The sequence below is a fragment of the Rissa tridactyla genome, chromosome 2 (genome assembly GCF_028500815.1).
Source record: "Rissa tridactyla isolate bRisTri1 chromosome 2, bRisTri1.patW.cur.20221130, whole genome shotgun sequence".
Classification (NCBI taxonomy): Eukaryota; Metazoa; Chordata; class Aves; order Charadriiformes; family Laridae; genus Rissa; species Rissa tridactyla.
In genome coordinates this window covers 154734536-154878714 of record NC_071467.1, presented here as the reverse complement: position 1 = coordinate 154878714, position 144179 = coordinate 154734536, and the positions used below count along the sequence as shown (strand labels likewise).

Genomic DNA, 144179 nt, shown 5'->3' with positions numbered 1-144179 from the left:
TGGTAGTCTCAGGAGACGTCCAAGATCACCACCAGCACTCACCAACAGAATAGAAGTGTACTGATGACCAGTGAGAGAAGATGAAAAAGACAAATGATACTTGCCTATGTAGGCCCTTTATGTTTGTAACCTACACTGTAAAGCAAAATAATTTTTCTTTCCCAACAATTTTCCCTTGTATCCAATCACAGAATCATAGAATAATTGAGGTTGAAGGGGAACTCTGGACGTCACCTGGTCCAAACTCCTGCTCAAGCAGCACCACCTAGAGCCAGATGCCCAGGACCATGTCCAGGTGGCTTTTGAATATCTCCAAAGATGGAGACTCCACAATCTCCCTGGGCAACCTCTGCCAGCACTCAGTCACTGTCACAGTAAAAAAGTGTTTCCTGATGTTCAGAGGGAACCTCCTGTGTTCCAGTTTGTGCCCATTGCCTCTGGTCCTGTCACTGGGCACCACTGAAAAGAGCCCAGCTCCATCCTCTTTGCACCCTCCCTTCAGGTATTTATAGAAATTAGTAAGATCCCCCCCTGAACCACTGCCTTCTCTAAGCTAAACAGTCATAGCTCTCTCAGCCTTTCCTCATAACAGAGATGCTCCAGTCCCTCAATCATCCTAGTGCTCCTTTATTGGACTCTCCCCAGTATGTTCATGTCTCTCACGTACTGGGGAGCCCAGTACTGGACACAGTACTCCCGATGTGGCCTCACCGGTGCTGAGTAGATGGGAAGGTTCACCTCCCTTGACTTGCTGGCAGTACTGCTCCTAATGCAGCCTAGGATACTGTTAGCCTTCTTTGCCACAAGGGCACATGCCTGGCTCATGTTCAATTTGGTGTTCACTAGGACCACCAGGTCCTTTTCTGCAAAGCTGCTTTCCAGATGAGTAGCCTCCAGCATATACTAGTCCACAGGGTTGTTCCTCCCTGGGTGCAGGACTTTGCACTTCCCCTTGCCAAACTTCATGAGATTCGTGTTGGCCCATTTCTGCAGCCTGTTGACGTCCCTTTGGATAGCAGCACAATCCTCTGGCATATCAGTGCTCCTCCCAGGTTAGTGTCATCTGCAAACTTGATGAGGGTACACTCTATCCCATCATCCAGATCATTAATGAAGAAGTTGAACAGGACTGGAGCCAGTCTGGAGTACTCTGCTACTTACTCGCCTACAACTAGATTTTGTGCCACTGATCACCACCTTCTGGGCCTGGCCATTCAGCCAGCTTTCAGTCCTCCTCACTGTCTGCTCATCCAGCCCACACATCCAAAGCTTCTCTATGAGGATATTATGGGAGACAGTATTGAAAGCCTTACGGAAGTTTAGGTAGACAAGATCCCCTGTCCCCCCTGCATATACCAAGGCTTCACAATCCCTCACGTGGATTTTAAAAACTGATTTTTTTCAACTTATATTAACCTTTTATTATTATTATTCTTCAATGAAAAGCATTAGAATTTGCTGTGTGTGTGGGAATCTAAGCTGCACGTGCAAGCAACACCTGTCCTCCAACTGCAGGAATAACAACACAGCTCAGGAAGTAGCAGACACTACCCATCTCAAGGAAGACTGCACATATTTCCTTTTCAGCTTAGTCTCTCAGTGTACCTAGTGTTTCAGATCTGTTTTAAAGCATCTGACTTCTCCAGGTACCATTTCTGGAACCTTTGCACCCAGCTTCGGAGTCCAGACTTCACATTAGGAATCGTGTAAAGATAAAGAACATGACAAGACTTAAGAAGTTTGCAGAAATTTGAAAATTGGTAGAGTTTTTTTATTAATATATTTGCTCCTAGTTTTTCTCCTGTTTCTGTGTTTTATTGGCCTTTCTGCTCTTTTACTAATTCTTCCCCAAAGTAGGAATTTCATCTGCCAAACACAAATCATGAGGTTTTTTGATAAGAATTTACTGGATTTCCACCATTTTTATACTCCCGTAAGGCAGTATAGGTTTTTTATGTATCCTGCCATAAATGTCAGTTATTTATGTTTTCAACACTGAAGTACATAGCTAAATCCATCCATGTTTTAATTGCATTTACCTTTAAGTAAGTGAGAAATTCTATGGATTTTGATGGGAATTAAACAGTTAATTAAATAGGATCTTAATTTTAAATTTTGAATGACAAACCCCAAATGATGACACTCTACTGAACAGCTGAACTGTATAGCTAATCAATAGATTTTCCAAAAACATTTCTGTATTATCTTCTGACAGAAATGAGTTAATTAACAAAAACTAAGTGCTAGCAGGCTTACTTCCATAGACATTTGCATACAAGCAGGGTGAGTTCAAAGTAAGTTTTAAGAAAAGGTGCACGGCTAGACATGGCCATAATTTTCAAAATATTTGATAATTTTTGATATTTTAATTATTAAAAGCATGATTTTCAGAGCCTGGCTAATCAGCCCTTCCAGGAAGCCAAGCATTTTGATAGTGCCTCAGTATGGATGCCAAAATAATGACAACTAAAAGGCTTCCTGTTACAATATTGGTAAAGAGATTATATAAACCACAAACTTCTGCCAAACATGAACTCAGGAATACCTGGCACATAGAGCTGTGCTGTTGCATGAAAAATTGTACACAGAAAGAAAGGAGTGTGAATTCTAAAACAGATGCATAAACTTCAGGAATAGAAAGCAGTGAGTATTAAAAACTATGGAAGGAAGGAAATGATACCAAAAGTGGTAGGGATTAAAAATTCTCAAACGAGATTCATGCCCAACCAGAATGTTTAAGTAATCCAATACTTAGTACAATTATTTTAATTAGGGAGTGACGTGGTTGTGAGGCATCTTTTACTTTACTGCCATTTTCTGGCTTTCAGATCACAATTCAATCTGGCTGAGTTAAAAAATTCTGAAGGATGTTTACTCTAGACCACACCTTACAAAAAAAAAAAATATGAAGAAACTTCTAAAATTGCTGAATCCAGCCTCCAGCTCTGGTACACACTGGATTACATTATACTTTTCATCAACTTATAAGGCTTGTATGTTAATATAAAATATACTTTATCATTATGCCAATTAGAAAATTATTCCAGAATCCAAGAGCTCCAGAGTTTGGAAACTTTCAGAATGACAATCAAGTATCGGCATGTTTATAATGGTCCCTCTGTAGTGGAGTATCTCTCAAAACAGCTGTGCTAAGTGCACCGGAAGACTTGGTGTCATGTTAAAAGGGTGTTAGTTTTGTTTCTGTTTCAGGGCCCTGTCAAGGGCCTTCACTGAAACAGTTCTTTTTCAGAGCCAAGAGTTGTAAGACAGCTCAGTGTCTGCCCATCTCAGATCCTGCTGGAAGCTTTCACTGAGACACCATCGCAAAGCTGTAAAGATAAATGATTTCCTGTTTCAGAGCCCTGCTAAGGGCCTTCACTGAAACAGTTCAACGTTTGCCTGTTTCAGCGCCCTGCAAAGCACTTTCAGTGATACAGATCTGCAAAGTTGAAAAGATAAAATGATTTATTGAAGTGACAGATCTAACATGTTCAGAATTGCCACTGATAAATGTGCTAGCTGCAATAGTACTAATATAATACCATAATGCTAGAAAAATAGATGAATAAATGAATAAATGGTATCCCAGGTGTTCTTCACCAAAAGGTAAAGGCACAATGCTTACCAAGAAGACAACCCTGTCTTGGTAGAGGAAGAGGAGCACAGTCCATTGACTGTCTCTTCTAGGTCTCAAGTTTCTCCTCCCTCGGAGAGATGTGTCTCCTGATACTCTCCTCAATATCCCTTATATCCTAACCTTATGAGACCTCCTCCCTGGCATGACATTGTAGCATGATTTGGGTGAAGATTCGGGTGCTATAGTCATATATCTTTAGCATGTTCTTCTTTTAGCTTATTATCATACTTAGGGGTGTCAATTTTAATATTAATTTCATGGATAATTAAGCAAAAGGTCTCACTCCAGGCACTGTGGCTTTCAAGATTCTGCGCTGAAGCCATTTATCTGCCTATTCCTGCAATTTCAAGCCAAAACAGGACTGTCCTGCTGCCACAAGACTCCCTCCTTCAGCTGTTTTTCACACCTCTTGTCTCTCCCCCCACAGGAGATAAGGGGACACCAACATTTTTAACCTCTTATGTATCAAATTCCTACACCTGGCCCTAGTGAAATCAGGAAGCCATGAGACTTCTGCTCTATTTCTGTAAATACAGGGAGGTTCCTTCAGCTTCCTACAAATATGAAGGCACCTGACTTGAGATCTAAGGAGTGAGGTCATAGAATCATAGAAAAAAAAAAAAGGATTCTTTTCATAGAATCATAGGATCATTTAGGTTGGAAAAGACCCTTGGGATCATCGAGTCCAACCACCAATCCCACTCTACAAAGTTCTCCCCTACACCATATCCCCCAACACCACATTTAAATGACTCTTTAAGACGAGTCTTAAACACATTCAGGGATGGTGACTCCACCACCTCCCTGGGCAGCCTATTCCAGTGTCTAACCACTCCTTCTGTGAAGAATTTTTTCCCAATGTTCAGCCTAAACCTACCCTGTTGCAGCTTGAACCCATTCCCTCTTGTTCTATCGCTAATTACCTGTGAGAAGAGACCAGCACCAACCTCTCTACAATGTCCTTTCAAGTAGTTGTAGAGAGTGATGAGGTCTCCCCTCAGCCTCCTCTTCCTCAAAATAAACAGTTCCAGCTCCTTCAATCGCTCCTCATAGGATTTATTCTGCAGGCCCTTCACCAGCTTCGTTGCCCTCCTCTGCACTCGCTCCAGCACCTCGATATCTCTCTCGTATTGAGGTGCCCAGAACTGGACACAATACTCAAGGTGTGGCCTCACCAGTGCTGAGTACAGGGGGACAATCACCTCCCTACTTCTGCTGGTCACGCTATTTCTAATACAAGCCAGGATGCCATTGGCTTTCTTGGCCACCTGGGCACACTGCTGGCTCATATTCAGCCGCTTGTCAATTAGAACCCCCAGGTCCTTTTCTGCCGGGCAGCTCTCCAGCCACACTTCCCCATGCCTGTAGTGATGCATGGGATTGTTGTGGCCCAAGTGCAGGACCTGGCACTTGGCCTTGTTGAAGCTCATACCTTTAGCGTTGGCCCATCGATCCAATCTATCCAAGTCTCTCTGTAGAGCCTCCCTATCCTCGTGGAGATCAACACTCCCGCTTAACGTGGTGTCATCTGCAAACTTACTGATGATACACTCTATGTCCTTATCAAGATCATCAATAAAGATGTTAAACAGAAATGGTCCCAACACTGAGCCCTAAGGAACACCACTTGCGACCGGCCACCAGTTGGATTTAACTCCATTGACCACCACTCTTTGGGACCGTCCATCCAGCCAGTGCTTCCAGGTCTTCAGGCCATGTCCATAACCATCACTCTCCATAACCGACCCCTGCCACCTGGTGATTCCACACACTCAGAGCTTGAGTATTCAAACAATACCGTGTTTTCAACACAAATAAAACATTGGCATGCAATCCAAATTAAATCACATTTGCCTTTTCTTCTATACTAAAATGTAGCATGCTGAATCAAGACAATACTTATGGCCAAATAAAATAGAATTAAAACCCCATCATCTTAATGGCAGGTTATTAAACCACCATAGGTCTTCTCAATTCAGCCTCTGTATTCTTATATATCTAATGTCCTAACAGTCACAAAAATATTACAACCTGTTACAAAATTTCATTTAAGTTAAAGTGAGACAATTTATTTAAAAGATATTTTAAGCAATCTGAATTCTTTTCCCATGAAGCAACAGGTACTTATAGCTGTCACAAAATACTAGTATTCTCTGCCCTTCCTGGTAAATATTTTACTTTTAGTGTTTGTCATTCTGAGCTATGACAAATTTGCAGGACATCTACCTTGTGAATACCAAAAAGAAAAACGCATACCATATGAACATGTGCATAGTTTACATCATGCTGCAGCTGTCTTCACTAAGAATGGTACAAGTGGTTAAATTATGATAGGAAAGAGCCTATCCATGTTCACATTGCTGAGTCTCCAGAGAGCTTGCTGTTCCTGGCTATGCTATTATTACAAGCTCTCGCCTAGGTTTTCCTGCTCTACTCTGCAACCACATTCAGGTACCTTTCTGCAGACAGCTAAGCCTTCTGTTAAACTCCTCCAAATAAACAGAATCCTAACTTTCCCTATGGACACTCTTCTAGAGATAAAGTACTAAAGAAAACAGTGATTGCACAAAAGTCACCAAGATAAAAAGTCTGGATATCCAGATCTTCCAAGTTCCATTTTGGTACCTTAAAGATGATTTATAACTTACATTTATACCACACCTAACAAGGGTTAATCATTTCCTCACTATCCGTCTTGAACTAGTGAAAGTACGTTTTTTTGAGAGCTTCGATTCCATTTACAGGACTCTAGTTTGAAATTCTAAGCGGTGAGGTTAGATGTTTAACTTGCAAACTTTTTGGATTACTTTTCCTGATCAACAGGAAATTACTTTATTTCAGGTGTGGCTTTCACTTTCTGCAAATACGCTTCAAGCAGGAAAGTGTGCCTTTCCAAAAAATCTAGTTCACACCCACACGAAAAAAAAGAAAAAAAGGGAGCAGGGTGGAGTGGAAACACCTCTCCCATACACATCGGTCCCAAACAGAACGGGATCTTGGAGCACAAGGATTTCTTGTAGTTATATAGCGATACTGACGGTATTCAATTACCTCACTTCAAGAAAGCTAGCTGCTGTTTCCTCTGGCAAACCAGCAGAAAGGGGCCAAACCACAACAAAAACTTTGGTTCTTACATTCAATAAATATTCTGTGTAATATTTTTCTTAGTTAATTCTTTTACAGGTCTTTGTTTTTTTGTCTGTTTGCAAATGTTTTAATTAGAAACACAGCAGAGAAAGTTTTACAACATCACTGCTGAGCATCTTGTAAAAGAAAGACCACAATAGAAGGAGAAAACATTAAAGGAAAAAAGCTAAAGCATTTCAGATGCCTAGCCCCGGTAAGTCATGGAGTTCCAGTGCACAAAAGGAAGTGACAGCATTATGCTGAAGTGTGAAGCCTAATTTTGAAAGCTAAACAGGGTGGAAAAAATCAAGTGGCAAATTTAAACACAGACATCTGTCAGTCATCTTTCAGATCAAGAAAAGTCTATCCCTCTAACAACAAACAAGTAATATCTATGCTTTTCTCACTAAGACAGTCTAATTTTACAGAGAAATACATTTTAAAGAATCTGGTACTGAAAGATTTGAAGGTTCAAATAAGATTTTTTTTTCAAAATAACCTATTTGAATTCCTATGTCAGACAAATGATTACAAACATCAACAGAGGTAAACTTCAGGCTCACAATCCAGTTATTTCATCAGTCTTCTGAGAAAGAACCCCAACTGGCAATAAAGATAAAGAAGCATCTTTTGAAAACTGTTTTGTTTTAGCTGCAGCCCCACTGCACCTCTTCCTTGAATATTCCCTCCAAAGTGGTCCAGTCAAATTTTATTGCAGGTACAATAAAATTATAGAAAGAATAGATATGATCTAATCATGAGATACTACACAGCGATCATTATGCATCTTCTATTCCACAGTCTTGATCTCTCAAGAAGCCACAATGGGAAAAGGAAGAAATGAGAAGACAAAGATAAGGAGCACAGGCAATTTTCATGCAACTCTTCTACTCCCCCAAAACACTTCTCTAATTTTTTCCTATGGAAAGACCACTGAAGATGTAATATAGAACCTATATTTTCCAATGATGTTCAATCAAAAGCAAACCTAAGACTAAATATTACATGAAAAATTTAGTGTTTAAATTGTCTTGGTCTGAAAGATGACTGACAGGTGTCTGTGTGTGAAAATTTGACACTTCATTTTTTCCACCCTGCTTAGCTTTCAACTGTTTAAAGACATTTACATTAACATACATAACGTGTGCTAGAATCTGAAACTTAACCAGCATGGTTCCCTACGCATGGAGTAATATATATTTAGCACCATCCAGTCTATTTAAAACATTTTATAAATGTGCTCAGTTCAAAGGGAAACTAATATTTTCAATCTTGCAAACCATTTTAGAATTTCAGAACTGTTCCTTTATACGGTTGTTCATGGAAACTGAGCATCCAACTAATAAGCAATTTTCTGTGCTGAATGCTAAGAAACGCACACTGAGGTTAGCACACAACTTCAGTGGTCTAAAATTTCATTGTTGAAATTTAAATTAGTAATCAGTAAATTATCACTTTTCTTATTTTTTCTTAGGCATTGAAAAGTCAACACATCTGAATAGAAATTAATCCCTAAAATTTAGGTCCACATCTGTAGCATCAAGTTAGATAGCCAGGCAGCTCTCACTGAAAGCTGTGATCACACTGAAATGGGCAATCAAGTCCAAAAATGTTCCAACTTCCAGCACCATGCTGTTCCCAATGTCCTCTTTGTCCTGTTACCACTGTTCTCTATTCAATCCTGACATGGCATTATGCTTAGACAGCTGTACCCTGAATTTCACCCTTCCCTAGTGTCTGCATGGATCTTATGGTAAATATTAAAGTCCTGTATCCAGAATCTACTGCTGAAAAGATGTTCATGAAACATCTCCAAGACAAGATAAAATGAGGCCTGTCTTATTACACACACCTAGCTACTTACTCTCAGAAAAATGGCAAAAATTCCCCTTAATTCTAGGTGTTAGGTTTCTTCCTACAGTTCCTGAAGAGTTATGAATGCCACATAGAGAATAGACATCCACTAGCATTAGTAAAGTAAAATTATTCAAGATGAGGAGGTAAATGGACAAACTGACAAAATGCTACAGATGAAAGCTACAAATATGATTTTAATGAGCTTTCCAGAAGTTGTATGTTAGATATCTAAAGACTTCTAAAACTACAAGCCAATCTATCTGAAAAAACCTTTAAAAATCTAGTGCAAAATCCTTTCTGTCCGCAAGTAATGTAGTGCTTAACATTTGGGCACAGAGAAACTTTAGGCAGTAAGATGAAGGGGCTCAGACAGGTATGAAATATCAAGAACAGTACATTTGGTTGTTAGAGCTGCTTTGAGTTTTAATGGAATTTAAAAGCCCCAGGGAGAAAATTTAATGAAAATATAATATTATTAAGGCATTTTCTAATTTGGTAGGGATTAGCTCTCTTGGAAGTTAATTCTCTCCAGTACCTCCAACCTACAGTCAATGAAAAACTTAGGCTGATTATTTCATAGTACTTGGGAAGTAACGTGTAGATGTGTATGTGTATGTGTGTGACATGTATGCATATGTGTGTGCATACGAGTTTGTATTTTACATTTGAAAGTAAATATAATACTTAGAACTAGATGTTCATATAGAATCAGTACAGTTAAGCTTTTTTACTGTTATGTTCAATATTACTTATACAAGTATAAATCACATAATGTTATATGAAATTTTACATTCATAATGCAAAGACAGAAGACAATATTTGTTCATACCAAAAAACAGTTCTATATTTTATCACCTGTATGCGAATATTTACCATCTGTTAACTAAAAAGTGATTTTAAATAAAGTAAAATAAACATCAACATTTTGTTCTACAGACTTCAGCCATCTAGTTTTTATCTCTTTAAATAAAACCTTTAAAATATGGCCTCTGTGCCACCCACATATATCCTCTCTATTACCTGGAAATCAACATACCTGAAGAGATGGAATACTGAAAGAAAGAAGTTTCACTTTGCATCATCTGCTGAAAGGAGGTGGTCAGGGATTTGTAGAAGTGGGAGAAGAGCATTTAAAAGGGACTGAGATAGCTGACAGAATGGTACCCCCAGAAGCCCTCAGAAGCGCACAGTCAGGAGCTGAATATTATCCACAAGGTAGGCTTTCTTTGATTTTAATGCTGATTTTGCTAGATGAGATTAATTTACGCATTTCTTTTTTCCTTTTTACTTTAGTACTGTAATGCCAAATGAGATTTATGAAAAAAAAAATGCCTAAAATATAACCTTAAGTTTAGAAACAATTGCTTTAAATCATGTTATGAGTTACAGGTAACAAGGTTACAGGTATTACTACACAGCAAACTGCTGAAGAAAAAAAATCCATTTTTTAATTCATTATTTAGCAGGCAATCGCTTACATTTAGTTAAATCTACTAAAGCAAATAATGTCATTTTTTTAGATGCTGTATGTGTTTATCCATAAAGAAACAGTGGGAAAATAAGTATTTCAGAAAATCAGAACAGGCTTTTCAAAAAACTTATACAACATTTACATATTATATGAATAGTATAAAAAAAGGTTTTCTTATATGATTTTTTTTCTCTTTATACATTGGAAAAATATATTTAACTTTCAAATGTTCCACCATAAAATCTAAATTCACTAGGCCTATCACAACACATCAGTAAAAACAGAGTAAAAGTGAATAAGCAGGAGCAAACAATCAACTGTGCTTGTGTGACTTTACAAAACTGTAAAACTCTCCTGATTCTATTAAGCCTTCTGTCTTTTCCTTATTGTTCCAGAACTAGACAATGTCTTGCTCCAGGAGTTGCTTCTTCCTCTTAGCCGTCTGCCTTATTGCTACATCCTTTGGTAATCACCAAAGCAACAACCATCAGTGCTTTGAACGCGTGCAGTGGAGTGAGCTTTTAAAGGACATTGAGAAACTGGTAAGTCAATGTGTAAAATATTGTCACAATCTACAGATGTAATTTTCAATCTTTCTTCAGTTTAGGTGTAAGGAATTCTCAAATGCGTAATAATTGTCTGACTACATTTTCTTTTACATTGTTAAAGAATTATGAGCCAGATGTTCCTTCCCTACAAAGCCAAATATCTTAAATTTAGATCTGTTTAAATTCAAACTCATCCTGTTAAATATATGACATTTGCTTGTCTTCCCAAGAGGAGTGCCATGTCCTCCACACAGAAGTCACATATTTTAGAGTACAGAGTCATCTGCGATTCCTGCTAATTGGCATCAACTGAAACCACAACACCACAAATTACTTTATCATGACATAATCCCACTCAAAGAGAAGGGCAACCACAGTCACAAAGTTTTTGGTACAAATACTCTCTGAAGGTGTTTTTGGAAATCAGCTATATGGAAAGCATGCTTCCTTTCACAATGTGGCTTCTTTTGTGGCCTGCCCTCTTTCCTCAACACCATACAGACTGAGCTCCCTGGAACATTTGAGAAAAGGTGAAATAGGTAACAAGCAGCTATTTCTTCCTTTTTAAATAGGCTTGGGAATATATAATCAAATGAATCTTCTTCACACAACCTCATGAGATATATAGTGTCCTCTATTGCCGTAGTCATTCATGGACTTCATTGTTATGAGACCAACTGATTAGTGAACTCTTCTATGAATTGTTTCCATAATAAACCTGGTTTTGCACATGCTTAAAATTTCTACGCTTATATTTTCTTTAAGAATGAAAGAGGCTTTTCTTTGGAGTGTGAAGAAGTGAGCAGCGATGATCTGTGTTTCCCTAAGCAGATGCTAAAAGCAGTAAGTAGAAAAAGATATGTACTTGACATTATCTCATTGTAACAGCTCTACCTCACACAATCTATGCACCTTGTCATGAGACTTTTACATTAGAATTATGGTATACTAAATTACAGGTTTTTAATCTGACTGTTGACTTTTCAGTCCAAATTTTTCTCCCTAAGAGGTTACTTATGGAAATTGCCATTTTTTTTGCTTTTCTATTATTTAAGTTACAAGAAACAGGTTAGATGCTTTTCTGTTAGTCCTGCTGTTTAAAGTGGAAAATTAATTGGAATCAGTCTGGTAGCCTGGAAACTACCAGAACCACATGCCAACTTCAGTTTCAGTCAGAAGCAGACCCCATGAAAGCAGTGCAGGGGTAATTTTATGTACTACTCAGCACATCCATGCACTTCATGCACATAGTTCGCTTTCAGTCCAGGTCTGCAATGCCACAAAACAGGAAGGTACCAGTCTGAGAGTGTGCTACCACACCAAAGCAATTAATTCAGCCCACTTTCAGCTCATCTTTTCGATGGAGCTTCCAAATTGCAACCAGGGAACAAAAGTGACAGACAGCATTATCAGCCTTTCTTGCATTTCCATCTTCTCTGAGACAGAGGGAGCTCCCCTTCATCAGTTATGTACTGTGCTTGTAAGGAAAGAGCTGCACATTCTTAGGCTATTGTCTTGGGTCTGAATTCAAAAGATCTGCTTTTGACTCCTGTCCTCTTATTGATTCTTACGTTGTAATACATCCAAGAGTATCAAAGCAGGCCAAAAAAGCAAGATATATTTACATTACAAAATAGGAGTCCACCTTATGAAAGCAAAAATTTCAACTGGAAATTGCACATACAATTCCCGATTTTAAAATAAAACTTTGCAATGTATGTTACTTTCTATATTTTTTGTACTAGAAATTTAGAAGAGTACAAGAAAGCGGTGAAAATTTTTTAAGAACTTATGATAACTGGACACAGGCAGTTGAAAAATGTACCATTAACTGAAACTTAAGTTCAGACACCAAATTTGTCTGTATTTGGTTTTTGCCATCACAGGTTAATTATGATAATGCAGCCATTGTCCACATAGTGCATGAAATTGCTGAGTTTTTCAAGAGAGGAGACACTCCTTTTCAAAATAAGAACATGTTTCTAAGAAGAATGTATGAAGCTCATGCTCAGCTCATGACTTGCGTAAGTACAATTTTTTTTTCTACACTGCATGATATTCAAGTCAGATATTCATGGCGAATAAAACTGGTAATATGTATGCTGAAAATGTGATAGAAAAATTTTAAGAGTACGTTTTCAAATAATGGCACCTAAAACATCTGTATGCAAGTAATGACTGGCATCTTTCAGCACTTTTACTGACTCGTATGATACAGGCAGTTTTAAACTCCCACATGTATATCTGTGAGCTTATTTTGAGGCGTGATGCCTAAAAATGTGGCTAAAGCGAGTATTTAACTTGCTTCTCCTTAAAGACTGCACTAGTTCTATGAAGAAGTACTTAACTATTCTCCCTAAATATCAATTTCATGTGCTTTTCTTAAACTACTTATGAGATCTGTCAAGACAAGCTAACGTAAAGAATTAAATGCAAATTGTATGCAAAACACTTCAGGAAAATATTTAGATCTGCATTCAGCCTATTTCAGCTGAGTAAACTACTTAAATATATGCACAAACAGTTCATTCAGTTGGGGTAAGTTTAAGAACTATTCACAGAGGATGAAGCCTCTTTGATATATTCATTTCCTGATCTCTTTGTAGACATAGCAAGCGTGTGCTACACTACCTCTAACATTAACACATTCAGCAGGCTTGCATATGACAGAAGCATTACAATGCTCTCAGTCATGACCAGGCCTGGCAGAGAGTACTGTTTTACTGAGTCATGTTGAACTTCTATTTACTTCTCACTGTTCAAACTAAGTTTCTTTCCCATTAAAATAACAGCTGAAGCCCAGACTTAACATTATCCATGAATCTACAGTGAGAGACTGCTTCAAGAAAATGGATACATTTGTGGCCAGGGTAAGTAGACTGTTGCTTTACTTCCAGCTCACTTTAATGAACTTTAGAGATACAGAAGAGCTTCTTATACAAGGAGTCCCACTGCTGATCAAAGCTGTACAAATCTGTGGGACTGTGCCACATAACCAAGAACTAAGGATTTTCACTCACACAAAATCTTTCGGCCCACGACCATTTCAAGGGCAATGTCTCATCACAGGCTTTTAAAAAAACTTAATTTTAATTCAGCACCAAAACCCAGAGCAGTCTGTGCCTTTTTAGAAACACTTTACGTCACATGGGTCAGGATTAGCCATGCACCTGATGATATCTATTTCATCTGGAAAAGCAATGCTTTTATCTTAACTATTGAATCTTAACTAGATTTCCTAAAATTATTCTTTATTTTTTTCCTAAACTTCTTTTGAATAAATTATTATATGCTTGTTCTCAATTCACATTTTGCTAACACTTCTTAATAAACTTTTCTTCACAGTCCAATGATCGCTGCACTTGGCAAGAGATCCATGCACAATCCAGAGAGATACTACAAAGAATCGAAAACTACTCCTTCAAGAGAAGAGCAACACATTAGCAAAGTCCGTTTCCATCAAATACTTTGAGGATCTACTAACATGACAAGATAAATTATCCTATTTTTCTAAAAATTAAAGGATGTAGTATGCATATAGTTCCTATTTAAAACTATAAATTGCTTAACTTATTTTTGTCAAGATATTTTTTCTAAACTACTATAATAACTGTAGCCTTAATAAAAAGGATGCAAAAGAGCACGTAAATATATTTGTGTTTATTTGTTTTACAAAAAAAAGGGGACATTTTTCATAAAATAAGTATCATAGGTACGGCCCTCCAAATCTTGCGTTCAGGCTAAAAAGTGAGCATATCAATTACGCTACTTGATTTCACAGCACATTCATGAAGTTATGGGAATATGAACTTATGACAGCCTAATGCTTTTCCAATGCACATCTCAGAGCACACATTTTCACTGCTGCCCTTTTACCACCGCAGTTAGAACGCTACCTAGCCATTCATGTGTGAAAAGATATGCCTGTTTCCACAATGCCATGCTGCCAGGCTTCCAGAATCATTCATGAAGAATTCTGAAATTTTGGTTTGATCATCCAGATGTAAATTTTATATATATATATATATAGATATATATACAGATATATATATAGATATAGATATAGATATGAGAAAAGCAACAACAAACCAACCAAGCAAAATCCTTTACATTCCATGATATAGACAAGACCCTAAATAGCAAAACACCTTTAAATGCTCACATAGTATCTAATAGGCACTGGCAGAGCTGCATACTGCACATTTTTCCAAACAGCTCACTGATAATTTGAAAGCCTGTAAAAGAAGATAACATCTATGAAACTGACAGTTTTGAAAAAGAGAAAGAAAGGGCTACTGTGAATGAACAGTGTTTCATAACATCTTTTGGCAGTAAGATAAGCTTTATTCCTGTGGTTCCAGATTTCTAGGCACTGGTTTTCAACCTGCCTCTTCAGAGAAACACAGATGTTAAATCAGTAGACTTTGCTAAAGATTCTAATATTCATACTTACTTTAGATTGCACAAGGATGAATACAGTAAAAATATTTGTAATACCATATCTGTCTCATTTCCTTACCATTCTTGAACCTTTTTTGTCTTTTTAAAGCTGGTTCAAGTTTTCACCAGCAGCCTAGCACCTAACTTCAGTATGAGTTTCCCAAATCCCCAAGATCCCATCAGCTCTCCTTTCAAAAATGGCTTGGGAGAAAGACCTTACTTTTTACAAAATCACATGAGAGTAACCAGGTAATCAATACTAACCCTTTTAGATCTACCACTTTGTCACCAAGTTTAAGAACAAACACAGTTTTGATGTTTTGATCGCCTTTCATGGCATATTCATTACACTGCCCGTTCATGCATCACCTGAATTGGAAGCTGTTCACTCAGCTGAAACCTGTGTCACAGATCATTGTGCAAAGAGAATGCCGTGTTCCAGCAGAAAAAATAACCCCTTGAAGTCACGCACTAATCAATACAAGAATCAAATTTCTTCAATGAATAAATTAAACTAAGACAAATAATAAATGAAAATAATGAACAAAATGCCCACATCTTTGAACTGAGGAGGTGCTTTTGCATCTACTGCATTCTATAGCAGATGCTGATGTATGTCACAGAAGTTTGGATGTGGATCCCACCTTTCCATCATAAAAGGTATATTGCTTACAGCATGTTATGTATACTGATGGCATTAAATATCTAAAAACAAGTACACAAATTTTAAACATTGTCTTACCTTTACCTTTCCAATGTGCTCCCTTGAATATAGTTTAAAAAAAAATAAAAAATATATATAATTTTATTCTTTAACATGTAGACATTTGTAAACTGAGTTAGGGTAGGATTATTATGCTAATACATCTGTCTGAGTATTTATTTTAACAACAGTCATAACCTATTTTAATCAGATTATAAAGGACAACAATTATTTAAAATATTCAATGCAGAAAATATAAGCACACAAAAACAACTTTGCAAAAATAACAGAGCAAAGAGATGCACTGGGCTTTAAAGTCTCAGCCAATGAATCATTTCATGAAGGCACTATTTTTACAATATCTATCCCTATATCCTACCCTAGAGGAAGATACATTAGGATTAGGAAATCTTTAAGCATCTAGCAGTAATACTGTGCATTTCAAGTAGGAGTCAAAGACAGACGCTTTAATTCCTGCTGGAAAAGTTGGCAACTTCTAACCTTCTTACATGTCCACTGAATAAAACAACCTGTGTTCTCTTCATAGGAACATATTTTTCTGTGTATTCACAGATATGTGGGCAAGTTAAAGCAATATATGAAACTAAGAAGCCTCTATCTTCTATCTGGGGGAAAACAATCACACGCCATGGCCACAATACACTGTGTATGCCACATAGAGACAAGAAGTTTGGACTACAACGTATAGGGTCCCCATTAAGGACCATTCTGAGGACATCTCTCTACAGCACAGGGTAGTAAAAAAAACATCTGAGCTAGCTTGAAAACATTTGGCCATAGCATGATAAAAACTCAGGCTAGAGATAACAGCATCAGTTCTTTACTTTGTCAGTGAAGAGCAGATTGACAGCAATCCTGATTTTATACAGTAAAAACGCAACATGAATCAAAAAAATGCCAATGCATAAGTCACTATCATGAGTGGTTTATTTTATTTTTTTTCCTGAAAAACAGCATTAGAATTGCTAAAGGATTTTATGCTTTGGAAGAAAACAAAAGTTATTCAGCACCTTCTAAAACACTGATCGTGTACTGAGAAAAAGAGGGGGAGGTAGGAGAAGAAAGATTTTTAGAAGGGAAAGAAATAAAAATATGAAAGAATGATCATATTAAACAGTCTATACTTTGTCTCAGAAAGCTGTAGATACAGGATTATATATACATTGTCTTATTTAGCATATCTTTACAAAGTATTTCAACATGAAAGTATTTCAGAATATAAATAAAACAAGCAGACTGTATACACTATGAAACAGCACTTTTGGAATAGACTAGATTTATTTTTTCCTCCATTTGAAGTCACTAGTATGCACAAGCTTAGAAGTACTGTTTTCTATCACAGCCAGCAAACGTGATTTTATCTGCCAAGAGGAATTCATAATAGCAAAATTTAAGAATAGTTTCTTGCACCAGTTGAGTATTCACACTCAAAATTTCACCTTAAAAGCATCTATGTAAAATCTCATTCTTATGAAGTAGCCATGATAAATATAAGAAGCGTGTACATTCTCAGATGTAGTAAACACAATCTTTTAGACAAAGAACATATTTCAAGGGACAATATTGAGTCACAAGTTATATTAAATAACATTTTTACTGAGACTAAATTTATTAATGAGTCTTCAATTCCAACCTGTGGAAGAGACAAGAGAGCTGTCACTCCAATATGCATGTAGGTCCACAATGACTTTGAAGATATGTATGCCTGCGTTCTTATTATTGTTCCCCATTCTAAATCAGATAACCAACACAACATTAAAAGTCTAGTGATACCCTCCTTATAGCCTGAACTAATTAATTTAATGAAGCACATTACATCATTGGGTTTGTCACTCAGATTCAGTGTGTATATTTTAGTGGATCCAATATACTAAGAGCTCGTAGCTGTCCTTGACCTAGCTATTACTCAGGCGAAAAGGACCTGGTGGCATACAGGAATAGCAACAATAGCAGGCACAAGTGAAAATGGAGACATTTATGTTATTATTATGACAAACAAAAGATACACTAGTTATTTGAAGTTTTCAAACATTCCATTTGCACAGTGGCATTCCAAGAGAGATGTGGAAGAACAGTATGAGACAAAGTCATGAATGGGAGACTTTTTCCTACTGGTGATTTTACCCAGCTACAGCAACTGAGCTGTTTAGGCAATATTAGGAAAACAGTAGTATATCAGCTTTTTAACATGAACATACATCTGAAAACAAGGAGAAATGAGCACTGTACACCAGTTTCTATAACATAATGAGAATGCATGGCTTTCACTTTAAAGACCTATGTGGTGCTATGAGCATCCTGAGCTAATCACAGCATCAGAAGAAAGAAGCCCTGCACTGCCATTTTATGTGATCTTTACTCTGAGACATACACACAAGAGGAAAAAAACCTGGTATAGCAAGGACTCTCACAAACTAGGGAAGCTATTTGTAGCTAACAAGAAAAAAATAGCTGCTCTGAATTATACTTCAGGGAACCCTCCTTCTCTGCTGATCATAATAGAGAGCTTGACATTTAGCTTAAGGAGCTTAAGCTTGTATGAGTCAGAATCCCTGTTGTGTATCAAAACTCTATGGTGCTTTGATGAACGGATAATTTCGTATTGTTTTATTGGACTTTGTTAACCATACACTTTTCATGTGACAACCTTATTGCCATAATCATCCTAAAACAAGGTGTTTAATTTACTTTAGATAATTCTAAAACATATAGAGACAATTCTGAAACATGTTGCTCCTTCCAATTTACTTTTACTACTTCACTCACTGTGATACTACAACAATATTAAATTTCTACTTCTTGAAACACCGCTCAAGTTCAGTACAAGTTAATAGCCCCATTGTCTGTAGCTAGTTTGGAATATCAGTTTCTTTATAATGAAAACTGTTCATAGACAACACCATTTCTGACAAACTGATCAGTAGTTCTGCACTAAAGAGGCTGTACTTTATCGTAAAAGCTCTTTCCTGTCTGGTTGTATTTTTATGTTCTCACTCCATCTTTCTTCCTGCTTCACATGTATTTTCCCTGCATATACTACAACTGTATATCAGAAAAACCTAGAAAAGTCTGGCTTAGATACCAAATCCTTTTCCAAGTAAGACTTCTCTTGTAGCACGGAGTCTTGAAAAAAATTCTATCATCTGAGTTCATAAGACAGTTTGACCAGAAATACTGAGTTTACCTGGAACTCCAGCCTTCCCCTCTGGAATGGTGGGGTCTAACACAGAAGACCACTTTAGCTTTTGTCCAGCACAGCAGATTCCAGAAACTTTCTAGACTAAGCCTTGAAACTCTCATGGTAATAGCACACCTGGCTCTCAATGTCTATACTGCTAAAATCACAAAGATATGACTTTCTTTTGTCATAGAGCTGTTAATGTGGCTGGCTAGAATGAAAGCATTACCTCAGATACTCCTCACAATGTTTAACCACTGTCCATGTTTTTGTTTTGTGGGTCACTGCTGCCTCTTAAGAAACAATATAGATAATCCAGGTAAAATTGCCAGTGAATATTATACATTAAAGATAAATAATGGAAATACTAATTATTTACACTCTTAATATAAGCAACAGCCTGCTCTAAATTTCTAGTAGGTTAACATTCAAATATAGACCTGTAAATGTGAAGAGAAGGAAAAGTTTAATTGTGTTCAATGCCTCCATTATTTGAATAAGCAAACTTAGCTCCAAAATGTGAATTATTCATAAAAACAAAACACTGTACAACTTTTTTTTTTTTTCACTGCACTGTCATATGATACCTTCTCACATCTGAATTCTTGATTACTGGTCAAAGAAATTTTCTTCCTAAACTCTCAAGTCCTTGAAAGAGAAAATCAAGTGCAGTTTTTATTTTTAAGTATAGTGTCTACATGGCAAAATTATTTACATTTAATTTGGAAACTATTTCATGCCCATCTGTTAAAGCTGTGGCATACAGAAATTTTAGAACATGTATGTGCATGTCATGGATTATTACTGGAAAGGGCAGTCACAATCAGAACACAGAAGGCAAAGCAAATAAAACTTGTCAATGTGATACTATTATCCTATTTCCATGTTTACATTTATATCTTACAAAGGAAGTAGTGTACTTTTTGTCACACTTCCTATACAATCAACACTACAAATGAACAAGATGACTTGAAAATGAACCCATCGGAGTGATTACACAGGGTCAAGAACATGGACGGTGGTCCATGTCACTGACACAAAAATTATAGAACAGTGGTGGACAAGTGTACTAAAAATAGTGCTTAAAATGCTTAAGGAGCTTCCAGTGAGAGAGTAATGAAGACTGAAGACAGATGAATCTTTTAGATGAATATAAATGATTTTATAGCTTTAGATCCAAGAAGAAGTAAGCATCAGTAACACAGAACCTAAACTTACATATTCAAGTCACTGAGAAAAACAGCCTTTCTTTAAAAATAATAATTTTTAAAAAGGCCCAGCTACCGCTACTTAGCACTGGTTAACAGCACTGTTACTATTCACGCACATCTCAAAGTAACAGTAACTGTGGGGATGCAAGATTACTATCAGTCAGTTTTAACAGTTATGTTTGCTAATGAAATACTAAGTTACTAGAAAGTAAAGCATGGAAAATAATTTTGTAGCATGGTATCAGATAGGTTGCTTAGCCAACTGTTTCTACCTCAAACTTCTATGATCTTATTTAAACTGCACTTCCATTAGGAGTGGCGTAGGGAAAAAGGAAATGAGAAATATTTCGTAACTTCCAAATAACTGTTATCTCAGGCAAATGAAGTTAAACTTGAAGACCTAACCCACACCAGAGCGGAGCCTGTGCTGCAAACATGACCATGCCAACTCATTACAAGGCTGGAATGGCTGTAAAACTGAATTAGCTCCGTTATAAAGGAACAGAGTACAAATTTCCCCACCACCACCACCACCACACGTCCCCTTAGTGCGATCTTTGTGCTGGACAGGTGCTCAGCTGTCACTCCCAACACCCATACTACGTCTTTCCCGTTAAGGGCAGTTCTTACACTTTGCCCAAGTCTTGCCAACTGACAGCTGCTCATGTAAGGCACTGCTGCTCCAGACTTGGCTGCCTACTGTCAGACCGACTCAAAAGTTATCTTCACTTTCATTTTCACTACTGCCCTGACTCCATAGCAACATCGCATAACCTGATCACATCATCTACAGCAGCACAGACTGTGGCATCTTGCCAGTGTGCACAGCTTTCAGGGAAATTTTGGCCCTAACAATTACAAAGAAAATGCCTGCAATTTCATTTATTTTGGCCTCTCAATGCTTCTAACAATTCTTTACCCTAGACATCTAGGTACCCCACTGGGTTTTACGCTCTTCAAACTATAAAGTTCTCCCTCACTAATCACAATCTTACACTGACTCACGCTACTCACCCTGTTGGGTGCACAGTAGGAGTTCCCCCTCAAGATACCAAGTTTCTAAAACTACAGTGGTTCTTTCTTAAAACAAAAATATTTTCAGAGCAGCTGCAACTTGGCTGTCAATCTAATCATGTGTGTAACCTCCTTCAGGTGTTTTTAGCCTGTAATTGACACTCTTCCCTTCATGCAAGACAGTATACCATACCCCAAAGTACTGCCACATCCTACACTGGGACACAGGGGAAGATGTCAGTCACATGGACTTTCCAATTCCCTGGGGGGGGGGAAAAAAAAAAAAAAAAAAGTTGAAGGTGGATACACCATAACACTTGTGAAAGCAATCTTGTGAGAGTTGTGCCAACCTTCCCTCATCAGAAAAAAATTTAAAAGAAATCAGAGCTTCACTACCCCAAATCTCTGACACTGGTAGGGGAGCAACCTCCTTCTGTGTTGTCCTAGAGGAGGTTTCTCTGTGCTACAGGGTTGTGGCACAGAACCTGATCCATGGCACTGGACATTACTGTTAAGGAAGTACTAGAACCATGTTTTCAACTTTTACAGACAGAAAGCAGTACTTAATCATCCTGCGTATAGGACCAGGGACTTTATTTATTTGCTTCTGACAATAAATTTCCATTTATTTTTTTCCTGTGAAAGCACTGAGTCCAGTGACAGTTACAGACTGAAGCCCAGTGAAACAATAATAAAACTATTTTCTGAGGGAAAGTACAAATGACAAGAAGCATAAAGAATACAACTATGAGCAGTAGTTGTCTGGTTGTTTTGGAAAAAATTTTCTGCACCACTGTTTTTTACAGCTACTTCTTCATACTAGCACTTAGATATAATGAACTTCGGAAACAAGAAGAAAACAATAGCTTCTTCAAAAGTCTTGAAAAATTCTGAACACTTTTATTAATCAAAGCTTTTATCTTTCTAATTATTTGTAAATGCTCGCGAAGGTACATGAATACTTGCCTTCTAATCCATACAACTAAAAAGCTATTACACACATTCATCCTCTTAGTAATTTACAAGTAAAATTTGGGTTTTTATGAGTAAAATTTAGAATTACAGAATCATCAAATAATTTATGTTGAAAAGGACCTCACAAGACCTAAATTCAACCTCCTGCTCAAAGCAGGGTCAATGCTGAATTCTGGGCTTTGTCTAGTCAAGTCTTGAAAAATTCCAAGGTAGAAGTTGTAAGAAAAGTGAATATTCCTCATAGCTGTTCACATTATTTTGTAATTCTTGATAAATTATTTTTATTGGTGGTAATATGAAGGTTAAGAAGGCATTAAAATGTTTTCCCTATCAGACATTATCTCTCCTGTCTTTGTTCCTGTCATACTTACCCTTATGTGATTAATTTTGTCCTCTGTTCTGTTTATTTAACTTTCAGTAATCCACCCTAGTCTGGCCCTACATACTGGAAAGTACCAGGGTTACCTAAGACAGCCACTTGCTTTATTTATATGGTACATCCTCAAGGACTTGTGGATCCCAAGATAAGGACAATGGCATTGCAGCAGAATTGTTTCAGGAATAGGATGGGAATTCCTATCCCTCTCAGCAACCTAGCAAAACGGAAGCGCTTTCCCACAGGCATCTGGTTTGGGCTTGGTAAGCATCACCTTGTGCCACTAAAATGGAATGAAGCTTCACAGGAGCCGATCTTGACCTCATGGAGAAATTAGACTGGCTATGGACAAGTGTATCAGAGAGAAAGACTTGAAGATCTAGACCAAGACCATAGCTTCCCAGAAGTAGCTAAAATACTACTAACTCTTTGTGTGGCTCATCCTGCCCTGGAATTCAGTTGATCCCCTTCTAGTCCACCACACATTATTTCCCAAACTCCCACTGACCTCTCCTTCTCCTGTCTACTCCTTTAGAATCCATTACAGCATGCCACAAAACTGAGCGAGCTAGCTGCTACTGCAACCTAACTTGCCTTTTTGGTTTTGATAGTAAAATTTAATTTGATCAAGTTCTGAACTCACAAAAGCAATAATGAAGAGTAAATATCATGACAGATAACCTATCATGTTAATTAATGAGGCAATTTTTCATCTATGTAGAATATTAATTTTTCTTTGCAGTAAGGGTTTTCTTTTTAATGCCTCCAGTGAGCTGTTGTTATTGTGCCTGTTCTTTCAGCAGTTGTTTACTTTTATTTTTTTTTAAAAAAAGCAATTCTTTAATATACATCATTCACATTTTAAGGACAAGACATTGTGTGAGACATGCAGTCTCAGCAGCAGATAGAGACACTGCTTTCCTGGAAGGGAAGGGAAGGGAAATTATGAGCCTAAGATAACTGACGGTAAACATTAAACATACTCCACCTATATCTGATGACAACAGTCATCATTCAATTTACTCATAATATACTAATTATTTCCACATAATGATCCTAATGGTATTATTCAAACATATCATAAAAGGACTTTGGTCACTTGCATAAACAATCAAAGAAATCAATTTTTTCTTTATTAGAATTCTAAGGAATTCCAAGGAATCGTAAGATAAGTAAAAAAAAAAAAAAAAAAAAAAAGAAGCCATACTCTTAAATGCTACACTCCATGCTCCATGTAAGTTTACAACATTATTAACTTTGTCAATAAAAGGAAAAACAATCTCGTTTTTTTCTCAGCTCTGTTCCACAGATTAAACATACTACTGAACTTCTCAGCTATGCCTGTAAAAGTATTTCTTAACTGTAGGTTCTGGTATATGCAATGTGTTTTTTGTTTGAGTTTGGTTGGGAGGGAGGGGGTTGTGCTACAGAATGTGAGATGAGACTTTTTCTGGTGTCACTCTGAGTAAAAGATGCATACAAATGCATTTTTAGAAGAAATTAATATAAAATACATCTCTGCTATTTAAATTTCACAGACAAGGAGCAATGAGAAGATGTTATTAATTCCCTTCACAGGAAGAAAACTGACCAGGTTGCATAAGGCATCCAGACTGGCATCCTGCAAATGAAAATGACTCTGCTAGTCATTAAAGGCTATTTTTTTTTATTCCACAAATGGAAACATTACATACTTTTCATCATCACTTATGATCCCAAATCAGTGTCATAAAAAATATTTAGAAGCAAGAATATGAAATTTTCACCAGTCAACTACTATACTAAAACTATCAACAGGAGTGAAAAAACTCCTGATATTCTTCCTATCTTCAGTGTTAAGAAGAAAGGAAGAAAGAGATAGAAAAAAAGTTGCAAGCAGTGAAAGCAAGGAGGAACAAAGGAAAATAGATGGTAGAAAAATAAATGAAAGGAAGAAAAGGAAGGCTGGAGCGGGGAGCAGAAAGAGTGACAGAGGACGCACATGCTAGGAAATAAGAGGTATTGGCTGACCAGGAAACAGCATACGTAAAAATAAATATGTCCTCTTGAAGAAACAATCCTTGCTGTTATATATTATTCACAACACCATAACAGAATAAAACAACAACAAAAAAATCAAAGGTAAAGATTGCTTCTTGAAGTGTAAATTATTCAGACCAAATACCTAACTTTATTGCTTTCTCTAAATACTTGTAATCTCTCTCAGAAACTGCTGGCTGCTAACACACAAGCTCTAATGATGGCCCCACTATCTGCTTTACTACTGAAATTGCTTTTCTAGTCTCTTCAGTCCTGCAGAAAGACAACTTTGTGGCACTGTACACCCCCCAGATAGCTTGTGGAGGAGACAATGATGGCCTGTACACGCTGGAATACATTCCATTTTGACCAGTTATGCTCTCCCCCATCTCACAATCTCCCAAATTAATGTTTCCATTAGGTTCAGGCATTTTGAATACTGAACCCACTTTCAATCCAATAGTAACACACGACACAATAACAAGAGCCTTTGAAGGACGAGGGTCACAGCAGCTACAATAAAAGGTGCAGTCATATATCTTTCTATCTGAGCACTCTCGCTAATGGCTGCCTGAAGTCTCCACAACCACCTAGATTATTTTAAACCTTGCTGGAGCTTTCACTGTCAGGCAAGCCACAAAACTGCAAAGAAAAAATGCATAACCTCTATTGTAAAGGGTGAAATCTATCTTCAAAGGGAAAAGAATTCCATGAGAAGTATATATCAAATCCATTGTTGATCAGTACTAATAAAATTAATATAAATACCATATATTATGCAAAAAAATACAGTAACTAGGAAGTTGAGTATTTACAATGTAACAGAGAACAAGTTCACTTGTTTATTTTTCATGTATTATAAAACATAAATATGGCAAATCATAAACCACAGTTTCAACCAGTTTAATTTTAGATAAACTAAAATCCTCCAGTATCGTGTGAACTTCTGCATATTTGGGGGAACTGCTGCACATACAAATATTGGGGGGACTGCATTTCATCTTATCAGTAACTGTGTAATTTCATTTATGTTACTTTACTTATACAGTCATGTTAATTTTGGATTACAAAATTCAAGTCTTTGTGGAAGGGAACAACCACTATGATGTTTGTAGAACATCAGAGCTTACATTAAGAAATGAAGTTACACTTTACCAAACCAATTGAATTATATTAGAATAGATCATTAGTAACGGTACCATTTCTTGAAGTATAATTAAGGGTACGCAATTTTAAGTAGAAAAACATTTCTGTGTTTTTTTGGTTGTTTTTCTTTTTGACATAGAAATGATCCCCAAGGTCATAAAATAGAGGAAGAGGTTACTCTTTCCTTAAGCAACCTAAGTTACACAAATCTTATGAATTTTTCTTTATCTTTCCTTGTTCTTTCAGATTTTTTCCCTTGCAGTTATTTCCATCAGTTCTGCTGAGGGAAGAAATCAGAGAGAGCTTCAGGCCAAATTGTTCATTTGGCCCCAATCCATAGAAGCACTTAGTTGATGTGTCCTGTATTTGTGCCTTTTTGGAAACAAAAGACTAACCATTATTCCAACCAGACTGTGCTGAGGAATATGATATAACAAATCTTCAGAGAACTCCTTAATATCATCCACTCTGTAACAGAAGTGATCTGCACATAAAACTCCCCAGTGCTCACCTTTTATATAACATAGCCTAATAATTACAGCATATAACCAGAAAGTGACGCTCCTGAGATCAGTTTTGCCTCCCTCCCATTGAAGCCTCCCTCCACAACTTGCTCTATCAGTCAGGAGGACATTTTTCTGGATGAGGACACTCCAACTCTCCTGCTGAAGCTGTTACAAGGATTCACCAATCCAGAAGTAGTGTACAAAGGATAATACCATCTAATAGCCAAGTAGTTAGGGCACTCAACTACAAGAAAGAAGTTCTGCATTCTAGACAATGTTCTAAGGTTAGTGTTCATGCTTTTATGTTGAGCATTAAACAAACATGTAATTCACATCCCATAAATAGTAAGAATTCTCCTCAAAACCTTGAGATCATTTCCACTACTTAAGAGAAAGCTGCAGAAGTACCACATTCTGAGAATATCATGATTAGTCTATATCCTTTAACAAGGACTATGAACATGTATACTTGGCTCTACCCATTTCCCAAACAGACATAAACCTTTTGTGGATCATAGTAGGGCAAGCTTACAAATTATCCTGTGGCGCCAAATGATGGCTCACTCTGGAAGTTTTCTAGGTGAGAATGAAAGGCTTACATATTCTTTTCCCTCAAACCAGGAGAAATAACTTAGTCAATTGTATGATTCATTAACCATTTAATTAGCACAGTGTTTCCTTTTAATTAAGTGTCTTAGGCAGTTTTTTTCTGTTTCTGAGCTTTTTAAACCTCTGAGCAATTACGATACACGTATGACTAGAATGGCTCAATTATTCCAAACCTAGTGTATCTGACACAACATATCTTTCACAATAACACAAATCCTCTTTGATCTGCAATATTTTTGGGTGGTGCTCAGTCATGAATTTTTCTACCCAATAAAACAAGAAAAATATACTTTTAAATTAAGAAGTTTTTTCAAGAATCAAAGTTTGAAAGTTAGACAATCCAGAAATGGATAGCATCTTAATAATATTTGTTTGATGGTAGAACGGAACAGTGAATTTAGCAGCTGACAGCAGGAGGAAGAAAAAACAATGCCACATAATAAACCTGCTGAGCACAAATTAGAAATTTTAGTACACGTCATTTAAGAAAAAATACATGAGTTTACCATGGAATGTGTGGCATTTTGTGACACATTTTCCATATGACTATTTATAGAACATTTTTCATAAAAAAAATGGAGGCTTCAAAGCTAGTAAGAGCTGAACAATACTTCTTGGTTTTGAAGTTACATAACATTCCCGGTCAAAATAACTTTGATAGGAATTAAAGTGCTACTGCTTTATCATGATTTACATTTAGATTCTGAGATAAACAAAAACATCGTGGAGGAAATAACTTCTAGAAAAATACTGCTCAATCATTGTCTTTTTTTTTTAACAAACACCTACAGTTAAGTACACTTAAGAGATTAGATTTGTGCTCTTCTTTTGCAGATGGCCTGATTCAAGTACCATTAAAAAGTCTTGCCATTTGATTTCAGTGGGAATTTCATTGATGCCTTAGACGAGTACCTAAACTCTCAATTGAAGAGTCAGGTACAGCAAATTCAAAGCCACAGACATTTGACATCCAAGAAAAAGTTGTAGCTGACGTTCAGTAAGTGATTTTCTTTCATGATGAACACGGTGCCATTTTACACTATCATCCCTCACAGAATATAATAAAACATCCTTTATAGTTGACATATTTCCCTTTTCCCATGTCTCGCGCTGACTTGGGCGGTTTAAATAGCTTATACTTGCTATAGTACATTACTAAGTATTTTTGTCCCTGTGTAAAATGGGCATATTCATAGACTAGTGATACAACTCCCTCTCTTTTAAATGCCTATATTACAGTGACTCAGGATATTATCTATCTTTACAGTGAAAATTATTTCGATGCATTTGATACAACTACTGGGAAGCAACAGATTAATATTCTGATTACCTTTTCCATAATGTCTGTATTGGTCAGAGTTTTAAATAAATTCCTGTTGAAGGCTGTGTTAATTGCTGCTCTGTCCTTAACAAAATCAGTACCAACTAGAGATAAGAACAAGAAAAATATATTAGAAAATCTTGTTTGAATATTTATTAAAAGACTTACCCATTCTGGATACAATCATGTTCCCGTCTCAAATCTGTATTAGCTTTCCATTGCCCTCATCTCCCTTCCTTCCTCATCCAACCCTAATAGTAAGTCCCTTCTTCAAATCTCTTGGATATTTTCCTATATCTCTTGTTTCATACTAGTTCTATGTTTCCTCTCATTTACACCCTATATTTCTAGCATAAAGAAAGCCTTGTGTACGTTAGTGTCACGAGGACTGTCATTATGAAAGAGAGAAATGAAAAAAGAAAACACAACCTAGAATCCAGCCCCTGTACTACAGAGTTTATACTGTTAGAATGACAGAATTGAAGGGTAAAAACAAATAGGAAAGAGACTAAGTAGTTCAAGAGTTTATATGCAACATGTAGGGTCAGGGAATATTGTAGTATTAATGGAAGAATGCAGTCAGTTCTCTTAAAGAAATCACTGTCACCGTCTGCCCAGAAATGATACCTCGATGACATCCTCTTTCCTTCTTTTTGTGCTAATCTTTGCATTCCATGACCAGCTTGCTTCATTTTAAAATGCTGGAATTTCTGTAAATCCTTCAATCTCATTATCTGTTCTCAGCCTGTTTTTTAATTATATTAAAAATTTCAATATGCAAAAGTTAATTGTCTTTATGATTCATAAGTCTCATGAAAAAAACGACAGCTGGGCAGAAGAGACAGCTCCTATAAGCGCCTCAGACAAACTTGAAATGTGGGCTCATTTACCACTAGATGCCAGAGAATCCATATAGGAAAGAAAGGTCTAGCTGTAGAAAATTATTTCAGTTGGCTGGAAGTCCATTCATTCAGCTGTGTTACTCATGCAGTAGTCTGTTTCTTTTTGGACTTGACTTCTCTTTCCTAATTCAACTTAATTTCAATGGAAGATGTTGCACCAAATGAAGTACTGGATGCACCTATGATATGAACTGTTTTACAAAGGCAGCATGTGTAATGATACTGGCACAGTAAGCTGAGGTGGGTAGCACTCCAATGTACTTTTAAAGGGTCAATTTCTTAGGTATTGGTAAGATTTAAAGATGGGCAGATAGGCTTGATCTAGATGGCACAAGGAACAAAGAGGCAATGGGAAAAGGATGCAGCAGAGCATATGCAACGGTCAGCATCAGGGAAGAATCAAAAGCCACCTGTCCTCTCCCTATCCCATACAAATTGATTCTATTTAGTATTACAGTAAGAGGACAATTAGAGCACCTAATGTTGTGTGCAAATTACCTGCTGAGGTTTTATTCAGACATGCAGTTTCATTATTATCAGTTTGCATATCTCAAAAGAGCCTATTCTCTTAACGTCATTATGATTTATACATGTGTACCTAGCTGCACTGCAACTATATCCCACAAGGTTAAATAAGACCTAAATAAGGTTGTTTCCCCCAACAATCTTCAATACTTAAGCCAAGAATTCACTCCTTTTAAGATTATAGGCAACTGTAGTGCTGGAAGATATTTAAGTGTATCAAGACAGCCTCAGGAACAAATAGTTCCACATCCTTTCCTCTCCTCCCACCTCAACTTTAATGACTTGACACAGACAAAATGCAATTCTTTCCCGAGAGCTTTGCTGAAGAACAATGAGTAGCTCTAATGATGAAAACAGTGAAATCATAAGCAGCTTCCCAGTTACACAAGGGAGGGAAAAATACATCACTTGTAAGTTCAGTATGTACCATAAGGCAATTGGAGAAAACACACTTTCAGAAAATCATAGCTCCTTAGCATCAAGGCTGTATTTGGAATCAAGAGGGACAAGTCTACTTTCAGAAAAAAACATGAATGCTTTAGCTATAGTGAATAAAACAAAGTAAGCCAGTTCTAAAGAATGTCTGACTATCTGCACCAAACCGAACTAATGCAAAGCTTCCTCAATGCGTTGTTCGCATGACAAACTATCACTGCTTCATGATCTTCAAGTAGTCATAATAGTTTACATAAGCCAAAGACCTTCCTACTGATTTTACAGGCTTTGGATCAAGCCCTGACTCACTCAAAGACCTCAATTTAACTTTTTGCAGAGCTACTCTCCAAGAAAGTAATGTGATTTCGACTCAAAGCAGAACCCTTTGAACAGAGTGGGACTTTATGGGGGTTTATATATTTCTATAACAGAAGTTCACCTTTATTATAATCAATGACTCAGAGCTCTCTTCAGATTCAGGAAAGAATATAGTAAATTCCCTGTAGAATCACAGTTGTTCATGGTATGCAAACTGTTTGGCAATGTGTCTTTTCCGTTGTCAAATCACATATTCATTTTAGCCTCTGAGTAAATTCGCAAACATGAGCTGCCCACATACTAGGTATAGGAATCTATTTGCAGGTATGGTTTCTTCAAACATTTATCTATGAGTAACTTTGACTGAACTACTCAAATGACTGTACTTCTGCATATGTCTGTGTGAAAGTTGACAGGATGAGCACATGTATTATTACAATGTGAGTTAAGTCTAAGATGTGATGAAGATGTTGAATAAAAACAGTAATTATTACAGCAATTAAAATATAAAACTTGAGTCAGCATTTTGATGCTGTTCCTGACTCTCCCTGACTTGCTTTATTATTTTGGGCAAATAACTTAGCCCCTGATTCTGCAAATACTTTTACTTAGCTATGTACCACAAAGACCTGTATATGGGATAACACAGCTTTATTTGCTTAAATTAACAAAATTGGGGTCTTAAGCTGTTACTGTGACTACACACATTGCTATGATCAACAGAATTGTTCTGTTGTACTCCAATGCGGCGTGTTACAATACAGTGAGTTTAGTACTCTACCAGTACTAAGCACTCAGTGCACAACAGAAGGGAAGGCAGAAAGACTGTGATTCCTACCTACAGTAATTTCTCCCAACTGCTTTACCTTTGTTGCTCCCTTAAACTCAACCTTTGTAACTTCCTTTTCCTACCTGCCCCTGAACATCTGGCATGGTTTTCGGATGCCACAGCAGCAAGATATATCCAGGAAGGGATGAGAGAAGCAAGAAGAGAATGAACTGAGCTCTAGGCCTTTGGGGTTCCCTGTCTGAGAAGGCAGACGTGGACCAGACCCTGTGACACAAACGTGCGAGACGATGGCAGAAGTAACTCTATTCGCTTATTCTGCATTCACAGACGGTGCTGCGTTTCTCACCCACTTCAGCCTTTTGAGCAACAGCTGAGCGTGACAGGGCAGGCCAAGCCGCCTTCCGAGAACCGGGCGGTGAGACACCGGCACCCTGGAGCCAGATTCCCCACTGCAGCCTCTGTCAGAGACGGGTGGGCGCTCCCACCCGCGCATGCCCAGCCCCTCTCCGGGCATGCGGCGGGGCTCACACGCGCCTGCCGGGCCGGGCGCCCCCTACCAGCGCAAGGTACACCCCGGCTCACCCCGCAGAGACCAGCCCCGCAACGCGGGACCCTGCCGGTAGCCCCAGCAAAGCTCCGGCCGCCGGAGATCTCCCGCGGAAAGGGCTGACCGGGGCAACCGCAGCTCCACATGCGGTGTTACTCCGCCGCTACGGCGGATGAGTTAACTCTTCCCGGCAGAACTCCCTCCCCCCTCCGCTGCCGCCCAGCCGAGACGCCCGCCATGTTCCCCGCATCGCCCCCGCCTCAGGCGCCGCCGGGGGCAGGGCGCCGAGGGGCCGCCCGCCCACTCAGCCTCGCGCCGCCTCGCACCACCTCCCCCCGCCCCACCTGCCAACCGCCTCCGAACACAACCGCCCTGCCCGCCGCAACGGCCGCCGCTCGCCTCCTCATTGGCCCTTCGGCCTGCCCGTCAGCCGCCGCTCGTGCAGGGGCGTTGGAGGGCGGTGCCGGGCGGTGCCGCGCAGCCCTGTCAGCGGGAGCGGGGAGAGGAAGCGGCGGCGGGGAGAGCGGCGCGGCGGGCGGTGATGTGAACACTGCATTTCTCCTCCGCTCTCTCCTCACCGTTGAATTTTTTTTTCCCGGGCTTTTTCACGCGGCCGCCCACTGCCCTCATTTTTTCTTTTCTTTCCTATAGAAATATACCCGTCTGTAAATACACGCCTACACCGGTTTGGGGTTTTTTTTCGAGTTCTTTTTTTTTCCGCAGAGGCCAAATAGTCGATCCGGCGGAGCGCGTACCTCGAGTAGCCGGGCAGAGCCCCGCGGCCAGGGGCTCCCGCAGCCACCTCGCTCCGTCTCGCCCGCCGGTGCCGCCCCCACAACAGCATGGATCACCAACCCAAGTTCTTCGAGAACCTGTCGGGCACCGGGAAGGCCATCGGGGTGCTGACCAGCGGCGGCGATGCCCAAGGTATCCGCTCACGCCGTTCCCTCCGGGAGCGTGTGGGGAGGAGGAGGAGGGGAAGAAGAGGCAGAAGATGAGGGAGTGTGTGGGGGGGAGGAAACTGCGGGCGCGGTGGGGAATGGGGACAGCGGAGAGGGAGGGTGAGGAGCCCCTCGGGGGATGGTATGAGGGAGGCAGGAGCTCGAAGGGCCTCCCAGGCGGGCAGGGCGCCCATGCTGGGGAAGGAGCCGGTGGGTGTAGCAGCGCCTGCCAGAAGGGAGCAGGAAGCATGGGCCGCCCCGGGGCGGCTGCGGGAAGCCGTGCCGGCACGGGGCACATGGTAGTGGAGAGAGGAGGGGTGTCTGGGAGTGGGGCACAGCACATCGCCGTGGTTCTCGGGATCCTCTTTCCGTGCTGGCCTTCGAGCTGCCTCTCTTACTATGATAATTTAAAAGAGAAATGATTTTTGCGCGGCCTGGGCGCCTGAGCTGCGAACATACCCTCATCCTCCTTCCCTGTCTCATCACACTTCCTCTCAGCCTGCCTTGGCAGGGAAGAGGGTAGAAACGCTCCAATAACTTTTTACCACCAAAATGTCTTCGCTCCTCGGGAGATGGTGGGGAGAGGCGAGTGAGGAGGGAGGGCGGATGGCAGCTGTGAGCGGGGGAGGAGGTCGTGCTGCCTTGCACGGCGGGTGGGAGGCTGGCTGCACTGCTGGGGCTCTGCTAGCCCTCGCCTCGTCTGCTTTTCACTTCGTTTTGGCACCAGGAACGCTTTTGTGTTCCTACCCATGATTTAGAAAGCTCACATGGTAGTTTACTCCCTAGCTCCGTAGGAGTATGCTGGAAACGTGTTTCACCTCCTTAAGTCTCCTCAGCGTAGAGAGAGTCCTGGCTACCGGACAGAGTGAACAAAAGACCTATAGACATTAAGATTAGGAGGAAATAAAAGAGTTTTGATCGCAGTAGACTTAGTCGTGCAGTCATGTTTTCCTACACTTTTGTTTCCCCTTTTATACCAGAAAATCTCATATATATTAATAGCTGGAAGTTTCAGTTAATTAAGATTTCAAATATGCAATGCTCCATGCTATTTGAGCGGACTTTTGCTCTGCTTTTGCCAGGAGAGTTGTGTAGTGATGATTGATTTTAGCTCCTTCCCTTAAATTACGATTTATTTTTATTTTTTTTTTTTTTTTTGCCGTGAGTCTCTCTAAAGTACTATCACTTAAAGAAGAAACGGCACTCATTCGCTTTTGTGACGAGAATGCGGAGGGAAGCCCCTCTTCCGTGGTTGTACGGGCTCGGTAGTTTCATGACCATTTTCACCAGCTTTTTACGTGGGCCCCCACGGGTGGGGCGTTCCGCCCGGGGTGCGAGGGGGTGCCTGCGGCCGCCTCTCCCTCCTCCCCTGACTCTCCGTGGGGTGGCGGCGTGCGTGGACCGGTGTCTCCGCGCTCCCTCCCGCCGCCGCTGTGTACGTGATCCGCTGCGAGTCGCTGCAGATTCCGCCTCTTTGCGTCATCCGGGCCGGGAGAAGCATCCTCCCTCCCTCCCTCCGCCCGCTGGAATAACGGGGAGCCCCGGGGTTTACCTGGGATTATCTGAAACTCTTTCTAGTCAGGGGCGGGAGGGATTTGATACCAATCGGAGAGGAAAACGTTGCAGTTTCGGAGAAAATGCAAGTTGATGCCCGTAAATGGCTTATCTTTTTGCTTCTGGGTAGGGTTACGCTTGTTCAAGTTTTATCTACAGTTTGCCCTCAGTGTCACCAGTTCCACTCTTCAGTGATCCTGGGAGGGACCATGAATCAAGGCATCTCTGTTTTAATGGTCTCGGCGCCAAATAGCCATTTTAATTTTAAAGTGTGACAGGGCACTGCCTCAAGCGTGTTCAGCAAGAGGCTGAGCCCTGCTGCCCGCTTCCGCGTGGCTGGACATTATATAATGCCGCAGCAGATGTATCTCTTTTCATAAAGTATTAATCTGCTCTTGCCACTATGTGAATGAAAGCATTTAAAGGACTTGCAGTATCCACGGGCAACATCTAGACTTCATTATCTGTCAGACCGCAACTGCAGCATGTTTGCATGGAGGGATAAAAAGTAACAGCCTGTGAAGGTTGCTGTCTGAGGAGTGAGGTTGTCACAAAGACCAAACAAAGTAAACTGGATGCCTTCCAAGTCGTTTTGTAGGCAGCATTGTCCTAACTCAGAAGAACAAGGAAAAAAAAGAAAAACACATTTTAGAACTTGATCGTTTCACCTGCGTTACACAACACATTTGAGGTTCATAACCCTTACTATCTCGGTAACAGTATAGATGTGTAAAACATGCAACCTCAGGTCTGTTTGCATGTTAGCTTAGGAGTTAAACAAGGGACAGAATGAGTCATGCTCTGTCAAGGTCATTTGCCCTCTGTAGGGCAAATATGCGAGAGAAGTGAAGTTGTGAAGTATAAGCAGAAGGAAATATGCTATTACTGCAGAGCTGTTTGAAAATGTTCAAGCAAACTGTAAGTGAGGCAAAACTACTAACTCTGAAGTAGGCAAAAAAAAAAGTTAATAGTCTCCTGTTTTGGTTTGGGGTTTTGTTTGTTTGGTATTGGGTTTGGTTGTTGTTTTTTTTCTATTTGATTAGTTAGATACTAAAAAACTTCAGAATATCTGTAATGCAAACTAAACTTAAAGGAAATTGAGTGGAAAGAACACCTATTAGTGCTCCAGTAAACATGGAATCTTTGTATCAATAGGTGCCTTGATTTAGATTGGGCTGTAAATCTTAGCCTACAACAAAATATGCTTGAAATTACTTTAAAACAGTGCCTTTGCTCTTATTGTACTTTTTAACAATTTAGAAGTAGCATTATGTAAATTCTACAAGCCTTTCTATTTGTAGGACATACTAAGTTTTAAATTGCTTCCTCACAATTGTGGTATTTCCTTGCAAGGTTGGTTGGTTGTTTTTGTTATGTTTGTAGTTTTTCTTTTTTTTTCCTTTTTACTACCTGTGCAATATTAAAGACTATAGAATGTGTGTATGTCAATACTGGAACTATTATGGTTTTAGTCACCATATTTTTAAGCACAGGTATATTCTTTTGTTTAGTGGAGTTAAAGAATTTATCAGTGATTTATTTCACAGGAGAAAATATTTATATTTTGTGCACTTAATGTATGTAGGTATTAAACTTGGCAGTCCATCCCTTTAGCTAGCCAGCTCTTAAATCGTTAAGTAAAACAAGCACTTTCCACCATAATCACAAGTACCTTGAGAAGCAAAAGAAGTTTTGACAATTGATTCTCAAGACTTACGGGTTAGCTCAGTTTCTGGACTATTTGTAAATTGTAGTGGTTGCAGCTCAGAAAGGTGGACTAAACAAATGGGTTTTAAGTCATGCTTCTGTCTGCACTTTGTGGGAGACTCTGGCCATGGTCTGCTTCAGGTAGTGAAATACGCTGATTATATTTTATGCTGGTTGCCAGTGGCTGCCACAGACAATTTTGGTTGCCGTAGGTCACTTATCTTCATACAGCCTCCAATCAGACTGCTTATTCTAGGACCATGATAGGTATGGCTCAACAGCAGGAACAATGTCATCTGAAAGCTTCTGACAGAAGACGATTGTGTACTGTTAGGGAACGATGTGTTTGTGGCTACTTCAAGCTGTTGCCCAATTTACTGGCTGAAGATTATTGTCTTTGAATGTGACAACATTATTTTTGAGATAAACTCAAAGATTTAGTGTTGTGGAAGACAGCATAAGTAAGGGACTTAGGAATTACATGGTAATAGTCTGGAATATCATAGTCCATGACTGATGAAGTAAAGATCTACATATCTCTATGTTTGAAACATTGCAGGCTTCCCAGCATTTCAAGGCATGTACTGCTCTTGTCCTGGTATCTTACACTGGAAGAAGAAATCTTGCTAACTGAACAAAAAAACCCCAACTTTGACAACTTGCAAATCAAGCAAATATTGATCTTGGAAATAGCTAAAAAGAACCGTATAGCCTTTTGGATTCAATAGTTTTGGAATACTACAGACCATGACTCTGTAAGCAAAGATCTACACACTTGTGATGTTCCTTGGAAGCATTACAGGCTTCTGAGGAACATCACAAGACATATGTAATATGGTAGCACAGATGTACTGATCTTTTCCTGGTAGGGTATTATGAAAAAAGAAATTTTGCCACTGAACGAACAAAATAAAATAAATAAATACCCCCCAAAAGACAGCCACCCACCCACCCCTCCAAAAAAAACCAACTAGCCCAAACCAAAGCAACCCACACTCCTTTTATGTCATCCAAATTACAGTTTGTTAACTTTTATGTAATTTGCAGATCATCACAAGGAATTTTTGAGTTCTAGCCCTCCAAAAAGGCACCTTTTCTAGCCAATAATAGTGTTTATGTGTATAATCATGTATATAAAATACATATATAGGTGTCCATATATATATTATAATATAATTTGTATGTAAAATTAAGGAATGTAATTATTAATGAATGAGTGTAACTGTTTCAATGTATTTAATATTTTGGAGGAACCGCTTCTATAATTAGTGTATTCTATGATTGAAACTAGTCCCTTAAGATATTTTTTTAAATTTTGAAGAAGGAGATATATACTTAGTCTAGGTAGTGTAATATATTGTATACATTTGTGCAGTAGAATGTTCTGATCTAATAGTGTTACTGTTTAGAAAAATTGTATAGTATTTTCTTCAGTTATCTAGAATCATTATTGTGATTATATGCAATAAAATCTGTTATGTAACTAAAACTAAATGGAACAAACCCAAAATGTTTTCTTAATGATTTGGTCAGTTCTTGTATTTGACTGCTTCTCATCTTTCCTTTTGAAGATTGTATGCTCTTACATCATTACTGATATATCCATTTACATACTTGAATAAAGTCTTTCTGTTTGGTAATATTTAGACATTTTCCTTAGTTTGTGTGTCTTGTTATATAGTCTTTTAAGTCTGAATCTTTGTTCAGGGTAGCGCTTAAACATATCTGCTAAGTCATTAAGCATGCATTAAAGCCAATGTTTATCTTTAAAATTGGTGGTACTTAAGTATTTCTTGATGCTTGTCCAACATGCATAGTTTTGATTTTTTCTTTTATATGGTTAGCATTACAGTTATTTATTTAAAGGCCTGTCTAGCTGACTAATATGAGTAAAACTTGGCTTAAACACAAAGTAGAGTTTTAATTTTATTCAAACTCATCTGTTGTAGTGGTGCATAGTGGAACAGGATGTAGGCATGGGAGAGGAATACTATTTTGGGGAAGGGAGTGCCTTTAAAATAATTTAAAGATTTCTGCAGTACTGTTTGTAACCCTGATATGAAAATTATTGCTTTCAAAGACAATTGAATAGACAATATGAAGAAGGACAGTAAATTACCAACTCTTAAATTAATTTCAGACATTATGTAAAGCCATGTAAATAGTTGCAAATTACTTAATCTTTGCTGAGTCTAAAAGCACAAAATATATCTTTTCCTCTGTCAAAGGCAAAAGGAAGTGGTAACTCAGAAAGATTTTAAATAATTCTTACATTATTAAAAAATACTGGTTTTACTCGTGGCTTACTTTTGAAGCTGCTATTCTAATCCTATACGTTTATCAGGCTATATTTATTATTCAGGACTAAATCCACAGTTAACCTGGTAAATCTCTTTTTCAGTAATAAGCATATAATTACATTTCATAGTTATTATGGTAATTCACAAATACCATTGTAAGACTCCACAAAAAATCAAATACAACATTTTGTTAGACAAGTTCCACAGAGACTTCATGAAATTCTCTGTATTTACATACTTTAATCACTGCAAGCAGTGTAATGAGATTTAGATAGCCAACATGTATAAATCTAAAGCTTTAGTGTTTTAACTGTATTTTGTAGATATCAAATTATAACACCTTTCAGTCTTCAGCTCTTCTGAAAAGTAAGCCACTTCTTTGGGAGTTTGCCAATAAACACCCGAGTCCCTTTTCTATATTAAGAGATAAAATATACATCACCAAATAATAACAAAATGTATGTTGCATAAACTTATAAAGTTACAATAGTGGTATGGAGAAGGTGCTTTCTGTCTAATTTGTGGGGTTTTTCCTGGGCTTTTGCCCTTTCTTACAGGTAACTTATAAACTTTACCAATTTTTCATGTAAGACACATGGAAACTGGAAAGTATTCAATAAGAAAGTATGTGGCTGTAATATGAATATATTCACATGTAAAGAATTAATGGATTTGTCATTTTGATAAATAAATGCTGATATTTTACACTGGTTTAGAAGAAGTATGAACATTAAGCCAAATCAGCATTTGTAGGCTAATATATACATAACAAAGGTATGGCAGATCTGGAGAATTTGTAATGAGAGCAGAGTAACTACCCTCCTTTAAAATACATGGATGCATGATCAATAAAGCAGAAATCTGAGCAAGAAGCAGATAAGACAAGTATGTGTCTTTGGTGGACATACGAGTGTTTATTTGTAATGTTTTCCTATTTTATTATATATTTATTTTTGCTAACAAAGTATTCTGCTTTAGCCTGTTCGGATCACAGATACTTCTTCTTTATTCTAATTAGATATTTGGAATACAGAGACCTAGTGCTGAATGAGACACCGGAGTCTTTATAACCGAACATATATTAGATCCCTGAAACAGTCTTTAGTGTTTTTTTCCTCAGGTGCCAAATGGGAGAGGTGACAAAGCTGAACTTCAAAAACAGAAGGTTCTTAAAAGGACAGTTCTGAGTAGTCCTCACCTGGTGAGGATGAACTTTTTCCCTTCAGAAAATGAACCTTTTAGCTGTTCTTCTAGAAATCCACAGCCAAATGGATAATATAAAAAATTGTTTTTATCTCTTTATTTTAGAGATAAAAACACAAACAAACTCTACAAACAATGACAACATCCCCCCCAAAAAACAAACCAAAACCCAAATTACCAAAAAACCTCTCTACCCTCCAACCAACAACGAAAAACCAAACCCCCCCCACGTGTTGAGCATTAATAGAAGCAAGCTGTGGACTTTGATGAAAGGAGTAGCTTGTGCTTGTGTCTTCCCCGTTTAAGGAAAATGGCAGTGCTGTGAAGAGCTGTCAGTTTTATAAAGTCAAAGGTCTTTGTCTCAGCTTTCCAGGGGATGATGTGTGGGAGGCTGGTGGGCGGGGGTGTTCTTTTTGTTATGAAAATCACTGTTTCGCTGAGGAGATAACTGTGTAGTAGATGTGTTTTAATCTGAGATTTAGCATGTTAACTTTCTTTTCAGTACAGCCTGTCAGATGAGAGCAGAGAAATCTCTCTTTGGCATCACCCCGTTCCAAAGCTGTGCTTTTAGCTGTCTTGGCATTTGAGAACTTTTTCCAGCTCTGCCACAAGGCAAGGCTGACTCTGGCTGAGAGAATTCTTGCTTTTATTTCCTAATACAGAACTGATGTGAAAACACTGTTACTCATAATTTAAACCTTAAGGCTAAGGGACATCTATACAAAAAACAAAGCAACTTTTGATTTTGTCAGACTTTAATTTTTTGTTTCGTGTTGGGCAATTTCAGGGACTTTCTGGTATGTTCCTAGTTAATAAATCTTTGAGAAGATTTGTTTAGTCTCATTCTTTATTCAGACAGGTAAGCTGTTATAGCTTAGTATTTTTTCCAGTAGTGGTGGATAGTGTAGAAATAGATCCTTATGGCTCACTGTGTTGCGGGTCTACTCACAAGTTACTGACTTTTTACATCTCCGGACAGGTAAACACTTAACTAGAATTATGTCAAGCAGCAGAGCTGACACAGTACTTTGCTAATTTGATATTAAGTGCAACAGATTTAAAGATTTGGTGCCCAATATTTTGTATCGTCATGTTTCTGGCATCCTTTTTCAACTGATGTGCCGAGGCTATTTCTTTCAGCGTAGCCTAATAACTTTTTCTGTCCTCATGCTTTGCATAATCTCTTGTGACTGTTTAAGTGGTATGGAAGCAATTAGTTTATTACTTTTGGGAACTCCCCGAGTAATGAGTAAGGTAACACAGTATCTGAAGGAATGGGTTATAACAGAAATTCATTTGATCCATATAGAGGTGCCATTTGCTCAGGAGGTTAAGTGGTTGACCATTGGACTTAATTGTAAGATTTTACACTAGTATGAATTGTCAGATGTCTGTGAGCAGAGAATTCCAATGCGAGATTGCAATTCTGGGAAGCAAAGTGGCATTTAGGCACTCTTCTGTCAAATGAGTCCATGCAGCATTTCTTGTGTTAATTTACTGCTACTTCTATCTTTTTAAGTGGGCATCCGTCCATGTCAGGAGCTTTGGCTGTGATCCCCACAAAATACTGTGTATACGTTACTGTGGAAAGCTCTAGAAAAAGAACTGTTACAAGTATAATTTCTCCTTTGGAGAAGCTAAATTTTAACTGGCTGAATGTTTTACATTTCAAATAGAAAACTAAACATTGTTGTGAAATGAATTTACTTTCTGTTTTAGTGGCTGTTACTTTTACAATGCTGTTTTACAATCAGCAGCAATTTAATCTCTGCTTAACACACATACTGGCATCCACATAATTATTGTAGCAAAGCAAATAGTCTACACCCTTCATATTCATGGGCTGATTGCACTGTCATTAAGCAAATTTCTGTTTTAATAGATGCTAATCATTGTCTTTGTTTAGGAATGAATTCATTTTCCTTTTTATTAAAGACACTGAAAATTTATAGTATACAAAAAATATTGGATAACCTATGACAACATGACTTTGCTTTTTCTTCCCAGGTATGAATGCTGCTGTGCGCGCAGTAGTACGCATGGGGATCTATGTAAAAGCCAAAGTGTATTTTGTTTATGAGGTTAGTTTTTGTTTTATTCATTCTGTATTTGTCTTCTGACGATACTTGAGTTTTTGTGGAAACCTCATGTAGATTGAATAGTATAAATTAAAAAATGTTGTAGATGTCATTACCTTTCATCATATCAACATTTTATTTCATATTTTTTGTTTTTGTGAAAAGTACTTTTTACCAGGTATGTGCTAAAACTATTTAATTTAAAAGTAATTGTTTTAATATATGGAATTCTTCATGTGAAGCTTGAAAGAAGCTTAAAAATACTGAGAAAACAAAACCAAAGGTGGTTGTCACCCTGCAGTGAGCTATGCATTTGTGTAGATGTTAGATTTTTGGCCCAAAATATTGTACTTTATAAATACCTTCCTAAACCTAGTTAAATTACTAATTCTTAACCCTTTGACTTTCTCCCAGTTCATTTTCCTAGGGTATGATAAGGATGTGCCATTGTCCTCGTATCACAGATCATCCAACTTGTTTTTGATAAGAGTACTGTCAGGCTGGTGCCAGCTTTCCTGGCTTATAGGTAGAAGGTTGTAAGCGAAAATACTCCAATCAACAAACTTGTAAAAAAAGACCCCACCAAAAAAACTTTGTCATCAGTGGTGTGTCCAATGATCAGAATTTTGTGGTTGAAGCTTATGACTGCGTGTGCATGAGGATTCTTAACTTCTGTAACAACTATTTGATATGAAAAAATGATGAGACAAGTTTAATGTAAATGCCAAAATAATACTATCTGTGTATGTCTTACTGGAAGATGAAGTTATATTTAGACTTCTGCCTGAAGGACAGTTTCCGTTTTTATAAGATTTGTGAATTAAACAATACAGTAAATATATTTAGCAAGAAGTCATTCTGTTCACGCTGGAATTCCTGTACAACTCCTTAGAAGTTTCAGGTGATTACAAATCATAATAAGCATTTGATATGGGGCAAAGCTTGGTAGGCAATATTCCTAGCAAAATGTATTTTTAATATTTAATATAAAAATATGGAATAGTAGAATTCATAGAAGTGCTAGGAAAGTACTTTGGTTTTAGTTTTGTGCATGCAAAATATACAGTTTAGCTTTGAAAGGTAGCTATTTATCTATTTTCTTTCTGTGTCTGCTTATTCCTATAGTTCATTTAGTAGAGAGATGCGAAGTACATTGAAATGCAAATAAGCAGAGCACTGTGCTCCAAAATTCTTTTGTACTACAGTGCTACAGCAAGTAGCTCTGAATACTTACTGTGTGCCAATTACGTGGCCAATCTCTAGAATTCCTTCAGTGTTCAGCTGTTTTGCAGGCTTGCTGAAATGGGTCAGATACTTTTCTGGAAATAAGGAGGGGTTTTGGTCTGTCTTTAAAGGCCAGAACTTGGATTACTTTATTTTACTTTATTTTACTTTAATTTACTTTATTTTACTAATTATGTATAACTTAAGAGTTACCATCTTTGTAGTTCATCTTACAGTATGTTTACTTTTGTCATCTTTTAGAAGCTGTTTTATATCATAAAGTGTATTCAATGATAAATTTTCAGAGGAATTTGGATATTTCTGTTTTTCTGAACTAAGCAAAAATGCACTATTTAAGTTGTCATGTTCCTCTGTTAATTGCTAGTGTTCCTCTCTTAATTGCTAGTTTGCCATTGTGAAGTCACAGATATTTCTGAATGAAAATTGATTGTAAATATCAAGTCAGTGTTGGAGTTTTGAGTTTCCATTATGTATTGTCTTTCTATCTTCATTGTAACAGTGTAGTTTGAGAGAAAAATACTCATTTCACTGAAAGAATGGGTAATAGCTTTGAAAGAGATCTTTGCTTCTAGATTAGTCGGTACAGTTTTATGTTTCAGGAAGGACTGAATGCTAAACTTTTTTCCTCTCTGACTGTGTTAATTAAAATATGAAGTCACTTTTCTTTCACAATGCATGTAAGTACTTCAGAAAAACACTGTTGCAAGCCTTGAAATGAAGCTACTATTTAATTTCAGAACTTTGAAATAGGAAACAGATACAGGGACGAATGTCATGGAAGGTAAAAATCTTAGGATAAAGCTTGTCACTAATGATCCCTATTATGAGCCTCTGCATGATGTGTGCATAGGAGATGTATTTTTGTATATACTTGGAAGTTATTTTATTTAATACTTTTAATAAGGTCCTTCTAAATTAGAGATTATTAAATGCAGACTTCAGTGTGTTAAGCAATGAGAACAGTATATTTTTAGCCTTCATTTTGAGTAGGCATTTTAACTAGACACACGTATGTCAAGGTAAAGTGATACTTGTATTGAAGCTGCTCAGAAAAAGTGAAGAAAAAACCTGAAATGGCAATGTCTGAAAGGTGAAAAGCGTTTTCTTATTTGGAGCCAAAAATGGAGTTACAGGTCTCAGCCTTTTCAAGCCTACTTTGCTCTAATTGTCATATGCTCTTTTTCTCCTGTAACTTTCTCTGTCATAAGAACTTCTTTTGCACTGTAAAACCATCTGTCTTCTGCAGTTGTGGCCAAAAGTAGCTCCATATTCTAAGTAAAACAGTAACTCTTATTTACCTTTTGTTTACTATCTCCATTATGCTTCATTTTGTGATGAGAGAGAGATTACCAAGATAAATAAATAAAGATTGACAACGAACTATATATAAGTAATTTTCTAGACTTTTTTAAGTTAGGTTTGCCAAAGACCAAAGAATGAAACAGTTAGATATTGGAATTCATGGGCTATTTGGACATACTCTGTTTCCCAAAAGGGGGGAAGGGGGAAACAAACCCATCTGAAAACTAAATCTATGAAATAGTTTATATAAAACCTATAATTTATTATAGTTATATATTAATATAGACTTCATATATAAAACTAAATTCTATAGCTATAAAATTTAAAGAAAAACTTGTATCTTAATGCATTGAAATTAGCACATTTTAAAATTTTGCTATTAATCTTACTCTGTACAGTTGCCCATTTTCATATTTCATTCAGGTTAACATCTTTTGGTATTTAATTTTAGTATATAAACAGTCTGTAGTCACCCTCACTGACTAGCATTACATTATTCCTCAGATCTACCCCAATCTGAATTAAAATTTGCATACTGGTGAATTTATTTCACTCATGCTGTGGAAATCTAGGAGATGGAAGTAAATGTAAAAGTACGAGGCTGCTCTATTTAGGAGGCTAGTTTAAATTTTTTCACTTATCAGAAGTGATTTAAGAGTTATTCTTCGTTTCAGGTTTTGGTTGTTTGTTTTTTGGGTTTTTTTTTTGTTTTTTTTTTAAATTGAGAATGAGAAGAAAAAGTGATGCCTGTCATTTATGGCAATTCATTTTAGAAACTGAGGACTTAAATATAATATAATACAAATAACCTGCCCTTTTTCCAGGATTGAAGCACATAGTTCCCAGTGGATGCGTGCTCTTACTACTAAGCTATGGGACTTTTAGATTCTTCATCTTGATTAAGAATCTTTTTCTCAAGAGGCCAGCATTGGAAATGCAATGGTACGGCAGTCACGGATTTCTGTGAGGAAAACTTCATGTCTTTTATGTGGTGGTTTGTGCACTCAGTGATGCTAGTATTTTACACGGTTGAGCAATAGCTAAAAAACCTCAGTAAGTAAACTTAAATAACTGTTAAAGCCCCCAATGTCTCACGTGTAACATATCAGAAGATGGCTTGTTATTTTTGAGGGCTTTTGTTTGTAGATTTAAGACTGGAAGCAAGGTTTGCTGTCTCTGCCACTCCCTCCAGGAGTTACAGTGTATACGTATGTACCCTGTGAACATAGGACCCACAGAGATTTCCTCTTGTTCATCTTTGAAAATTCAGATTTTGGGTAGAGGAAGGAATAAGCACAAAATGGGGTTGATCTTCAAGTATAGTGCTTGCTGTATTTTTGACAATTTTCTTTTTTCCATTCTTCCCCTGTAGTTTTAGTAGCTTAGTACCCAAGCTGCTATTTTTAGAGTCTAAGTGAGATTTTCTTTTAAAATGTAAATTGACAGGTCCTCTTTTTTTAAGGTCTGTATTCACATCTGCCAGTAATTTTCAGTAACCAAACGATTGTAACAGTGTTGAACTATTTGATAAAATATTTCAAGTTAACTTCCACCTTTAAAATGGATTGCTCAGTCTCCAAGTTAGAAGCAGTGTTTAAATAACTAAAATGATAAATGGAAATAATAATAATTATTAATACTTCAATTATAATCAGTCATCTTTTTTTCCCTATAGATGTCTAGAAAGCTATTTTAATTCTATGGCTTTTGTATCTCTTAATGGTGTGGAAGAACAGCATGTAAATTTCAGCTACGTTTTTCAGAGCTAGCTTACATACATTCCTTGGCAAGCAGAACTGAGTTAGGAAAAGCTAATGTAACAGCCAAAATGGATCAGGCCTGTTCCAAAAGCTCCTTGTCCTTACCTTATAGTGGGAGGAGTCGTTAATATTCTCGCTTGTCTACACAGAGAAAGTAGAACCAATGTGGAGTCCTGACCTGAATGCATGAGTTTTTTCTGCTGTAAAGATGCAGGGTGCAGCAGTCTGTCATAGCTCATCCTTAGCCTAGCTGTAAGGTGTTTCAAATCTTACAATTTCAAATAGTAGTTCATCCATTTGCTATTCCCTGTGTTTTAGATTTGTTAATAAAATACAAATGGGGAATTTTCATCCATGAGTCTCACAATGCATATATAATTATGTATATATTTACTTTATATAATACTTTCTTGGATCCACTTTGTCTAGTTTTCTTCTCAAGTGAAAATGGAAGGTGAATGGTTGGAGCAAATATGTGAACTATATATATTTTTGTCAGCTTATGGTACAGCTTACTATAGGCAGTGTTACGAACTGAGTTAGGATGCAACATCACACTATTCTTTCAGGATTTGTTGCCTATCAATCTTGTGTTGTAGTTGCCAATAGGAACACCGATAGGAGAAGCTTTCAGTCTATTACTGAATGATACAAGGAACATCATCTTCTTTGCTTTAAAAACAAAAAAACAAGCAAAGTTGTGATACGTGAAATTATTAATTTATTAGCTTTCATCAAGCTCAGTTGGATCCTCTGTAATGTTTCTGTCTAGAGGTTTGCACTTTATCTGAGAAAGAATTTTTTTTTTTTTTTTTTATTTTAAGTTGATATGTAGATTAAGCATTATTTCTTTTCTAACTTGGTCTAATTTTGAATGCATTGTGCAAATAATGTCTTAGCTTCAAGTCATTATGTGTATACATTAGTATACAAGACAGTATATGCATACATTAGATAAATATCAAAGTCATCTAGAGAGTGTACATAATATTGAAAAGATCTGCTGAATGATAGAAATCAGAGACATAGGTTGTTTTCCACTTAGCTGTTTCTTTACTGTTACTTGATGATCTTATATGTAAATTCATTCACTGTGCAGAAACTGTTAAACTTTCCTCTTGGAATCTGTACTAGAATCCTAGAAAACTTAATCTGAGTAATTTGTATTCTTGCTGAGTCCAAGTATGATATAGTATTCATTTTAAGCCAGCGTAGGCCTAGTACATTTCCAAGTTATTGCTTACTGGATAAAATCTACATATAGTCTAGATTGTGCCAAAGTAGTGTCTCCAGCTTATAATGTCAGTTTAGCTGTCTTCTAAACTCTCTAATATTTCTAGTTCCACCTCATTTATGACTGAGAACTGTGAAACTAAATATGTGCAGTCTTGCAAGAACTGCATACAGAAGAAAGATGAACTAATTGTTCCTCACTATGATTATCCACATGTACACATAGTCTAAAAATGGAGACTTAACCATAGTCATGTTTATTTTTGTTCAGTTGTTTTTGATTTTTTTTGGCTGGGTTTTGATTGTGGTGTTTTGTTTTGTTTTTTCATTAAACTAGCATGTTTTTTTCCCTTTGGATTTAAATAAATGTCAAAAAGTTGAATGGTAACTCCAGTTTTATTCTAGTGTCTGTATCAGTTAGGTTTTTGCAGGTGAGACATTTGCTGTATTTTCTTATTTTTTAAAAAATCGGTGTTCACCATATTACCTAATGGAAAAGAATCTGTAATTGTCACTATCTTTCTGCTAATGTTTATGCATAGAGTTAATGAAGCCGGGCATAACAAACCTGTTCAGCTGCTCATTGGGTAGTTTTCCTTCTTTCAACCAAGTGTAGTTCTTTATATACTACTGCATGCATAGCTTTCTGAAGACCATTTGAGTTAAGATTTTAAGCATTTCTTAAATGTATCACTAAAAGTTGTATTTTTCTACTAAATTTCTTTCATCTTTTATTGTGTAACTGCCTGCAAAAAAGAACAGAGATCATGTGACCTGATTTCTTCCTCCTTTATGAAAAATTTTTCATTGTTGCTCTTTGTTTTGTTTTGCTTATACCTACCTTGAGGGAAAAAGTGTACAAAGTGTTACAAAGTTAGATATTTTTCAAAGATCATGACCTCAGGCTGAGGTTATGTTTTTAGGAAGCACATTTTATAATGCTTTTCAAAGTTCTCCTGTCTTTGTAGTTTTTAAAAAATAACTGTATATTTATTCCAAGAAAGGAGGAATATGTTGCCATTCTAGTTTATAAGCTCTGTAATCCGTGTAAAGTATTACTTTATCTTGAAGTTGTCTTTGGAACTGATCTTTTAGGAAGAGGATTTGTTTGGCTTTTTTTTCCCCTGTTGTTATACCTGCCAGAATATTGTTTTATTTAAATCGAGTATTTTTGTTATTCGGTGTTTTTAATTACTTAAAGTTGCATTAAAATGTACACGGTGAGTATTACTGCAGTGGAAAAGTTACACAGCTTTTCAAATCAGACCTCTGAAATACTTTTTCTCTTTCAGGGTTACCAGGGAATGGTTGATGGAGGTGATAATATTGTAGAAGTTTCATGGGAAAGTGTTTCAAGTATCCTGCAAGTGGTAAGTGTTAGGGGGTGGGAGTGGGACCCAAACCCTCTCTCTTTAAACAGGGAAACAAAATTCTAGATTCAGGCAATTACTGTAATTATGCATTCAGATTCTGTGATGACTGAGTGACTGGCACAACCACTTTTAGCAGAGCTTGATTTCCACAGTATGGATGTTTGACACTTTCCAAAGATCTTTGTGTGGTCTTGTATTTGGTGAACAGAAATAATCTTGAAAACCTTTGTCCTCCATATTGACACGCCTATATTTAATAAAAAAGACATTATAGAGCCAAAATATGAAACAACTGTGTTTTGTAAGGCAAGTGTTTTCTTACGAAACCCTGTTGCTTCCTCTGTAAGTGGATTTAGAATTATAGTAATGGGTGTAATTACAGTATAGTTCTCCAGAGCTCAGATAATAGCAGTGACTTTGACTGTACGTTTATATTACTGTGTTCTGCAAGGTGGCCATTTGGATCTCCTTATACTTTTTGTCAGCATGGTAATGTTGCCTCTTCCAGAGCAGATGCTATGTTTGGCGAAGAGGCCATAGTGCTTGCCAAGCTTTCTGAAAACTACCTCCAGGTGAAGCGTGTGTTTCTTTGGAGCTTTCTGTGAAGCTAATATAATAGACATAAAGTAGTTAGCAGAGAGAAAAATAGATTTATTTTTTTTTTTTAAACAAACAAATGCCCTGGAATACTGTGATGTAGTTTGTCCACATATGTTTTGATTTTTAGTTGTAATTTTCAATCCCCTGTCTTGTAGAATCTGTGATCTTATAATTAAGAGAAAATTGAGACATCATGGCCAAGCCACACAGGAGCATAGGCAGGAGCAGGAAGTAGGCATCCTATGTATGTATATGGCATACATTCTGTAAGAATAACACCATTCTCAGCCTGATTGATAGGAATTCAACAGACCAACAGTGAAGCTGAGGATGTGTCTTGAAGAATGTGTTTAGTTGTTTTGATAAAAGATTTTTTCAGCCCGACCTATATTTCTGTTTAATCAGAACAAGTTGTAGTACATTGTCTCAAATACATAGTCCCTTTTCCACTTACAACTGTGTTTTTTTTAAGTATGAAAATACCTAGTTTAGATACGTTTTTTTAGTCACGATTGTTGTTTTTAGAACATCTCCATGTGTACACTTGTACTTTTTTGTCTGTGGAGAAAGCTGAACTGCTTCTGTTCCACTTCTTGTTTTTCTTCCACTGGCAGCTCTTGTGTAGTGTGACATAGACAGTAAAACAGTGCCTAGGACTGGCTTGAGAGCTGAAACACCTACTCATATGGCATATCATACCAGTACAGCCTCTACAGATTTGAGCTTAAAATTAGATTGGCATGACTGATATAAGTTGAAGTGAAGGAAATGTTTGTGCAAAAGTGAGGTAATCATCTCCAGATTTGTTTGCAGGAAAATAAAGTTTTTGCAGTCCTAATTAATTTAATTTTTTACTGTGACAATAAATAGGGCAAAATCTAGACTTTTCTGAACAACATAAACATAGAATATTTATAAATAACTTTTTTTCAGCAAGTTGCTCAGCAACTTTCAGTGACACGGTGCTTCAGTCTTTTTTGAAAAGAATAACTTCCATTTTTGGAGGAAGGTCTTTAAATCATATTAATGAATACAGGAGAAAAAATAATAAAACAGAAAATTTAACATTAATCTGATCCATATGGCACTAAATGTGGATGCAGTTCTTTCCGCAATTTTGTGGAATAACAATAAATACTAATTTTAGGGTTTAGGGATACATTTTTCCGTTATTGTTTATATATTTCACGATATTAGGGGAAAAACATCATGCCTTGAAGCAAATTCATCTAAATTCTAATTCTTAACTACTTAGTATCATATCACCTTTACTATTGTCATAACATATAAATAATAATTAGGTAATTAATTGGAATGCAACTGAAATTAATCCCAAATCATTTAACATTTTCTTTCAAGAGTAGCTCTCTATCAATCATTTTTGAGTGGTTTTTTTTCCCTTTTCCCTGGTGTGTGTATCCGCATCATTTTCTACAGGTTTGATAATTCTTTGTTTTTCATTACTTTTTACTCACCGTAAAACTGAATATGGAGGTTATGCTGCGAAATAACCATTCATCATTAATCCATCTTAAAAAAAAAAAAAAAATACAGTAAAATACGGATTGTAAATTAAAACTGTTACACTTTCTTTTTCTAGGGAGGCACAGTTATTGGTAGTGCACGCTGCAAATCCTTTCGTACCCGGGAAGGCCGCCTGCAAGCAGCCTACAACTTGGTTCAGAGAGGAATCACTAATCTTTGTGTGATTGGCGGAGATGGTAGTTTAACTGGTGCCAATCTGTTCCGTGAGGAGTGGAGTGGACTTCTAGAAGAACTGGCACAGAAAGGTAAGTTTGCATTTAGACTCTCTAGACTTCTAGTCCAGTCTCCAGGGAAGTCACGTACCCTAACTATACATACACAAATTATATCCAGAGGATATTTCTTAAGTTCAAAAATCAAATGCATACATTCTAGGAAATTACATGGTTCTTCATAAAGTAATAGGTTTTGATTTCTGTTCGTCCTCTCTTTGTATATCATAGAGGTTCAAAAAGGCCAAATAAGTTACTGGGTAACTGTCTGTGTGGCTTTTTTCCCCCCATTATGACTAATTTTCAGGGCCTGAACTTTGAACGTTCTGCTTGAAAAGCCCTTTGCCGTCAAATGCAAACTGAGATGGTAATTCCTTTCCTACAAGAAGCTACACACTTGGTTGTTAGTAAATCATGATGCTTTCCTGCCTATATATCACTGTTTAAGATCAGAACATTAAGTGGCTGTTGCTAAAAGTGCATCCAGCTCAGTAGTTATCTTTGATAGCATCCAAGAGAATGTATAGGGAAGAATAGAAGAACAGAACAAGCCTAAATAATGCTGTGTGGATGCTATATGTTATTCATAATATATAAATACTCTGATAGGTTCCATCCATTTCTGTCTTCAGGGCTTCCTGAACCAGATGCTGTTAGCAGTCTTTAATGAATTTCTCTTCCATGAATGTATACAGTCTCCTTGAAAGCATAAAGATTTTTGCTGAAAACATTGTGTAGCAAGGAGTTATACACCTTCACTGAATGATGAAGATCGTGAAGAATCTTCTGTTTATTTTGATCCTGATGGCTTCTAGTTTCATTTGATGTCCTATAATTTTTGTGTTAGAATAGTGAATGGTCAATCCTGCTTCCTCTCTGCATGCCACTTGAGATTTTACAGCTGTCTTATTTTCCCTTCATCATCTCTTTTTTTCTAGATGGAAGAGTCCTAGTTTGCTTAGGTGTTCCTTGTATAAGTTCTGTACCTTTGATCATCTTTGTTGCCCTTCTCTGAACCTTTTCCAGTTCTACCATGTCCTTTTTGAGGTGGGGAGGACCACAACTGCGCCCAGTATTCAAGATGAGGGCAAACCATGGATCTACACAGTAGTATAATGAACTTTGTTTTGTTCTCTATTCTTTTCCTAATATTTTCTAATGTTTTGATTTTTTTTTTGACTGCTATCGAGCATTGAAGCTGATTGATTAATGAAACAGCATTATTGTATTATTATGCTGAAAATAGCACTATTTTGTTTGTGATGTTAGGGTACATTTTTCATGTGTGTTGGTTTACGTTTATCTACAGTGAATTCCATCTGATACTTTACTGCTCACTGTGTCTTGCTAGTTGTCTTCATTTCTTCTCAGACACTCCACACCTTTAGAACGAAATAATTCAGTTTGATCAGTAAGCTCTGGCACCTTACTGCTCATTCCCTTTTCTAGGTTATTGCTGAGTATGTTGAACAGCGCAGATTCCTGTAGAACTCTATTGGTTACCTTCCTCAGATACAAGAACTTGCATTTACTACTGCCCTCTGTTTTGTATTTTTTATCCTCTGTTTCACATTATTTATTCTATGCAAAAGCCTTCTCTGTTATACTATGGCTACTTAGTTTCCTCAAAATCCTTTGAGGACAGACCTTGTCAATGGCTTTTTGGAAATCTAAGTAGAATATGTCAACCAGATATCCCTTATTCATGTGATTATTAAGTCACCTTTGGAACTCTAGAAAAGGTTTGTAATGCATGGTATATGTTCATAGAAAACATTTTCATTCTTCTTCAGAATGCTGTATTTATCTTTATGGACATTAGTTACGTTTTTCATTATGGTTTCTACTATTTTCTCTAGTATAGACATTAAACACACTGATACATAGTTCTTGAATCCCATATTAAAAATTTGGCATTATGTTTATTACCATCACATCCACAGATACTAAGGTAGTTTTAAGCACTTAAGTGCTAAGGTATTTCATCCTTGAGATCCTTTAGACCTCTTGGATGATTCAGTATTTTCACTGATGTCTTGGGAGACACAGACTAAGTCTTTGAATAGGAGCTTTTTCATTCTGTCTGCTTATTAATAATGAAATCAGAGCCTTTCAGTGTTGCAGAAAAGAAGTCTTCAAAAGTTTAATGCTGGTTGTTTGGTTGTTTACATGTGCCCATAAACACATCCAGTTTGCATCCTTTTACTTCTTCATTTCATGTCATACACTGGGACTACAATTTGAATGCTATTACTTAAGTCCAAACCATCAATTTTAAGGTTGGTTATAAAACCTGATAATCTTTTGACACTGAAATGGACTGAAAAGCTCTTGTTTCCTTCCTTACTGTAAGGAGTTCTATGCAGGATTCTTCTGTTTGGTTGTTTGATTGGCTTTTGTTTGTAGTTTTGACTAACCTTGTTACCTAAAATATCTGAGCATAATTTAATTTTTGGATATGTTTAATTTACAAAAGTAGAGCACCGAAAACAATATGTCTAAAATGTTTTTTAAAAAAAGAAAATCTTACTACTCTCTCTGGGTACTTCTTTACAGGAAAGATTGATGAAGATGCTGTTAAGAAATATGCTTACCTTAACATTGTGGGAATGGTTGGATCCATAGACAATGACTTCTGTGGCACTGATATGACCATAGGTACTGACTCAGCCTTGCACAGGATCATTGAAGTTGTGGATGCCATCATGACCACTGCTCAAAGGTAAATTGCGCATATTATAGAAAACTATAACAAATACATAGTTTTTAATGCTTCAAATCTTAAGTTTCCTATTGCCATACAATAGCGGAGGATATAAGTTAATTTTAAATAGAAGTTAGGTGGTAATATTTCTAGAGTGAGAATAAAAGCTCTTTTTGGCTGCATCTTTCACATGTCTCGGTTTCTTTTTTTCTTTCATTCCTGTCATGGCTGCACTTCAAGCATCTGATTGTAGAGGCTGCATCAGCTTTACGGGCAGGCTTTGGCTTTTTAATATGTTTTTAGTCTTTCCCAGACATACTCTCCTAAAGAAGATCCAGACACGCTTTGAATAGTACAAAGTACCTTCTGTTTGTATATAAACTTTCCCTAGGTAAAATTTAAGTGATTAAATGATTTTTTAAATTATTTTTTTAATATAGCTGTATCATTACAATTCTTATCTCTGAGTCTGCATCATTTACATTTCTAGTAAATGTTCACCTCTTGTTTCCTAACTGCCCTTACATGTTTTAGAAGAATTATGGGTTGGAAGATACATAATTTTAAATATGTTGTTTAATATGGCCTTCTATTTTGCTAATGAAATCTGTGTTTGGTAAGCATGGAGAGCACAGGCTATTTCCTGATGCCACGTTCTTGTTTGAAGAATTTGGACTGGACTTTTGAGTTCCAGCGTTAAAGTTAATTTGTTTCTTTTACAGTCATCAGAGGACATTCGTTCTGGAGGTTATGGGGAGACACTGTGGGTATGTATGACACTTCAGCAGTTTATGTCTCAAACAGATATAATTACGAAAGATCAAAAAATCTGAACCATAAATGTCTAATCATTTGTTATGTTTATTAGGTATCTGGCTCTTGTTAGTGCCTTAGCCTGTGGTGCAGATTGGGTATTTATTCCTGAATACCCACCAGAAGAAGGATGGGAAGATTCAATGTGTGTTAAGCTTTCAGAGGTAATCTGTTACTATGTTTGGGATTTCTTGACATCTTTGCAGATGTTTGTTTGAAAACAGTGATTTAAACGTGTGATCAGGACTTTCAGCAAGTCTTTGCTTCTGGTGTCATAGGTAAGACTATTTGATTTTAAACAATTATTTTCCTGCATTCTCTGATTGCTTTGAAGAAATGACTTACTCTAGGGATTAAATAAAACTATTCCTGTATAAGCAGTGTGTGTACCTTTCCCCATTATTTTGATATAAAACATTTGACTTGATCAATAAAAAGACCTCTGTGAAGATAAAATGCGTGAGAATTCTGAAGTGATCAAGTATAATAAATATTTCCTCAAATCCTAGCAGGTTAATGTATGGTAATTGATTATAAAATCGTGCTGTAAATGTCTTTCATTTTTTCTTATTATTTGGATGTGCTTTTATTTTTATTATAGAATCGTGCACGAAAGAAAAGGCTGAATATTATCATTGTAGCTGAAGGAGCTATTGATTGCCATAACAAGCCTATAACGTCAGAGAAGGTTAAGGATGTAAGTGTCAATATCCTTATGATGCATTTTATGTTTTGTTCTTAAGATAGGGCTTTTTACTATCAATAACATTTCTGTAAAGTAAATCTGTTCCTCTAAAGTAGCTTATCACACAGCTTGCCAGTTGTATTACATATTTGTGCTTTATTATCTGAATCCCTAGTCCACTTAAGGGGGAATGATTTCAGTGGCTGCTAATTAGAACCTTTTCTCCTTTTAAAATAACAGTTCAAAACACCTATTTCATGGATAGAGAGTCTGAAATCAGCTCAAATCAGTAATTATAATCCTATTTTACTTTGTATTTCATGTAAAATTTTAATAATAGTCTGTCCCACAGTGAAATAATACTGTCTACTTTGGACAAAGTTTTGTCACTTTTTTCTAAATGGTTGCTTTGCCAAAAATTTCATTGGTGTCTAAGAAAAACTTTTGAGCTGAAATTATTCTGCTTTTCTTGGAAAGGGTTCCTTAAGAAGTTGAAAAATAGTCATTGGCAGGAAGGAACTATGACACTTTGACTTTATACCAGGGGTTTATCTGTGACTGTGAAGTTTTGTTTTCCATAGCTGTCAGTTTGAGAGTAATCTTTGACTCTTAATTCAGAATTGCACTTTTACTTTGCAAAATTTAGTGCCGAGTGGTGTTAAGCGTACATACAGCAGATAGCTATTATGCATTTATGGAAGAAACATTACTTGCTTGCTACAAATTTCAGACAGTTAAAACATTCAAAAACTATAACTACCAGGGACAGAAGATTTTGTAAAAACTAAAATTTTGTATAAACTAAGATTTTGTATATTTTTTTTTCCCGCGTTACGGTATTCATTGCTTATTCCTAACCTTACGTGCTCACTGAAGCATGTAATAAATAAAATGTGTCTTTCTGTGGCTTAATATTTGATACATAACGGAGGATACGGAAAGAAAGTCTGACTGAATTAAATACTTTTATTATTTTATTTTTTACTGCAAGTTTTAAAAGCCTCATCTATTAAAGCTAAAAGTCATCTTCACTAAAGTTTTGCTCAGAATCTTTTGGGATGCGTAATCCTGCACGTTGCTGAAACACAGAGTGAATAAAACACTGTAATTGAATGTCTTTCAAGTATTCTAATTATAATGTTTAGACCTGTTTTTATAAGGCTGAGGACTGTGCATAATGAAGCCAGTATAACTGCAGTTAAAAGCATTGCAATCTGAGCCACTGTTTTGCCATTAATAACTAAAATGTTCCTTTGAATTAGGAACGTGGAGTTTAGTTCTAGGTTCGGAATAAGCTGAAGACTGGCTTAACTTTTTGTAGTGTTTTCATTGCTATTGACATACTGATGTATAGTATGTGTAGAATTTTATTATTCCAATAGCATGTAAAGCAGAGTAATGCTAACACGTATATATAAAATAATGATGATGGTAAACCCACTGTATTTTGAAATTCTTTGCAGCTTGTGGTTCAGCGTCTCGGTTTTGACACCCGAGTAACTATCTTGGGTCATGTGCAAAGAGGAGGAACGCCTTCAGCTTTTGACAGAATTTTGGTGAGTGAACCTAAAGTAATCATTCGTGGCACGCCATGGTACAAGTACATTTTGATTATTTATTTGGGGGTGGAGTAGTTCTTTACCTGATTAACTTGACAAATCTAATTACTATCTCACATTAACTGCCTGAATAGCTGAAATTCAGAATAGTGAAGGACTTTGTGTAAAAGAATCTGTATTTGGAATAAAAAACAAAGCTGCAAGAACAATCGTCCATACTTAAGAGTATTAAACAGCCTGCGACATTTTCACCTACCAAGGAATAACTGGTTTTACCTTGATTTACAGAGAAATCATGGCCATTTCTGTAATGTGCAGCCTTGTGCTTTTAAGTGCTTGATGGAACATTCAAACAATGTCTATTTTCAGGCAAGTCGTATGGGTGTGGAAGCTGTGCTTGCCCTTTTAGAAGCTACTCCAGCTACCCCTGCCTGTGTCGTGTCCCTGTCTGGAAACCAGGCTGTCCGTCTGCCTTTGATGGAGTGTGTGCAGATGGTGAGTTTCTGGCAAAATGCCAATTTATAGTTATTCATTAACTACAACAGACCACTGTGTACAGTAATTGTCTGTTGTCATTAAAATACTAGTGGGAATGTGTGCAGAAATTTCCCACATTTGGGAATAATGAACTTCATGTGTGTTCTCTGGGTTTTATTACTTATTTGCTAACTACCAACAAAGAGGAAATATGTATATATTTTAATTTGTTTTAAAATTCATCTCAGATCTTCTCTTTTTATTGCTACAACAAATTCTTCAGATGCTTGCATACATTTACATGTCATTCACAACAGTCGGTTTTCTGCTGGAACACTGTTCAGCTTAAACTGAAAAAAGAAAGCGCAAAATAGATACTTTGTTTGTTTGTTTGTTTTCCCAGGAAGGCTTTACATATCAGCTTCTACTTTGTTCTTCTCCTGTCCACTGTAATTTATGCTGTGATAAGAGGTAGCTCATAAATTAATGAAGTGTCAGTATTTCTTTTTTCACTTTGGAAAGCTATTTCAGAATGATGTATTTACTGGAATATATTCAATAATCAACTTCATGTGTTTTTTAAACATATTGAGTAATCGACTTGTTTTTTCAAGACTCAAGAAGTCCAGAAAGCCATGGATGAGGGAAGATTTGTTGAAGCTGTGAGGCTTCGTGGAAGGTATGGCCAATGACTTGTATCAGCTCTAGAAAAGCTGAATTGCTTTGCTGTTCTGCTGGCAATTGACGCTTTATTTTAAATAGTTTAATATCCATATAGGTTTATGTATTTGAGACTAATAGAGGAGACAGAAGAAGAGTTGCTTAAATAGAATAATTGAAATTCTTATCTGCATAAAAACATGCAAAGCAAAGAAAACTGTAGTTCAGTACTGTGTCAGGCTAGTGACTGATACTAGGATAACTAGTCATAAAGTTAAGAGCTGCTGCGTTGTATGAGCTGACTGGTAGCAACCATATGTTTGTTTATTAAAAATTTTAAGGCCAATCCTGTGAGCTTGTTTGTAAGTAGCTGGTAGTCTTCCAACAGTCACATTGGAGGGAGACATTCCGCACTCTTATGTGTCAACAGAGTATTTTCTGTTTTAAGTCATTTGATAATAAAATGCTTTATCACCAATCTATGAAACTCACTTGGCAGTTATATAGTTATTTTATACGCTTTCACTATTATCTTACAGGATTGAGTATTTTCCAGTTCTCTTATTTCCAGTTTTTGTTATGTTTTGCATTTGTGATAATTTGGTTCCAAATATTACGTACCTGTTTCTGAATAAGTCAAGTATTTCCTTAAAATAACTATGAGTTGAAAAACTTACATTTTTAATTTATCTTATTTATTTTATCTTACTTATTTATTTAGGAGCTTTGAAAACAACCTTAACACCTACAAATTACTGTCGCACAAAAAACCAGATGCCGAGCTTCCAAAGGTAGGGCGTTTTTTTGAGTGTGCAATGCATGTTTGCTTTTGGGGTATCTCAATAAGTAGTGGTTTTATTCTTCTCTCCCCCTCATGTCGCCTTAATGCTCTTTTTAAACCTATGCCATAGGATATTTTATAAAATTAGCTAAATATAATGGCAGAAAGATGCTTGCAACACACAACTTTACTCTAATAATACTTTTTTTTTTTTAAAGTGAAATACCATTCTAAGTAGAAAGTTTTGTGCTAGACAGTTTCTTTCTGTCTTGGATATATGTCTGGTCCCAATTGCTATAGTGTTTGTTCCTAATAGTTACTGTTATGCTCTCTGTTCCTTAACACGGAGAGAAGGAAAGGTGATGTAATCATGATTAAGAGTCTAAAAATCTTGGGATAAAGAAGGAAGATTCAATATAAAAGACTTCTGGCCCTTCCTTTTGAAGGCCAAAACTGCTCAAGAACATGGGTAAATCTAAGAATTCATGGGGTGGAATAGTGAAGACAGATAAATTACGTTTACCTGATCTAATAAGTCACTGTGCGTAAGACAGTGGTGGGCACTTAGTTCTTTTCTTTGTAGTTTGTAAGTTGTGTATAAGGAAATTTGGATTTATTAGGAAATAGACACTAAATGTTGTGTGCAAACAAATTTCAGACAGGATTTTTTTGTTCTCGTTAATGGTTTACTGAATGATTCTGGGTTTGACCATAGTTGGTGAGTATGTCATCGCACTGGTTAATTCCTTCCTCTTAATTGTGGTTTGTGATGATTTGTTACCTTATTTGCATGATTATGTTACTTTTATGGTTTGGGGAATTTTTTATTCCAATTAAATATTTGAATAACGATTAATAGTATCTTCTCAATATTATTAAGGAGTAAAATTGCATTGAAAATAGGAAGAGTTAATTTGAATAGATGACATCTGTTCAGAAATTCTGCGGATATAAAGTAACATAATCATAGCTTTCCATTTTAGTTGACAAAAATTACTGTGTAATGTGTCATGGAAATCTTCACAGAGTGAAGGAAACTTGGTTACAAATGAAAAGTCACAGTAGAAGCTTTCAACTAGACTACGATAAAATAACTCTAGTTTAAATTATGCTTTTACTTTAGCCTAAACATAAGTAAAAGTAAGTATATAGACCAAAGCTATTTCAAATATATCTGCCAAAAAGGTAAGTTTCTTCAAAAACAAAAAAAAAAAGGGGGGGACCTAAGTTTGACCTTCAAGAGATTAAAGAATTTAACATTTGCTTTGCCAGATCAGGGGTGTGTGTGTTTGTTTTTGGTTTTTTTTATATATATACCAATGCAAATTTAGCATTGTTGGCATTGGACTTCTGTATTTTGTTTTAAAACAGCTTTGCCATAGCTTTTTGTGATGGATGACATTAGAAGGAAATGCAGGTCTCTTGTATTTATTAACTACTTGGATTTGACCACGCTAGCTAAATCTGTGTGCTTGAATAAAAAGGGTTGGATGGGAATTAAAAAGTAGATGAAATGTGCATGTCACAGGAATTTAGGAAAAGGCTAAGCTGATCAGATCAGTGGAGCCTTCCGAATGCTCTGCTTCAGCATTGTTGCTGCACACAGATATTTTGCTGCTTGTTTTGTGTTTTTGCATTTCTACAATCCTTTGATTGTACAAGAGCTAAAAACAACCCCACGTGTTCTGGTTTGGGTCTTTTTTTTTTCTTTCTTTTTTTTTTTTTTAATTGAAAGGTTCCATGATCATTACCTAATTGTTACAATTAATTCTGTCGTGTCAATAGTTATAAACAATTTAAGGTCATCCAGCTGACCTAAAGCATGATGAATTTTAGTGTATAAGCTTAGGCTGTCAAGTTTTCTTGCATTTTGCTTACATAGTTTGCTATCGTTTAAATTCTATTTGCTAAATTCATACAGAGTGGTTAAACTTTCCCAAAGGTCAGGCATGTAAAGTTTTAATTATTTATATTTTGCTCTCACTATTAATTTCAAAGCTATAAAAATAAAACAAAATTAATAAATTGCAATGCCTTTGTCATTTTTTGGTAATGGATTATATTTTTATCTGTTGTAAATCAGCACTTATTGTTGACAATGAAACTAGTGATTTATACTAGCTAACCGTTTCTTAATCAAAAACAGTGGCCTGTGATTTATCTGGAAACCAGCCTTCCATTTCAAGGAATATTTCATGTACAGAAGATCTGCATTTCATGCTTTGCAGTTAAAATTTAATCCAAAGGTGCTTACTAGCATTTTACACACAGTAGCATTCTTGCTTTGTTTACCCCTACAGTGCACATTTATGAGTAATTTTTCTGTTATATTTTTCTTTTTAATGCAAGTATTGAAGTTTTTTTCCTCTGGGGAAGAATCCATGATCTAAATGATTATCGGTATAAAGTAGTAATTCCATTGAAGAAAGCGTTCTTAGTTTGAACACTGTTGTGATTTTAGAGTTGGGTCTGTTGTAACAAGACAGACGTTTTTAATAGTATTTTGTAGCTAGATTGTGTGATTTTGGCCACTTGTGTTGTTCAGTCTGTAATGCTTACATCCATTTAGACGTAGTTTTTTTTTCTAGAGTACAATTGGTAACAAAGCAATATAAATGCTAAATGACTAAATGCATAGGTATGGAATACACATTATGTATTAATTTTTTTATTTTTTTTTTAAACAGAACCTTCTCTTTTACATTGCCTGTGGTTTAAATTACAAATGTATATTTGATACCTCAGACTTTTCCATTTAAGTAGATTAGCCATTTACGTGGGATATGCATTACGCTTGGAGCAACACTATATATAAGCACAGTTACTTTGAGTCATTAGGAGATGTTTTAAAAACTGCCATAATCTGAAAATGTATGGTATTGTGAAAGATGCTAAGTGCTCCTGTTTACTGCTATATTGCCAGCTGCTCTAAAAACCTGGCTGATACTTTTATTTAGAAGTTGTCATCTGTTCCGCTTTGCGTGGTACTGATGATATACACCTAACTGCTATGGTGCTAGAATCAGTTCCTACTCTTTTCTTGGCTATTCTGGGTGGTTTTGCAAGCAACTACTGCTTTGATAACATGAAACTGGTTGAATAATGCAGGGTGTTTTACGTTTCTTGAATGTAGCTGAGCTAGAATATAAAACCCTGAATAACTTAACCTGCAAACCAAATGAAAATGTCATAAAGTCTTATTTAAAAACATCCTTTTTTAAAACTGTTTGTTTCCATGTGATATTCTGCAAATGGTGAAACATGTATGTATCTTTTAGTTAACTTTAAATTTTGGATGGATTTAGGGGCTTTGAAATTTCCTTTCCTGCATTCCAATATTTAGCAACTGTGTACAATGGACAAATTAACCATGGTGTAGAAATTAAAAGTGCTTATTAAATATTATTTTTCTCTTGCAGACTAATTTTAATGTGGCAGTTTTAAATGTTGGTGCTCCTGCAGCTGGAATGAATGCTGCAGTGAGGGCTGCAGTGAGAGTTGGCATAACTGAAGGCCATAAGATGTTTGCTGTCATTGATGGATTTGAAGGTTTTGCTAGAGGGAAGGTCAGTATTACACAGTAGTATGTACCCCATCCCACCACCCTTGTTTATGTTCTTAGAAGGTATGTTCTGTCATAACTGTTGTGACAACCGATTCTATAAGTTCTTTTCTTTCTTAAAGATATATAAAACCCAAATTGTAACTGTATTTTTCAACTATTCAAGTCTATAGAATAATTTATCATAAGTATTGCTAATCACAAGCTCCAGAACTACAAAAGTAGGTCAAATGAATCCTACCTTCAAATTTTGGTCAATGTTTAACATATGGTAGGTTTTCCACAGAATGACAGAAGAATCACTGTTCCTGTGCAATGAGTTGTTACATCTGTGCTCCTTTGCTAAAAGAAACTTTGCAGTGGTGCTTGTTGAGGGAGGTAGCTTTTTTCCCCCCCCTCCAGGTGAGTTAGATTCTTCTGTTACCCTGTTTTAAATGTTAAGCATCAGTTGGTATACTGAAGAGAAACTGGATACAAGACTTAATGATTTCTACGCCTAGCTGGAGCCATAGGTCCCAAAACTAATTTCAGAGATCTAGTTTTAGATTGTGTTTCACGATTGAGTAGGAGAGGAAGTGAAAATAGGATCACGATGTGAAACAAGGAGGGGAGGGTTCGTCATGGTCTGGAGGAAGAAAAAACAAATAGATAGAATTGGATTGGTAAGAATTCAAGAGAAATTAAGTTAACTTCTTGATGCTGTTTTCTTTCCTTGCCAAATTCATTTTTCGTGCTGTCTGTGACAAACAACTTGTTCCAACAGCTTTACATTAAGTAATACCTGGTGTTTGCTGCATGTAAAGAGAAGTAATTGGGTAATTACTTAACAGAATCTCCTTTTTTACTTTTATTCAAAGATAAAGGAAATTAGCTGGGGATATGTTGGAGGCTGGACTGGTCAAGGAGGATCAATTCTTGGTACAAAACGGTAAAGTCAATATTTTGCCAATTGATGTGATGAATTCTAGTGTTTTATATAACCAGTGTACTATTCCATGCTCTTTTCCTTCCATAGAATGTTTTAAGTCTTCAATTATTATTTTTTTAAAGAAATTGTTACGTTCCAACTTGAGTATTTTTATAGTACTGTACCAACTGTGAAGAGAGAATGAAAATGGTAGTCGGGACCTCAACTTAAAAATTTCCTGGGGTTCTTACACTTCTAAAAGGATTGCAAACCTGTAGTTTCTTTACAGTTAGACGTGATTCCTTACTGGTTGTCAGGAAGAACTATTTGTATGGATAAATATGTAAATTAGAATATTGCATTGCCTCCTCAGTTTACTGTTTCAGCTTAGTAATTAGTTCTTATTGCTGCAGAGTCTGTAAATTGTTTTTATTTTTCTTTTGGTTTAATAATTTTTAGTACTCTTCCTGCAAAATATTTGGAGAAGATTGCTGACCAGATGCGCACTAACAACATTAACGCCCTTATGGTTATCGGTGGATTTGAGGTACACTGAAATGTCTAATTATGTCTACGTAGAGTAGAATTCCTAACAAAAGGAATAGACCATTTTAATTTTTACCCAATCTTCATGTAAAGTGCCTTTGGTTGTAACCATATTTGATAGGATAACAACAAATAGTGTTTAGGAGCAGAAGTATTGTCAAGCACGGATTCTGTGGAAAGCTGACATTCAAGACAGTGACTAGTAACTGTGAAACAGGGATGTGCTAGATAGATAAATAAGGTGAGATAGTATGATAGTATTTTTGTGTTAAAAAATATTAAAAAAATTATTTCATTAGTACAAGTTACAGTCTATACTGTATCAATACTTAGAACATGTGAGAAGCTCTTGACGTTTAATAATAATTGTACCGTGGTCCTTTATTTAAGTCACTCTTTCTCACACAGTGCATTTCAAAATCAGTAATTGATCTAGAAATATATTTTTCTTTTTTTTTTTTCTGTATTTGACATTCATTTCATTTTACTAAAATAATACATTTTTGAAATCTTGATTCAGGAAAGTATTTTGCCAGCTCTTCCCAGAGAAGAACATGCTTTCTGCTTCTTGATAAAGAATGAATCATCCATTATTTCCAACCTGTTAGGCATGGACATAGTTCAGGAATATTAAGATTTTAAATGAGGAGTAACACTACCTGAAGATTGGGGAACTAGTTTGCAGTATGTTTGTGTTGTACAAAGCACTTTGTTATGTCTAAATTATATATTCCCTTGAAAAATGTTCTATTTATTGTTTGTTTTCAAACGTATTCCTGGTTTTAATCCTTTCTTTTTTTGTGTGTATTAGATTTTAGTGGTTCCCTAATGCTTTGACTTGCTGAAGTGTGCTGTGGTAGAAATGGCTCCCCCTGTGGCCCTTTCCATTTTATCGTTCCAATTTTGCCCTTATTTTATTCATCCTAACTTTTCACCCAATGCCTGTGCCCAACAGGCGTACCTCGGACTTCTGGAATTGTCAGCTGCCCGAGAGAAATATGACGAATTCTGTGTTCCAATGGTTATGGTTCCTGCAACTGTATCCAACAATGTACCGGGTTCAGATTTCAGCATTGGTGCAGATACTGCTCTGAACACTATAACTGATGTAAGTCTATTCTGGTGTGTGCGCTTACTAACAAAGCAGTTCTGGTTAAAACTGACTAAATTGGCTAGAACTGGATGTTTTTATAGACCAGAACTTTGGAAATGTAATCTGGAAAATGATGAAGTTACTTGATATAGCCACATTCATGATACCTGTTTAAAAAAGAGAAGGTTTAGGATCCCAAATGCTTCCTTTAGGTTTCCTCTGAAAATACAATGACCTGTACATTTGTAAACTACAAAATAAGATGGCATATATCTATTGTATATGGAAGAAAGAAACCTGATGACCATTAGGTGCACTGTAGAGGAAAAAAAATCCCTGTTATATGTAGAGTATCAGTATACCTAGCTGTAACAAATGCTGAGAGAATGTCGTTCTGTTCAGAAAGAGATCCTTGTTTATGTAACATCTTTATTCCTGTAATAGAGATCTATATTTCTCTAATAGGGATTAAATGTAATCGACGAGTAACAGATTTAAGTAAAACAGTTGAGATGTATTCTGAAGTATTTTAAAAAAACCAAAATCCAGTAGTATGATATAAATTAAAAATGGATTGATTAACACTAAACTCAGAGAGAAGGCATTGTCAAACACCGTACAAACTGAATTGTCAGGCATGCGCATTTACAGTTCATCTGAATCACTTAAGCAGCATTAATCCATCACACCTCTGCTAAGAAGATCAATTATGTTTCTATATATTCTGACATAATTTTGTCTTTGAAACAATATTAGTAATATTACACTTCCTTCAATTTTCTGTTTTTCTTTTCAGCATAATCTGTGGACACATACGTATTGCAAATACAGTTGCAGAGTGTCCATAGTTTTTTTGAAACACAGCAAAGACCTAATAAGGCATTTGTCTTCAAAATTGAATGCCACTTTCTGATTTTTGTCTCCAGCTATGTTGGAGCCAGAATGTAGAATTTTTCACTGATTGTACGTATTGAACTGCATTTTTAAAAGTAAAAAATAACAAGTATAGCACTTATGTAAAATAAGAAAAGTTGCTTTTGAAAATTAAATGTCAGTTCTTCTGTTGCTTAGATGTATTTGAAGATTTTAATCATGATATTATTTCCAGAAATTTGAAGGATTCCTCAAATACTGTTAACTTCAAAAGCACTATCATAATTTTCACCTGTTTTGCTTCTCTTTTGTTTTGGTTTTTTACCATGCCAACTTAAATATTTTTATCTTCAGCGAAATAAACTCTTCAGTTAGGAAGCTTCAGTTTCCTGAACTATTGCCTTGAATAAGACTGCGAGCTAACTAAAATTTATCTTTAACGTAGTCTTTGTAGACAACTTAGGTTATAAGGGTTGATGTTGTTTCCAGTTCTGGTAAATAAAAATATCTCTCCAAAATGATTGATCACAAATTAAGGTGAGTAAAATGATTGTGCATAACACCTACTTTTCTTCTTTTCTTTTCTTCATAAGCTTTGTTTAACTAACTGACTTCTTTTTATAGGTTGTTTCATGTAAGGGGATATATCGTAGTCAGTCAGTCTCTCTCTCTTTGTTGCGTTTTGCATTATTTTTAGGTTTCTAGATGTCATCTGCCTTCATTAGATGATAAAATGTCAGTATTGTCCATATTTTCAATGCAGTAGTTGAAAACTTTTCAAAATGTTGTGGGGGTTTTTTTTGTTTATTTTTTTTTTTTTTTTTTTTTTTTACGAATAGCTTTTGTCGTGTTTTTGCATTTTATTTTCCCAAGATTTTTCTCTGAAATGAATATGAAATGCAACGGCTTTACAAGATTTAGATTCAGTCCAATGGAAAATTAAATTTTGTCCTTTTTTTTTGTGAAGGAGCAGACTTTGGTGTCGGGGAAACATTTCTGCTTGATATCTTGTCAGTGTTCTGCTCTGATTGTTTGAACATGGTTCACCAAAACTGATAATGAAAAATGGATCGTTTCATTCCTGTGTTGTATGTTCAGATCAGGTTCAATAGTGATGATGCCCTCTATTAAATGTGACTGATAGGCTCAATCCAAGTCATACAACTGACTGTGGTAAACGAGAGTAGCATATGGACATGAATGTCCATTCGATCTAGTTTATAGCATCTTTATTCCTGTTGCCACTATTAGGTCAATAAATGCATCATAGTTTTCAGTGCTCTGAGAAAAGTACCTCTTATGAACACCAAAATGTCATCACACAGTTTTTCTGTGGTACTGCTCTTACTTCTATGTTCTTGACAACTTTTAGTAAGGTAAGTACATTTCTGATGGGTAATGAGGCCTTGTTAGTGTTTGGCACTACTAGACACTTGTCAGTTGTTTGAAACTTGTCAAGGCATGTAAATGGTACCTTGAGACGTTTGAGATAAAATGTGTTAAGATGCTGCATTTAAAAAGAAAAACAATAAAAACCTGGCCAACAAATACATAACATCTGAATGCGAGATTAGGCAAGAGTGTGAATTTCCCTAAGTCATAGATAGTGGATGGTACATTTCTCAATAATTAGAATTTAATTCTATAACAGAATCTATGGCCATCTTAAAATGCTCCATTTTTTCCATTTTTTATTTTAAAGTACAGGCTTGTAATCAGCGGAATAGTAGAATTTGGTTTGTCTTTTGAAGAGTGTTTCAAATTTATCTTATGCTGTATTTTTCACAGTTTTCAGAATATTAGCGAGAACAATTGTCAATGAAAACAATATAAAATGCCTGGGGAAAGCTGGAGGTTTCTGTTCCTGAAAATGGGATGCTTAAGGCCTCTGTATCTACGTAAACAAAATAAATGGTTTAGGATTGCAGGATAAGAACATGAACTTTGACTTTTCTCTGAAAAGAAGCATCAGTAAAATAACTACCATAATAAAAATATCTATATTCTCAACTTCACGTTGCTAATCCAGTGAAATTAATAGAATAATATTTCAGATAGCAGACCTCTGGAATATGACAACAAAGAAATGTTCGTTTTTTTCCTCCATAATCATGAAAGATAGAAATTTCTTCTTAAATGAAAGTTGGATTACTTAATACTGATCAAAAAGAAGCATTAGCAATACATTTTGCAGGTGGAACTAAAAAGCAGAAACCTATTCTGTAATTAAGCTGAATGAATAAAAAGTTAGACTCTTTAAGGTACAGAACATGGAAAGGAGACAACTTAATTTGAAAAGAAAGCCTACTGATGGGCTAGCAGAAACTGATGGAAAGATGAATAAACCAGAAGGTATGGAAGAATATTCATTTGATTTAGGAGATGTAGAAGTAAATAGGGAAATGAAAAGAAAAGGTATCAACTTGTTATCGAGAAAAATAGAACGTGAACAAGGAAGATGCTGAAACTCTCTAATATGTTTCTTTGAGAATCCACCTTTTTCTTTCATCAAAGGGAAAGGGGATACAGGGTGATCAATTGGTTTTGTGAGAAAAAGAACAAGAAAACACTTTCTCACTGAGGAGTGAATAAAGCTACAGTTAGATTGCCTTAATGCAGTCTCCATGCAGTTTCCTTGAAAAACACAGGCTCCTGTACCCGAACAGTGCTGGTACTAGCATATGGCTCCACATTAGTCTGTTAGGAAGCTGAAAATTAGGCTGGCCAAGCTAGGTAACCAGTTCAGTTATCATCCAGTTCAGTCCTAGCAACAGCTGGATGTGAAGGTAGGGCAGTAAATGCATCCCTTTGCAACAAACCACAGTCTGTCTTAACTGCATGTATTTTAATTGAGCATCCTTGGTTATGGCAATACCCTTTTTAATTAAACAAATGTAATAAAAGGGTGTGAAATGATTAAATCATTTTATTGACATAGTACAGTATCCTTATATGATCTGACTGTGGTACTTAATTTCAAAAAATAATCGTGAAGCAATTATTAAATCCACCGATCACTTGTTTACCCTTTTATAATTATTAAGTGACCCTTTATTGAAAGCATTTTCATATTTTGCTGCAGTGATGCGAAGATGTTGCATATAATTATCTAATGCTCATGCTTGGTGAAGGTACGGTCTTTGGATATGTTTGCTGAGATCACTTGCATCAAATAAAATGGCAATATTTAATGCAAGTAAAACATATCTTACCTGAATCTTAACATATCATAAATGCAGACTAACCTGTTGTGTTAGTTATTGCTCTAAATCTCCCTTCAACTTGGTTTCCCAAAAGTCTCAGTATAAAACTTTTTTAGAGAAACTCATGCTTTGCAGATCTCCGGGAAGTCATGTAGTTTTACCAAACCACTGTGACTCAGTGTACATCTTTATTTTCCAGTACGAAGAAAAATTCAAAGCAGCCTGACTGAGCTGAGTTGGGCTGGGTAATTAATGACATTTTATCAGTGAAGTCTCGTCCACTCAAAAAAAAATAATAAAAAAAAAATATCCATTTGTTGCTCTTTTGGCTATACTGCTTCTCAGAGCTACGGGACTGAAAGCACAATCTTTTAGATTGGATTTTAGACTTAAACTGGAAATGCGTCCTAGAACTGAGCTAAATTGAAAGTTGCACTTACAAAATACATGAGAGAGAGACTTTGGCGAGTCAGTTTGCACTTATGCACCTATCGCCTTGTATCCTGTCCTCCCATTGAGCAGGATCTGCTTTATCTAGGAAAAAAAAAATCTATGGAGCAGAACTCTCACAGGTGAATTTTTTTCCCATCATTTTCTCCTAAGTTATTGCTTAAATCAGTCACTGTATAGATATTTGTGGAGATAGCTATCTAATTTTGATCTGCAATAGTTTGCTTCTCTGAACTGATTTAAGAAATCGAAAATATGAGACTTCTGTGAACATTAGTCCTTACTGGGAGAAAGAGATTAAGAAAAAAGTAACGTACTATGTAATCAGGCTTTCTTCTGGAGAGTTGTTACATAGGTAGTTTGAAAAATTGCCAAATATCATGAGAGATGCTGATTAGTTTAGTTTAGGAAGAATTGGAACAATGTAACTAAAAATATGTTTACTGACTTAAAACAGATGCAAAATCTTAACCTTTGGCATATGTTAGGAACATCTAATCCTTTTTATATGATGATTTATTTTGTAGTGTTTGGAATCTTCCCAAGGACCTACAGCTGCTTTTCAAAGAATCCTTGAACTGTACTTGCAGACTTTATTAACTCATCCATGTGCACATGTTCCTGGATTTTTCTGGGCCTATGTCCATACTGTGTGCATAGAGGCAGATTGTGATACTGGTAGAATCTTGGAAGATGTAGGCAAAGCTTTTTTTCCTTTTTCTTGGTGGAAGTAGATGCGTGTCTTGACTTTATAGGATAACATAGTTTTTAAAAAAGCATCTTTCTTTAAGCATTTCCTTCAAGGGGTAGGTGTTTTACTAGTTAACTTTCTAAACTCCTTAACATGTATCAAACTTTGTTCTTTAAGTGGTTTCTTGTGGAATGATTTCCAGTTACCTTTATGCTGTCTTTTTCTGCCCAACTGCTTCAGACCTCTATGCTCTGCACACTTCACGTTCACTCTGTATTAACTCGCACTAATCTTCTGCGTTTCTTCAAAGAGCATTGTGCCAATGCAACCCCAGTGCACTGTTGTGGTATGTACAGGATATCCCCCCCTCCCCCCAAATAATCTCACCAATTGTATTTACATGGGCCAATGGACAGCCAAATTTACCATCACATGCAAGGAGTCATTAGCAGAGCAATCCAAAGACAAGGAATGTATCACTCATACTTGTACCACTGCTTCAGGCCTATGAAAGTTGTCTGCAGCTACACGAGGCACGTTCCCGCTTTGAGGAGTTTTGCGTACCTATCTGTGTGTTGCCTGCTACTATTAGCAACAATGTGCCAGGCACAGACTTTAGCATTGGTGCTGACACTGCCCTGAATGCTATTGTGGAGGTAAGACTGCATATCTTTTAAAAGTTAAGATGATAAAGTGCATAAGATGAGCATACCTAAAGACGTTCAAATGTCTAGTTTTATAAAATAATTCAGTTACTGTTGGTTTTTTTATGTTTTATACTTAAAAAATTTTCCGAGACTGATTAAAAATTAACCTAATAAAAAATTAATTATGTTGGATTTTTAACTCTTGGGGACACTGTTTTGTTATACAAGACTGCTGCATCAGTGCTTAGGACACTTGCTTTTACTGAAAATAAAATATTTTGCTCGCTTGGATTTTGTTTTTTATCTTACATAGCTCCTCAGCATTACTTAGATGAAAGAAGAAAGCACGTGTTTTAAAAATAAATGCCACCTTTACTGCATGGGCTAATGACTGAGCTCAGTGCAGTAGAGCATTTTAAGTACATGGTTAACACTAAATACATGAATAATCCTATTGACTGCATTAGGCTTAACATATATTAAGTGCATATAAATACATGCATAGTATAAGCAGTTAAGTCTGTCACTGATGCTAACGAAGCAGTTAGAGGCCAGAACTTGCTATGAATGAGTTTGCCATCTCAGGCAGAACAATCAGTTTTTCTAGTTTTGGTCTGCCGTAGCTTTCTCCCTTGGGCATAAATGCAATGTGAACTCTTTAAGTTCTTTACTATCCTATTGAGTCTGCTGGAGCCGCAGCAAAGGGAACCGAGTTGAAGCCTAATGCAAACAGATCAGTAACCTCTGAACAGCTCTGGGTCTTATCAAACGCGACGTTATCAATCCATATAACTAATTACGAAGTAATTGGCCAAGAAAATCAGAATACAGATCCAGGGGTTTGAGAAATGCAGGTTTGTTTTCCTGCTCTGAAACAGCGATATTTACATAGAAAGAGTGAAAAAACTCTGGTAGATGATTAAAAGAGCTGTGTCAGAATATATTTTGGCCTGGTCTTTGACAGATGCAGTACAGCATCTCTGAGATGGAGTGTGGGTGAATTGTAGCTGTATGTTCGTAGGCAGACACGGGTACTTTTACTGCTCCATTAGCTGCTTACCCCTTACCTACTTCTATAAATGTCAGGCTAAGTCTGTTGATTATGACTGATATCACTTCTAACAGCGATGCACATGTAAAAGTGAAAATGTGAAAACAAAATGAGGAAAAAAGTGATTGCATGTATTGCTGCTTCCTCTTATTTCAATATTTTTATTATTAATTTTAATTGGAATTTGTACAGCTTTCAGTAATGCTCTCAGTAAAAAATAAAATAATAGTGATTGTATCTATTGAATTTCATTATGGTTAGAATGTTTAGTTTATGCTAAAAATAGAACACTGTTGATTTGGTGAAGTTTTGAATATCAGATTTTTCATGAAGTTGTTCAGTTCATATGAAAGCTCAACTAGCAGTGGAATTCCAAAGAGTCCTCTGCAGACAGTCACCATGCCTCCATGTTCAACTTCTGAAACCTGCATCGGGTGTTGAGATTTGGCCTTTCCAGCCTATGGAGTAGAATATGAATTAATGAATCTGACATTTCTGAGTTCGGGTATTTCTGTCACAGTCATTCTGGGAGAGCAAGAATAGTGGAAAGTTTCTACTATGTCTCTTCGATAGTTGGGAATAGGAATCATTTTAAATAAATCTAGACTAATCCCAAAAGCAACTAATGATTTACATCCTTGCTTAGAAATTCTCAAAAAGGCAGAAAACTTCATTCTACGACCAGCAGCTGGAAAAGTTTTTAGAAAGTTTGGCATTTACGGATCTTTCAAGTCTCTCAAAAAGAAGTAAATCTTCTCATGTGTATTTATTTCTTCAGTGTCTAAAGCCAAGATTTTTATTTTTTTTTATATCATAAGCTTAAACACATAGTATCCAACCAGTTCCAAGAAGCTTTTTTAAAATGAGTTAAAATCAGTTCAGTACTGCATCTGCCACTGTTAAAAGTAATGGGGATTTTTATAAGTATGTTACTGTTTACCATGTGCCAGATGCCAGTATTGTGCAGAGATTTTTATGAAACCACATCTGGAAGGGGGAAGTAAAGTGCTTGAGGACACTGTAAAATCCAAGACAGGTAAAAGAAAGTGTCATTTTGAAAAAAAAGAAGTTCAGCGTAGGCGTTTGTGATGTAGTTTGTTATGGGGATACTTCCTGCTTACGGTAACAGAATGTCAGTCCATATTCTAAATAAATTCATGTAAATTCTGTGCTTGTGTGTGTATATATGCGTGTTCTGTGTATACATACACACACAAATGCACATATGCAAATATATAAATAAAAGTATCTATAAAGTAAATTACATGTATCTTTTGGTAGCTGGACCTAAATAAATGCATAAACTGTTTGTAGTCCTTCAGTGCATTAAACTTTATGATATTAGAAGTTCTAGACTTCTATTATTTTAACTTTTCTCACATATCAATTCATCATTTGTTCTGCGGTCTGTTAGGTATATTTTTAAAGACCGTACTGCTCACAAGCTTTATTTCAGCTTGAAGTATTGTTTTCAGTTAGCTGAATGAAGGTTCTGGTTGGAAATACCTGTGAAACAGAAATACCTCAAATATTACAGCATCTGCAGTTACTCATTCAGAAAATCAGTAAGGCATAGGGATTTTTTAACGTTATCGTAATTCAGGTTTCACGATGATGAACTTCACAGGTTCATTTTTACTAAACAGAACTAGTGTAGGGACAGTACATCAGTTTCACAGAATTATTCTTGTCACCAAGTCTAGTATAACCTATTTATTTATTTTTAAGACAAAGAAGGAAATAGTATCTTTTTCTTTCTATTACTTGCTTTCTGAAAGGAAGATGTATTATGTGATGACTTTAAAATGACCTTGAAGGGTAGAACTCATTTGAGGAAGTGAGAGTTTGTCAGATAGCTTTTTGAGTATTATTAAAACCTGGAGATACATAATAACCTAGTTCCTAGTTCTATGTTTTCCTAAGTTTCTATGTTTTCCTAAGTTCCGTAGGTCCTACCACACCGGAGATTTTCTGTTATTTCCTAAGTCTCTTAGGCAGCTCTAATAAATATTGGTGTTAATTGGTGGCATGTAAACAACAGAGCTCTTTGTAGAGAACATTTCTTATGCTGGTCAGAGTAAGATGCAAGTGGAGATGGCAGTCGTCTTATAGTAAGTATGGACCTATTAATAAAAAACCAAAAACATTTTTAAAAAAAAGCCCTGGTAGTGCTTCAAAGAATTATATTTGTGTGGATATCATTATTGGAAAGCAAACAATAGGGCAACACATGCTCAGGACTTACATTTCAGAAACTGTAACTGTTAGGTATGGTTGGGAACGCAGTGAATTTTAAAATCAATACAAAGAAGAAATAAACTCTTCAGTAATGAATAGAGTTAAAGCAAGGAAGAGGAACTTACACCAGAGCTGATTAAAAAGCTCCTTTATACCTATTTGTACCTCTGTTAGAAGACTATCACAACTTTTAATTCCATACACAAACCAAAATTAATTCTTGTTTCAGTATTTGCAGGAAGCAAATAAGACTTGATAGTAGCAAAACATTTTATTTTGATTGTGGTGTTCAGTGTATGATAGGTAAGAGTTACTTTATCTGGTAATTACTATAGTTAAACGGGTTATGCTATGTTGGAATTTTTAAAGTTATATTTTTTGTAAGTCCTTTAAACTCTCTTACCAATAAGTGACGTAAAATTGCATGATGTATAAAAATGTAGAAATTAAGACTTTTAAAATTTAAACTTTAAATATCTTGTCTTTGATTAGACGTGCGATCGCATCAAACAGTCGGCCAGTGGTACCAAGCGTCGTGTCTTCATCATTGAGACCATGGGCGGTTATTGTGGTTATCTGGCCAATATGGGGGCCCTTGCGGCAGGAGCTGATGCTGCTTATATCTTTGAAGAACAGTTTGATATTCGAGAGCTCCAGGTATACAGCATTAGAAAAGTTTTCCTAATTTTTAAGTAGATCCTAAAATTGTACATATATAGCGTAAAGTGTATATTTGAATTAGATGGCTCATGTTACCAAAAAACCCAAATGTTTAGATGGTATGTAAAAGCTGCATTTGTGGGTATCGCTTTCATATAATGCCAGTTCTTATGCCATGTTACATGCAGGAGCTTATACCAGTTATTCTTGGCATTCAGTTATTGGCATATTCAGTTAACTGAAAAAATTATTGTATTAGTAATTAAACACTTCTAGGTGAATTGTTTAATTTTTATTCTTCTGACTGAATTTCAAATTACATGTAAATGAACAGACCTGAGCAGTTCTAAAAGAAAAAACAAACATGGGGGGAAAAAAAGAAATACCTTTTCTATTGTATTAGACAGCTATTCACATCAGGAGTTGAATAGTGTGTAAGGTGTATTAGATGCTGACTTTGATACCACAACTACTCGGGACGTGTTTGGAGGTGTTACTGAAATAAAGATCTCAGGCTTTAAGGATTACAGATTAGGGTGTAAACTGATACGGAACTTGTCTACTGTGACGCTTTGACACTTGTGAGGTAACTGCTGCTAACTGCAGTCATGGGCAAATACAAAGCTAGGCAGATAGAAATTTCCTGAAAGGGAGAGAGGTGTGAAATGAATTGTAATTCCTCCCCACTCATTTCTCAGTGGCCTGTGCTCCTCATGTCATGTATCGTAGTACCCGCACAGCAGTACATCCCTGTATTCATAAAAGGACTTCTGCAAGGACAGGGAGTAAGGGCAAGATACCGTCTTTTGTGGCAATTCCTGTATTTTTATGTATATTGACGTGATCCAACTTGGTGCTATACCAGTGTAGCGTACAAACAACTTTGTGTTGCTATTAAAGTCAGTCATCTGTGACATGGAGGAAGAGGTTATTTTTAACCCACGATGAATAACCATGCACAATGTATTATCCTGGATCTCCAAAAACCTGCTGATTATTTGAATTTGCGCATAGTATTTGATGTGGAATACTTTACAGAAGTTCTCAGGATATGTAGGCTCAGTAAAGTTGGTTTAGAGTTCTGTACAGCTTGTTAAAAATACTTTTGTTGTTTCTAGGCCAATGTGGAACACTTGACTGAAAAAATGAAAACCAGTATCCAGCGTGGTCTAGTGCTGAGGTAAGCAGAAGTAGTTTTAATAGACGTCATCAGTGATGCTCAGCACTTCCAGCCAAGTAGGCTGTTTGGCCGCTTGCAAAGACACTCTAAGTCTGTATTCTGTGATTATTCCTTTAGCATGAGATCCTTACTAAAGTTGTAGCTCCAGGAGGCGAGTCTCGGAGCTGTCTGGATGCTCAGGTCCAAAGCTTCCTTCTTTCTATGTAAATATATTTGCTTTATAATCTAATATTTTATCCTCTTTCCAGCTTATTTTCTCATCGGCTTTGCCTTTTATTGTAGATTCTTTCTTACTATATATAGTGTCAAAACTAGCATACATTTGTACACATACAGTATTTTTATTATAAAAATTCTACTTGGATTTTAAGAGCTAACACAATAAAATATCTTTCAAAAATCAAAACATTTAAAATATGTTGACTAGCATGTTTTAAAATTATACCTTCTTAGGCAGCATGAATCAGGCTGTATAGCTTCTCTCTTGAGCATTTATTTTCAGTATGCCAAGTAACAAAGAAAGAGCTGAAAAACTAATCCCACAGTAAATTGCATGAGGATACCATTATATTTATTCGAGTTCTACTGGTTATATGACTAGGGTGAGAAAATATCCTACATTTACCATATTGGTAGTGACCAACCTAAGGTACTATTCATTATCCTGGCTTTTTATAAAGGGAAAAATGATGGCATTGGATGTTTTTCGATTGGATTTTTGTTTTAATGCAGTTTTTCCTCTGCATAATGAACTTGTCAGACATAAAATGATATTTTTCACTACCTTTATTCAACAATGGGTTCCAAGTGACCTGCCAGTGGTGTCAGTGTAGTAAAAGTAATGCAGACTTCAGAATCATGAGTGTGTTATGTGAAAGTGTGAACGTATGCGGTGAGATGAAAATATCCAAGCCATGATTACTGGTATCAAGAAAACAGGAAAACATTTGTCATTCAGTAGCTGTAAAGACATCCACTACTTAACAGTAAATTTGCTAACTGTATTTGGCCTTAATTGTTACAGAAATGAGAACTGCAATGAGAACTACACAACTGACTTCATTTATCAGCTGTATTCTGAAGAAGGAAAAGGAGTGTTTGACTGTCGAAAAAATGTATTGGGCCACATGCAGCAGGTAAAAATGACCTTAAAATTACAGTCAGGCTTAACTTTGTATGAACAAAGCTTATGCTATTCAAGCATTTCAAGGAACTCTGACTTGGGATTAAAGCTAAAAAAAAAAAAAGCGTGTGGATTTTTGTTTGTAGGTAACTCAGAAGTTTTTGCTAGGATTATATTTTATTGCAATTCCTTCTTAGAAATCTAGGGAAAAAAGCACTTTAGATTCTTAATGACTTTCATTTTTATTCCTCTATATTAAGAAACAATTAAACTTTAAAAATAGATAATACAGCTATTTTACTACTATTGTAATACATCCCTAGAACACGCTTATCTGCCCATCCATACTGTGTCTGGCTTCTGGACCCTGGAAGAGATGAGATTTTGTTAAGGAAGTATGTGTAGATAGATTGTTCTTGTAGAAGAGACAGTAGTGAGCTGCTCCGTGCGGTCTTTGTACCGCGCATCTCTTTGTCTCACTGTACGGCTCCTTAATGGACAAATGGCGCGTTTCTACCACCAAGACTGAAAAGTGAAAAGTGGAGTGAAAAACAGAGGCAGGGCCAAATTTCTCAAGTGCTACTAATGAAACAACTGTCTTTACTTTTAAGTCATTTCAAGTTGTATGTATATTCCCCTTACTCATATACGTTTTTAAATTATTCAACATTTGGCACTTTCTGCTTGAAATTTCACAAAGTGTATTTTGAAGGTCAAGTCCAGCATTAGTCAAACAATCTGGAACTATTTGGAACTACTTCAGGAATGATTTCAGTCCCATCTGCTGCATTGAAAAATGGACAAAAAAGTCTGACTTTATATAATACAGACAGAGGGTTTAAAAAAAAAAAAACAACCAAACAACACTTTTGTTCCCAGAACTATATAAAGGCCTTGGAATGAAAGCAGCCAAAAAAAAACCAAACCCAAAACCAAACAAACGAAAAAAAAAGGAAAAGAAATAACGTGATTTCTAGTCTAGGAAGTCCCAATGCCAGTTGTTTTACCCTAGGATTACATGTGCAGCATTATGGCCTTCCTCATTCTAGCTGCAGCGGGGAGCTGGGCTTCCCAGACTCCTCAGACTAGAGAGAGTCAGCACTTGGCATTTCTGTGGCTCCCTCCGACACCCCTCCCTCAGCTGCTTCCTGCTCCGTATGAGGCTGGATCCAGGTTTCCCTGTGTCAGTGGGGGAGCTGGGCAGAGCGGAACGATCAGCTCCCAGGGGAAGCGGAAGAAAGGGAAAACAGTGCCCTCCAGTTATCGAAGTGAAAATACTATCGATTCACTGAGAATTCTACAGGTGCTTAACACAAACGTTAGATGTTTTACCTTGATTGGCGTGGAGGGGTTTTTGGTTTGTTTGTTTTTCGAAGCGGGGGGAATGGAAAGAAGAGGTAAAGCAGGCCACTGTCAGAGATGACTGATAAATAAATAGACACAAATACTGGTCCGATAACTAGACTAACACACTGTTGCATTTCACACAGGGTGGTGCACCTTCACCATTTGATAGGAACTTCGGGACAAAAATTTCTGCAAAAGCTATGCAGTGGATCTCCAAAAAACTGAAAGAAACCTACCGAAAAGGTGCAGAAATGTTTGGTGCTCTCTCTTGTTACGGTAACCTTTGGTTAGCTCTCAGTCCGTAAGACTGCTCTACTACACAGACATATGAACGTATATTACTTTGTTTGTTAGTCAGCATACTTCTTTCCCTCTTGATTATGTTTTTATTATTCAGTAGCGCCTTGCTGTGCTTCCTACTGTAAGATTTCCCCTCAAGTGAGGTCAATAATTCAGATATAGCTGTTTTCTTACCTGTCTTTAAAAAATGCTAGTGTGATTGCAGTTTTTCATGCATGAAGGAATTGATGGTTATATAGTTACATCTGTTCTTCCTTTTTGTTTCATGGTGGCTACATGGGAGACAGAAGAAGGTAATATGTCTTCTTTGGGCATTTTTGCGAAGCATTATTTACTAAAATCTAATTTAAAACTTGATGTTAAAAATTCAGTCCTATTGTTGCTTAATTACACTGTATTTTCATTGCTAATCACCAAAGCTAAATTAAAAAAGTGAAGATCTCCTAACCCTATTAAAGTACTAATTGATGTTTTATCATTACATTAAATATTCAGTAATTGGAATTAAGCTACTGTAAGCTTCCTATGCAATTTAATTACAGAAAAAAGGTATTTGCCCTTAAAAGTGTGAGTAAGAAGGATCCTGAATTATTTCATTATTTTTAGGAAAAGTATTTGCCAATACCGATGACTCGGTCTGTTTGCTGGGAATGCGTAGACGCAACCTTGTTTTCCAACCTGTGGCTGAGCTCAAGAATGAAACAGACTTTGTGTACGTATACGCTGCTGACGTTTTAAACGTCTCAACACTGGCTTCCTTTCACCACATCAGACAACATCTTCTCCGCAGTGCTGACACCCAGCGCTTGCCGACCGTTTCATTCCACTCCTGTCTTTGGCCTACATTCAGCCAGTGACTCACTTTGATTGTTCACTTTTCTAACCGCTCCCTTCACGCTTTCTCTTCAGCCTTATACTTGCAGAATTAACTCCTGTTAAGAATTCTGGGACTCCTCTGTCCTTTTAAATAACGTTCTCATAACTGGCTTTGCTCTAATGCCTGGAGTTACTTTACTTCTGGTCCAGTTTAGTGGGGCAGCATTTTTGCACCCAGTTTGGTATTATACTTACCTATAAAGAACATCTTTCTAATAAGATCTATTAGTTTCTCCAGTATTCTGTCCTTATTTCTCCCAATGTTGGGTCAGCGTTTCCATCCCACCGCAAATGTCAGTATCTCATCCTATTTATAAGGAAGGCCATTGCCCTCAGTGTTGTCAAATGACCTACACACTGTGTTTGTCATAGTAAATAACGCAAGTAAATAACTATCTTTTCTTCCCCACCACACCTCTCCCACAGACACAGGATTCCCAAGGAGCAATGGTGGCTGAAGCTGCGACCACTGATGAAAATCCTGGCCAAGTACAAGACCAGTTACGATGTTTCCGATTCAGGACAGCTGGAGCATGTTGCTATGCACAGCCCAAAGGAAGCAGAAACCGGAGCCATCTAAAGACATCACGTTTAGATTCTTGTAATAGATGCACATTGTGAGTAACAATGCTTTAGAATCGTTACAGCTTTGTTTTGTAACATTTAAATTATTGTACCAGCACTTTATGTGAAACAAGACATTCAGATGTCACAGATTTTGTCCTGTACTTGTGTTATGTTTGAAACAAACCCTAGCATCTAATAGGTGAGCACCATTTACTGATCCTGCCCTTTAACAGAAAGTGCAACACCCGTCGTTCTATGCACTCTGTAAGTTACTCATCTGCTGCACTTTGTTCCGGAGTACTTACACCCAAAAATAAGTGTAGATGGCTAGCTTTGTGTTGAGTTACAGGATGTGCTTAATGTATCTGAAGTGAAATAAAGTACTGTTGCAAACATCGCAATTGACTTGTCACAAGTTGTATTCACCTGCTTTTAAATCACTGGGGGAACAACCCTTCATGAAGGATTCTCTATACACTCCAGTGAAGGAAACAAAGCCACTGCCCTTTTCTTTCCCAAACCATGCAGGAAATATTCAGAGCAGGGGAGGCTGGTTTGTGTTGCTTCTTCAGGATTGGGCTAGAACTCTGAGTCCGTTCTCCTTGTACAGGGATGATTGATTGATAAAACTATTTTTCGGGGGGGTGGGTTGGGCGGGGGGGGAAAGAGGTTTAACAACTTGAGATTCAGAAGGGTAGAGCCTGCTCCTTGTTTCATGTTTCCTTTCTCTCAGCTTCTTCAAGACTATTAAAAAAACCACCCCATAACGATGAAAAATGGTAAAATTGATATTAGGCTGACAAACACCATAATGATGTTTCCTCGTGCCAGCTTATCTGTTAACTGGACCTTGACAAAAAGTTAAAAACTGGGACTGTCATATCAAAATAGGACTGAATGTTGCCCAAATGGGCAAGATAAGTTGAACTTCAAATACCCCGTACACTGACTGCAGTCACCTGCAAACTTGGCATAATGGGAGGAGGAAGGGCCTGTCACAAAGCTCTGCCTGGAGGTGGCTTACACAAAGGAAGCTGGAATTATCACACCAGAGAATGAAATCTGTCAGTAGGAGAGGCAGTTTTTATACATCCAACAGCAGACACCATTTCAAACAAACGCCATTTAGAAATCTAGAGTTTTACATATAAAAAAATATTTAATTTATATAGTATTCATAGGTGATTGGAGGAGTGAGTCTTCAGTAAAATATTAAGGTCTGTCTTTGCCATAACAGAGCAAATCATTCTTGCTCTTAAATATGGCATGGTTAGAAATTTTTTCACCCTATTTGAAGGAGGAAGGCTTTTAACTGGTTTGTTGGACACTGTTATAAGCAGCAATGAACGTTTAAGTTGGACCATAGCACAGTTAAAATTTACTACAAAAAAACCTCATGATATAGTCACACAGATGGGCTTGGTTTGTGTTAGCTTGGATGTTCAGCAGCAATTCATCGTTTGACCCAGGAGGGATCTTTGGTGATATCTGCATTTTCTGGGCCAAGTACAGCTTGACCACGAGTGCTCTTCCCAACTGCAAGATACCTGCAAGAAAAAAAACAGAAACAAATGAGAAGCCGCTGCATTCCGTTATCCATAACTCTGCGATACAAGTTAAAACTATTCCCATCTCAGGAACAAGAGCTGTTTGATGCGTACCCATTGTCTGCTTTTACAGCATCTGTTGGATTTCGTGTTTTTTCCCAGTCATCAAAAATACAACAGAGCAGAGCCCTAACTAGCCTATCTCCTCCTGTTCTTCAGTAATGGAATTCTTAAGTGGAATTCAGAAGCCTGAAGAAACACAACATGTTACGCGTCTAGAAGAACCAGCTGATAGAGCCAGGAGCTGGATCTCTGAGCCTACTCTTTCTCCAGACAGTTTGTGGACCCTTCAAAAGTAAAACAATCTTCCCACAAACTCGGAATATAGGAGGGAGTTAATCTGCTAAAATGCAAGCAGCAGGATATAATTAACATCTCTGTCTCTACGTTACAAAAGCACATAGTGAAAGCAGTACAAAAGGCCAGGAAAGAAATCCAAGGACTTTATTATGACAACTTTCACAAACTGTTTTCTTCTTCAAATTAGGTTTGATTTTATTTTTCAATTAAACATTTTCCTAAGTTGAGCACAGACTTACTTGTTTGATACATCAACCAGGTTACCACTGTTGACAGCAAAAAGTTGTTCTCTGTGTGACTGCTTCATTTCATCTGAAATGCCATATAAGAAATGATCCATTCCTAGGAGAAAAAGCAAACAAAACCGTGTACTGCATTGGTGTACTGGAATCTCAGTTACAACCCAGTGCATGAACGAGTGCAAGTAACTGTACATCAAATATCGAAGGTTAGAACTGGACAAATTCATTTTCTGAGGTAGTAAGAGTTCCCTATTTCAGAAAAAAACCCCAAACAAATGATTCATATTCTATCCTGGCAACTGAGTAAGTTTGTCAAAAATCTAAACATAATGGTGGTCCAGAAAACCTAAAATACCCTAAACATCCTTCATGCTAAAGAGTCTCAGTACTTTCTAACATTGTAGCTGAACTGCATTTCATGAAGCTTGTATTTTTATTGTGGTTTATAACAACAAACTCCTAAAATTTGCAATGAGTTGTAGTATACGTACAAGACAAAGGTTTGATCACCTTTTTATTGGAATATTTGCCGACAGTATTTCAATGATAATATTAAAATTAATATTATAGGTCCATGAACAACCAGAGAACTCCAAAATAACTATAGGAAAATAAAAAATACATTTAATAAAAGTGACTTGGGAGGACATCTGTCAACTAGTCCAAGCTCCTGCCCGAGGCAGGGCTGACTTCAGAGTTAGGTCAAGTAGCTCAAGTCCTTATGTGGGGCCAATGATCAAAACGCCAGTAGTGAAGGGACAGGGATTCTCTCTGCTACAGCTTCCAAGCCTGGTGAACAGTCGTCTTCTATTCTGCGTTTCACTAGATTTGCCACAGCTCCATTAAGATGTGTGTTCAAATATCAAAGAATGTAAATCATTACTCTCACAAATACCAACATTCAATATGCAAACATTTCACTCATATGCACCTAAAATAGATCACTTCTTTTTTTTAATTGCCCAGACCAAAACCAAGCTGAAAGTCAGCTGCATTTTAAGTTTTCTTGTTTAATAAGCTAGTGTTAAGACAAGTACATATTAAAATAATGTTAATTTTAACACAATTCCTTTATGTGTAGGAAAGGAATGTATTCTAACTTAGCAAATTTTGCATTGAAATTAAGCTGAGAATGGGGGAGGGAGGGAAAAGCCAGAAAAGCAAAGCCATGGTTGAGCAAACTGAAAAGCTGTGAAGGTACTACCAGGCATCATTAAATATGCAGATATGTAAAGAAGATAACACCCTCCACCGCAGCAGACAGGCTTTCATGCTTTAACTTCTTCAAAAAAGAGTAATGCACAAAAAGTTAGTGACATGCATAGTCACTATGCATACTTGTGTCAGAAAAATAATCCTTCAATTCTTTTTCAATCAGAAGACCAATATTTCTTCTTATTTCCTTGCATTTAATGCCCTTTCCAAGTCGAAAATTGTTTCTTTAATCTACCTCCATCTCCCAGCTGTGTTCACCTGCCGTCACGGAGCAGTACGAGTACAAACGCTTCCGCTGAGAGACTGAATGCGTGGGGCATTTATGAATGGGAGCAACAGGACTTGACCGCTTCGTTGAAACTGCCATTGTCTTACATCTGCCAAGTACAAATCTTATCATCTGATACAGTTTAGCAAACTATTTTCTTCCCTTTAAACTGAAATAAAAAAATAAATAAATACTGGCAGTGCTGGGAGGCCGGTGAAGATATACCTTTATCTGAAGGAGCTATTGGTGCATCTACAGCAGCAAATACCGCCAGCTTAGCTTCATTGATATCTTCTTGTGTGAATTCTCCAGACTTGGCCCATTCGACCGCTTTTTCAAATGTTTTCAAGGTGTCTAGTGAATTTGGGTCTCTTAGAAAGAAAAAAAAGAAAAAAAAGTAAAATTAATTACTTTAGTCTTACAAAATGAAATACTGCAATTGCTTTGTTCTCATTTCATTCATCGTTTACTATGCATCACACAAACATACACACATGGGGATTAAACCAAATGATAAACTTCCTTTTTTGATTACAAAAAGAGGTTTGGGGTTTGTTTTTTGTTTTTTTTTTTTCTCCAGAAGAAAGAAGTGTTACAAACCCCGGCATATTTTGAATTTTAGATACAAAAATGCAGCAAGTTCAGTTGCCTAAAAGCATTCCCAAGGCAGTGCGTAGAGAACTGGTATTTAAAAAGATGGTAAACCAGCACTGTTTACAATGCACTATCAATTCGCTGCAACAGCTTAGTAAGCATAACTGCCATTAATATCAACAGCAGTAATACGTACGATACGCCGTATCTTCTCTCAGTTCTGGTTCCTGCTACACCTGTTCCTGCTCTCTGTTAAACAGGTGCAACAGGTTCACAACTAGTGAAATATGAACCAGGACAAGTCCCACCATGTTGAAGCTTCACAGAGAGGCAAGGCTGCTCAAATTTTAGCTAGGAATCCCGACCGAGTGGTGTGCTGCGCTGCCTTCAGCCCAGCGAAACGACTTCAGCCAGGACTCCACCCGCGGAACATTTCTAGTGGGGATTAAAACTAGTCTTTAATACCTCCAGTTCAAATTTCATCTGAAAGTGCTTTGGTAACACCAATGGAAGGTAACTGTTCTGGACCGGCAAAAAAGGGGAAAAGAAAAGAAAGAGAAAGCAGTTGTAGCTCTTCACCAGCAATGCTTTCTGCCGAACCTCTGATGATTGCAGCCACAGTCACCGAAGGAAGCTGCGCATTTTCAAACCTTAGGGAACAACACCATTCTACTCCTGGTTTCAAATTCAGAATAGTCGTGAATTCCCTTTTTTAGGGCCTCCTCAACCCAGCAGGAAACAAGACAGTGCAAGTTTTACAAAAATGTGGTACCGAGAGAGTAAACACCTAAGTACAGAGAGGCAACAACGGTTGCTACCAGCAGCAATAAGTTAGGCTTTCCCAAGGACAGAAACCAGAGACAGCAAGGACGTGTTCATCAACAAAACTCTGATGCCTTAAGCAACTAATCTGAACATCATCAGCACTGAATCACTCCTTGTGATTCAACATTCTTTTTATTTCACTTGATCGTGAAAGAGTGCTACAACTAAGTCAAAAAAAGATACATGTAAGTGCAGTCAGCAGCCCCTCAAGACATGAACAGGAAAGAATGACCCCACTGTTACCTGTAGGAGTAGAAAGTGAATATGCCGTTGTGGCTAAGTTTAGCACCTCCGCCATAAGCCCCTCCTTTCTCTCTGATTTCTCTATGGAGGAATTTAGCTGTCATCAACCGTGCAAGAATTCGAAGGCTGTAATGAGAGAAATATCAACAGCAAAGACGTTAAATGAATTGGACAACCGTAATATTCTCAGCTTCCTCTAAAGTTCCCAAAGATCCCCATTTGCAATGCATTGCTTCTTGTAAGCTACAACAGTAACAATAACAATACTCAGTATTTAATAACAGCTGAATAACGCGACATCATTGTAAGAGTGACACTGCTTTGGAATATTCCTTGGCTATTTCCATTTATTTCACTTTAACGAAATATGAGAGCAGCCTCCTAAGCTTTGTTACCTGAAATAGGATTGTCAACTCGGACCCATCCAAGCAGGCAGGGCTGTTTATTTGGAAGTTAGAGGACGGCAGCCCCTCATTACTTCATCTCAGCATTTACTAACACAGGGCGTTTCTGGACCTAGCCATGCAAAGCTCGCTCCGTAAAGAATTTGTGACAAATGCACTGCAAAGCATTTTCTATCGATACTCTATTTTCTGCGGTCAGCCTAACGCTTTCCATTTGTTCCACTTTTCCAGGCTGGACGTGGCTTTGAGCAGCCTGGTCTAGCGGCAGGTGTCCCTGCCGAGGGCAGGGGGGTTGATACATGATGACCTTTAAGGTCCCTTCCAACCCAAACCACTCTATGATTCTATGATTTTGTTTTGTGCTACACAGCATACAGAGAAGCTCCCTGCTGATGCTGTTTCCCACCTTGCGTAGTCTGCAGTGGCGTAGGGGACTGTTCGAATGCATTCCCCAATATAGTTCACTGGGAAGGGAAGTACAAAATGGGTCTTCATCTGGCATGGTTTGAAAGTAGGATCCTAAGAGAAAAACGTATTATTGTCAGTTAGCACAGATGAAACAATTTATCCATTTGAGAACTCAGGGGTTTTTGAGAACTATGAAATTCTGCCAAACACACAAATGCTAAAGCTGCCGCTTGTCCTACACTGCAATCACTGACATTTCGCTTGTGCCCATATTAGCAATCCAGTCCACAGGATTGCCCTGGGAAACTGAAGTACACGGACTATCTGCATCAGCTACCCACCCTCGCACACCGGCTTCTCGACTGTGCAGGCCTGGCGTTATTACCAGAGCTGACTGGCATGCCTCCGCTACCGTGGCTTTACTCTGGTTGAACCAAGTATTCGTAACTCTCCACTTCTATGTCTGTCCACATAAGCGCACGGTCAACACACCATACATACAGTCCACCTACACAATTTTAGATATTGAAACCAGATACAGAAACTGAAACCCATAAAAAAATGCAAACTATTATCAACAGCAGCAGCTATATGAATTTCTGCTCAAACACCTCCTGCAATAAACTTGATTCTTCCTTACATCCCTGCTTGAAAACTTCCAGTCCTCTTCATGTCTCCAGGCCTCCGTGGCACTCACTTCTTGGCCTCTTTCGCACATAGACCTGCTTGTGTGCTTACTGAAGCAAGAGCAGAGCCTTACACACCTCCAATAGCTTTTATGACCCCATTTCAATACGCCCAAGCTGCTCTCAACTTCAGAGACGCGATCCCCAGCCCCTCACACATCTCTGGCTGGTCGGCCCAAGCCCAGCAGCGCATACATCCCTGGCGAGCAAGCGAAAGCGTGGGCTAAGATCTCTCTGCCACCTTATCAAAGGAGAGCTCACGGAATGCTAAACTCTTTTTCCCTCCTGTAGCCAAATACAGACTTTCATTTTTACTTAATTGTCACTGATGCTCTTGCGTCGGGTGCAATTCACATTCAGAATCCTTTAGGAAGGGAGAGGAAGAAAAGGAAGGGACTAACCAGGAATGACACTGCACAAGCCTGGTTCTGAAAGAAACCAGGTTAAAAATAAAGTGAGCATCACTTACAAGAGACAGCACCGGCAGATATTTGCCTGCATGCACGACGTGGAGTTAGCTAAATGATCACACCAGAGCCAAAGGGATGATGACAAAGAGGATGACACAGAGGGATTAAGAAGGCAGTCAGAGGGTGGAACTGAAGGGCACGCTATGTTTGGTGTGTTGGAGCTTCTAAACAGCGAGAGAATCTGTAACAGCTTAAGAGAGACCACTGCAGCCCTGTAATACCAATACCCCAACCAATGATGTACTTACATTTACTAGTTTCCTTGTGATCTGCAAACCAGTAAGCATTTCACTTCCCATGGGTTTGACTTCCGAAGATTTCTACAAGAGACCCAGCCCTCATATTAAAAAATGATTCAACAATTTAGACTAATAATACTACAGATGCAACGCCCTACCCGTCAAACCTCTTTGAAACCACCATCAGACCTTGTGTTCACAAACATAAGCAAGTTACTCGATTACTTCTTTATATCTGAATCTCTAAGCAAATGCCAAATACATTTCCTTTCAAGAGTAATTTGGCACGGAAAGACACCAAGACAGAGATTACATGAGGCCCATAAAATTTCAAACTCATTTCCCTCATGGGCAGGGAACTGCGAGCTTATTCCAGTCTCATGAGAAATTAAGAGAGATCTGCATATTGACAGCAGATTCTTTGTCAACTCCATTGAGCCAAGCACATTTTGTGCCAAATGTCCTGAACACCAGATAACCGCTCAAATGCCTACGCAGCTGAGGAACTGCACATCGTGCCCTATTTTCTTTTGGCCAACATTTCAAGTAAAGCTTAGCTAAAAAATTACAGTTTTATGTGACAGAGAAAGTAAGAATTTCTTTTTCCACATCCCACGCAAAAGCAGTAACCTCAGGGCGAGGCTTAACAGCTGATCTACAGGATTACTATGGCCTATTTTACCGAGCTGAAGACAGCCTCTGTAGCAAAACACACAGACAGCAGCTTAGCACAGAGCTGACTGGAGCAAATTTCTCCAGACATCTTTGTATGGATACAGTATCCAAGTTCAAACGACCTGCTCCCGATTACGCAGTGCTCTTTATACAAGAACAAATCCCACTGCATTTGATGCCCCAGTCACAAATGAAGGAATTTCTTACCTCAATCACATGGGGACGAATAGGTTTTCTCTCTTTTTTACTTCTAGCTATGCCCTTCAAAAATTTCTCTACTTCTTTAGATGCTTCTGGTATCTGTTGAGGTGCTGCATTCACTGAACATCTGTTAAAAATACATATCAAGTTTTTAAGTACATTTTTGTGTTTTCGGACAGCCCTTTATGATTTGCACCACTTTGTCTTCCTAAACATTTTCTATAAAATCACGAGAATATTAGATCTGCAGTCACTGATAATCATTATCACAGCAAAAAGCAAAATACTCATAAATCCATCATTTGATATGCCAAAAAAAAAAAAGTCACAGTCCAATTGCTTTTCTTTTGCTTGTTCAAAAACACCCTCAGACCCAGACTTTAGCAGTAGCTGTCGCAGGACACTTCTGCGCACAGGACAGGACTACATCAGTTTTGCAAAATATAAGTGTCTCATAAATAAACTAATTTCCTCTATATTCTCTCTTTACAGGCAGACCTACCACAGTTTTGAGCAGTATAGATACTTCTACAATTTTATGTATCGGTTCATGCTTTGCAAAATAAAACTTTGCAACTTCTGTCACTTCATATGGACTTATTTTTGGAAGTAACATGCCTGACACTAAACATCTTAAAGTGCTCTCTTACTTTTTCCATTATATGCATAAAGTAGACTTCAGAATGTCATTCTTTTCCTTTTAGGATAAAAAAAATCCCGCACAAATTGGACTCTACTGTTACAATACAATGTAACAGTATTTGTCTCCTGGGCACCTTTAAGGAAAAATAAAAAAGCAGAATTTTGAGTATTTCTCTAAAATCCTATAGGCCATTTACACACTTTTCGTACAATAGTTACACATGAAATTTGCCCTAAGTTTCTCAGACCTGTTAAAAAATGAACAAAATAAGCCAGAGCTACCACTTTGTAAGCAAGCAGAATTTAAACTAACAACATTTTTGTAGTTTTTCCACAGACCCCAGCACTTGACCAAGCACCCTGAGAAACACACGCTCACAGGCCGTGGCCTCTCTTTATCAAAACACCCCTTTTGTTTTTATCTGGAACTCACCTGATGTTGTCACTATTTAATAAATACTTCTTAATGCGTGGTAGTTTCCGTAGTATTGGTTTAATATCGGACATTTCTGCAATTCTCTTCATCAACTTCACCTGCGCAGGAAAGGAAGGCAGAAAGACAACACATTAATCCAATAGAAAGAACTGGCAAAAAGGAGCGCTGTAATTCCAAAGTGGAGGATTTGGGCCTCGCTGAAGGATGCCATTAGTGTTTCACCTGATCCATCCCGCTGAACATTTCTTGCAGTTCTCCCAAAGGCGTAAGGTTTTTGCTGGCTCTAATAGAGGCATATAAATGCCCGCAATCTGGAATCCCGTTTGACAGCTCCTGGGCAGTCTTCTTAACCAGCACTCTGAAATGTTCTTCCTCCTCAAACCGGGGGCTGAAAAAGCGTAGAAGCGGGTCTCTAGGTCTCATATAAAAGCACACCGATGGAATTTATCATACTGAATCATTCATCATCCCAAGTTCAACAAAGAGCTTTTAGACTGTTGGTTCTCCATTTAATCCACTATCTATTTATGCAAATGATGGAATACTTAGGTTAGAAACTGGGAGCCATTCAAATATACAGTTACAAAAAGAAATCCCAAAGTAGGATCTCCAAGAAGAGAATGTCTGGAGGAAGAGGGAAAAGAGAGAACCTCGAGACACATGCAAAAACACAAACAAATGAAACACAATGTACTGTACTTGTTAAATATTTCACTCCATAAATGCATCATGTCTGGCAGATTTCTATCCAAGCATAGAGATGAAAAGAGCACACCCTGAAGGAAAAAACAAAACACAAAAAAAACCCTTCACACAAGACAACCAAAACAATGGCCTGAGAAATGCACAGTAACTTTTTATGAAAGTGATGCAATGATGCCAACCTAATGCTACACATCACAAAACCACTTTAATGCAGTCTGTGCTACTAAAATCAGAGCAGACGTGAAATGTGGTTGTTCTTTACACAAAGCAAGCCTGTCAATCCCTCCTTCTCAACAGTAAGCAGCAGTTCAGAAACAGAATTTCTGATTTTTCACATGATGTACAAATAAAACTGTTCTGACGCAGCACCTTTTCTGCTAAGGAGTCTCCCTAATTCAACTCCAGGATCCACAGAAAGCAAACCACAGCAGCAGATACCAGCAAGTCTGAAAAAAATCTTAAGAGGATATTGCTAGGACTGCTGCGACCAATAAAAAGATCTAATGATCCTGCAAACCTTCCATGGTTCTGAACCACGTTAACAGTGACGCACGCAGGTCAACAGCCATCTCAATGTATAACACTGTACCATTCTGTCCTCTACCCTCTGCTTCCAAAGTCTTTTTGCAGCGCTCAAAAACATGGCGACAGATGCTAGTGAAGGATTGCCTTAAAATGCATAACCACGTGAAGTACTCCCCTTAAAACAAAACACTAAGTTACTGTAACTGTCAAATGTATATCTTACGCAAAAAGGCACAAGTCCTTTTATACGCTAAATTTTCAATGCCTGTGAGCTGACCCTCTACCTGGAAGCCCTGACTGACCCGTAACTACAGAGCTGTTATTACAAATGTAACGTCTTGAAGTTTATGATGAATTTACCTGCTCATACACATCCAAGTGTGAATCATCCGGAATGATATGTGGGCTGACAGACATACCACCTGTTTTTAGCTCTATTTTCTGGGCTTGTTCCCTGTAATCAAGGGCTCCACATCCCATTCTGTGAAAAACAATAGAGATTTATTTCCATCTGCAATGTACGCCAAAACCAGGATCCATTGCAAGGGAGACTGTTTAGGCCAATACTACTCTCACAACCAAACAATTTGGGGTGTTATGAAGCAAACATAATACTTCAAACCTTATGAAGGAAAAAATTAATATGCCAAGCTTTTCAATTGAAGCAACCTGTTAATTCAAAATGGTGTATTACAGAGCGTGCTTTCTGTACAGGCTTGCTACCATATGAAACTACAGTAATAACACCACATAAACTGTTATCACCAATAAAAAGAATAGATTCCTCCCAGCCCAGTGACTTGTTCTGCCCTGTGCCACTCTCTCCCCTGTGATGGGGTCAGTGTTCCTGTGACCCCATGGTGAAATCAGACCAAAAATCTATCCAAGTGAAAATTTTAATTTCTGCTAGGCTTTTTTTCATTTATACCAATTTCCCAATCTGTTCAGGGAACGCTTATGTTGATGGAACAGGTTGCCCCGAGAGGTGGTGGAGGCGCCATCTCTGGAGACATTCAAGGCCAGGCTTGATGAGGCTCTGAGCAACCTGATCTAGTTGAAGATGTCCCTGCTCACTGCAGGGGGGTTGGACTAGATGGCCTTTAAAGGTCCCTTCCAACCCAACACATTCTGTGATTCTATGACACTGGGGAACAAGGCAATGCAGAGGCTGCTGGAGAAGGGGAAAGCTGCAGGGAAGAGGGAAGACCATCATTTCTGCAGGACACTAACTTATCAGCATTTCCCTTCTATAAGAACAGTTGCTGAAGTTATTAAAACCAGTATTATTTCAGTGAGCTGCATTACATCTTATTGCTTTAGCTTCTAAGAAAGTAAACCTCTCACTTTGTAATGACATTGCAGAAAAGCGGCACGTATGGTTTGAGCTCCTCGGGAAGCGTGTTCAAGCTGGAAACAGCTCTGAAATAAACCACCCCGTTGGTTGGCTGAGCACAGTACTGGACAGGAACTTCATCAGCTAGGGATAAAAAAAATATATAAAAAAAAAGGGAAAGAACAACCAACAGCTTCCTACTATAAACACACAAAATAAAAACAATTTCTTACAAGAACTTAATATTAAGAGTTATTTTCTTTTGGCACTTCAGAGCCACTTCGTGTTTAAACTTTGCACATTGAACTGAACACTGGACTGAAGGGGTTTTATTGTTTCTCTCTATGGTAGGTAGGATACCTGGGCAATTTGATGAGAGAATTCTGTTGACAGGGGCCACATTTTAGAGGTAACATTCAAATAAAGGAATGGTAATTTGTTTCTGAACAACTTAAGAAGTTGTTCTTCCTTATTTTTTGCCTTCACCACCTCAAAAGTTGAGGAAAGTAGGTTCCTGCACTATACGTTCTCTTCTACACCAAGGCATCAGAATATAAACATTAGAATTTTCACAAAACCAGGCCATTTTATTATCAAAATTATACAGTACTTGACACTTGCTGGCAATTCTTGCAGGAAAGCATCTGTTAGAAATACACAGCAGAGCAGTAATATCTGCAAGATTTTGACAGAACTGTATCAAAATTGAGAACTACAATTTCTTCTTTCCTGTCAATCCATGGGAGAGAAATTTGCACTGAAGTTATGAAGGATGACTTTTTTTTTTTTCTATGGCTCCTGTACATCACATTCCATAAAAACCAGGTAGGAAGGGAGGGCAGCAAGGAAGGCTCTCTGCACAAGCTGCCCAGAGTGCTGCACCCTGGATAAGCCTTTGCAAAGCGGGGAGATTGCTCAAGAGCAGTGGAGCTCGGCACCCAGAGACTCCTCTGACGGCAGGGCAGCGCAGGCGGTGAGTGAGCTGGCAGCAGGGAGCCGGCACCAGGAGCGCTGCTCCAGAGCTCCGGGAAGGGCGGGTGGCTGGTTCCACCTCACAACAGCCCCACATCGCCCCTCTGAGGCGGTGGCAAGAAGCATCTGCAGATCCACTGCAAACTGTCTACAGCAGAGGTGGTAGATGGTGGACTAGAGGCAAAGAACCAAAACTATTGACAACAGAGTACATACACTTTGTAAAGAACAAAAAAGAGCAACAGCTGGGCAAGCAGCTAGATAATAATCCAAGTGTTACTCTTTTGAGGACGAAATAGTGGTTACACCAACCTGCGAGTGTTGTCTCCAACACAGTGAACGGGATTTTGGGCTCAATGTCAGACACTTTTAGAGCTGGGAGACAAGAGGTATCCTGAGGTTTGCTTTGAAGAGCAATTAATTCCAAACCTAGTAAGGAGAGCAGAATACCAGTTTGTCATTTCCAGCTTTTAGTGAAAGTACTGTTTAAACCTGTTGAGGTGACACAGATCAGAAAAACACAAGCATTTAAGTTTAGCATTTTCTATCAACCGTTCTTTCAAATATTTTACTGAAACAAATTCTGCAGATTATCACGTGGCAACGACAAACAGAACACTGTGTCTTTGTAAATTCTCTTTCCAATCCCCCCTTCACATCCTGTTTACAGTAACATGCAATTTAAACCCTGACAAAGTGGCATCTGCCGGCCTGTCCCGTCACCCAGCTTCGCGAACACCAACTCAGGCAACCCAGACCTTGCAGGTAAGACACTTCTTTCGAACCCATTCCCCCCCCCAGTTCTTACTCAAGTTCTCTGTCAGTACACTGATGCAGCTAAGTTGCTGTGTTTAATTTTACGTTTCAGCCTCTTTGAGATTCTAGCTGGTCGCCTCTAAGTACTCTCCAGTTTATCTCTGCAAGTAGAAAGCCTCATCTGATTTTCTGCTCCCCTATCCCCTGCCTAGTACTAAAGCTTCAGAAGATTAACTCCACTCTTTTGGAGGATTTCTGTGACTAGATCACTGTTTTCACAAATTTCGACGACTGCACAGGGCTTCCAAGCTTAAACTATTGCCCAGAATAAATTGAACACAAGATTATTTTTATAGTTGGCTGTTTAAGTAGAAAAGATAAGAAATAAAATTACAAAATAAGTTTTATAGGAGCATGGACCAGACCTCATATGCTCAAAAATAAACAGCTTCAAGGTAAATAGTGGAATTTATCTTATACTTAGTACAAGTTAACATGGGAAGGAATAAGAAGAACAATATTTTAAGACAATTTCCTTTATTCTGCCCTACTGGAGATCATTCTGTTTTTGAGTGTTAAAACTAATAGAATGTACCAATCATACACTGCAGTGTAAACACTACACTGCATGGCCCCATTACACATATACATGAGCTTCCAATAAAAAAAAAAAATCATCCCTTTCAGAGCAAATACTGGAGAGTGCCTGAGAATTTAAGATATTCTTCAGAACACCAGTTAAAAAACTGTGGTTTTAAGCAGTTACCGAAATAAGAATACGAAAAGGCAAGTTAACCTTTTTCAAAGATTTGGGATTTTTCTTCTTCAGAAAGAGCATTGACCTTTTTTTCCAGCTTTTCTGCTTCCCTTTTTGCTTGTTTATTATGGTAGTCTTCCTCTGGACTCATTGACAGAGTCAATCTATGCGGATTATCCTGCAGAAATATATCCCAAAACAAAGCATTATTAATTTTGAGGGCAACTTTGTCCTGTTTTGCCTCAGATTATTCCTTCATCAGCAGTAGACAGAAGCAGTTTGCGCACCATTTGCCCAGCATATTATCGAAAGTATCACAAACAGGCAATTTAAATTCTTTATTTCATACAAAACAGTCTGCTACAAGGGTGGGGAAGAGAGGCAGCTCACCACAAGCACCAGCACGAACAACCTTCTGTGAAATTTTAGTATAGAGTCAGAATCCCTCAACAGCACACAGTACTCGTTAGTTTAATTAAATCAAGGTTAAAGAACTGTACATAACACTATATAGCAGCATGCCACAAGTTTTATCTGGATAATGTTCTAAGATAGGGAAGCTGGTTAAATGCAAGAGGGTTTCATTAAACACCTCTTTCAACCTGTCCAAGCTTGAGTGCACAGAGATCCCATATGATGTAAAATATGCATGCCTTATCCTGCTCGGAAATGCTTTACATCAGCCTTGCTGCCAGAGAACTCCATGCATTATGCAAGTGTCACAACTGCTGTTGAATTTCTCTATGTTTATACCGGACTGTGGAATTTTAATAACAAAATTACTCAAGCAGCTTCCATTTTATATAACACTGTGAGGCTATTCAAAAGATAGTGACCTCAAAAATTGCCCATTTCAAAGTAGAAGTCAAAAAGCAACATCTGTCACTGACAGATACTGCCAATAATTTGGAACAATGTAATCAGATTCTGTTTTATGAGTTTATCTCTATTGTGCTTATGTGGAAATAATACAGAAACCTAATTGACTACAGAGTTGAAGAAGGAACTGCAAAATTAACTAGGCATAGTAAAATGGACAGGATGAACAGCATTCTCTCCTTTGCTCCTGGCCTTCCCTCTTTATTAATCTCTAGGCACAATGTACAACGTAATAATCTTGATATAAAAAACATCCAACTATTCTCATTACTTCCTACTGAGTCATGTTTTTGCCTGAGCGCCCTCAGCAGAACTGCGTACTAAAGGACTTTCTCAAAAATACTGCATCTGTATTTCTTCCCTACAAAAGCCAAAACCTTAACAGCCCCCTACTACTTCCAGATGCTAATAATGCCTTTAGGAAAACAGATTTCAATTGATGCTACTGTATTTTGTTGCCTTAAGTATATGATAACTAACATTTACTCACTATTAAATCAGCTTGGCAGTTACTTACAATAGATCTGCCCTTCAAAACGACTTCAACAATTTGGGGGGAAAAAACCTCAAACAAAACCAAAAACCCACCAACAAAACAAAAACACCAAAAAATAACCCCAAACTCAAACCCACTTTTGCACTGCTATCACTGGATTTTTTTTTCTTTCTGGCATTAGCTAATTCAGGGCTTCAGAACTATTCAATGCCTTTATTGTTTTTATTTCTTCAAGAACTCCAGTAGAACATACGGAGAGGAAACCAAGAAAAAGAACAGAAAGCAATTAGCGCTGACAGCAAAATTCAGACAGCAGTTCAGCGAACAGAACAATCTTACTTATAACCAACGTCTTTTCAAGGAAGACGAGACACATCTTGCTATGCCAACACTAAGGAACACAGAACTAGGCCTGTAATTGTCTACGTTTGAGCTTCTCATTAGGAAATACCTATGTGCTCTTTTATAGCTTCAGGCATCACAGTTCATAAAGCATTAGCATTTTATCAATGTTCTAATATGCATGTTTCCAAATGTCTAACCAGCTGATTTTTCCAGTTCTGAAAAGTTTTCACTTCAACCACTTAAAATTAACACGCTTCATTCAAAAACGCTGCCGTTCACCTACACCTAAAAATAGACAGTACGGTTATGAAAAAATAGCATTCAGTTTAATCTTTAATACAAAAATCATAATTTAAAAATTAGTACTGCAGATATTTTTCTGTAAGTTTTCCTACCTTAAAATATGTTTTAACTTTTTCCTGAAGAAATGTGGGATTTTCTTTAAGGCACTGCCTGAACCGAGAGACTTTATCTGCAACCTTCAGAAGCTCCACGGGATCCCCATCTTGATTCCAGCAGGAGGCAATATACTGAATGGGAAAGAATAATTAGGTAAGCAGGACAACCCATCTGAATTTTTATAACTGACAGCATCTAAGTTCCATAACCATCTTATCATTTATATTTGAATAGCAGACATGAGTCGTTCTAATATATTTGGAGCAGAAAAAAAAAGCTGAAATATTTGTTCAGATTAAAAGAGTATTCTTGTCATCATCTGTCCCCTGTTCTCTCCTTTCTCTCATTTTATCAGACCAAATCACTTTTTTTTTTTTCTTTCTTTTGCAGAAGTGCATGTATCTATATTCTAGAAATCTATTGTAATATTCTTTCCCTTCTCCCATTTAAAATAAATTCATTTTTCAGACCAAGAAAGAAGAAAAAGAGGCACAGGCAGTAGAGACAAAGTAGTACATAAATATTATAGTTATCCATTTATTGTATATGTCAGATGAAATTATTTGTAATGAAGTAACTCAAACGTATAACATAGACATGACTTTGGGGAAAAGAAAATACTAAATAACCAGAAATATCCCCAGGATATTTCTTTTGGAAGGATTTTTATCCTAATTTTATTCTCTTGTTTGAGACTATTAAGTTTGCTTGATTCGCTGTTGAAAGTTCTTCAAATACACCACAAGGCAAAATATCAAAACCTTCTCATTTTTACTCTGTGTGAATGGGGGAAAAATGAAACAAAGCAAAACAAAAAAAATCCCAAGACATTTGAAATAAAAAGCCTTAAAAGCACATAGAAAACAAATGCATCGTAACTGTCAAAACCACCTTCTCTTTCCTTACCTCTTTAATTACAAGCAGTATTACAAGCCTTCCAGACTTTTTCAGTCATATCTATTATCATCTGTTCTGTGGAAATTCCCTGATGTGTTTTCAAGAATACTATTCTTTTATAATATGCTCCAGTTAACTCTCCTGAAATAAGTCACTCCTTATTTGAGGCTTCCATGGGGTCATTACAACCCAGTGCTGGTTCTCAGTAAGCAATCTAAAAGTTTAACCACATATCTAAGACCGTTGTCCAAACGCTTCTTGAACTGACAGGCTTGGGGCCATGACCACTTCCTTGGTGTCATGGTCCAATCCCAGCCAGCTGCTCGCTCATTGCCCTCACAGTGGGATGGAGGGAAAAATCAGAAGGGTAAAAGTAAAAACTCATGGGTTAAGATAAAGACAGTTTAATAGGTAAGGCAAAAGCTGTGAATGCTAGCAAAGCAAAACAAGGAATTCATTCACTGCTTCCCATCAGCAGGCAGGTGTTCAGCCATCTCCAGGAAAGCAGGGCTCCATCCCACGTAATGATTACTTGCGAAGACAAACACCCTAACTCCAAACATCTCCCCTTCCTTCTTCTTCAACCAGCTTCTATTGCTGAGCACGGCATCATATGGTATGGGACATCCCTTTGGTCAGTTGGGGTCAGCTGTCCCAGCTGTGTCCCCTCCAAACTTCTTGTGCTCCCCCAGCCACCTCGTTGGAGGAGTGAGAAGCAGAGGTCTTGGCCCTGTGTACACACTGCTCAGCAACAGCTAACACATTCCTGTGTAATCAGCACGAATCCAAAACAGAGCCCCATACAAGCTACTATGAACAGATTTTCCTCTATCCCAGCCAAAACCAGAACATCTGTGGAGTTGTTCCAGTGCTTGGCCACTCTCTCCATGAAGCACTTTTTCCTAATACCCAACCTGGACTTCCCTGACGCAGCTTGAAGCCATTTCCTCATGTCCTATTACCGGACACCAGAGAGAAGAGACCAGCACCCCCTGCTCCGCTCCCCATCACGAGGGAGTTCTAGATAGCAATGAAGTCACCCCTCAGCCTCCTCTTTTCTAAGCTGAACAAACCTAATACCCTCAGCAGCTCCTCATAAATCATGCCCTCTAGTCCTTTCAGTATCTTTGCTGCCCTCCTTTGGACATGTTCTAATATTTTTATGTCCTTCTTATATCATGGAGCTCAAAACTGCACACAATACTCAAGGTGAGGCCACACCAATGCTGAGCGTAGTGGGACAATAGCCTCCTTTGACCAGTCAGCTATACTGTCCTTCATGCAAGTTGCCTTTTTTTGACTTTATGTGACTCGTGTTGAGCTTACACTCCCAGACCCCTTTCTTGCAGGGCTGCACTCCAGCCTCATCCCTCAGTCTTTATGTACATCCAGGATTATACTGTCCCAGGTCAGAATCCACATTTGTCCTTGTTAAATTTCATACAGCCTGTGATTGCCCAGTGCTCCAATCTATCAAGATCTCTCTGTAAGTCTTCTTTACCCTTCAAGGCAATTGACAACTCCTCCTGATTTAGTATCATCAGCAAATGTACTTTGCACGTACTCAACTCCTGCGTCCAGGTCATTGATAAAAACATTGAAAAGAACTGGCCCTAAAATTGAGCCCTGGGGAACACCACTAGCGCCTGGCCACCAGCCAGACGTTACATCATTTGCTAGAACTCTTTGAGCCCCAGCCTTCAGCCAATGGTTCACCTGTCATACATCACACAGAGGGAAGTCCTTCTAATTGGTAAAGCTAGCACAGCACTGGAATACAGCATGGAAGTTAGAGAATTCTTACCACACAGTGTTTAAAATTACATGGTGTCATCTGTGACAGCCAACACGGCTTCACAAAAGGCAAATCGTCCCTGACTAATCTGATGGTATTCTACAATGGAGTGATTGCACTGGTGGATAAGGGAAGAGAAACTGATGTCCTGTATCTTGACTTCTGTAAGATCTTTGACACAATCCCACACAACACCCTTCTTGCTAAATTGGAGACATATGTGTTTGACAGATGGACTATTTGATGGATAAGGAACTGGCGGGATGGCCGCGTCCAAACAGTTGCGGTCAATGGCTCAACATCCAAATGGAAAACAGTAACAAGTAGTGTCTGTCCCTCAGGGGTCTGTATTGGGACTGATACTGTTCAATACCTTTGTTAATGACACAGACAGTGGGACAGAATGCACTCTCAGCAAGTTTGCAGATGACACCAGGCTGAGCGGTGCAGTTGATACAGTTGAGGGATGGGATGCCATCCAGAGGAACTATGACAGGCTTGAGGAACAAGCCCATGTGAACCTCCTGAAGTTCAACAAAGCCAAGTGCAAAGTCCTGTACCTATGCTTGGGCAACGACGAAGTAATCAGTACAAGCTGGATGATGAACGGTTTGAAAGCAGCCCTGCAGAAAAAGGCTTAGGGATATTGGTAGATGAAAAATTGGGTATGAAGCCGCATTGTACGCTTGCAGCCCAGAAAGCCAATTGTATCTAGACCGCATCAAAAGAAGCGTGCCAGCACACTGAGGGAAGCGATTCGCCCCTGTCACTCCATTCTCATGAGACCCCACCTGAAGTCTGAGTGAGGTGGGGTTGTTCAGCCTGGAGAAGAGAAGGTTTCGGGGAGACATTGTGTCCTTTCAGTATATGAAGGGGACTTGTAAGAGAGTCTTTCTACCAAGGCCTGTACTGACAGAACAACGAACAACGGTTTTAAAACAAAAGAGGGTAGATTTAGATTGGACATAAAAAAGAAATTCTTTACTCTGAGGGTGGTGAGACACTGGAACAAAGTTGTGGATGCCCCATCATTGGAAGTGTTCAAGGCCAGGTTGGATAGGGCTTGGAGCAACCTGGTCTAGTGAAGATGGCTCTGCTCACGACAGGGAGGTTAGAACTAGATGACATTTAAAGGTCCCTTCCAATCCAAACCATTCTATGATTACTTTAGTTATATCTAGATCCTTTTCAGCCCTTTTCAAGGTCAACTTCTAAAACATGACCTCAGGGAAACGAACTGAAATATAACCCTCCTCTAGGGGAGCATTAACAACGAACACTGGATGACTGGTCTGCAAAAGCAAGAATTAAGAGCATTCTGTTCTAGAATTGAGTCCTAACAGCTTAATCAACTTCAAGACTTAAAACTATTCAAAAAAAAGTATATGCATAAATATTTCACCAGAGAGAATTACACACACAATCTGAAAACATGCTAGAAAGCATTGGCTACCAAAATCAGGCACATTTTTCCAGATTCTACTACAACACATGACAGGAAATTAAATATCCACAATTTGTCCGTTTCACTCTACGGCAATCTGATTTGAAACAGCTCTTGGTTGTGCTCTCCCATTTACAAGTCTCATGTTAATCCAGGGCTCCGCTTCTTTACCTAACTTTGTAAGCCAACGGAATGAACTGTTCATGCTGAAGAATATAGAACACTTGAAAGACACAAAACAGAAGAACTGCTAAGTAACTGAATTTGCTGCAGAACAGAAAGAAACAAGGACACCGGAGAATGAGTGGCAGCAGGAGGCCCTGATCTCCGAAGTGACTGCAAATACTGCAGCTAACTTGTTCCCAAATTTATGACTTGCGGACTTTTTAGACACCACATTCTGCTGTGGAAAACATCTTCCGTAACAGCTTTGGTATCAAAATTTTAAGCCAAGAATTGAATTAGTGTAAATTCTCACTTGTGAATCTTGAAATTAAGTTACAGCAGTACAACCCTACATAGTTCTTCTGCTTGACTTCTAAAGTTACATAGGCATCTGGACAAAACATACAGCTCCAAGAGGCAGTACAGCATGCCTATCTTACAGAATTAATCAGTGCTACTGCAATCAAAGCTAGTATTCAGGTGAAGACAACAGGCTCACTGCCTGATTCTTTCATACAGTGTGGAGTCCAGTAATAGTTTGAAAAGGAAGAAAGATGTACATGAGACGACAAAAGAAAAGCCTTTCAGTGAAAAGTTTTGCATATCAAGAGTCTACAAAATGACCCCATATTTCATAAAGATGTAGAAAGTAGGTTGCTCATCCATACCTAAAAAAGCACCACACACGTGCACGCATACAGACTTACAGATGTCAGGGCAAGTCCAAAACTCGTGGACTGGTGCTTCAGCTGGATTTCAATTTTGTGAAGAAGAGCTTCAATCCTATCTTCCTCAAATCCTTTCCTTTGGGAAGGGGTGATGAGAGAAGGAAATCATATCCATTAACACTAATCACTTTAAGTGAAGTTATGAAAATGAATTATAACATCGATAAAGGAAGCATTACAACATAATGTCTTCCACACCGAATTAAAATTGATATGAAATAATGTTATCATACTGTGTCATTTAGTGAAACTGCGCTAATATAATTAAACTCCTGAAGGTTATGCTGATGGATATGCTACAATAGAGGAAGTAGCAGATACAAGTTTTAAGAGTATTGAACAATATTACTGCTTCTTTGGTGCATTTATTTTAACATAACTCAATTTTTAAGGCATGTTATTATATATATGCCCGTTATTATTACATGCATATTTATTACCATATTATTAATATCTAATTGTAAAAGACTGTATGAAAGAACTAACAGTATTCTCAAAAATTCAGCATTACTCACGCAATAACGTCATCAACTGTTCTAGCGATTATCTGTTTCACAGTATCAATGTCTCTTTCAGCAATACCCTGTAGACCCACACTGAAATAAGCTTCTCTTGTTGAGCCATTAAACCTAGAATAAACCACATTCAAGTCAGTGACAAGTACTAAAACTTGAGCATTAAACGTGCCAGAAAAGGCAGAAGGAGGGGAAAAAACACCTGTCATTTCCACATATACACGCAGGATTTTAAAAGCTAGACAGAAAGAAAAATAATTACCAAAGAGGCAAGAAAGAGAACTTAAAAGCATTTTTTTGTTCTATTGCAGTAGTAGTGCACTGTTAAGAAAACATACAGCATATGATATTAGAGAAAGAAAAACAGTTACAGAAGAAAAGTTGGTCCTTTCTTTTTACCTTCCCATTAATCTGTAAGTTCTTTCCAGTAAAGAAGTCTCTTTTTTTAAGGTGAAAATTTTAGCTGCCTGTAATGCCAAACACGTATATTCTACTTAAGCAGGTGAGTGGAATGGTACTTCTAAATGTGTACTTTTAAAGTAGCATTTGTTAAGTAAGTGGTGAAGGTGAAGTGTGCCGTATTTGTTGCCATTATTTTCAATGGTACTTAAAAAAAGTAAAGATAGTTTTGTCCAAGCTGTCAGGCAGCATTAGCCGTAAGAACTCATCTTCAGAAAGACAAATTGACACTAGCAGTTCGAACCAAAGCCAACAAACAAGAAGCAATAGGTGCTCATCAACTCTATAAATATCCACTATTCCATGTCTAAAAACCACCGAAGGAACTCAATGGCAGACTCAGGTGCTGAATACCAATCTCTGGACTCAAACTTATTCTTCTAGACTGCTTTATCAGCACAGTCACTAAGGCAAATTAAAGCCAACTCACTTCATGGTTCAACACCATATTAATATAGTCAACCTAGAAAAGGCTCAGCAGACAAAACACAAAACACTACTTCGGTGTTTAAACGTGGATTTTCTGCCACGATACTGCCATGCCCTGTGAGATTAAGATGTCTCCATGGCACTGGCATGCATAACACAGGACTCATAGGAAGCCCGTCACTTCATGCAGAGACAGTTCAAGCTGGCAGAGTACCCTAAGGCATTAAAAATCATAGATGAGTATATTACGGTTTCCCACTCAAGCATCCGAGACAGCCACTGGAGACGAAGGCATGACTTTTGTAATCCTCAAGTCTAAAAATCAGTCAGATGAACCATGCCCTGAAAGCACTTCTTTCTTTCTGCTGACAATAAAAGCAAACTATGATGAGCAGCTGAGTGAAGACACTTCAACCACCCTCAGTCTGCAGCGCTGAGCGAGCTCAGAAGACTGGCTGCAAGAGCTACGGTTTGAGTAAGTGTTGGCAGAAATATCCTTTTGTACTGAGATGACAGCAAGTTAATGGTACCTAACTGCACAAAAGCACATTTGTGCCAAACCTACCTACTACTAAATCACAGAATTAACGCAAAAAAGCAAAGGTAACATAGTACAGAGAAGAGATAGCAAGTTATTCTGAGTAATAATAAATGGTCAAGATGAAAATCCCTAGTAAATCAGGGCATGGAAGGTATACTATGTTTTTATCTACACATTTTTCTTGTTCATAAGCTCTAAATAGTACAACTTTGTTTAAACTAACGTAGCTTCTATAGAATTATTTTCGGAAGCCAAAAATTACAGTTGAGAATGCTTTATAGTTCATCAGTACAAACCCTTAAGATGTTTTAACATTAAAGTAAAATTATTCTGGCATAAATTGCCTGTGTAAGAGATGACTTGTCCCAACTTAATAGTGGTTTGTAACTTTTCTAATATTGCTTATAGCGATGAAATATAAATTGCAACACTTACCCAACATCAGGAGAAAAATCTGTACCAACACCAGACTCAATTAAGGCTTTGTAAAAAGGAGAATTCGGCCCATCAACCAACAGTGAAGACAACAGGCTTAGTGTAAATGTTTCAAAAGTGTCTGTAATACTGAAGAAAAATTAATAGCTCTTAAAGAAACATCAACCTATGGATATGGGACACACAGTTTCATCACTATGTTAATTTCAGAAGAATTACTTCTATAAAACAATGTAGAGGGAGCAAGGGAGAAATAATTGTCAGTTATGAAAACTGCACCAAACCATAAGGAACTAAGGGAGTTCCATGTCTTTCACTTCCTATAACTAGCAGTAAAGCAAGTTAAATTAGGCTGCAAAGGTAGTTAAAGTTAGTAGTAGGGTCATGCAGAAAAGCTTGCACATGGCAGGAAGTTGAAAGAGAGGAAGCCAGCATTCCCAAAAATCTAATCCACTGAAGAGTTCTGTAAGATAATGGCTGATTTTCTTTATGTCCATTTGCTAAAGAAAAAGACAGGACAAATTCTGCTTAGTAATTAAACTTTCATTTACTATATACAAACTTTCATTTGTCTATCTTTCCCATGGCATTCTTTAACTGAAAGGTGACATTTATGAAGAGGGATTGAGGGAAATGAAATATGCCTGCATCTTGCTTAAAGTTCTAAGATAAGCTTTTGATTCAGAATTTCATTTGGATACACTTACTCTGTCAACAAGTAGCTGACGCTGACAGTTGTCTGCTTGGAAGGATCGGAAGCAAATGAGTCTAAGCCACATGTTACACTGTCTTCTCTCTGTAAAGTATAATAAATACCTTAGATGCAGACTAAACTCAGAGCAGAAGTTACAAATTAAAAATGACTGCTTGCACTTTCATAGCATCTTCCTTCCAAAGATTCAAAATTCAGTTAAGTTCAATATTCACGAATAAATACACAAACACAGGATATCTTGAAAAATATGAGTGGTATCTCAATTTTTTTTACAAGCGGAGAATAGAGGAGAGGATCTAGAAAATCTGGCCATAATTAACACTCTGAGCTTACGCTTCTGGACAAGCCAGAGAGGAAAAGGGGGAGGGGGAGGGAGAGAATAGAATATGTGGGTTTTGACACCAATGTTTGGAAGTTTAGGTACCATTAGCGGGGATATTTCCTGACACTAAGTATCAATATTTCTAACAGTAGCACTAAAAGCTTTCCAATAATAAATGGTTCAGTGCTCCAAATGCTGAGGGACTTGAAAACTGGAAATAAGAAAAACAACTGCATGCAATCATAACATTACTGAAGCTCAAAAGTAAATGTATTTTTTCCCTGATGTAAACAAACATAAAAATACTTCAGCTCATTTAAAAACACACTTTGAAACAAAACAAAAAAAAACCCCAACAAACAACAAAAAAACTCCAGCAGGCTGGGCTAAAATGTTAACCTATTATATTCAGTTTCTGCAATTCCAAGATTGGATGTGCACTGTTTCTTTTCGTTTGTTTAAGGTTTTTGTTTTGTTTTATTTACTTACAGGCTTTTCCCAGAGTTTCTGTTTCGGGATATCAGTTCTTGATTCAATTCTTCCAAATTTTATCAATGCTTCCTCATGTATTTGTTTCAAATGTTGCTCCAGTGGAAAATTACCATACGTGAAAAATCTGCATTTCACATATGAAAGACTGGGATTAAGCATCACATTTTACTTAAAGTTTACAGTTAACAGCTTTTATTATATTATGAATTTCATGTATTTTCCAGTCATTCAGTCACATCTGGAATGGAATATGCTTTGTAAGGTCCCTAGGTTAAAGACCCACCTAGGTTAAAGACACCATATACATAAAATTCACATATTGCCCGGTAAAATCCCACATTTTTCAGCTTCTGTTTTATGCTTCAGAGGCCACAAAAAATTAGACTTCATTTAGTTGCAGCAATATACAACATTCCAAGAAAAAATATTAGTAACTGAAGCCAGAATCCTAGTGCTCTGAAGTTTCAGAATACAAAATTCTTATGGTCTTCGCACATAATGTATAAAACATGATGACCCACATCTCAACTGATGTATAAAACACAGCTGGGTCAGTCTACCGATACAGAAACACTGATGACTTCCGCTGGATTAAATATAAGGACGAGGTATGTAGGCATGTCACAGATAAATGTTATTCCCCCATTAAAATCTAAGCACAAGTACAGTAGAACACTTGGGACGATGAGAAAAACAAAGGATGGTAAATTCACTATCATGACACAAGCTTATGTCCTATAAATGAATTAATCAGACTAACACATTGACCACAAATTTCGTACAGAAGAAACAGAGGTACTATAGATTTCCCTCCATATCACTTTCAAATTTACTTTTAGCCTAAATACCTTATTAGTACCAACAGAATTAGTATCCGACTCAAAAGAATACCCACTATTTAGAACTTGATACAGTAACATGTGATTCAGGAGCAGATGAGCATCCATTCATTTGTAACTTCTTTTCATAACTTTTAATCTGGGTTGACTTCAAGGAGGATAGGAACCCCTAGACTCATCTGCACTACTTGTATTTTAACTCCCTAAAATTACCACCAAATACTTACTGGTATGTTCCATTTCCCCACAAATCCATTTGAGTTCAAGGTGAAACATCTGTAAACAAAAATCCCCAAACCAAATCCTCCAGGCAGATGTACTAAAAGAAAAATAAAAATCAGCCATCTCTCTTTCAGTAACCCCTGCTTCCAATTCACCCTTCACTTCTCTCCCTGGAGCAAATTCCTTGCTTCAGTGCTGTCCTAGCTGCTGGAGGCCACAGGTTATCTGAGCTGCTGGCCATGTGAATGGAAACGCTGTATTGCTGGTTTTCCCTCACAAAAAATACGAACGCAGTGCTAACAAACTGTATAACCTAGTAAGTTAGTCACAAATTTCAGATACCTGGAATTGCTTGGATGATAATGCGTGGCGTGGAACTGTTTAAGCTGCTCCCATGTAAGATCAGGAATACATAATGGATCTCCACCAGATACTACACCGTAAGTGTGATCAGGAAGGATTTTATTCTGCAAGTGCTGTGCAAATATCCTCTCATTATCTGTCTTAAGAGGAAAACACCACATTTCAGTAAAAGTCATCAAACCACATTTTAAAAATTAAAGGTGATCAATAAGATGACCTCAGAACTCTTAAATTACACAAGAGCGCCTTCTCGCATAAGTATTTTGTTCTGTAGTCCCACGTACTTGGATAAAACTAGCTATGTTATGTCAATTTAAAAGAAAATTTGACACTAAAATCAATTAGCATGGTGCTCTTTTATATGCAAATAAACTTTCAACAGGCTAACTTTAAGAATAGCCATGTAACAGACTGCTGACTTTACTGAGGACTTAAATTTCACAAAGGAGGAATGGAAATCTCTGGTGCAATAATGCCATTGATAACCCACCGCTTAACCCACTTCACCACACATAAGATCTGAAAACAAAAATTCACAAAACTTACAAACGCCCCTTTCATTTCATTAAAAACAACTCCTTTGAAAACTAGAGGTGTCTCAGGATCAGTTGGGTTCTCATGTTCTAACCTCCAACCTTCTTGCCTGAAAAAATTAATAACAGGAAGTAGTGTGAGTTTGAGGGGGGTTTTTTTGGGTTTTTTTGGTTTTTTTTGTTTTTTAATTTAAGGTTTACATACATCTCAAGCTGTCCACATCTTACCAGAAATCTAGTTGCCGCAAACACGGAAAGAAAGCTGCATCCAGGTACACTGACAGAAGATTTTGAAAATCCTTGGGATTTTGTGTTGAAAACGGATAGAGTGTGTAATCGCTAGCTGCATATAAACAAACATAAAAAGATCAGAATTTTAGGAAGTCTGAGATGCATTTTTCCCTCATTTCTTTTTAATGTCCCCTCTATATAAATAACTGGAAGAGAAAAAAATTACTAAATGACACATATTTTTCCTGAGGAATACAAAGAAGTTTAACACTGCAATTATTTTACCATGAAAACTTGGCTTTTGCCATATATAAAAATAATTAAATGCATGGCTGTATACTATAAAGATCCACCTCTATTGGGACTTTGTAACTGCCAAATGAACAAGATCTATTTTGTTGTCTTGCCTTGTTAGCTTTTTAATTTCTCACAACTTTCATACTTAATAATAATGGCTCTCTAAAGGGAAATTAAGGAGAGCCAACAGACAGCTCTACTGCAGTAAAACCTCAGGCATTTCAAGTGGCATTATTTTCTTTGGGCTCACCTGTGAATGCGTTCATGAAAGTGGACAGTGACCTATTTAACATTTTAAAGAACGGATCTCTGCAAGGATACTTCTGAGAACCACATAACACAGTGTGCTCGAGGATATGCGGGACCCCAGTGCTGTCCATCGGAGTGGTTCGGAATTGTATACTGCAAGAGAGAGCACAGAGAGGCATGCAGTTATTTGTGATGAAAGTCCACCCATCTCCTACCTGCAATTGAGACTTATGGGAACATTAACACTGCCTAGTAACTAACACGGCATACAGCAGGATGCAGAGTTACTGAGTTCTTAAGAAAGACTCTTGAGTCTCAGCCACCTCTTCTAGAAGGTGTATAACCTCTGCACTTCTACTTCTGGAGGTGGTACAGAAGCTTTCAGCACATAACCACACACTTTTCTTTTTTAGCCAAAACCCCAGAAAAAAATTCATGGAAGGTTATGGTAAAAAGAACTGGTTTACATCTTGCAACTATAAGGCAATTTATTGGAAGGTCCAGTTTTCATCTCACCAATAAAGAGATGATAACAAACTTGAAGTAGTTTAGCGGAAAGCCACAAAAACGGTCAGAGGCTGGAGCACATGACCTGTGAAAAGAGGCTGAGGAAACCAGCAGAAGGAAGGGCCTCAAGGGTACTCAACAGCTGCCTTCCAATACCTACAAGGAGGTTACAATGATGACAGGTTCTTTGCATAGATATGCATGACAGAAGGACAAGAGACAATGTTCATAAACTGAAGCAAGGAAGGTTCCAACTTGATATTAAAGAAAAAAGAATAAAAACCCCCAAAACACCATACAGACAGTAAAACATTGCGAACAGGTTGCCCAAAGAGATTGTAGAATCTCTGGTTTTGGAAATTTTCACCTGGATAAATGCCTAAGGAACTACACCTGAATTAAGCGCTGACCCTGTTTTGACCAGCAGACTGAACAACAGGCCTCACGACATCTGTTCTGACCTGAAAAACTCTAAGGAAATCCCACAATGGAAGTACTATCCTCTTTGTTATCACAGAAAAATCCAGTTATGAAACTGGATTACAATTTAGAAACAACAAGGTGATGCTGAGATGGAATGTGCTATACATATATTAATATTTTACCTGAACAGATTATTGGAGTCCTCTCGAGCCACATGTAGATACCTGGCTCCTGTACTGTCATGACTAAGCTTCACTGCAGTGAGGAACAGCTCAGGAACAGCTGTCACCTGCATTGGAAGAAAACATCTGTATTACAGTGTGACTGCAACTAGGTCAAGTATATCATGGATGATATACCAATGATCAGTTTGTTGATCCTGTATATAATTGTGCAATATACAGTATTAAATAAATTCTTTGTTCCTATGGTTTGTGGGAGGAAAAAAAGAAGTATGCAAGCAGAAAATAAAGTTTTAAAAAACCCTAAAATACACTACAACTAAAGAACTAGACTCTTCTGGTATAGATATTAAGACCAGAACAATTCAACCAGAAATACAAAGAAAAGGTATATATTCAAATGTCAATGGTTAGAGCAGCAAAAGAAAAATCAAGGAATACAGTTCTACCACTCTGTCACTAGCAATCATGTTTTGCAAATTACTTTTACTCTCTGCTTCTGCTTTTTGCTTTAAAAAAGTGAAAAGAAATTCGACATATTATTTCTGTTGCAGGTTCTCAACAAAGGTATTAAAAGTGGCTTAGGAGACAAAATATTACTTGAATGTATTTCAGAAAACAGCACATGGTAAAGTTCAGTTATCTGTCAGGACTTTTAGAAGACCACGCTGAATGTTCAACATCTGTAGCAGACACACAAACCCCCAGGGTACATTATTTACTCTAGAAGAGTCAGGTCCCTCCAAGAACATGTGTTAATGCCCCTAAAGGATTTGGTTGTAGAGATGTAACTGAAAGTAATTACTGTATCATTTTTAACTGATCGCCCAAAGCATCTACGCCAATATTTAGTGTGCAGCCTCCTGGCCCCACTTAAGTGCTTTCCAACCAAGGGAAAACGTCTCTATACAAACACAGGGGACCTGCAGGGCGATGCTTACCTGCTCCACAGTGAACCCATGGATTCGCTCCCCGACCCTGTACTGCAGCGCCCTTTCGTTAGCAGAAACGCCCTTCCACCTCCACGACTTCTGATTCAAGCACCTGAAACAACACTTCCCTTGAAACCAAACACGCTCCCACCAGGGACACGGTGCCTCATCCCCACCCTGGGGGCCCAGGAGGCCGCAACCGCCCGGCCCCGGGTCCCGCCGGCTCCTCGGGAGGGGGGACAGCCCCAGCCCGCACCGGGGTCGCCCAGGCCCGGCCGCAGCACCTCGCTCCCCGTCCTTCGGAAGCGCCCGAAGGAGGCGGCTGCGGCGCGGAGCCCGCCCAGGCCGGCGGCGGGGCCCGGGGCAGCTGAGGACGGGCCGCCTCCCCCGTGGAGCGCCGGCAGAGAGACCGGCCGGGGAAGGCACCGGCGGGGCCCCCGCTCGCTGCCCCCAGCTCCCTCCCCATCCTCACCGGCCACGGCTCAGCAGCCTCCCGGCCGCCCGGTAACGGCTCCACATGGCTAAGCGCCTCGGCAGCGGGTCGGGCCGGGCCGCAGAGCCGGGCCGGCGCAGGCGCCGCGGCTCCCGCCCGCATTGGCGGCGGCGGGAGGCTCCGCCCGCCCCGCCGCGTCCCGCCCTGCGCTGCGGCGGCCGGCCCGGGGAGCGTGGCGGCGGAGGGGCTGCTCTGTACCGCCCCAGGCCGGGCCGGGCGGCGGCGGAACCCGCTGCAGGGCCCTGGGGGGCGGCTGGGCGGTGGCGGAGGGTGCTGGGCCCTCGGCAGGGAGAGGCCTTAGCGGCGGCGGGGCCCTCAGCGGGACGGCGGGGCCTTGAGGGGGACACACAACCCCAAAATATTCACCTTTTTGGGGAGGGTTGACCTTGGCGGGGGGGAGGAATCTCTTGGAAGTGTCTGTGCCTGTTCAGGAAGCTCTGAGGAAAATGAAAAGCCATGGTGGTTCTGAAGGGAGCGACCTTTGAGCAGCGCCTGTTGTTTGTTTTTCAAATTGAAAAAAAGAAAGCACAAACCACGCAACACCAAGATAAATGTGTCTCGGGGGCTGTGTCTCTCCTTGCCCACATCTTGCCGACATATCTGAGTATTTTTACGCGAAGGTTGCGTGAGGAAAATGAGCAAAGTGAGCAGGCTCAAGTGGGAAATCACACCGGGCTGTAGCCGCGCAGTGGTGTCCGTGTGCCGAGCCTCCGTCTGCCGCACAAGGCCTGTCACGGCGGGCGGGAGAAACCCACAGGGAGGGAGACGTGCTTCTCCCGGCCAGGGTCACAACGGGGACCTCGGGCGGGGATTTGAAGGACGTTGTCATACCCACCAGGAAAGTGCTAGTACATGCCTTGGCTTTTATTCCTTCCATTTTGCAAACTAATCTAATCTTTAGATACTAACTTGATTTCACATCACACGTTCATGAGGTTTCCCAGAAGGCCAGCACCTCTGTGGAGTACAGCCACCAAATTACCAGTCCCTCCTTCCTGAACACAAGAGACCAATTATCTATTTAGACATAAAAGGCCTGATGCCAAAAGAGGCAACTACGTGGGATTTTAAACAACACCAGAGTGAACAACAGGTGCTCGGCACATCCGACGCCGCTTGTCTTCAGTTCTTTGGCTACGATGTTAACTGAAAAAAATTGAATTTAAAGTATCCTGGGAATTTTTGTCTCTACTGTCTCTGACCTCTTGGTCCTCTTCGCTGCCCAGCGTGCAGCTGTCTGCCTTCCGCTGCTGCCCATGAACGGTCACCAGAGGGGTTTTGTCATCCCTGGGGGACTCGCCTGCCCTCCTGCCCCTGCTGCCGGTGCCCTAAAGCACACCCTCGACCTCCCCGCTGGCTGCATGGCTCCTCAGCGCTCCCGCGCCTTCCCTTTCCTCTGCTTTTCTCATTTGTGTTTTCCATGCAATTCTCCCGTTTCATTAATTTTTAAATTAAATAAAAAAGCCAATAACTTGCTGCAGTTAAAGTCGGGATGTTGTGCATTAACCTATATAACCTGTCGTCTATCTTAATTACGTATCTTGCTCATTCCTTTTTAAGGCTAGTGAAAAGGTCCGGTAACTTTCAAGTAAAGCTTAGATGCTGTGTATTCGCAAATGCAATTTGTTTGCTTCCTGTTTTCATTATACCTGATTTCCTCCCTGCCTTCTACCATTTCACCTCCTGTGGTTTTTGTCCTTTTTTTTCCTGTGTTTCCAGATTAGAATCAAGTCACACCACTTTTATAGGAGCTGCTTCCAGTATATGCTTCTTTTCAGTGTATGTTCCAGTGTATGTTTCTGTAAAATATGTTTCTAACGCCATGAAGAACCAGTCCTGATGGGAACTTTATGTTTTTTTCAAGCTAAAACCAAACAATGACGTAAACATAAAATGTACAATGTTCTCAAAAGAATAAGCATGTTAAAAGAAGTACTTCTGAGACTCACATAGAACCATGAGTTTACAACTGCATGGTTCAATTTTCAAATATTTCTAAATGGTTTATTATTAGTCCCAACAAGATTAACTTGCAGCAATTTTTATTTTAAGAGACTATACTGTTTTTTCTGTTGACTGTTCAGTTCCTTAGTTTTACTAACAGTTTCCTGATTTGACCATAGGCTACCATCTCTTTTTACAGGTTTCTTGTCATCAATATTTAGTTTGCTTCATGGTTTACAACATTCATCTTAATGGAACATCAGGCTGGCATTCTGCTGCAGACATTTATTTATTTTTAGTTGATGTTTATATCGGAAGCATGATTTACTGGCTGTCTGTTTTCATAGTGCTGACATAGCGTTTGACAGGCAACCTTTCACAAACTTAACCAATCTGAGTGGGCAAAATTTCAAAATACATCAAACATCATTCCCAAACTTAAATTCAATCACAAAATGGAGGTCTTTTGTACTACCCCTTAGACAACTTTAAAATATTTTTTTCTTTATCCTGCTATTGTCTTTGATGTATTTTGTACATCAGAGCTTTTCTTCTGGGAAACGGAACAGAAACTGATCTGTTACAGTATTTTTTCATCATTTTCTTGCTGTGTAAGTTTACTGCTGCTCTGGTATTGTAAGACTAGTGCATTATATTATTTGAGAATGTACAGGCACACACAGGTGTGTATATATATAATTTCGTAAACATGACTTTTGGATCTTAGGCATAATTCAGAAAAACCTCACTACCATGTAAATAGCATAACAGGTATAAAATGATCTTGGTCAGCTTGTCTGCATAAGTGACATAAACCTGTTTGGACTATCATGACCAAATTTTCCTTACAGTTATTTAGTGACAATTTCTATGTAACTGCAGTCACTTCAAAGAGCATTTCCATTAATGAAAATGAGATGACAGTTGAATCCTCAGTGTCTGACTAGAGAAATACCTTTACTTAGTGTTATTTTCCTTCAAAAGATTTTGTTTTCAATCAGTTACCAGTTTATCTAAATTAAATATTTGGGCTAAAGAGTCCCATGCCAGCACAAACTGTTTATTTCAAAAAATTCAACTAAAACTGTTCGGGATGAAAACGCTATTTTGTGTTTAACTAAGAAGTTTCATTCCTTATCCTCTGGAGCAGAAGGTGGTCCCCTCCGGCTTCTCAAGTGCGTCTTTTCTTATCTTCATGGACAATAAGGCCCTGATTCTGCCAAGTTAAAATCTCTGAAAAAATACTTGGTAGATTCTTGTTACAGCTGGAAAACTATATTTTCCTTGGTGTCCCCTACCAAGCATGCCTGGAGCTCAACATTTCTCCCTGCACAGACCATAGACTGTCCCTGCACCTGCAGCTTTCTTCTAGGGTTTTCTCAGGCGTAAAGTTAATAACGATTGTTTCCTCTGTGACTGCCTCACCCTCCCAGGGGAGAGACCGGTGATTTTCTGCACAGCCCTGTACTACGTGTTGTTGGAAGAAAAATAAAATTCCTTATGAAAGTCAGCAGAAGTTAAAGAAAAAAAGGCTATGCTCAAGGTCTACTGAAAGATAGGTATTTAAAGGGGATACTGTTGTTAGGTCAGAAATTGTGCTTTGTCAGTGGACAGGATAACGAGGAGACTATCTGCCTGTCAGCCCTTTTCTGAAGGCCATGAGTGAAGTGTCTGTGAAGGGAGTTGATGACACTGGTGTGGCAGTCAGTGGGTTGAGAAGAATGAGCTTTCGTGTCCCAGATCCCTCCTCTTCCTCCGTTCCCTGCCATCACCACCCACTGACCCCCCTGAGAGAGGGTCTGGTGAGAACAGGTCTTTGAGGGGACATGAACACGACCCCAGCTTCAGCTGGATCTTGAACATCACTGAACCTTACTAGTTCTAATTGACACTACACACTAATTGATACTTGTGTACCAATTTTGTTTCCAAAATTATTTATGTGCATTTCTGGTTTTGAGTGTATTCTCTTCAATAACAAAACATAGGCGAGCTGAGGGTTTTGCCCCATGGGTGCCAGCAGGGCGCCAAAATCAGTATTTTACAAAGCCATGTGGAGAGAAAAGCTTCTCAGGCCTCAGCACACCCCCTCATTTACTCTGCCCTTGTTTTCTTCCAGACAAGATGGCAAATAAGAGGCAGAGCCAGACGCTGATGGTTGTACTGCTGCTGTTTGTCTGCTTCCTTCCTACCTTCACAAACGTCTCTTTAGCCTGAAGAGGCGACTTGGGGGTATCCCAGACACTGTCTGCCCGTTAGCAGGACTCCTGTCTGTGGCAGGCGGAAGATTATTAAACGAGGACGTGGTAGTGTGAAAGAGAGGGGAATGTTTCCCACAAATATTTTACAGTAGAAAAAGGAATGAAAACCAAGCGCAATGTTCAGTGTGGTGAATTTTGGACAATTTATCTCAAAGAGATCCCACAAGGTGGAAATAGGCTCTCCACCGGGCCCTGGGACCCCACGCAGGACTGAGGCTGGTACGTGCAGACCCTGCTTTGTACCGTACTGTCAGAGAACAGGATACCTCCCATTGCAACAGTGCTAGGAGCGGGTTTGTTCCCAACCAATGCTTTGAGAGAAGGAAAAAAGGAAAGTCACGTGTTTTGCCGAAAGCCTGGAGTGATGTAGTGTGTCAGAAGTGCTTGTGTGTCTTAGGTTCATCTCAAATAGATCAGAGTACATGGTTACAGCCAAGATGAAAACCTTGCTTAATTTCAAATAATTTTACTACCCTCCTTCACATCTTTTCCTGCATCTTTATTAAAAGATTTAAATATTTTGATTGCTTCCCCTTCTATCAGATACTGTGACAGTGAGGAATTCAGGGACAGGACGAGAGAGGAAGGTAAAGGGGAGATAGCAGTTGGGTCAAGGTTGACAAAAATCATGTGGTTCTATAATATTATGCATACATATAAGTGAGGAAAGCTAAAGTCATGTCAATATTATTTGTAGAAAACAGGATATTACACAGGATTATCACTAACTGAAAAGTGTTGCTACAGAATATTGGAAATGCAGGAGTGGAAAGTTGCTCAACACCTCAGTTTCTCAGGGGTTAAGCGGAACTTCATGCACAACTTCTTGTGCCCTGCCTCCAAATTGCAATTTAATGCTATATTCAAACTCTGTGCAAGTCACTTGTTAATGATGACAGCCAAAGGAGTACGAATCTCAGGGATAACAAATACCGTGAATTAGCAAAGTGGCAGCATTTTATTCCATAGAGCATGGCTGAAAAAATTGCAACTTATTTTCTAAGGCAGTTCCGTTTGGAAGGATCTTCCTTTGCTGGTTGCTTGCAGCACCCAGAAATATTCACTTGTGTGGCTTACATATTCTTACCAGTCTTTTCATTCATCCTTTTACAAACACTTTGGGAACATATCCACTTTAAGCGTTACTAATGTTACGTGCTATAGGAAGATAGCTGTAACATAGGTAATCGTGAGTTACATCAGAGTCTACTTTTGCCAACAGAAGAAAAACAAAAGCCTCACTGCTGAGAAATCCCACTGTTGTTTCAGACCCATTCATAAACTGTAGTCCGCAACACCAAGAAGAGGATAAACAAATTCTTGATACTGCAGAGTCATCCAGGTTTTACGAATTTTCTTTTAGCTTTTCTTTTCTTTTAGCCTTAGTTGGGTTGTATTTCATGTCTTAACTTCTTTGTTGCACCAGAGTGAGCCAAGCCAGACTAGAGATGGATGCTGTGCAGATGTGCTCTCTCACGTAGCTCTAACAAGGTACCGCAGTCTTGCTCCTGTCACCCTGTTGACAGAGAGGCTTTATTAAGTCCTTAACAGTGCAGATACACGTATAGCACAGATAGAGGCCAAAGCCTGCTCTTTGTGTGTGGGAAGAACGACGTCTGCATAAAGGAGTTGTGGAATTTATGTAGAGTTAAAGATTTCATTTAAGTGAGCTCACTGCCCATATCTGCAAAACCACATGCTAGATCCTGTGGAGCTGCAGTAATGGAAAAAGCCATGAAATTTATGCCTCAGTTTAGTGCAAGTGAAATGTATTTTGAAAAGAGGTGGGATCTAGTCCATGTCTGATGCTATCTGGAATAGTTAGACAATCGCTCTGCATCTGTTTATGTTTCAGCTGCCACACACTGGAAAGAATAGTTTCTTGTTATCTCTTACCTTTTGTGTTGGGGGGGAGGAGGGAAGGAAAAGAAAAAATCTTTAACCCTCAGATTTCTTGCATTTTTTTTCATACTTAAGTGTCAGGGTTGCAGGGCATCCCCATGATAAAAAGCATCTTCTAACTGCAAAGCCAGAGAAAAGGTTCCTAAAAATTAAGGTACATACTTGGCGCTTCGTCTCCTTCGGTCCCTGTGTGGCCCTAAGACATAGCTGAGGGGAGGGGAACTTCAGTTTAAATTACCTGAAGTAGCGAGAGAGCTGTAATACAGCTTACTGGGGCAGTGATTTTATGATATGAAACTGTGCAGCATCCCCCCATGTGCGGGAAAAGAAATCTGAGGGTGCAAAGCCCCAGGTTGTGTAAGGCGATGGGAGCCTAACCAGGTAAAGTCTTGATCCAGTTGCCTTTTAGAAGTGCTCTTTGAGCAAACTGTCTCCATAATCATACCAGGTTTTGTTTCAGGACTAAAGAGAGACTGTTTCACTCCAAAAGAAAGCTGGATAGTGAATTAATGTTTATGTGATCTGAACCAACAGGGAATGGTGTTGCCAGGGTCTGTACTCCATACTCCAATTGCCAGAGGAGCAACTCTTTACTAATCTTCAACTTCCCTTATTTGAATGCTTGTTTGAACACTCAGTGTACTCAGCGGGATGTATTCTGACATGATGAAGTAGCAGTGGCAGTAAAAATGGCATATTTGCATCTGTGACTACTTTTGGTATCAGAAGTTTGTTATGTGAAGATGTAGGTGTTTAGACAAGTTCTTCTGTGACCAGCAGGTAAAACCAAATGTTGTTTCTTGTTGGCTATGTCTGTTACATTGAAGTAAAGCGATTCCCCATTATCTGTCCCTGAATTGCAATGCCCCCAGAAGCCTCTTGTCCCTACTATGATTTTACATTGCCTGTGCCAGCAGGGCTGAGGCTGTGCTGGGGCTGATTTGGAGTGATGCACGGACAGATTGCTCAGCAAACTGAACATATAATGGATGGGCTCTTCCTGCTTTTCCCTCATCTGAGCACTTAAGTTTTCCTGCTGCTCATCTGTCTCTTTTAACAAAACATGGAATTTAATATCCCTGGAACTTCTGTTCTCATCAGGTTCCATTGCAATTAGTCAGTTGGCGGAGGAGAGGGGAACTCAGTGACAGACAGGAAAAGCGTGAGCTGCAAGTCTAATTTTCGTAGAAAACCAAGATGTACAAATGATATCAAGTTAAAGTAATCAAAACATTCTCCAGTTCACTGACTGTTTTTGAGAAAAGCAAAGCAGCGTTATATTTTAAGTCGTACTTGGTTTCAGATTTTGTACTGGCTCTTACACAGCTGTTTAAAATGCAGCTCAAAATGCAACTTGACTTACACTTTATTATTACAAACAAATGCTAAGCAGAAACCGTCTGTGTCTTCCACTGTTAATGTCTGCGTGGCGCTGCAGTTGGCCAACTCTTATAATCACATTCTAGACATGAGACACCATTGTAAGACTTGTTAAATATCTGTATTTTGTGCCATCATTTTGTACCGTTGAAGTTAAACTTTAAAATGTGGGTCATTGTTCTGAAGATTCAGAGTCAAAACACTTCAGGAATGTTCAAGAGGCTGCAGAATTTTTAAATTTGCTCAACAGCCTTGTTTACAGTCAGTCTTTCAGTCTCGTGGGTCAGACAATGCCTGCTAACTTCCATATGGTGTACTCAGTCACACTGAAGTAAGTAGCATTTCACGAAGTAAACACCAGTGAAGTGTTGCCCCACGGCTTTTGGTCTTTAGGGCGCTTTCTGCTTCTCTGTAGCTGTAGTGCTGGCCATCTGGAACGGGGGGTGCACCAGTGCCGTTACCACCACTCTGCCCCCGTGGAAGGGCAGAAAAGGAGGTGGGCTGACGGGCAGCTGCAGCTTGTGTGACCCTGGCATTTCGGCCAGGGTACACGCAGCTCTCGTTCCCACGGCCGTGGCTTTCTGCTGTGTGTCACTGGGACATTTACCTCAGTAAGTTTGCAGAACTGAGCATATTTTAATTTTACTTACAGTTTTCAGGACATGTAAGTCTCTTTCCTTTGAATAATCCATAGTCTTCAAACAGGCAATGTGACCTAATCTACGGAATGATCTCATGCTTTGTCAGATGTAAAATATTATCCGAAGTGAATGAAATGAGATGGTTTGAAGTTTTGAAAAGATGTCTTTGGAATGTATGAACATATTTGTTTCATCTTCCACATGTAACCCAAATAAAGAGCCCATTATGATGTACTCCACATAGTATACAGTTCATTATGTTCAGCAACATGTCTCTCCCTTCTTGTATTAAAGCAAAGTATTCTCTTTCATCTCTGTTCCTGATAAAGACCTGTCACCTTTTACTGCTTAATAATTGAAGGCAACCTACTACAGAAGCTTAGTGTTGGATGGCTGCCTGCACCAATAATATGAAAAAGAATCGAGTTGTTATTTTTGATGGCTTTAGTAGTTATTAAAACTGAAGACTGTATGTCATGACTCCGGGAATCTTTTAACTCTGCCACTGACTTACAAAAAGAAACCCTGGCCTTGCTAAAGGTGAATAGTGGCTGCTGCATCACTATAATCTCTACTTCAGTCATTGAGCCTCCGGGTTTCACAGTTTCTCAAGGAAATCATGAGTTAATATTTCTATTATCATCTATTTTACAGATAAGCTAATCAAATTTCATTAATTAATTGATTTGACTCTGGAAGAAGATTTGTTTCTTTGTCAGAATCACATAGCACCTATGTGTTGACATATATGGGTGAAACTTCCTCTGCAGTTCCTGTAGAATTGGCACGCTTTTTACAGATATGCAAATTTACTTGTATATATTTGAAATTCAAATATGTGTTTATCTTAATCCTTCATTATGAATTTCAAAACAAGGTAATTTTCAGAAATATTTATTTTGCATAAATGGATTTTCTGAACAAATGGATCTAGTTTGAACAAAGACTTCTCAGTCACCTCTGTGGTGGTTTTACACATTTTGATAATTTTTCTTTTAAAGTTAGTTTTCTTGGGAGCATGATAACTAATTCAGATGTGAATCTTTCACAGGACTAGCAAATTCTCTAAAGCTTGCTTTTGCTCATTTTGACCAAAATCATAGCAAAACCAGGGTAAAAAGAACACTGTAGCATTGTAGCTTCAGTTTTCTACCTTGTTTAAAAACAAACAGACAAATAAATATATGTGGAATTTGTGTTGGTCAGCTTTTTATCTGTTTGGAAGGTCATTTCACATGTCTTTCACAATCAAATGGAGAATGAAGAGGGTGTGAAAATTGCTGATCAAATCAAGGACCACTCTGCAAATAGGATCGGCCCAGCAAGGTTTCATATGCTGGCTTTTCCTTTCATTTCACCAGGAGAAATGATACCCAGAACTGGACTGCGCTATGACGGTGGGGTATGTAATCACAAATAGAAAAATTCCAGCATGTAGTTGTGAGGCTACGACAAAAGGGAATTAAAAAGATATTGGAAGAGTCTAATTGAAAATGTGTAGCTATGAATAGTGAGTGAATCCTTGAAGCCTCCCACACCTATTGTTTTTCTTTTTACCCATACTATATATTTCACATTTCTGTATTTAGCAAGTCTGAAAGAGGCACTCTGTTTCTGGAGCATCAAATATTATTTTCCAATTCACCCTATAAAATGAATACCTAATAAAAAAACTAAAGCCAGGCAGCATGTAAGTGTCAGAAGTCTGTATCCCTAGAGCAACAGCTGAGCATAAAAGTGAGCATGATAATAACTTTGACTTATTCAACTGTTAAACATAACTTAGGGTGCAATTGCATTCGAATGAGACAATGTCTAACCTTGGCATACGGAAGCGCTGCTGTGGGCCAGAGCTTTTGCCCTCTTGCAGTTTGTGTGCCATTATTATGATAAGCTTTTCCACTGGGATAACTCAAGCATATACAGTTTGCCATTCAAAACAGAACCAACAAAGCTTTCAATAAAAGGAATAATGTATCCGCTGAATGTCAGATACAACATCAGTCATTAGAAAAATTACCATACATGCAAAAATCACATGCCCCAGGCCTGCTTACAGATATCTTTATTTCAGCAGTTTATCTATTGATAATAGAGCTCACCAAACACACATTTCGGCTTCAGATAACAGTGTTTGGCTAAGATAAAATATTTACTTTTGTGCTACATAACGTATCAAGTACCCATGTATATATCATACAAGTGCAAACAGTTTAAATATAATACCAAACATGCAAAGAACGCATCCAGTTCTAGATTATAGATTCCTAATGTCCTAATGTTGGCCCCAAACCTTCTTCTGATACTTCCGCAGTTTTCAGATGGAGGTTTGATGTAATTAAATCACAAGAAGGGCTGCATTTATTTGCCAAACTTGACAGTTACATTTTCTGACCCTGCTTAACACATTGTTCAAAATAGAAGATACTAACTCCAGCTACGAAATCAAATATATTTTTATTTTCAAAAATAACAATTTTACACAAATCGGCTTTGGAATAATATCTCATGGGTAAACTTCTTTTGAGAGAAGATTAATTGGAGAATTACATAATGTTGTTAATAAGCAATTAAAATTCAACTGAGCCTTAAAATTTAGGCCTCAGGGAACCCTGGTCGAATTTACACATATTTCAAAAATAAAAGTACACACTGCTTCCAAAGTGCCATTACATGCCATGCATATGTAAGAGTTTTCTCTTAAATGATCAGTTTAGTCTTGCCTAAAGGATCTTGGGAACAGTCTTTTAGGTTACTGACTTTGGAACTATCAAAAAATGCATTGTCCTCCACGACCAGCCTTAGCTTTTATTATATCCAGCACATTCCTTGGATGGCAAATTTTGCTTTCTTCACACCTATTGATGGCTTGGTTTTTAGGGAACTGGTATTGGTAGTGGAGAATTTTAGGTCACAGTGATGATAGGTGTTGGATTAGTGAAAAGTTACAAAACTCCCCCATCTTCAGGCCTTTTGAGACTGTAGAGAAGGTAGAAGGAAGACTATAGAGCACAACAGAAAGTAGGTGGAGACTTGTGCCACCTGTGGAGAACTTAAAGCTGGCCAGGGAAGGGACAAGAGAAGAAGAGGCAAGCTGAGGCTATGCCATGGGAAAGGGTGACAACGCCAGTTTTAAATGAGATTGAGGAGCATGGTAGAGTTGTTGCTCAAGAAGTGGTATTGGAAAGTGCTCTGATTTGTTCGAGGAAAGTCACAATCTGCAAGTTTATAGTTCCAGAAATGTCTGAATCGTCTTCCAGATAGCTTTAGTGTTTAGACCAATAGTAGTTTTTCCTATGACAGCATCTGGGAAAGCGCGCCGTGTTCAGCCGCCTCCTCTCCGGTTTCTCCAGAGCCCGTGAAGCTCAGCAGGGCTGAGGCCAGGGAGGAAGAAGGGCCGCAGGGGGAATTTCAGGAACTTGAACCGTTTCGCACCATTCACAAGCTGCAATAAGGGATCTGTGAGTTTGAAAGAGCAAGAGCTGGCTGTTGGTCACTAATCCTCTAGAGGGCGAGTGCTCCCTGTTGTATCTTAAAGCCTCCTCGAAGCAGGATTTTGTCCTGTTACTGTATTGCTTCTACCCTTGTCTCATTTAAAACTGATGTTATCACCCTTTCTTATGGCAAAGCCTCAGCTTAACCCTTGCTTTCTGGCCGGTCACACTGCTGGTTTTAGTGTCCTTCCTTTTTCCACTCCGATCGCCTTATTGATTGTGCCGCCGGCCAAAAGGAGCTTGCTGTTGACACAGTTGGCAGTGAGACAAGCTGTGCACTTAGAGCTCATTAGGTAGGGGGGATTATATTCTAAAGCCAAAGTCTGACACTTGCTGCAAAATGATAGAAGTCCTCCAATGCCATTCACCCTCTTCTCTGAAAACTGAGTGCAGTTATTGCATGTGCAATTTATAATTTGCTTTTTAAAGGGTTTGGGCTGAGGCATGGATTTCCACTGAAATCATGCAAAATTCGTAACGTGGTCTAGGCTGGGTTTTTGTTGTTTACCTGTCCACAAAACTGGCCATGACAGGGCTTTGACATGAGATTATTTTAGCTTGAAACGGAAAGCAAAATCTGGCAGGATTGCAAATGGAGCCAAAAGGAACTCTGCGCTAAAGTGCCATAAAAATGCTGAGTGCTCTGAAACATCAGGCTGAAGATATTTCAAGATAGGAGCAAAAATGGATAATCTTTTTCCTAAAACGGGAAGAAAAATACCTACTTGCTCACAGCATAGTGAAGATAAGTCCATGTTTGTGTGATACAAGACAACACTGTGTTCCAGATTCCTCTGCTGGCTTCAAGTAGTTTGGTATGGCTGAACAGCAAAGTGCCTTCCCATGCGGAGACACTAGGACAAGATGCCATGTGACACTGATGCATTTACAATGCTTCTAGTTTTGTGAGTAGCTTGTCCAGCACTCCACTGCTTGGTGCGGACAGACCATGCGGACATACCATGCGGACATGCGGTTAATGCGTATTTGTGAAAAACTGCGCTATGACTGTGAAGAATAGCATGCAAAGGCCCAGGAAGAGATGAAGAATCCGATGTACCCTTACGGCTTTAAACGGCACACAGCAAATAAAATCACAATGCTGAGCGGCCTGAGGATTTCTAGGAATAACAGTTTACTGTGTACTATCCATTCTTGGCACTAAACAACACTGTGGAGAAAGTAATATGTGATCAAAGACAGTATTCATTAATTAATAATTAGCTAACAATCTTCAGTCTCATATTTTCTGTGTGCCTGGTTTTGTATACAATCTCTTAAATTAGTTTTGTGAAATATAATGCAAAGATGGGTATCTAGTGAGTATTTCTGTAAAGGAGCCAGGACCTATGAGAAATGCCCTACTCGGCAGTCTGGGAGGGGGGTAATTCAGAAGGAAAATGACCAAGTTATGGCGAAACAACCTGAAGAGTCAAAGCCAAAACTGCAGAGGCATTGTAAAGCTGCCTGTTTTGGCTGTTACAAGTCCAAAGGGAATGACAAACCAGAAGAGATCAGAGGGCACTCAGCTTCAGATGTAAGAAGACGAAGTTTGATCATTGATCGGTGAATACTGCCCAGTGCAAAAAATCGCTTTAATTAAAACTCTTCCTGTCTGCCAAGGGAGAGGGCACCATGTGGTTGAGCTGGCAGCTAACTTTAACAAATAGATGTAGGATTCTCTATGTGCAATATTTTCTTGAAGAACTGGAACATTGTGGTTGAAAGGAATCAATGTTTCTGCCCTTTGTACCCTTCAACAGAGGGAAACACTAATTGTCCTACGAGGCAACAGCCAGCTGGGTTTTCCCATGTGCATTCAAGCTCTTGCACATCTGCATAGAATCAAAAGTTACAATTTACAGTTAAAATATATATATATGTATGTAAACTATGTATTTATTAATCGTAGTTGTGTTTAAAGGCCGTGATTAAAGATCAAAATCTTCTTGCCTGAAGGACTTCACATGAAAATGAAAGGACAGTCTTTGTCCTCAGACTGGCTGAGTGAAATCCAATTAAAATATTTCCCCATCATGAACTATAAGTATGATTAAGCAATGCCTTGAAATAAACATAATGAAAACATTATCCATCATTTTCAATTGTGGTTTTCCAATTAAATCAGGGCATAACCTATTTGACAATTAGCATGCGATGATGTCTGTCCCTAGTGGTAAATAAATATCAGTTTGACTTTGGTATGATGAAAGCTTTTTATTTTTTCACTGTTGAGGCATGCGCGTGTTTGGAACCAGGCTGACACCAAATACTTCTTGCTGGAATATATATCCCACTCACTGAATGGAAATGTAGTGTGGGGTGTTTTCTGTGGGCGAAATTCGATACAGAGGAAAGGGAAACGGGGCCAATATTGTAAGGGATTTTGAGTTGCACAGAAAATACTCCATGTGTTAGCAGCTGCAATCGCAAGGCAGTGCTGAAGGACACAGGGGGGCAGCACAGATCAGCAATACTGGCTTCTCCCCATTGAAAGGATAATAAACCCCCTGTGTCCTCCTTGCAGAAATTTGTGATTTTTATTGTGGCTATTTTCTTCGTGCCTTATTGTCACCATGCGATCGTTCTCCTTAAAGGTCGTTCACCTGAAATTGGATTGAAGTCAAGCTAATCTGCTATGGCTGGGTCTAGCTCTAAATGAAATCATTAGTGGGTGAAGAAGCAGGCTCCCAGAGAATGCTTGCTCTGGAGTGGGTAAAGTTAGACATCCCAGGAGAAATCCTGATGTTGAAATCAAATGTTTGTTATTGACTTTAATGGGACCAGGATTTCAATGCCAGGCTAGGATTTTCAGTAGATCAAAGGAAAGGACAGTAAGATTCAGGCATTTAAATCATTTTGTAACTTAGATTTGAAGGCGGTATTACAAAGGAGTGGTCTAACTTGTTTGAAAATCCTAATCCCAAATCCACATTCAGTCACTTGCCCAACTGACCTGGTTGGTAGGGGTTTTGCATGTGTGCACTCCCTGTTGATTTAATGCAAATAGCTTGAGGAAGTGTGTAATGTTACCTTTAGGCAAAATTATTACTGGAATTTCTATACTTTAAAGGGTTTAAGTTTGTAAATTTAATAGATTGTTTTCCCCTCCTTGTATTGTTGTTGTGTAATGATATCCACAAGGTAAAATTAAGCTGTCATTTCCAGCAGAAGTAAATTTAATATTTATTTTTCCATAGCTAAATTCAGGTTAATTTCTCTGTTCATATCAGCTTCCTTGTGTGTCTGGGTTTCCATTCCACAAAGGCTTGTGTGGCTTCTTAACTTTAAGCATGCCAGTTTTTCCATTACAGTCACATGAAATTCCATGTTTAAAGTGCATGTTAGCAGGATCAAGGACCTTAGGTAATACACTGTGAGATAGTTCGTGTTCTCTAAATTCTGTGGCATATAGTGGGGTGTGATAAATGCACAATGACCTTGCATTAATGACCTTGCATTTTCTTGTCCCAATATCAGCATTGCTTTAATTTAATCCACTGTATTTATTTTCTCAGGAACAAAAATCTCATTTAACAGTAATCTTGAAAAAGAAAAAAAATGGGGTTTTCTTTCGTTCACTTACTCATTTGTTCTTCTTTTATGTGCATTCAGCTCTTGTCCATCCTGAAAGACTCTATGGTAACTGGAGATACAATGAAATTATGATATCTCAAGAGAAAAGAAGCTGAAATCTGAACAAATGAGAGAAGAAAGGATTTTTAGCCACTGTTCACAACTCTTTTCACTCGTTTTGACTGACATCTCCTGAGCGGCAGTGTCTACTAAACATTATATGAGAAAATAGGCTTTATTTTCTTGATATAGCTAGCAGTGAAAATAGGTGCTTTTTTACACATTTTATTTCTTGTCTTTTGAATTAAAAAACAAAACACTTCGCCCGTCCTTTAAATGCTGCAGTGAAGATAAAGGTCAAACGCTTTATCTTCATATAAAGATGATTACAATAATCTCCTTACACATTCCATTCAAAAAGCTGACTTTTCTGTGCCCTCCATATCTTTCTTGCAGTCCTTCTTTGCTTCTGGACATCCTTGTTTCATTCCCATTTACTGGGAATGCGTATAAGCACACTGCTTTGGTCCAAATGACTGCACATTGCACCCGCTATCATTCGATGCAGTGAAGATAAATGAAAAAGAAGTTAGCTGTAAGCAGGAAGAATTCTGCGCCGAGTTGAGACAATCTGTGTCAATGTCAAGAGGAGGAAGGACATTTGCAGAGCATACATTATGCAGCTCTAAACACTTTCTTGGATATACATTCTGAGCACATAGTCCCTATGATAGAGGTTGTAAGGGGATTTTTAACTTTTATTCCTCAGGGCTCCATCCTGCAATGTGGTGTTGAAAGGCTGCAATTCCTTCTGAAATCATGAAAGTGGGGGCAAAATATTAGCCGATTTAAATTACCATAGATCCACTGAAGGCTCTCTGTTTATTTCAGTAACAGTTTACTCCAGCAAAAATCCCAGTCCTTAGAAGGAAGAACTTAACACTTCCAGAAACTGTTCAACCAGATCAGACCAGCAGACGTCAACAGCACTATGAAACGTATTCCCAAGGGACAGCTGGGATTTCATACATCTTGGCTATCTGTAGGAATTCTGGTGCTAAGAAGGCAAACTGCATAATTCAAAGTGGGAGAGAAACCTCAGCAGTAACTACTTTGCTAGTAATAATAAGGTGGCAATAATATTTAAAGGTCTGATCCTGTCATATTCTGATGTTCTCAGGTTAGACAGTAAATGAATTTTTAAAATAGCCAAGATGGCTGGGGATATTTACAACCAAATTGTCCTCAGCATTTTTTTTTTAAAGAATGGTTGGTCATTAAAAATTTGCCCAAAATAGGTCCAGCTATATTATCTCACCTCCAAGTAAAAGTACCCAAGATGATTCCCACAGCACATCTGAGCACTGAGAATTTATATGGAGATGTGAGGTATAATGGATAATCTGACAAGTGTAACTATTATGGCTTGAGCACACCACCAAAATAGATCCCTGCCTTCTGGAAAGTAACAGTACGTTTTAGAATAGCCCAGACTCAATTCATATTGATCCACATAAAGAATAATGACCAACCACACTGTTTCAGTAGAATTAATCCAATCTCTTTCCCTACTTCCCTTGTTGAACCCTCAAGAGAGAATTATAGATTTCTTGTACTGTTATGCTCATTCACTTACTATGTGGCAATGACCTACTTTCTGTTTAACACAGTGAACACAGGACTCTGAACATACAGCATTAGGCTTATGCATATAGTGTTGTGATTGTCAGAGATAAAATCTGACATCCAATAAATCTTTGATCTTGAAAGGAAATGGTCCTTATTTGCATCTAAGTACTTGCAAGCAATTGCAGGTAATCCAAATGGAGAATCAAAGCCGGAGAAGCTTTTTGTAGGTAATTCACATTTAAAAATTCTAGGCAAAAAGCAGTTTGGGTTTGGTTTGCTCAGAGAAGCGTGGGCACTGAATTTGCACAAGTTTACAAAAACGGCTTCTTTCCAACTGCCTGTGACCTTGCCTTGGGTCATTGCAAAAGAAATGCTAATTAATGGAGCATAAAGTGGTATTTATTTGTTCCTTGTAAGTCGCTTACTTGAGAAGGATGCAACCTGGAGGGGATGTTGATATTGGTTATTATAAACAGCAAATAACACGTCTCCTCAAATGCTACAACTTTGCACATGTACTGGAAAGGACGGAAAGCCAGGTAATGAACAACAGAAAGGGTTTTGGCTCAAAGGCTTGTGAGCTGCAATGTAAACATCATACCTCAGTATTACAGGCACATAAGCGATATGGTTGACACATGGTGTGCTGGGCTGTATGTCATGACTGCTTTGGTACAGGGCAAAGATGGGGTAATCTTGCATGTTTTTCTGCCAAAAAGAAAATTGATTTGCTTGAAGTGTGGAAAATTAGATGATCCCACTGTCACTGAGTGAAGTCTGTCCTGTGAAGGCAGGAAGCATCAAAACATCAAGAACGGATTTTTGAGATTTGAAAATTTGGCTTGAATAGAAGATACCCAGCTGCAAAAATTCTCTGCAAATGGAATTTTCAGCGGAAAATTTTAAAATCTTTTTTTTTTTTTTAAGTGATGGTCTGGCTTTTTATAGGAAGGTAATTTTAAAATAAAAATCCGCATTTTGCTCACAAGCAATACTTTGTGATACGGATAGGACTTTCTTTCAGTTTTCTTCTAATATGGATTCCTCAAAATTAATACAGACTCTGGTACATACACATTTTGATTGAATTCATATTGCAAGGCAGATTTTCATATTTTTCTTTTGAGTCAGTGTTCCTCCAGTGTCTTCATAACCTTTCTAGCTGGGTGTTGCTCACTATAGATAAAGTTATCAGGCTGGCTCTAGATGAGTAATTAGGACTTATCTACATGAGAACATTTAGCCAAAGATAGAGTTTAGCTACTTGCCCTAGTGTGCATGTCCTAGTTTTCTACTATTGTAAGGTTGTGAATCATGGCTGCTCAATAGTGGATGTATATAAAAAATGTGTAAGTCAGACGTTCCTTTATTTTCTGCTGTAATTGTTTGAGAAATGTAACTTATTTTCACCTACACAAAAAAAAGGGAACTATGAAAATAAAAAAAAAATCACTTTTTTTTATATAGTCTTATGATAAACTGTCAACAAAAACTTGCATTTCTACAATTTCTGGAACCTTTTAAAAAGAAATTTTATTTTATTTAAGTTGCTTCCTTTCTCATGTTTAACAAAAACGAAGTTTTCTCTTGAAAATGAAAAAGCTCCATAATAAATGACAAGCAATACTACGAAAAGGCATTTTCGGTGTTAGATCCTTAGATTTACTTTTAATGTGCATATATGACAACACATTTTTAAAATTTCAGAGCTATGCTTCCATAGCTGCTACTTGCCCTGTATTATTTGACAACCAAATCTTTTACAGTGCATCAAAGACCATGATCGCTAGTCATTACTGACATGCCAAGTTTCAAATACAAGTTTATCTGGTTTTTGAATGATCTCTCTGGGGCTAAAGATGCTCAGATCACTATTTTTCACAGGTCAGAAGTAGTATGTTTTTTCACCTTCTCATAATTCAGAATACCTGACCAACTTTACTCATGCTGTAAAAGTTAATTAGCAGCTATTATAACATTCCTTTTACTTTCTGACAAGGCGTATTTATATAATTATAGTTTTACATCCTTTCATTCAGTGCATTGCATCATCTGAACCTGCATGGTAAATGAGAATTATTGTCTCTGTGTTTTCTAGCGATATTAATGTTCAAAGTCACAGTGAAATGTCCTTCATATAAAGAAGTTTAATCCTAGAGTAATTAGGTTCTTCTTTCATCTTCACTCACAAGACGGAAAAGGGAAAAAAAAAATCCAAACCACTAAAAACATACAGTCATTGAATAAGTCTTTCCATGATGACTGCAAGCAAACAGATAGACCGCAAACTTTTCGAAACAGTCAAAAGAAATCCTTTCATGTGGTCTGGATCTCAGAAACCATGTTTGAAAATATGTCATGTATGAAATGAATAAAGTTGGAAGTGAGACTGCTTCACTCCAGCAGCTTTGTTCGCCGTGCTTTCTAGGTTGATTGAAAACAATCAGCTGGAAAGACCTGCGTACACAGGGAAATGACACAAGTGGCCCTTACTAAGATGTGTAATTTCCCTCTTATTATGGTAATTAAAGAAAATTGCCTTCAATAATACAAAGTGATATATCTATATTGGTTCAATTTAACTAATGTTCCATAGCTGCATAGGCAATCCCTGAAAGCAAATAAAAAGATATTCAGCTAGAATTTATGGAGAGTGTTCAAGCAACTCTCCAAAAGGAGGGCTGAGGTTTGCAGTTTCCCCACTACACGTCCCACTTTACACTGTTCAAGAGATTTTCTACTTTATTTTTGTAATTTTATGACAATTACTGACTCTCCTGATAAATCTGATTCATTGGAGAGAATATGGCAAAGTGACAAATGCTATCTTTCTCCTTTGATAAGAGAAAGACCATATTTTTTGTAAGAATTAGGTAATTTCACTTCCAAAGAACAAGTAAAAATAAAAATAAAATCTCTTTTAGGTTTGTTGCAAGCCACTCAAGATTCAATGGGTATCTTTTAAGTTAACATTAATAGAATTTCAATGTAAGCTGCCTTAACCCTGATTTAAAGTGAGTAAAATAAGCTACGCTGCAACTACATTATGCAATGTGGAAAATATAATGGCTGCGGTCAGAACCATGGTTTTATGTTTCCTGATTCATTTCCAAACTCTTATTATATCTGTGATATATTTTCATGTAATTTCCATTTGTTTTAGGAGGCTAGAAAACAGAAAGAAATGTATGGTTATTGAAGTGTTCCCATTTATTTTGAGCATAGAATCATTCTTTAAATCAAATGTAACTTCATTGATTGCAACGATCACAGTTTATGTTCCAGCAGTAACGATGAGAAATCAACGTTTTCCAAGTGCTACTGCAGAATACTACCCTTTTTTTTTCTAAATGTGTGGGATTGTGAACTTATATAAAAAATGGTGCAGTAGCAAGCTTGTTGGTGCTATATGGTGACCTGGTAACTGTTGCAGTGTAATTTGGCTATCTATGGGTGTGTTAAGTATAGGTGTGTTAAGTTTGGCAACCATAAAGCCTATACCATTTGAGGGAGGATCCATTTCTTTACTACATGTGTTTTCCTAGCACTATGTGCAGGAGCCTTAAAACACACCTATCGCCAGCTAATGAACTACAGCGATAAAGTAATGACACTACTGTTGTTAATAGTCCCAGAGCGGCTGCTGAGAAAAGTTAAACTTTAACTTGTGAACTGTGGGAAGTGGAAGGACTCCCAGCGATTCCAGCCTGGGAGCTGAGCCTGACGTCTACAGCAGCAGGTGGACCTTCTGCACTTTTCGACATTTGGAAAAGATTCAGTTTCCAATCCTCTTAAATCTTAACTTGTTCTGCTTACATTGCCAACAGGTCTGCCAGTAAATGCCAGTGACAAAGTGGTTTCCTGTTCAAGGAATGAGGTGTGAGGTGTCAATGAATTTCATAACCAGCCCTTGAGAGGTCACACTTTGATTAGGTTTTAAATGGTAATCAAAGTTGAAAGATTCTGCCCACCTCTGAGCTAAACTCATCATCAGCAACTTGTATTTTAAGTTAAACAAATATTTGGAAATTTAATTTAAAGCAAAGTGGCACCAGGATGAATGAATTAATTTATTTTGTAGTGTTGGCAGAAAAAAGGAAACTGGACAGAGTGAAACATTTCAGCTTTGCTAGCAAGAGATTCGTAAAGGAAGACTGTGTTTTCAAGTAGTCTGGCTTTTAAATAATGCATGTAAACTGTACATTGGGTTCCAGTCAGTTCATCTGATTTTTCAAGCGACAAGGTTTTTTGCAAAATCTCCTACTTCTCAGAAGTAGCTGGAATTCACACTTTGTCTTCTGACTGTACTCTCATTAAAGCTTTATCTGTCTACATTTCTGTACCAGCATTTATGGGGGTTTTGTGACCATAGTATTGAAACACCTCACGAGATTTAATTTTACACTTAGAGCACTCCTATTAGGATATTTTTTTTTCAGAATTTTGCAAATATATTATCTTAATACAGAATAAAAATTCTCCAAGGTCACCCATGTTGTGAAAACATAAATTTCAAGGAGATTATATCACCTGCCACTCCCTGCCTATGTCATTCCAACATCAAATCATTTATGGATTGTGATTCTTCTTTTTTTCTTTTTCCTGTGCAACATTAAAAACTTTTTAGAAATGGGTAATGGAACAACAGCTTCCTTTTCCTGCTCTGTTTACTTATAAGCAGAAGAGAGAAGACAGCAGAAGAGCCAAATATCAGAACAAAGAAGATTGCTGGCAAATCCCAAGAGTGGGTCCAAACTGCTATTATGAATATATGCTGTGTCCAGTCAACTCTACATACTGGTGATAGATGCTGTTCTCTTTTGGGAACAAATCACTATGCTATTCTGGGTGCTCATGGCTTGGATGGCTGTACGCTTTGCTGGGTAAAAAGCTGGCTGGAGGGCTGGGCCCAAAGAATTGTGGTGAACGAAGTTAAATCCAGTTGGCAGCCAGTCACAAGTGGTGTTCCCCAGGGCTCGGTATTGGGGCCTGTTCTTCTTAATATCTTTATCAACGATCTGGATGAGGGGATTCAGTGCACCCTCAGTAAGTTTGCAGATGAGACCAAGTTGAGCAGGAGTGTTGAGAGGGATCTGGACAGGCTGGATTGATGGGCCGATACCAGTGGTATGAGATTCAACAAGGCCAAGTGCTGGGTCCTGCTCTTGGGTCACAACAACCCCACGCAGTGCTACAGGCTTGGGGAAGAGTGGCTGGAAAGATGTCCATCAGAAAAGGACCTGGGGGACTTGGTCAACTGCTGGCTGAATGTCAGCCAGCAGTGTGCCCAGGTAGCCAAGAAGACCAACAGCATCCTGGCTTGTATCAGAAATAGTGTGGCCAGCAGGACTAGGGAAGTGATTGTCCCCCTGTACTTGGCATTGGTGAGGTCTCACCTTGTGTACTGTGTCCAGTTTTGGGCCCCTCACTACAAGAAAGACATTGAGGTGCTGTAACATGTTCAGAGAAGAACAACGAAGCTGGTGAGGGGTCTGGAGCAAGAGTCTTATGAGGAGCGGCTGAGGGAGCTGGGGTTGTTGAGCCTGGAGAAAAGGAAGCTGAGGGGAGACCTCATCGCTCTCTACAGCTACCTGAAAGGAGGTTGTAGTGAGGTGGGGGTCAGTCTCTTTTGCCAAGTAAGAAGTGATAGGATGAGGAAACGGCCTCAAGTTGCACCTGGAGAGGTTTAGATCGGATATTAGGAAAAATTTATTCACAGAAAGGGTTATCAAGCATTGGAACAGGCTGCCCTGGGAAGTGGTTGAGTCACCATCCCTGGAGGTATTTAAAAGATGCGTAGATGTAGTGTTGAGGGACATGGTTTAGTGGTTAACTTGACAGCGTTAGGTTAATGGTTGTACTTGATGATCTTAAAGGTATCTTCCAACCAACATGATTCTATGGTTCTGTGATTCTCCAATTTCTCGAGCTTGCTCAGCCCCATCTCTGCCTGATCCATTCAGACTGCCTGAGGGAAATATTTTGCACCGCGTGTATCCATGCTTTCCCCTTTTGCAGCACACTATGCATCCAATTAAGCTCGTGCATTGATATGTAGTGAACAGGTGAATCGGGGTCTGCTGTTGGGTTGAGGCCATGCTCATCTGACCATATAGATGGGCAAGGAGGGAGAGAAGGGAGGAGGCATAAACTGTAGCCACTGAACTGCTGTGTAGTTCTTTGGGAGAAAAAGCTAAGCCCTGGGAGCAGGTGGAACAAGCACAGTTCTGCAAAGCCTCAAAAGGGGGTGCACTTATATGTATTTGTCTGGGACAAACCTTGGTCTTTGCACGTGGTCACGCCTGTAAGGCACAAACAGACCTAAGGATCTGCACAAGGCCGTGAGTGTACAGACTGAAGGGAATCTGTGAGAAAAAAATCAGAGTCATGAGATACAGCATAGTAATGCCATTTATCCGTAGTCTGTGGAGTTGATTCTACTTCTCATATTGTAAATTCTGCCAAAAATAATCCGCTCCAATGAGAGAAAAAAAAAGAAAAGGATACAGAAATTAAAAGCAAGGCATCGAAGATTTTGAAGAGGTCATTTTATGCTGAGAGAAGTAAATGATCTTATAGTGCCTTTTAGGTCAAATTGTGCAAGCTTACCAATGTTTCCCTCAGAAGAGAACCACCTATTCTCTTACAAAGTCTATTTTTCAGATTTCTCTGGGTTGTCTTTCTTTAACTTCATTTGGTGTAAAAACTAGTTCTGATAGATACCATGAAGACAAAGAGATATCAAGAGAGAAAAACCTGTGCTCTTCAGCAAGACGATAGAAATTCATTATTCACAGCTGCATACACACATGATTTTGAGTTCGAACAGCCAGCAATTAGTTTAAACAGTAATACCACCAAGGGAAGCATAACTTAGTTAAAATTTACATTTAAATGAGATCATTTGGAGAAATCAAATGCAGAACAATCTGTTATTTTTATATAACATTTCATAGTAGATTTTCTTAGTAAGGTATTCCTCACAATATAGTTTTATTACTTGCTGGTCTGAAATTACCATGATACATTTGTATGAGTAGGGAAAAAAAATTCTCACTTACCATTTGTTCATTAACAACCTGATGCAGAAAATTATCTCTGTTCAGGAAAGCATATTAACCAAATTTAACTTAAAACTCGTGCTTGGCCCTGCTGAAAGCTAAGCACGTACTTAAGTGTTTTTCTGAACATGAATTGAAATTCTAAATGCATTTACTTGCTGTCTTCAATCATGTTGTCAACCTACAGTGATAGAAACTGTTTCTGTTATGAAGCTCTTTGAATTTGTCAGCTATTTTTAATTCTTGTAAGCAGTTAAAAAGCAATGATACGTGATCCTGTAGTAAGAGATTGCGGAGACTGTTATGCCAGATAGAAACCTCTTGAGATTTAATTGTGAACTTTGAAATTAGAACAAAATGAAAATTAGATCATCCTCCTTCTGGGAAACTCCTGCATTTCATCCTTTTTTTTAAATCTGATTTTTTGGCCATTATTATGGTTAAATTTTTCCACAGAATAAAAAGGTTCTAAATAGAAATTCTTCACATTCCAGAGTGAAAATAAGTTCATTCAGTTTTGTTTTGATGTTAAGCATTAAACTGCATCTGCCTATGAAGGGGAAGTATTTTATAGGGTTTCTGGAATCTCTTTTTTCCCACTTGCCTCCATAGCTGGGCTTCCTGTCTGGATTTTGTAACATAGAATATGTAATTTTTAAGGACTCTGGAGAGTAACTGGCTCTCCTCTGTGACGAAACAAAATTTCCAGCTGTTAGCTTAAATAGGATCCAGGCAAGGAGCAGCGGAAACCTTTCGGCGCATAGCACTGTGGAAAAATACCTTCCATAAAGACTGGCAGAATAGGAGCCTTAACTCCTCGGGAGCTAGTGGGGAGCACTGCTGCCCGCCTGGGGAGAGCAGCAGGTCTCTGCCCTGGGGACTGGTCGTGGGAGAGCCTGGGGGATGCTGTAGGCAGCGTGCGCGGGCACCGACAACAAGGTGGCTTGAGCAGTTCATTGTCGAAAATACGGGCAGCCAGGACTGCGTCTCCTACTGGAAGAATGTCACATCTACATTCGCGAGCCACTTTTCTGCTAAATAAACTGAGTAACTCTATGACAGAGTGGACCAGAAGCCCATAATGAATGACTTCATTATCCATTCAGCGCCTAGAATGAGAGTGTGTTTTCATACAGGACACAGAGTACGACAGGTCCGTGACAGAAAGCGTTTATGTAAAGGCATGACGGTAACAGCTAATAATGAAAAGCAGTTGCATACGCAGAATAAGAAGATACAGAACACAAAGGGATCTGAACTGAATTTATATTAATAGTGAAGAGCTCTGTGATCTATTAATTATGGAAGAACCTCCTCTTTCATTTCTTGTTTTTATCACTATTATTTCTTATTTCCCTCCCTTTTTGTTCCATTGACTTACTGCAGTGGTTTTTAATACATCAGCGGCAAGGCATTCTCTGACTAAAGACTAAACGGGGCTCTTTGAGCTTTCCTCTCACCACTAGACAATGCTAATAAAACCTCCCTTGAAGAGCATGAGGTAAACCTATTTTGAGATGGGTAGTTGGATGGGGATCAATCAGGACTGTGCCAGCAAAAAAGTTAAAAAACATAACAGTGAATGGTCAAGGCCAAAAATGATGTAAATTAATGAAAACTTGGCCATCCTCAAACCCGAAACCCAGACTCATCACTCATTCCAGATCACTGCTGCAAGCTCCAGTGTAATAAAACAGAGTTTTAAACAGTCTTATTTTGACATGTTTATGCATTTGTGATGCACTCTTGTCTCTATCTGAAAATGACCCTCTGGCAATGTCAGCAGACAGAGAGACCAGGAGTGGGATAGGCATGGAGGCTCTCATCCCTAATGGTCATCTGTCTGCCCTGGTCAAGAGGGAGCAGAGCATCAGAGGGAGCCGGCCGTGATACCGCCTGTGCTGGCCTCCTGCTTCGGTCTCCTCCATATGCAGCCGTGCCACTTACAGAAAGCACTAAAACTCATGGTTAAAAATGTCCCTCTGAGGAATTTTAACAGCTGGCAACAAAGCTCAAAGTGATATCATTTGTTGAATTGAGAAATTTCTTTTAATTACCAAGTCAGTCTTTGTTGCAACCTCTTAAATAGTTTCAGCGTTTGTTTTCTTTCTTTTGGACAGGTCCTTGTGTAGAACCACAGCTTTTCTCTCTCCGTTTTAGGCAGAGTGGCATCTTGTCGGGTTTTATTATAACAGTTGCCAACAGTTTTAGCTCAGAGTTAGTGGAAACCTGAATTTGAATAACTTCTCAGGCTTTAGCATTTTCTTTATGCAGCACAGACATATTATGGAACCAGGCGATCAGGCTGGGTGGAGTTACAGCAAGATAAATATTTGGCTACTTGTTCTTGATCAGTTGATACCAACTGAGCAAACTCATAAGTGTGAAAATGCTGCAGGATGGATGGATTCATTCTGTTTTGGGGCCTGACAGCCTCCTGGCTTTAGCGGGGTTTGGATCAGGCTCTGATCTTCCAGCAGACCTTCAGATAGCCCTTCTGCTGAGCATCTGTGGCAGGGAGTGGGTGAGTTAAATTAGAATTAACTCCTTGCAATGAGGGAATTTTACTGCAGATTGTTCATGTGAAGAAAGTCATCTGAAATGGCTACATGAATACTGGCTTTTTGGAGTAGAGCTTTCTTTGTTATGTCATATATGCAAAAAAAAGGCTTTCTGCTGCGCTGTTGCTGTCCCTCACCAGTGGATCCAAACAGAACTTGAATTTTCAGTCCCCAAATCTGCAAGGAAGGGTACATCTGACTGTCCTCAACATCTTCTGTACTGAAGTATGTTGACACAACCTGTCTTCGAGAGAAAACTGATCTTTGCAGGATGTGCACGCACTGTTTCCTTGCATACACCACCTGCCTTCCTTGCACAAGCAGAACTATTTGGCCTTATAAGAACAGTAGGTGAGGTAAATATAGTCTAGACTGCTAGTTTCAAGAATTCATACCCATCAAAGTTGACACGATGCAAACATATATTTGAAACATTGCACTTGATTTCGATAATATGACCATTGTTGCCTGTAAGGGATGAATCAGTCTTCCCATCTCCAGAACTGGACTTGAATTTTTCAGCATTTTTAAAAAAACTAAAACTGAAACTGCATAAGGAATCACTTTTAGGATATTTCCCATTCTGAATAACTTTCAAAAATAGAAGTATGCTACAGTAATATTTTTAAAACAGAATGAAACAAACTGTCTTCAGTTGTTTAAGTGGAGAATGAAATTTGTGCAGCTGTTTGATTCTTAAAAGTTGCCAAAATTTTGACTTTTTATTCTGCAATGGAAAGGAAATCTTCAGAATTCATATAGCGTTGACTTGTTTTTTTTCTTTCAGCACTCTCGCTTCTTAGATCTACAATCATGGAGCAAAATTCAGTACGCACTACATCAGACTTTGGAAAATGAGCTATATATGTTGGGGAAATGCCATTGCAATGCAGAAAGGTATCAGTTTTCCACTATTATTCACTAGCAGTTTTAAGAAACTGGCCCTATCTCCACTGTCATTGGGCATGAAAAGTTGTTGTTTGTCTTTTCCCAGTCAAAGCTATTTTACTGCATTACTGCCCGGACAGACACTGGGTAGATACTGCTAACTAATCCAACTGTGCTGACTGTAGTGCAGGTGAACAGAGGAGGAAGGAAAAGATTTTTCCTTCTCTGGGAAATGATGCCCTGACTTCAGCAGATTACAAGAGTATTCATGCCCAGATCAAGATGGGGATGCCCAAATGGCTCAGAAGTGAGCACAGATTGGTGGAAGCCATTGATCTGTCTTTTGGTTTAGACAAGATGATGAATAAATGCAAATACAGTCTTCACTTGTCTTTTTTAAGGGAGCTTTGTTCTACCTGAACTCTCGGAGGGTTGTGTGGAAGCACCAGGATCGATGCCAGGCTGTGTGCTCACTGCGGCTCCTGAGCTCATTTCTGCTTCAGCAAATAAGAACTTGGTGCAACACAGTGGATGATCTGACATGGAGTGTGTTGCTGAATGGTAATTGAAACAGATTAACTCGTGTGAGATTGTGTTTCTCACTCCCCGTTTTGCGTCTATCTATTTGAAGTGTAAAATAAACCAGATGATAGATATGTTCATAAAAAGTTTCAGCAAATGCTTGTTATATCGTGGCTCTCGATTTTTGTGTGTGTTGATCAAATATAGACAGATGGAAGCTACTGGTGATTTAAGACATTAATGCGGCCAAGGATTGTGCTATCACTGTAAACCATATTATAATCCATGTTTCATATGGAAGCTGAGATTCTAGACTGAATTACAGTTTTTCTGTTCAAATACAGTGCATTCACTGTCATTTATAATGTAAAAGGACAACTGCAGAGTAAGAAAATAAATAAATATATGGCATTACTTGTAGGAAACTAGAATATTTATCTATTTCAGCTCGAAAAAGGTGTCTCAGGCTGTGATTTAAGAGGGAAATGATTGCAATAAATCAAATGAAGCAGGGGCCTAGATTAAAGATGAGAAAGCTAGCATAGCCAAGACAAATGCATTTGAGTAAAGTTACTTATTTGTGATATTTGCAAGACTGGGTTCACCAGCTGGTGTAAGACCCATCCTTAATTTCCCTGGTAACGGAACAGACTTATAGGCACCATCTTGCTTGCTCTGTAGTATCACGAACGTTTTATTTTAACTAGAATTCTGTCATATTAATGTTTATTCTATTAAAGCAATATGGAAAATCAGTGTCACTGCCTGCAGCATGCTGAGGTGTAGCATGAACCTGCAAATCTTTGTAGCCACAATTCAAACTCAACTGTTTCATTGACCTATGGCCATAGGACACATAATGCTGACAGGTAAGTCAAATGTATTGTAAGTGCACATTTATATATTTAGATCTGTATATGTTTAGATCTGTGTGTAAGTGGTATTGTATATTTATCTGTATTTATATATGTAGAATAAGAATAATATGATTTTAACCTATTCATTTTCTTTACTCAGGCCTTCGTCTCAAAGAACATATTGTGTTACTAATATTTTCTGTCCTTAGTCTCACTGAGGAGATTTAAAAAAGAAACACACAAGTTTATCATTTTATTTTTTTGTAAGCTTCAGCCATTTTATCTGATTTAAGTACTCTAAAATTATTTCATTTTTCATCTTTAGGTATACAATGAATAGAGCAGTGGAGAAACTCATAACAAAAATTGAAAACACTTGGATAAAAAAGACAAGTAAGGGAATGTGATAAAAATATGCAAAATAATAAACAGTATAGAAGAGGTAAATCAGGAGCATCTGTTCTCCCTGTCTCATAACACAAGAATATGGGGACTTTCATGAAATTAAAAGGTGGTAAATTCAAAATAGATAAAAAGAAATATATTGTTGTACAGAGCAGGTAAATATTAAAATTTCTGCCAAAGAATGCTGTTAAGGCTGAAGACTTGGTAAAATTAAAAGGTAGCTGGACGTTTATATAGTTCCCAAGAATATCCCCATTTACAATAGTGAATGATAATATAAATACTGAAAGATTTAATAAGCTTCATGCCAAGGGTTTATAACAATCTCTATCTGTCACGACTCCAGACTCTGTCTGGCAGGGATTATGATGTTTCTCATATGTTCACCTGCTTTTGGTGATTCCCCGGGAAAGGGCTGCAAATGAGGCTCATGTTCCTGTGAGAAGAAATGCTCTTTCCTTGCAGTACTGATATTCAAAGTTATTCCTCATATTCCTCGGAGGAGCTTAGTATATAAATGTAAGGTTTTATAGAACTCATGGGCTGTGACTACAGGTGGGTTGAGAGTCCAAGAGGAGTCCTTATCTCTACACCTAATGGTCATTCCTCGCCATTGAGGACCTGGGTGGGTAGTGAACTAGAAAGGGCTGAGCCTTCACTCGTCCCTGCTCCCAGGGAGGTGATTGTATATGATATAACCTGACTCATGATGATGAGTCTTGTGGTGCATCTGAGATCATGGGGACTTGTGGTACAGCAGAAGGACAGATTTACTTCAGCACCTTTGAAAGAGAAAGAGTGAAATGTGGAGTACAAACTGTGATAAGTCACAGAAATATTCTGAAATACACAGATCATGAATCATGTATTTTCAAGGATATGACCAAATAAAAAAATCTAGCCTCTGTGGATTAAAAAAAAATAATCAAAGAAGATGGTTTATAGATTTCTAAAATCATAATAATTTAACAGTGGGAGGAAATGGAGGTTTGGATTTGCAAAAAAGTGCACAGGGATTAGTCAGATCCTATTCATTTTAATTAGCAGATGAATTATTTCCCTCTCTTATCAGCACTAAGACTTACACGACATTTTAAATGGACAGTCTATACTATTCCAGCCCTGGCAGCGTTCTCCTTGCCTCTGGGCACTTGACTGACGGCTGTGCTTGGGCCTCACACACTTGGCTTACATGGATTAAGCACCTTGGATGGGATTCATCTAATTAGATGTAAGCATCTACCTTGGACATAAACAGTATGGATATTGACAAGCAGAGGACATAAAGCCTTGCTTGTCAGTCTGAGTCTGCTCCTGTACTAATGGGACTTTTTGACACACATATTTGGGAAGTGCTCATTGTCTGCTATTTCTTCACTAGAAACAAGCATCATTCCCAAACCAGTCGTTCATAACTTTTGCCTAGAGCAATAAAACACTTCTAAGCATTTTCTTGCCTTGTTGCCCAGAATTTTCTTTAAGCTGTGGAACAATAGATGGAGAGACCTTCAGGAGCTCATGAATCACTTCTAAATATGCGTGTTCTCCACACCACGCTCACTTCCTCTTTGTCCCTCCCTCTTTACTGAACTACCAACTTCCCTTCCTCAATGTTTCTTTTTTCCTTCCCTTCCCTTCCCTTCCCTTCCCTTCCCTTCCCTTCCCTTCCCTTCCCTCTCCTCTCCTCTCCTCTCCTCTCCTCTCCTCTCCTCTCCTCTCCTCTCCTCTCCTCTCCTCTCCTCTCCTCTCCTCTCCTCTCCTCTCCTCCCCTCCCCTCCCCTCCCCTCCCCTCCCCTCCCCTCCCCTCCCCTCCCTGCCCAGGCATACCTTAAAATACCTTACCACTCACTTTGTCACAGTGATTTCCTAAGCAGTAGATATCACCACTTGTTAATCTAAGCCAAGTCTTCAGACTTGAAATATTGGCTCATCCTGGTCTGTAGGCATTGCTTTGTCCCATAGTGTTTATTATAAACAGATGATAATTAAGATTCAGATGATAATTAAGGTTTAATGACCATTCATTATTATCCATGTGCCAGATGCAAATTTACTTCCAGTGGAGTGAAGTCAATATAGAGTGAAAGGCAGCAGGGATGGCAAACAAGCGTCACATTTATCATGACATAGTGAAAAATCCCCAGTATCAAATTGTACAGAGTGAGGTTCTTCAAACGCACACAGTTGGTCATGAGCCACATTATAGGTATGGATTAGTCGTCATTTATTACTCCCTTATTTGACTAACATGTAAGCAAACAAGTGCAGGTCTGACATTATACATAGACTAATGATTATTTGAAACCTTTCATCAGTTCTCTGTGTTCACGATTTTTCTCAACTTTTCTTGGTTTTGAAAAGCCATTTTTATCTACCAAATAGACCCAATTCAACAATTCAACTTGAGAACCAAGCAAAAACCTTCTTGACTTCTAAAGGGATGGTCTATCTAAAGGAGATATTTCTTACGAATATCAAAATTAGTCTTCAAACCTTTCATTCCTCCCACACTAATGTATTCTTAAACACATGCAGAATCCTGGCTAAGCCTTTCAGTTCAGTGCCTGAGATTTAACCAGGGAGCTTCCCTTAATTATTCAAATAAATTAACTCCTTGTTTAACCAAAATTCTTGGAGATAAGTCTCCAGATAGAGTTTACATGTGGAGCTGTGGTGCTTCAGCCGATTATATCCTTTAAGACTGGGTGAAATTCTGTCCCAGAGACGATAAAATAAGTTCAGCATATATTTTGTGAAATCTAAATCCAAGAATGATACCCCAAAGGCTAAAAGCATTTGTCCTACAAATCAAACAAAACTGTTGACTACAAAAAAAACCCCGAATTCAGCCTGAGAGAAAATGGGAAAAATCAAATGGGACTGAATAACCTAGCACCAAGGAACATAAAAGAGACGGAAATATTTGTAAAAAAAAATAGCATCGGCCTTTGTAGGAGGATAAATATTTATATGGGTGCTGGGTGCTTGCTTAAATCACTGCAAGAATTCCTTTCCCACAGCATCTAGAATCAACAACCTGAATGAAAAGGGAGAATTAAAAGGGGCATTTGGTTTCAGAAAACATGTCTGTCCTGGGAAAACATACCGTGTCTACAAATGTGGCAACACATTTCAAGTAAAATGGTAATAAGCATAAGGATAATCCTGTGTTAGTGAACAACCTTTGCATTTTTAACCCTACATATACTCCTGGATTTAACAGCAGTCTGCTACATTACAGCTATAGATGCTAGAAGCTCAGATGTACTTCGCAGGAAATTAGTTAAAAGATGTTTATGATTTTTCTAATGTGAAACAATTTCCTATCATAACAAGGTCAAGGGGCTTTGGAGTGGAAGAACTTGACGTTTTTCTCTGAATGAGGAGCTAAGAACATAGCTATGACTTTAATGGAATATAAATCTTCAACAAGGGAATGTTTTTTATATAACCATCATGCGCCTTCTGGTTTATTCCAGTCTGTCTTACAAGTTTTCATTGAAATGAATCAGTTCCAAGTTACTGTAGTTTTCCTCAGGTGTTTTACAGCAACGAGGCTATTTCTTGTTCATTAGCATGCAATGGCCATGTTATAAATTATAATAAAAGTGATAAAATAATTATTCCATTTTACAAGCTTAGGTTCACCTTAATGAATATTTTAAAATAGTCAGAGAATGAGATAACATTTGGTTACCATCCAGACAATCTCTCTTGCCCTTCAGAATAAGGCCAAATGTTGTTATACTGGTCATGAGTCAGAACCAAAAGGTATTTTTATAGCTTTTAAATGCACGTGAAAGGCCATAATCTTTCCATAGTCTTTTTAACATCAATCTTTACCTGGTTTTGGTTTGATTTTAAAGAAGGCAAACATGTATGTTTGAGTAATGATTGTAATACATTCAGAAGGACATTGCCTTTCCTCTTTGTAAGTGGAAGGTGGATGAGGGTTTAGTCAGCGCCTCAGATGAGCTGACCTAGGAAACAGGGACTTACTGGTCTGTGCAATTATACTTAGTGGACACGTTCCAAGTTTGAGGAAATCTGGCAGTAGGAGGCAGACAGACTTTTATGCTGATGATCAAACATGGCAAAGGTTCTGGTACTCGTAAATTCCAGTCACATTATCTCTCCCTGAAAAACGATGACTTGTTTTGACAGCGTGTCACTAAATACATGCCTCCTAAATTAGGAGCCTGAGCTCTGGAGGAGGGAATATGGGACGGGGTTTTGAGGAATGTTAAAGTCTAAAGCCTGCTCTGCTACTGACCTGTTCTGTGGCCAGAGGCAAGGTCCTCAGCTTTCAGCCTCAGTTTCCCCCATTCCAAATGTTCCGTAATGGTCTCAATTAAACATTACAGATAACAAAACTTCTCTCACAATAGCAGGGCATTGTGAGAATGGTTTCAGAGCTCTTTCACTGTGCAAAAAGAAACACTTGGTACCAAATAGTCATTTACTCCTGCCTTCTTTGAAGTCAGTGAGTCTCAATTTCTGTTTATTT

The 144179-nt window shown here is 38.1% G+C and overlaps 2 protein-coding genes across 4 annotated transcripts; one reads left to right on the top strand and one right to left on the bottom strand.

The window, feature by feature from the left end:
• Positions 1-32152: 32152 nt before the first annotated feature.
• On the top strand, positions 32153-79868 carry PFKP (phosphofructokinase, platelet). 3 transcript variants are annotated; one of them, XM_054192146.1, is made up of 23 exons: positions 32153-32602; positions 41388-41461; positions 48291-48368; positions 50572-50761; positions 53285-53450; positions 54155-54199; positions 54301-54409; positions 54847-54942; positions 56394-56486; positions 56859-56984; positions 57581-57645; positions 58348-58417; positions 61827-61973; positions 62827-62897; positions 63336-63423; positions 64378-64530; positions 70236-70388; positions 74161-74325; positions 75447-75508; positions 76533-76644; positions 78122-78221; positions 78885-78990; positions 79581-79868. In XM_054192146.1, exons 1-23 carry the CDS (start codon positions 32518-32520, stop codon positions 79732-79734), a joined length of 2508 nt encoding a protein of 835 aa, XP_054048121.1. In that variant the 5' UTR covers positions 32153-32517; the 3' UTR covers positions 79735-79868. The 3 variants fall into 3 exon arrangements, with proteins under 3 accessions (XP_054048121.1, XP_054048120.1, XP_054048118.1); XM_054192145.1 differs by lacking the exon at positions 70236-70388; XM_054192143.1 differs by lacking the exon at positions 64378-64530 and having other exon boundaries at positions 32155-32602.
• A 507-nt stretch (positions 79869-80375) lies between these two features.
• Positions 80376-110663, bottom strand: PITRM1 (pitrilysin metallopeptidase 1). Its single transcript, XM_054192565.1, has 27 exons — positions 110531-110663; positions 110068-110170; positions 109127-109233; positions 108016-108167; positions 107466-107580; positions 107251-107347; positions 106684-106844; positions 105278-105404; positions 104459-104547; positions 103752-103880; positions 101888-102001; positions 101352-101448; positions 96340-96474; positions 94264-94402; positions 93024-93140; positions 91751-91883; positions 90767-90887; positions 89876-89952; positions 89399-89564; positions 89174-89274; positions 88105-88225; positions 87232-87303; positions 85826-85938; positions 85016-85141; positions 83579-83724; positions 81868-81970; positions 80376-81268 (listed from the first exon to the last, which is right to left on the bottom strand). The coding sequence occupies exons 1-27, from the start codon at positions 110575-110577 to the stop codon at positions 81175-81177; spliced, it is 3102 nt and encodes a 1033-aa protein (XP_054048540.1). The 5' UTR covers positions 110578-110663; the 3' UTR covers positions 80376-81174.
• Positions 110664-144179: the final 33516 nt, after the last annotated feature.

Coding starts and splice junctions, on each gene's coding strand:
- PFKP (XM_054192146.1), top strand. CDS start 32,518: ATGGATCACCAACCCAAGTTCTTCGAGAACCTGTCGGGCACCGGGAAG. Junction 54,410..54,846: donor TGTGTGTTAAGCTTTCAGAG/GTAATCTGTTAC, acceptor TTTTTATTATAG/AATCGTGCACGAAAGAAAAG. Junction 61,974..62,826: donor AAGGTTTTGCTAGAGGGAAG/GTCAGTATTACA, acceptor TTTTATTCAAAG/ATAAAGGAAATTAGCTGGGG.
- PITRM1 (XM_054192565.1), bottom strand. CDS start 110,577: ATGTGGAGCCGTTACCGGGCGGCCGGGAGGCTGCTGAGCCGTGGCCG. Junction 110,171..110,530: donor AGGCTGCTGAGCCGTGGCCG/GTGAGGATGGGG, acceptor GTGTTGTTTCAG/GTGCTTGAATCAGAAGTCGT. Junction 106,845..107,250: donor ATGAAATGAAAGGGGCGTTT/GTAAGTTTTGTG, acceptor TTTCCTCTTAAG/ACAGATAATGAGAGGATATT.